The 144,179-nt window shown below is 38.5% G+C and overlaps 8 protein-coding genes across 14 annotated transcripts; 6 read left to right on the top strand and 2 right to left on the bottom strand.

Moving 5' to 3' along the window:
* Positions 1-19,345: 19,345 nt before the first annotated feature.
* On the bottom strand, positions 19,346-74,251 carry LOC103037393 (BTG3 associated nuclear protein). Of its 3 annotated transcripts, none has more exons than XM_049474695.1 (13): positions 74,041-74,250; positions 71,675-71,756; positions 71,179-71,264; positions 70,821-71,020; positions 70,530-70,634; positions 69,485-69,654; positions 67,763-68,002; positions 65,618-65,779; positions 61,096-61,223; positions 60,218-60,289; positions 54,046-54,090; positions 30,079-30,219; positions 19,346-20,544 (listed from the first exon to the last, which is right to left on the bottom strand). In XM_049474695.1, the coding sequence occupies exons 2-13, from the start codon at positions 71,748-71,750 to the stop codon at positions 20,422-20,424; spliced, it is 1,548 nt and encodes a 515-aa protein (XP_049330652.1). In that variant the 5' UTR covers positions 71,751-71,756; positions 74,041-74,250; the 3' UTR covers positions 19,346-20,421. The 3 variants fall into 3 exon arrangements, with proteins under 3 accessions (XP_049330652.1, XP_049330651.1, XP_049330653.1); XM_049474694.1 differs by having other exon boundaries at positions 69,485-69,753; positions 74,041-74,248; XM_049474696.1 differs by lacking the exons at positions 54,046-54,090; positions 60,218-60,289 and having other exon boundaries at positions 61,105-61,223; positions 69,485-69,753; positions 74,041-74,251.
* A 480-nt stretch (positions 74,252-74,731) lies between these two features.
* Positions 74,732-80,724, bottom strand: pdcd2l (programmed cell death 2-like). Its single transcript, XM_007228114.4, has 6 exons — positions 80,536-80,724; positions 77,241-77,404; positions 76,720-77,157; positions 75,432-75,545; positions 75,136-75,293; positions 74,732-74,893 (listed from the first exon to the last, which is right to left on the bottom strand). Exons 1-6 carry the CDS (start codon positions 80,626-80,628, stop codon positions 74,763-74,765), a joined length of 1,098 nt encoding a protein of 365 aa, XP_007228176.3. The 5' UTR covers positions 80,629-80,724; the 3' UTR covers positions 74,732-74,762.
* A 2,174-nt stretch (positions 80,725-82,898) lies between these two features.
* syt8 (synaptotagmin VIII) lies at positions 82,899-89,123 on the top strand. Its single transcript, XM_015608348.3, has 9 exons — positions 82,899-83,311; positions 85,262-85,478; positions 85,787-85,956; positions 86,050-86,145; positions 86,298-86,465; positions 86,596-86,763; positions 87,647-87,764; positions 87,873-88,006; positions 88,170-89,123. The coding sequence occupies exons 2-9, from the start codon at positions 85,292-85,294 to the stop codon at positions 88,407-88,409; spliced, it is 1,281 nt and encodes a 426-aa protein (XP_015463834.1). The 5' UTR covers positions 82,899-83,311; positions 85,262-85,291; the 3' UTR covers positions 88,410-89,123.
* Positions 89,124-93,815: 4,692 nt separating this feature from the next.
* Positions 93,816-105,564, top strand: LOC103036364 (uncharacterized). 3 transcript variants are annotated; one of them, XM_049474698.1, is made up of 5 exons: positions 93,816-93,907; positions 97,673-97,761; positions 99,774-99,860; positions 102,591-102,775; positions 102,953-105,564. In XM_049474698.1, the coding sequence occupies exons 2-5, from the start codon at positions 97,683-97,685 to the stop codon at positions 103,823-103,825; spliced, it is 1,224 nt and encodes a 407-aa protein (XP_049330655.1). In that variant the 5' UTR covers positions 93,816-93,907; positions 97,673-97,682; the 3' UTR covers positions 103,826-105,564. The 3 variants fall into 3 exon arrangements, with proteins under 3 accessions (XP_049330655.1, XP_049330654.1, XP_049330656.1); XM_049474697.1 differs by lacking the exon at positions 93,816-93,907 and adding an exon at positions 96,341-96,600; XM_049474699.1 differs by lacking the exons at positions 93,816-93,907; positions 99,774-99,860 and adding an exon at positions 96,341-96,600.
* Positions 105,565-107,912: 2,348 nt separating this feature from the next.
* On the top strand, positions 107,913-112,532 carry LOC103034679 (troponin I, fast skeletal muscle). Its single transcript, XM_007228106.4, has 7 exons — positions 107,913-108,042; positions 110,033-110,065; positions 110,794-110,830; positions 110,953-111,081; positions 111,255-111,344; positions 111,453-111,629; positions 112,180-112,532. Exons 2-7 carry the CDS (start codon positions 110,058-110,060, stop codon positions 112,273-112,275), a joined length of 537 nt encoding a protein of 178 aa, XP_007228168.1. The 5' UTR covers positions 107,913-108,042; positions 110,033-110,057; the 3' UTR covers positions 112,276-112,532.
* A 584-nt stretch (positions 112,533-113,116) lies between these two features.
* Positions 113,117-119,675, top strand: tnni2a.2 (troponin I type 2a (skeletal, fast), tandem duplicate 2). 2 transcript variants are annotated; one of them, XM_007228107.4, is made up of 7 exons: positions 113,117-113,185; positions 115,663-115,692; positions 115,794-115,830; positions 115,974-116,102; positions 117,714-117,803; positions 117,893-118,069; positions 119,331-119,675. In XM_007228107.4, the coding sequence occupies exons 2-7, from the start codon at positions 115,685-115,687 to the stop codon at positions 119,424-119,426; spliced, it is 537 nt and encodes a 178-aa protein (XP_007228169.1). In that variant the 5' UTR covers positions 113,117-113,185; positions 115,663-115,684; the 3' UTR covers positions 119,427-119,675. The 2 variants fall into 2 exon arrangements, with proteins under 2 accessions (XP_007228169.1, XP_015456493.1); XM_015601007.3 differs by lacking the exon at positions 113,117-113,185 and adding an exon at positions 113,477-113,578.
* Positions 119,676-127,039: 7,364 nt separating this feature from the next.
* LOC103035544 (troponin I, fast skeletal muscle) lies at positions 127,040-131,444 on the top strand. Of its 2 annotated transcripts, none has more exons than XM_007228108.4 (7): positions 127,040-127,142; positions 128,423-128,454; positions 128,555-128,591; positions 130,129-130,257; positions 130,614-130,703; positions 130,789-130,965; positions 131,158-131,444. In XM_007228108.4, the coding sequence occupies exons 2-7, from the start codon at positions 128,447-128,449 to the stop codon at positions 131,242-131,244; spliced, it is 528 nt and encodes a 175-aa protein (XP_007228170.2). In that variant the 5' UTR covers positions 127,040-127,142; positions 128,423-128,446; the 3' UTR covers positions 131,245-131,444. The 2 variants fall into 2 exon arrangements, with proteins under 2 accessions (XP_007228170.2, XP_015456506.2); XM_015601020.3 differs by having other exon boundaries at positions 127,080-127,154.
* A 631-nt stretch (positions 131,445-132,075) lies between these two features.
* LOC103034366 (troponin I, fast skeletal muscle) lies at positions 132,076-134,824 on the top strand. The gene is made up of 7 exons (XM_007228105.3): positions 132,076-132,224; positions 133,245-133,277; positions 133,478-133,514; positions 133,727-133,855; positions 134,158-134,247; positions 134,337-134,513; positions 134,634-134,824. Exons 2-7 carry the CDS (start codon positions 133,270-133,272, stop codon positions 134,721-134,723), a joined length of 531 nt encoding a protein of 176 aa, XP_007228167.1. The 5' UTR covers positions 132,076-132,224; positions 133,245-133,269; the 3' UTR covers positions 134,724-134,824.
* The last annotated feature ends 9,355 nt before the right edge of the window (positions 134,825-144,179 follow it).

Genomic DNA, 144,179 nt, shown 5'->3' on the forward strand with positions numbered 1-144,179 from the left:
CGCAATTAGCAGCAGCGCTAGCCACAGTTAGCAGCGCTTAGCGCTAGTAAATGCTGCCTGATAGCGCTACACTGAGGAACCCTGAGTGTTCTGGTAAACCAGGGCTCTATCAGCTGGCTGTTTGTCCAACGTAGCTTGTTTTAACACAGTAAACACACAAACTAGAGTTCTATATACTCACATCTGGATGGCAAAAGAGCTAGCGCTTAGCGCAGTTACCAGCTAATGCTAAAACTGCTCCAGTCTCTGCAGAAGGTACACTGAAACTCACTTCTTTATAACGCTGCACTAAAGCAGAGTGACTTTACTGCTCCTCACAACCTGACTGGTAAAATTCATACATAAAGTGCACTGGATTAAAAGGTGCACTGTCGATTTTTTGGGAAAATTAAAGTATTTTAAGTGCACTTATAGTGTGAAAAAAAGAGTAGCTTAGAATGTCTTACCAACTTAATGACAGGAGAAACACTGAGCTGGAAGATTCTCTGAGGAATAAACTACATGCTACTTTTCTCCATTAGAAGCATTAGAGAGCTATGAATATGCTCAAAGCTGAGAAACACCACAGAAAAAAAGTATACAACAGAACAATGGCCACATATGGAAGACATTGTGAGCAATTACAGTACAGTAGTTGAGTTACTTATACAAGCAATATGTATACACTCAAGCCACAGAGTTTTGGAGTAGGCACAACTCAGACACATGAGGATAAAGGAGTGGCACTAAAAGGGCACTGTGTGTGCACAAGCATGTGTGTGTGTGTGTGTGTGTGTGTAACGCGGGAACCAGACGGGAGGCGGACGTAAATGCGGGTAAGACAAGATTTATTAAACAAATAAGCAAATAAACAAGTAAACATAGAACAGAGAAGCAAACCAAAACAAGCGAGGGGTAACAATAACAAACGAGAGATAAACTAACAAACAAACAGGAAGAACAACAAAAGCTAAGCTAGACTGAATATAACTAAATAGGGCAGTGGATATACACGAGGATAAATATGTAAATAAATACAAAATAAACAAAGAGACAAACAGGAAATAAACGTAACTAGAAATAACGTGACCGATAAATAAACAAGAGCGAGTAAATAGAAACCAAAGACGTGATGTGACAGACAACGGGGGAAGGTGCAAAGACCGACGGAGGACAAGGTGGCAGAGGAGGGCTATTTATAGTAACATAAAACACACTAGAATTGGAAACACCTGGGGAAGGGGCGGAGCTACAAATTAGACACAGGTGGAAAAGTACTGAGACGGGAGACACAGGGGAGCACAGGTCACGTGGGGAATGCACACAGAGACACGAGATGAGGCCAAGACGTGACAGAAGCCCCTCCCTAAACGCGCAGCTCCCGAGGCGCGTAAAAACGAACCCCAGGGGCCGGCGGCGGGGAGAGGCCGGGAAACACAAGAGACGAGACCGGGGACTTAACATGGGGCAGAACAGGAGACTGAACTAAAGACCGGACAGGAGACTGGACAAAGAAAGGAGACTGGACCTTGGACATGAACGGAGACTGGACATTAGACTGTACACTGGACAAAACAGGAGACTGGACAGGGAACTGGACAGGGGTCGGTGACTGGACATGGGGCATGACTGGTGACTGGACTGGACTGGACAAGGGAACAGGGACAAAAACATTAACCGGGACAGACACAAACACGGTCACAGGGACAGGTACACAGAAACCAGACAAGACAGGAACAGGAACATAGACCGACACAGGAACCATAACAGGGAGGGACAGGGGTACAAAATAAACTTGGGGATGCCCAGGACTGGCTAAAGTCTGTGGTGTGGTCCGTGGGGCCAGCCTGGGCACAGTTCTAGGGCTGAGGTCCGGGGCCCTTGGGGCAGACCTGGGTAGACGGGGCCTAGGGCCAAACATAGTCCTAGGAGCTGGAACTGGCGTGGGTGTGGTGACGGGTGCAGCTTGGGCAGGCGCGGCGGCGGGTGCAGCTTGAGCAGGCGCGGCGGTGGGTGCAGCTTGAGCAGGCGTGGCGGCGGGTGCAGCTTGAGCAGGCGCGGCGGCGGGTGCAGCTGGCGTCGGAGCTGGAGCGATAGGCACCACTGGCACAGGAACAATGGCGGTGGGCACCGCTGGAACAGGAACACTGGCGGTGGCGGGTACCGCTGGCACAGGAACATAGGCGGTGGGCACCGCTGGCACAGGAACATAGGCGGTGGGCACCGCTGGCACAGGAACATTGGCGGTGGGCACCGCTGGCACAGGAACATTGGCGGTGGCGGGTACCGCTGGCACAGGAAAATTGGCGGTGGGCACCGTTGGCACAGGAACACTGGCGGTGGCGGGTACTGCTGGCACAGGAACATAGGCGGTGGGCACCGCTGGCACAGGAACATTGGCGGTGGGCACCGCTGGCACAGGAACATTGGCGGTGGGCACCGCTGGCACAGGAACATTGGCGGTGGCGGTACCGCTGGCACAGGAACATTGGCGGTGGGCACCGCTGGCACAGGAACATTGGTGGTGGGCACCGCTGGCACAGGAACATTGGTGGTGGGCACCGCTGGCACAGACACTGGAGCGGTGGGCACCGCTGGCACAGACACAGGAGCGGTAGGCACCGCTGGCACAGACACAGGAGCAGACTTGGAGACTTGGGCTGAAGGAGATTGCGTGGAGATGAGGGCTGCTGAAGAAATCACAGAGACTTGAGCTGAACTCACCGCAGTGTATGCAGATTCCGGGGTGGCGCGAGCAGTAGAGTGTAGCGCCGTAACCATGGAAACCTTGGAGAGGAGAGCTGCTGCTGCCGCGAGTGACTCGAAAACCCGGACTGGATCAGCTGATTTGCCGGACGAGTCTGGAGTAGGAAGCGCGGAGCCGCCGGTAGAGTCCAGCGCAGGGGATGTGTCGGACCGCGGCTGTGCGGCCGCCGTGGAAGCTGGATCTGCAGCCCTCGGAGAGGTGAGCGCCGTTGCAGCCGGAGATGAGAGCGTCGTGGTAGCAGGGGATGCTAACTGAGTTAGCCTCGCCGCCGAATAGAAGGCTGGAGCAGCAGCCGCAGGAAAAGCTAGCAGGTTAGCCGCTGAAGCTAGCTGAGGAGCTGCTGAAACAGAGCGCACCATGGGAGGCGGGCGGACAGAAGACAGCGTCTTGAGGACCGGCACTGCTGGAGATCGGTTTGGGGCGAGGGTGGCCTCCTCCACGAGATCGAGTGGACATCGGAAAGCCGGGTGCAGAACAGACCCCGGAGGAAGCGGGAAGCGGGCTCGCGTCGGAGGGTAATCTTCATCCTCCGAACTAGACGCGGCAGCTACATAGTTCCAAAAGTCCTCATCGCCAGCGTCTCTGACCACCTCGCCTCCCCCGCGGTTCAAAGCAAGGCCCATAGCCCCAACGGTGATGCCCCCCCCAAGAAAATCCTCCGGAATTCGGGATCCCTTAGAGCGCCTAGACCGAGGCCCTCTCCGGCCTTGAGGCCTCGGATTTTCCTGCGCCGGGATCCCGAAAGAGGGGCGGCGGATGGCCGGCCCGGACCTCGACAGAAATCTTCCCGCTACGTCCATAATTAAAGGTCGTCTTTCTGTAACGCGGGAACCAGACGGGAGGCGGACGTAAATGCGGGTAAGACAAGATTTATTAAACAAATAAGCAAATAAACAAGTAAACATAGAACAGAGAAGCAAACCAAAACAAGCGAGGGGTAACAATAACAAACGAGAGATAAACTAACAAACAAACAGGAAGAACAACAAAAGCTAAGCTAGACTGAATATAACTAAATAGGGCAGTGGATATACACGAGGATAAATATGTAAATAAATACAAAATAAACAAAGAGACAAACAGGAAATAAACGTAACTAGAAATAACGTGACCGATAAATAAACAAGAGCGAGTAAATAGAAACCAAAGACGTGACGTGACAGACAACGGGGGAAGGTGGCAGAGGAGGGCTATTTATAGTAACATAAAACACACTAGAATTGGAAACACCTGGGGAAGGGGCGGAGCTACAAATTAGACACAGGTGGAAAAGTACTGAGACGGGAGACACAGGGGAGCACAGGTCACGTGGGGAATGCACACAGAGACACGAGACGAGGCCAAGACGTGACAGTGTGTGTGTGTCGGCATTTGGGAGACATTAGGCTCCGATAAGAAACAGGCGTCGAGCACACAAACAAATGCACACATACACACAGTGACAATGAAATGATGGTGTCTTGTCAAACTGAGCTTAAAATCTACGATTATTCATTATGTGTTTACATGCTAAAACAAGATTAAGGAAATTGTATAGCATATAATAACCAATATTAGCAATTTGCTAAAATATAATATTACTTGCAGATTGCATTTACCTCTCTGCCTTTTCTAAAACAAATCAAAAAGATGCAACCTAGACAAATGGCGTCACTGTGGAACAAATCTTTTTGTTTACTGATGAAGCCAGTGTTATTGCCATTGTGTGCCTGAAACTGCTTTTGGTTTCTGGCATCATACAGAGAGCATGCACCATCTGTGGAGACTTCAAGGGTGTTGTGGCTGCATCCTGTACCATATCAAGTCTTACGTCTAATGGAGAGCAGTCTGTATTTTGGTCATCTGTTCTGAAGCAGGATTTGGTGGTTTGGTTCTGGCATAATGAAATGTCGTCACGCTCATTTCACCACAGGCTATTTTTTTAGATTTGATGTTTAGCACTGACTCACTTGAGCATGAGAAACTGATTGTAACAGTGCTGACAAAGCTATTTCGAGGTTTAGGCCAAAATCTAAAAGTCTGAGCATGTGTCTAAGCTTATTATTAAAGTCTTAGGAATAAAACATGTGCAGTCAATCCTGAGTTTTTTGCTGGTCATTGCCACTTTTTACATTTATCCACCAGACAAATATTACTGCCTGTACAATGTGTTGTTATATATTGTTCATCCTTTTTTGCTTATGATGTAGTGTGTATAATATAATGTGCTATATACATCCTTAAACAATATAGCAATATTTAGACACATCACTGACCAGTCCTGCACCATGATACCTAGAGCTTTACCTGCCACCACCATTTTCACATACTTATATTACCTGTGGTTGAAGCAAATTCAAACACTCTGTTTGTATAATAACAGGTTAAAATAGTATGATTCTACAATGTTTCTATTCTTCTAAAGAGTGTTTGTCAGGTGTAGCAGTAAACATTTTCCATTATATATCTACTCGAGACAGATTATATCTGTCCAGTATCATTTATTTTACTTTAATCCTGGATATATGGAGAAATATGGAGTGCATTATTAGTATCATGACATTCTGGATCATGGATGGACTTCTGTTACAAATCTGATAAAAGTCTTGTATTTTTTTTATATGTAAGTTAGAAGTGTGCCATATCATATTGTATGCAGTAATATTTTTTTTTTTTTTTTTTAGTTGCAGTAGTGTATTCTTTAAATAATTTTTTTAATTCATTATTTTGTTATATCGCCAAAAGTATCGGTTAGGGTTGTGCTATATCGTATCGTACGTGATAATATCGCCAACATTTTCTAATATTGTGAACGATATTATACCCTAAAAATATCGTGCCATGTCACCCACCCCAAATGATCACATCAGGGTACTATTTTTTTGCTTTTTTTAGCAAAAGAAAAATTCACACTGTTCTCATTTTCCCATTATATATCTACTAGAGACAGCTAATATCTGTCCAGTATCATTAGATTTTATTTTATTGCTGGATATATGGAGATATATGTGGAGTGCATTATTAGTATCATGACATTCTGAATAATTTAATTATTTTACACATCTGACTTTTTTTTTTTTTGATATCTCAGTTAGGGGTGCGCCATATCTTATTGTATGCAATAATACAATTTTATTTTCATTTAGTTGTAGTAGTGTATTCTTGATATCAATTTCTTAATTCAGTATTTTGTCATAACGTGAAAACACCATAAAATACTGTAAAATAATTTTAGGACCATATCCCCCACCCATATTGCCATATTTATATTTATTTGCAACAATATGTCCTCAGACACTCGTTTGGATTCAGCAATATTGAAGCTGCAGAGGTGTGAAATGCAGGGTCACACATTCTTTTACCTACATCGCTTTAGACTGTAATGTCTTTCTTTTGCCAGGTTTTCAGGTAATTCCATGTGTGAAACTAAAATATATTTAGACAAGCACATCTGGCATGCTTCATCTGAAAGACAGATTTACTTTTTTCCATCCAACTATCAGCATGAATAAGTTTAATTATAACCATCACAAATAATCATTGTGCACACTGTTAAACTGAGTCTCGTGAGAAACTGGCTTCCTGAAAGAAGTGATGTATAGGTATTCTATATCCATCACTTTCTTTATGGCAGATTGGCAGAGACAATCTGGAACAATTTGTTAAAGTGATCAAGATGTGTGATAAATTTGTTACGCTGTAGTGCGCACTACAATTTATGTACACCACACATGTCTGAATGTATGGGCTGGCTATCATTGCACTAAACTATGGGAAAGTAGGAAGAGCAATGCTAGTAACCTAGAAATGTTAAGGCTATTTAAACTTTCTGGGACTTTATGGTAACGAATGACTATATAGAGAGATTAGATAGAAATTCTTTTTCACAGTTGTACACAGACAGTTTCCACAGAAAAATACATAAAACATTTCTAGCTGATAAAAATAAGACATCATTTAATAATCCCATTACCAGTGTTTTGGAGTAGCAGACAGTGATTTCTTTGTATTCTATACAAGTAATATTTAACATATTATAAAACACTACCCACAACAAAAAAAGGTGGAAAAGGGAATATTGCGCATTACTGATTTTCTCAGTGTTAGCATTGTAAACTGTCTTTCATATCTGTCTTACACAGCTTGATAGCCACTTGGTGGAAAAAAAAAAATCAGTGTCGTTCTGTCATACCTTGATGGTTTTAAAACCGCGGCTGCAGGTGCTTTGTTATGATTTTATTGCAGCATGAAGGGCATGGAGGAGTACTTTTTCTAAACAGCAAAAATGTGAGCTGAGAGTTGATTTTCACTCTCAAAGTGTAATTTTAACTTAAATAGTTTTCAGTGTTGGAGTTATTTAACAAAGTTGAATATTTTAGTGTTAACCCAAATAAACTCATCATTTGATAATGAGCGTGTCATCATTTGATAATCTTCTGTAAAGTAAATTTTGACAAAGTGTTGGTAATGCACTGAGAACTGCAATGCAGGATTAAGAGGAGTGATTAAGAGGGGTGGAAATACGTTAAAAAATCATCAGCGTCCTGTCAGGCTGTTTCTCCGGAGAGGAAATTGATTTGGGGCTTTGATTTGGCGCCACTGACACTAAACAAATGTGAGTTAAGAAGGTGTTAAAAATTAAACTATTTGATTTAACTCCAAAGAGTGTGAAGATATATAAACATTGGAACAGAGTTAAAATCAACTCTGTGGGAGTTAATTTAACTTTTTGCTTTGTATCATCCTCCTCTCTGCAACAGTCCAGCTCCCATCCCAGACCTGCTTCCTAATGAGCTAATTGAGTATATTAGCATCAGACACCTTCAACCTGCTACCCCAGCACACAACAGCACATCTACAGTACTTATTACAGACACCTCATATCTTATTTATTCTCTGACTTATTTACTCTCATGCATATTAATAGAGACATCTTGATGCCCACATATCATATACAATATTTGATGTATTTGGATTTGCTCTTGTTAATAAAGGTCCTAACTTGCATGCGTGAGTGTCTACTCCTTGTCTGGCTCAACTCAAACACCTTTTCCTCCCATGTACTCTTTCTCTCTCTCTCTCTCTTTTCCTTTTCCTCTCTCTCTTTTGCTCTCTCTCGCACACAAAAACACTTGCACGTGGTAATGCCGGCTTCCTTGTCATAAACCCACCAACAGTTTTACACCATCACACTTCAACCTAATTAGGAGAAACAGTTAATTACTGCAGAATTTCATTCAATTAACATTCCTTCTCTTATACACACACACACTAATTACAGCACATGTGACTTTAGACGTTTTATGTGCACACCTGGCACAAAAATAGCACAGCTCATTTAAGAAAATGGCTTTTTTTAATCTCAATAATAATTAATATTTGTATCTCCTAGATGAGATTTCTCTAAACTGAGATGACAAGCTTGAATCAAACTCAATAAAAGTTTTTTGTTCATCACTAATTACTGGGCGGATTATCAAAAACTCTAAACGAGCACTGCTTATCGTCACGCAGTCTCGTCTTTTCTCTCGTCACATGAGAATGCTGGCTCATGCCTGACCTGCTACCTCATTCAAAATCAAAGTGTGCAGATGGAGCAGACGGGGCCTACAGCTGATTTAGCCAAGAGCCTTCCCCAACTCTAAGCCACCATGCTGTGCATTGTGTGTGACTTATTTTGGTGCACAAGATTTAATGGACGTTCTGCTTCTCATTTTCTCCCTCGGTCTTTGCCACACACTCTGGGTGCATTATGGGGAGATGAAGACAATGACAGGCCCTGATAGTGCCCTGATGAATGCTTGTATGGAGATTAAGTGAACTGCATCTCATGCTTTGGACTGCGCCTCCGGGGCATTCGTGAGCTCACTCTCCAGCCCTCCGCTGACACTGACTGTAGAAGATGATGTTTATGAGGTCCTCTTCAAAGCCTGAACTGCATTTCCTCTCGTTCTGCAGTAACTGCAGGCACAATTTAACTTTTAAGACATAGTGTGCATGTTTTTCTCTGTTAGGAATGTTTTTTAGGACAGAAAGCACTCTAATATTATATCATACTAAAAATGTAAAACTTAAACAAACAAATAAATAAATAGTCTTTCGTTAAAAAATCTCAAAGTTCCACTTACACAATAAAGAGACGTGCCGTATCTGCTCTCAATAGACCCTGTGGTGTAATTCACTCCAAGTCTTTTGAGTTGAAGTTGAAACGCTATTGTACAGATTAGCACAGGGTTCAGAGAGAGAGAGAGAGAGAGAGAGACAAGAAGCACTCACTCATCCTAGGAGACATGAGACCGATCTGGCATAAGCTCATGTTAGGAACACAGGGCCAGGCTAAAGGGAATGGGGTCAAGAATCCAAAATGGGACATCCTTTTGGCCCAGTGTAGTCATAAAATACCACGTTTTCTTCCAACATTTCTTCTGCTCTTTCACCAGCAGTAATCAATAATGTCAGAGCTGAAAGATGATTGGCATCATCATGACCTTTATCTCTTTAATTCTAAGGACAGAGCAAAAAGACACAGCTGCCAACATTTCAGCTCCTTGCCTTGAACTAAGCTCTTCTTTTTTTTTTTTTAAGCGTTCTTCTATCAAGACCGTCACCCACCCAGACATTGACAGCCATAGTCTAGGCAAGAACACCACAAACCATCAAGTACCTGCTATACACCTACCAATAAACACACACCACAGTTCCTACCTGCTAATTAACTCTCACGTATTAAGATCCATCAAAGGCAGGCAGAGGGAAACAAGACCAGGGGAGGGTTGTGGGGGAAAGGAGTCGGCAGCGATTAAGTTTGGTACTTTACACTCACTCACAGGGCACGACCTAGTCCGTCTGTCTGGAACATGCAGTGCTGAGACAGCGTGTGAGTGCTGCTGCTCTCTTTTCACTTCCCACATGAATGCATGTACACAAAAATCCCAAACATGTGACCTAAAAGACTTTTGTGTAATAATAAATTAATTGTTGTCAATCTGACACAAATTACAACCACATGACATCAACTTTGATAAGAAGTATTTTCTAAACACTCGCTCCCCTCAGTTGACCTCTTGGCATTTATGTTTTGCTGTTAAGAGTCAAAAATTATCAAACATTTTTGGCTGCAACCGAAGCATAACACTACATCTGGCATGATCATATTAGTAACCATAACAAAGATATGAAGAGGGAAATCAAAGGCAGCTTTTCCCAAGCAAGTCAAACTTTGTGTTGCGAGAGAAACTGGATTTACTTTCATCACGTGAGAAGTTCCCTAGCATTAACAAACAAGGACTCTTTCTCCCATGGAATAAAACCATGTTCTTCCAAACAGGCACCCAGGGTGTAGTTCTACTCAGAAAACAAAAGACTATTCAGCGTTTGTCACATTTAATCAAATTTCTCACTCTCATGCCCTACCAAAATCATTAAAATGCAGTTTAAAGGTTAATTCGTATCATTCTATATGTCTGATGTCACAGTTAATCATACATCATAGCTGTACGATTCGTAAACATTCATTCTTATCAAAAATGGATAAAGTAAATAAACTGTCAATAGTGACACATTTCACATCTGGAATTTAGACTGGTTGGTGGCAGTCAGCTGGTTCCAGCATTCCAGCACTTCACTTGTCCAGAATTTATTTTGGATGCAGCCCAAAAGAAAGAACTGAAGTCAAAGGAAAAAGAAAAACAGCCTATGATACCTACTATACTATGCATTGAACTTAGATTGTAAGTGTACACAGTGTTATTCTAAATGCACTCAATGAACCCAATCAATCACTCCCTATTCATTCACAAAACATTCCATAGCTGCATTAGTTACGCGAAAAAATCTAATTATAAAGGCCAACATGGTTAATTCAGCTCATACAAGTAACTATTGTGCAACCGTATATTATTATAATCAAAAACAACCACTCGAGGCCAAAGCAGAGGTCATATCTGCTGTTTGAAAAGTGCACAAAATCAGTTTGATTAATTTGATATATTTCCAGTTAAATTAAACAGTATGAAAAAAACGACAAAGCTGAAATTGCATCCACATCTCTGCTAAAGATGTTATTTTAATTTTTTTTTTCTTCTCAAATTTGTATCCCATTTTCTCCCCAATTTACAAGGCCAATTATCCAACCCACTCATTAGGACTTTCCCTATCACTAGTGATGCCCCAACACCAGGAGAGTGAAGACTAGCACATGCCTCCTCCGATACATGTGACGTCAGATTCCACCTCTTTTCTAACTGCTGCTGATGTAGCATTGCGAAGTAGCTTCACAGCGCGCTCGGACGAAAATGCAGCGACTCGGTTCCGATACATTAGCTCACAGATGCCTTATGCTGATCGACATCACCCTTTGGAGGTGTGAGAGAAAAGAGTGCCATCTACCCAGCCAGAGAGAGCAAGGCCAGTTGTGCTCTCTCAGGGCTCCAGTAGGCGAGGGCAAGCCACATGAACGGGATTCAAACCGGCAACCTTTCAATCATAGTGGCATAGTGGCATTCTTTGATCTTACTATGTGTACACACACTCAGACTGTATGTCCCAGACTATGCTCACAAATGATGATTATCTGTCTTTTTCTTAGCAACTGAGGAGACTTGGCATGTGCTCTTTACATCCATGGACACAGCCACCGTCTCTCCCTAATTTGCTCTAATTTGCCCTGAATGCTTACAGACGTGAAACTGAAAGCAAGGTCATTATCTACTCTCACATAATATTTATTTATATTTATATAGTCATTTAATGAATATCTGTTTAAACTGCAGAGGTACACTGCAACTCTTTGGATTTGATGGAGCATTCTGAGATGAACAATTACGCTGTGTAAGATGGGAGTCCAATATTGCTCTTAAGCAACGCACTGTTTATCTGAAATCAATATTCCAAACCCATTAAACAGTATAAGTGAGGTGAGAGTGAGTGAAACTACAGTGTCAATGCATCCATCATATGCACACACACACACTAAAGCAGGAATGTGCTATCATTAAGGGGGGTGGAGCAAAACTAATCCAAAAACTAGCAAAACAGCAGTTTGACAAATGTATCGACTATTCCATGGTCACACACCATTACGCATTTATTTGGCTGTGCCTGCAACATCTTTCTACCATCATTAGTTCACTACTGCTTCTGGCAAGGAGTGCTGCTACCATATCACCTCCTATCTCCAATAAACCCCACTTAAAACAGGTTAATTAGTCACTTCTGGGAATGCCACGTTACATCAATTCAAGTAAATTCAAATAAACTCAAGGGAGTAAATATGAAGAATGTGAGGGAGAATCCAACCAGAATAATGTTAGTTCTAAAAAATAACTGTTTATATACTAGGCAAATACAGATACAAGTAGGATGTGGATGTGGGTGGTGACCTTGAGAGAAACAATGGCCGAATCCCACAAGTTCAAGCTGTTTCTCAGAGCGCAAGGTGCAGCTGGTATGTCTCAAACTCAGAGAGAGAGAGAGAAAGAAAGAGGGAGCAAGATGAGCATCTTCCCCCTCCTCCCTCACAATTCTCCCACATCCAACCTCTCCATCCACAGATATCAAAGCCAGTTTTATCAAATCAAATCTAATTTATTTGTATAGCGCTTTTTACAACTGATGTTGTCACAAAGCAACTTTACAGAACAAAGACTGAACATACAATACAGAACAAGTCACTGAACATACAATACAGAACCCCCAGTGAGCGCGGAGGCAAGGAAAAACTCCATCAGAGCTGGAGGAGGAAGAAACCTTGTGAGGACCAAGACTCACATACAGTATACTTTTAATGTTAATGTTAATGTTAAAAACATTAACATTAACTTTTAATGTTAATGTTAAAAATTAATGTTTAAAAAAGGCATTAAACATCCACACAGGTCTAATACAGCTCTGGAAAAAAATAAGAGACCACTTAAAAATTATTTTTGAGTTTCTTTGATTTTACCAACTTGAAATCCTCTGGAATATAATCAAGAGGAAGATGGATTACAAACTGGATCATTAAACCGAGCAAAGAATTTTTGCACCGGGAGTGGCATAAAGTTATCCAAAAGCAGAGTGTAAGACTGGTGGCGGAGAGCATGCCAAGATGCATGAAAACTGTGATTAAGAACCAGGGTTATTCCACCAAATATTGATTGATTCTGAACTCTTAAAACGTTATGAATATGAACTTGTTTTCTTTGCATTGTTTGAGGTCTGAAAGTTCTGCATCTTTTTTTGGTATTTCAGCCATTTCTCATTTTCTGCAAATAAATGCTCTTAATGAAAATATTTTTATTTGGAATTTGGGAAAAATGTTTTCTGTAGTTTATAGAATAAACCAACAACGTTCATTTTGCTTAAACATATACCTATAAATAGCAAAATCAAAATAAAGATAAAACAAAGTGGTCTCTTATTTTTTTCCAGAGCTGTATAAATGTATAATGCATTCAAATGTATTTTACATAAAACACACATTCACTGCTCTTAAAGGCAACTGGCATTTACTGAGATGGGTGCACTATTTTAGTGGCTGTGATCTATTACAGTGCTTTCTTTCTTTCAGAAATTGGGGTACAAGTGGAGCTTAAAGTTTCAGGCAGGCTAATTAGGCTAAACGAGCTTCATATGGCCCTCGTGCAGATGCCCTGATTTTCTCAACATCACATAAAGAGGTTTCTTTTAGGAAACAAAAGCCGGTGCATGGCTTCACCTCATCAAATTAGCTAAAGTTGCTATTCTTTCGTCGACTTTGAGAGTAATCTGCGAGCCCTGTGTCACAGCGAGGAAGAGGGATGTTATTAAATGCAGCGCAGCTTTTTCTCTCAGTCGTTTGATGATGCTAAATGAACACCGGTCAACTGAACCTGTCAAAGTAGTTAAATTCTCACGTCATCGCCTCTCGAGTTCACCGCGAGGACGCGCGCGGGTTTTTTTTATGTGAGGTCTCCCACTCGCCCTCGCGTTTCTCCGGACTGTGAGCTGTGAGCAGTGTAGCGCAGAGCAGAGGTTCACTCACCCTGAATCTCCTCAGTGAAACCGTGCAGCCGCTGTAGAGGAGCGGAGAGGAAAAGCTCCTCCATGCTGCTGCTGCTGCTGCGCGAGATCCCTCTCCACCACAAACCCACCCCTCCTCCTCCTCCACCCGGCAGCACAGTTAACCTCTACTGTCCCACAAACACAGAGAAAGACTCCTACACCCCCCTCACATCACCTCACCTCACCTACACCTTAACACAGTGCTGAAGGAGCCTGGACTAACATATTATTATAGTACAGTAGTATGAAAACGTTTGGGCACCCCTGATAATAGTAATGATTTTCCTGATTCTAAATCCTTGTTTGGATCAGCAATTTCAGTTAAATATATCAGATAGCAAATAAACACAGTGATATTTAAGAAGTAAAATAAAGTTTATAGGATTTACAGAAAGTGTGCAGTAATTCTTTAAACAAAATTAGGCAGGTTCAAAATATTTGGGCACCCCAACAGAAAAATCACATCAATATTTAGTAGATCATCTAAAAGCCTCTAAACACTTCCTACAGCCTCCAATGAGAGTCTGGTTTCTGGTTGAAGGTATTTTGGATCATTCTTCTTTACAACACATGTCCAGTTCAGTCAGGTTTGATGGTTTCTGAGCATGAACAGCCCGCTTTAAATTTTTAAATATATAATATTCAGGTCTGCGGACTGAGATGACAATTCCATAATGTTGTACTTGTTCCTCAGCATAAATGCCCTAGTAGATTTTGAGCAATGTTTAGTGTTTAGGGTCGTTGTCTTGTTGAAGCATCCAGGCCTGGTGCAGCTTCAACTTTCTCACTGATTCTTGAACATTGTTCTCAAGAATCTGCTGATATTGACTAAAATCCTTGAACCCTTCAACTAACAAGATTCCCACTACCTGCACTGATCACACATCCCCACAGCATGATGATAGAACCACCACCAAATTTTACTGTGGGTAGCTTTAAGTGTTTGTCTTAGAACGCTGTGTTCTTTTTTTTTTGCCATGCATTCCTTCCTCAAAATAACTCAATTTTAGATTCATCACTATCAGTCCACAGAATTATTCCAAAATGAATCTGGCTTGTCCAAATGTGCTTTTACATACCTCAAGCGACTCTGTTTGTGGCGTGTGCTCATAAAAGTCTTCTTCTGCTTTTCTCTCCCATACAGCCTCTCCTTGTGCAAAGTGCACTGAATAGTGGTGTTTGGAGCTGATCTGTACGTTAACTGTGACTGTTCTCACCATCCTTCTACTCTGATTATCTGAGATTTTTCTGGGTCTGCCACTTCAGGTCTTAACTAGAACTGTGCCTGTGGTCTTCCATTTCCTCACTTTGTTCCACACAGTGGAAACTGACAGCTGATATAGCTTTTTGTATCCTTCCTCTAAACCATGATGGTGAACAATCTTTGTTTTCAGGTCATTGGAGACTTAATCCTTTTTCATAAGATTCACCTGTGTATGTAGATCAAGGGTCAATGAGTTTACCAACCTAATTTTGTGTTCAGTAATTAGTGCTAAAAGTTTTCAAACGAATAAAACAACAAAGGTGGCCAAAATTCATGCACCCGACTAATTTAGTTTAAAGAATTATTGCGCAAATGCAAATTCCATAAACTATATTTCACTTCTCAAATATCACTGTATTCATCACTGTGCCCAAACCTTTTCATACCTCTGTATTGTCACAGTCACACAAAAGAAGAAGAAAGAGTCTGGAGGAAGAGTGGAGAGGCACACAGTACAAGCTGCTTGAGGTCTAGTGTGAAGTTTCCACAATCAATGATGGTTTGGAGAGACATGTCATCTGTTGGTGTTGATCCACTGTGTTATATCAAGTCCAAAGTCAGTGCAGTGTTTTCCCAGAAAATCTTACAGCACTTCATGCTTCCCTCTGCTGACAACTTTGTGGATTTCATTTTCCAGCAGGACTTGGCACACTGCCCACACTACCAAAAGTACTAACTGGTCTTATAATAATATTATATTATAATATTCAAATTTTCTGGGACATTGATTTTTGGGATTTTCATTAGCTGTAAGCCATAATCATCAACAAAAAGGGAAATAAACACTTAAAATAGATCACTTTATAAAGGAAGATAAACCTAAACAACTTTATTCCAGTGCTTTTGAACCTATTTTGGGGGGTATTCATCAGGACACTTTGACAAGAGTAAGGAACTACTGTCAGATTGAAATGACTTCAAAAGATAAAAGAACTATAAAAAAAAATCAATATAAGGTTTTTAGATGGTCACAGAGACAATAAAGTCCTGTGGTAAAGAAGAAAGAAGAATTCCAGGTATTTGTTTAGTAACTATCGTGCACTTTAAATAAAGAAAATACCATCTTACATTTAAATGAAAATCCAAAGGGCCAGGGTCAAGAACCACTGAACTAACCTAGTATTCTGTCCATTACCTTTGAGAGTTTAGGCCCTTTTTAATGTCTTATTTAATAAAAGAAAAAGGAACTTTAGGACTGTCTCACCTCAACTGTACTGAACCAAACTGAACTGACCTGAATGTGTGGGGGTAGAGAGTCATAAAAAATATCCTCAATCAAAGGTATTCTTACTTTGACAATTTAGCTTAGTTTCCGTAAAAGGAAAGGAAGAAAGCACTCAAGTATGAAAAAAAAGGTTATGACAAGAAAATATGAATGCCTTTGAACTTTGTTGCTGGTGGAGACCTATGGGAGTACATTTGACAGCAAAGTAACAAATGAATGGATCCTTCACCAAATCTAGTCTCATCTCTCACTCGAAGCCCATGTAAACCTATTGAAGTTCTTATTCTGGATGTATTACCAGCAGAAATAATTCATTATGATTACAAAAACAATTATGTTTGGAACAGGTTCGGAGTAGAAGGGGAACAGAACGGCCAGCAATGTGATGAATGGATGTACTCATGAATAAGAACAAACCATAAGGAGCCTTAGGAAGTAAATTTTTTAAATGTTTCAGGGTAGGACCTTGAGTTTAAAGTTAAATCATAGTTTTCACAGGATTATAATATGTGAAAAATAATTTAGGAATTTAATATTGCCTAATACCTGTAAATGGCCTTTACTAAAGTCAGAAAGAACCTGTAAGGAAACACCAGCAGATCTACAGGTGAACATGTGTGATTGTATTATTAGAATAACATTGAAAATTCCAGTCTGCATTGCCTCGTAAAAAGTACCAAAAAGAAAATACTATGATAAAAAAAAGACAAAATGAACACAGAAGTTAGCTTCTGAAACTCCTGGCCCTATAGTGGCTCATCCATCCTTTCTCACCATAACCACTGGAGAACCGTTTCCTATGTTTATGAATTACTACTTGATAAAAGATCTATTAGCCAACAGGTTTTTGTAAGTCTGTAACGGGGAGGCGGACCTATGGGAGTTAGATACGAAGAGCAAATTATGTAATTTACTGTTATAAATTCAAAGCCTGTCATGTTTCACAAACCACTGAATCTCAATTTAGCAAGGCAGAACCTGAAGTTAACCAGGTTGTTTTAAATGTATTTGCGCTGCCTGTCTTTTAAGCTTTTGACCATGGAAGCCTCAGCTGTGCCCACAGTCTTCTTGCAACTGGGCAGAACTGTCAAAACCTATTGCTCTGGTAATTACAACTACCACAACAAAAAGCATAAACAAGCATTATGAAACGCTCCAGCTTTACTCTGTCCTCGATTTAGCCTGAGCCTATCTTTGCTCCCTGGCTGCTCTGTTGTTTTCAGCAAAGTAACAAGTACTGATTTACTGTCCCTGGAAAAAAAGGAAAGAAGATATTTTTAAAATGTGTTTTTTTTTTTTGTTTGTTTGAACATTTTTTCCTACTGTGATTACAAAATGCTCCTTTTGCACTTAAGGTATCCCCCAGATATTACTTTCAAGCTCATAAAGAGAAAGAGGGAGAAGGGTGGATAAACAGAGCAGTGGAACCCAAGCTGAAAGTGGACAGTCAATAAGGGAGAGAGGGGAAATACCTGTGGGTGGGTCCAGTCCAAATTTCGTCAGGCCAAGGTAATAGTAATAAAAAAAAAATGCCTCTCTGGCCAGATTAGGTTTACATTCCTCATCTGTCTCTTTGTCGCGTTCGGCGTGACTTTAGTTTCCGCCCATTCTCATTTTTTCTTCCGTTCTTGAACTGTTTTTCACGGCCTGGTCCCAATTCACTAGCTGGAGCAGCGGTAGTGTATTTGGACCACGACCCTGACAACACGGGTTCGATCCAGCGTGAAGAGCAGTGTGTTTTTATTTATTTTTTTCCTTACCTGAATTGCACAGATCTGATTGGCAGAGGATTGAGAGTGTTTGGTGATCTTACGCCATACATGATTGGTCTGTGAATTTACTGCGCTGCAAAGCATGCATGCAATTAAATACTTCTCTGTAGTTTATCAGTTTGGGTCCGCATTGGACAACTTTTGGGTCCGCACCCGGACAGCGGTCCATCTATTAGTGACCTCTGTTCTAGAGATAGATAATGCAGCATTCCTCTCTTCCTTGTTGCACCTGGTTATTCGTCCAAATGTATTACTCCTTTGTTCTTCCAGTATAATTTTTGCCGTTTTTTCTGTGGCTATGGTCTCTCAGGTCATCAGATCACCAGTTTCTGGACATGGGCCTGGTTTGTAAAAGCTGAGGAAACCAGGCTGCTCCATTCTGCGATGTTTCCTTGCCTTTTCTGCCTCTTTTTTTGAGGAGGTGAACAGAGGACAGCCAGGTCCCATTAGAGATGAGGGCAAGTCGGAGACTGTAGCTCCAGCTCTGCCAAGACTGCCCCAGATACAGACCAACGGGTGGAGAGGAAAAGTGGGAGACACAGTCAGACAGAACGGATGAGAGAGAGAGAGAAATAAGAAAAAGAAAGGGTTGCTCTAAAAGTCTTGGGAAGAAAGAAAAAGGAAGCTAAACAGAGCGGTAAAAAGACACACAGAGACTAAGAGAAAACAAAGGGTGATGGTTTTATCAATCTTCATATGACAAGTTTCTTGCAGGCATTCCAAAATACACCATTACATCACAGAGTGCGTGGGAACCCGCACTGAAGCTCCAAAAAGACTCTTTATCTCACTCTCCCCCAGTCATTCTGATACCCATCACCAGAGACCCACTCCTTCATCTAAAGAGTACACACTCGCTCATTCTCACACACACGCACTCGGGCAGAGGAAGCATTACAGCATTAGTGGACTCCTAAGTGACTAGTCCGGTCACAGTGTCTTGAGCGTGGTTGAGAACATGCGTGGGGATCAGTCAGAAGTTCTTGATCTTTCCCAAACCATTTTGTTCCAGTACACCCAGCCCCTGGAATATAAAACGAACAAAAAACAGACTGCCTGTTTAATAGCCTTCATACAGCCACAACACTCCGACCCAGCACGCCACAGCACTCACAAATTTACAATTCATCATGTTCTTTAATATCCCTAAATGCCCAATGACAGCACTGGCACCAAACTCAGAACTTCCCTCACATACAGCCCCATAACGGCTCGATCATCATCACAGCAATCTGTAAACAGAAAATTTGACCAAATGTTTTTGTTTTGCACCGAATTCAGTCTGGCAGCTACTGTTCCACTTGCTGACACTTGAGACAACACAAGCACAGCACCAGTACATGGCAATGACAGTCATTTATTAATTCACACGCTCATATGCACGCACACCGACAAGATAAACAAGCAACTCATACTTTCTATACACTTTCTATACATAGACATGGTCACCGTCACTGCCAAATACTTTTTCATATTCTCTATGTGCAGCTTTTTATCAACTGTCTCTTTAAAGAGGGCCACAAATATTTATTTATGTTGTTACAATAAAGCATCTAAAACAAACAAGCCACTTCTGTGGGATAACCAAGATTTATGAACATAAGCTGTAGAACGGGTACAGAACAAGGGCAGGCCCTCATAAAAAAAAAAAAAAAAAAAAAAAAAAAAAGAAAAACAAAAAATGAAAGAAAATTATTAAATTCACTTATTTCATGAAACAATACTCAACAACCACGGGCTGGTTTAGCTGATCGGTATGTATTAGAGGTAACATAAGAAGTAAAGCTCTCATTAGCAAGCTTCAGTCTTTACAGAACAGTGTCTTTGTCCTAATGAAAGGAGATTAGGCAAGCAGCTTGAAGCCTAATAGCTAGGCACGCTCCTTGAAGCTCGAGTTAAATAAACCCATCCTGTGCAGTTGAGGAACTGGAGTGATGGAAAAAGCAGAAGAAGCAGAAGAAGAAGAAGAAGAAGAAGAAGAAAAAAGAAGGAGAAGGAGGTGAAGAAGGAAAATAAAGCTAATTTCTCCTGTCCACTGCTGGGCCAGAACCTGTAACACACGCACAAGCATCGAAGAGCCTGCGGTGCAGCCAACACTGATATTGTATTACTAAGCTGAAGGAGCTTTTAACAGACTGTGATTGTCAGGAGATTGCCAGTAGACAAGCTGACACAAAGGGAATTTGTGCAGTGTGTGTTTGATTTAAGACTCTTTGCCTGGCTTTAGCTCATGGTTGCAGACACAAGTCATTGATTCTGTTTGAGTTTGAGTGTCCACACTTTTCAGTCTCAGGTTCTCTCTCTCTCGCTCACTCAAGCAGTTCAGCAGCAGAATCATGCTAGTGTGTGTATTTGTAGGAGCACTGTGGTGTGTGTGTGTGTGTGAGAGAGAGAGGGCTCATGGGCTGGTGTCTCAGGTGCCCACAGTGTTGACGGGCATCTGGATCTGGACCACTTCTCCGTTCTCACTCTGCTGGATCTGAATAGCCTCCTTTACCTCCATCTCAGCTTGCAGAGCTGGGCCTAGTGCCTCCGCCTGAGGGAGAAAACATAGAGAGAGAGGAAAGATGAACGGAAGCTGTGATAATAAAAGACAGGTACAAATGAGAAGAATAGAGAATTCAGTAAAAAATATATATATATATTAGGACATCTGCTCATTCGTTTATTGTTTCTCCATAAATTAAGGAAATAAATTTACAAAATAAAAAACATTTAAAGTGGCAATCTGTATTATTTTGTTTTTAAACTGAAAGCAGAAGAATTTCTGAGTGAAGAAGGGACAAAATATTGTGTTTAATGATAACTGTGTGCTGAAACGACCATCCCTGCTAAGCCTAATATATTCATTCTAAAAACTGGAATGTCGGGTCACTTTTCGCAGGAGTTCTTCTGGCCACGTCACGCGTCTTTACGTATTTACGTCACATGTACAACCTCTAATAGAGGTTCCGGCTTAGTTTTACTGAACGCGAGCGGCTGGTGGAGCAATGGAGACTTCAGAAGGAGAAACTCAGAGTTCAATAGCTCATTCACCCATAGTAAGAATATAGAAAAAAAGAAAAAAAAATGAATAAGTGAAGTTTCTGACTGAGCACGCACTCTCTCCCTCTCTCTCTGTGACTGAACATAACCTGGAATCGGATTCATCCGCTCTGAAAGGAGACCGCATCACACCCGCCCAGTTTAAACTGCATGCTCTGTGCAATTAACCATTCTCACCAGAGAGGATCCTAAATCCCAAAACTTACGGACATCAGCTTTAACCTGCTTTTGCCAGAGCAACTATGTCTACTGTCCAGGTTCGTCTTTCTACTAGATTTTGGAGTATACCCATGAGGATTTAATTGAACTCAACACACACATATCCAGTAGATTAGTGCAGCATTCTTTACTTTTTGTGGAACATGGCAAAAGTTATTGGACATGATACTTTGTAGGACATCCTACTTTGTAGGACCTGTAAGTATAGGTTCTGCCTCAATGTAGTGTTTTTTTTTTTGCTTCCAAAAGTCCTTTTCCTTTGACAACACTTCTCTCCACAGACCAGACAATCTGTGTAGGAGCATATGCACATCTGTGTCAGCATAGGGTGCAACTAGAAGTAGCTAAATACATTCATTAAAATGGGTGTCCAATAAACATTTTGGACATATAGGGCAGTGTTCTTCAATTGTGGTCCAGGTGCCCCCCTGTCCAGCACATTTTAGAGGATTCCCTGCTTTAAACACTCACTGTATCTCTCAAAGGACGTGGGAGAAAGGAAAGCCATACATTTGCAGGGCAGATGGGCTTTAGGACCTGGTTTGAAGAACCCTGATATAGGGTATAGTAGTAGTCAGACACCCAGAAAGAAAAGCCTCCAAGCAGACTGACAGCACTGGATAGGCATTCAACAATACTGTCATCACTTACATGCTTTTATTTTATTACTGCTGTTTGAGAAGCGTATTAGCACATTGTACATTTTACCTAAATAACCATCATCCCTCCCCTCTCCCTCTCCACATACTTGCACTATCAATGCTGCATTGTTTGAGGGCCATACCAGCAAAGCCCCACTGAACTGAGCTGAACTGAACTTAGCTGAACTGAAGCTGAGGTTGGATTAAGGCTATGCTTTATCTCTGTCAGCCCAATAAAAACAGAGTGTGTGAGGTAGAGCAAGAGGGACGAGGATGAGTCACTTCTGAAAGCGGAGTGTGTTGAGTGAGTCATTCCTTCCTCACACATTCGCCAGGGGACTCAACTGCACACCTGCACAGCACAGAGAGAGAGCCTGCACTCTAGTACACGGCCCAGGCACAGCCTCCTATTAAACTCATTCACTCACACACACTCTCTCTCTCTCTCTCTCTCTCTCCCTCACACACACACACACACACACACACACACACACACACACACACACACACACACATACCTGTCACTGCAACACACACATCTGCCTACACTACATCAGTCCCCATGGTACTATATGCTTTAAACTTGAATGTTTTGACATTATGCACACAATGGGTGTGATTTGTATGATCTGTGTTCTGTGCCAAGTCCTCAAACCCTTCAAAATTTGTCCTCTTCCACAAGAGGGCAGTACCGAGAATTTCTAGAAAAAGCTTTAGATATGATTTAGGTTTCACATAGCATAATGTTTGTGTTCTACTGTTCTACTCCAAACACATGAGTTTGAATCTCAGAGAAATCAAACTGTAAATTGGTTTATTAAGAACAGCAGCACCATCTGGAATTCTCCAAAAGAATTGTCTCAAACCCTCAACGATGCCAATGAGTGACAATCAGACCTTGTCCACAGTCTAGCACACACACATATAAACACAAATACACAAATATACTCACACACACACACTCACATGTCTTAGTTTAACTCCGCTAAGTTCCCGGCCAGCTGTGCTGTCCAGTACTGGAACATGACCCACTTCTGACCCAGCATCAGGACAGTGTAAGAGCTTTCAACAGCATTCATTCTGTCAAGATACATCTGAGGTGTACAGGGAACAGCACTTCCTGCCCGGAAACGTTCTTTTACTTGTATTCCTATTATTCTTTTTTGTGATCCAGTGAGCGTTATGGAAACTATTAAATAAAGAAAGGCAAAAAAAAAATGTGGGGGTAAATAAATAAAGAAGAATCAAGCAATTTTTCAAGTGCTTGTGTAAATGCTACCACATGTTTTCGAGACAGATGAGAGTGATTCGGATAATTCTGCATTTCATACACTGGGGAGAACTGCGCCGCCACACTGACCTTATGACCTCAGGGGAAAGAGCCAGTGATGGGACGACTGAAGCATAGTCTGTCTCAGGTACATTCCGCCGAATGTGAGAAATGGTTTTCTAATGGTTTCTAACGGGAAATTTGAACCTGCAGGGATCCCATAGCTTTAAAAATATCCAAACGTTCTCAAGATTTTGGATGATTTAAAACTTCTGTTCAACTTCAAATGTTCAAGAAATATGAACCCAGTTATTGGACTTTTCCGTGTCAATTCTGCATCGTTATGGTCAACTGATGGCTTTCTAACACAGAATGGAGCATTTGCCAATCTCAGTTACATCCAAAAAGGCGGCTGCCAAGCACAAGTAATAACTATTCCGAAAGTCAAGAAGGAATCAGACCGTTTAAGTGGACTCTTGAAATGAATTCAGAACTGTCAAGACTGTGGACCTGGTGATTCATCTGTCCACAGTTGATAGCTGTGCTAGCTTCCCTCCTGTGAGGTCAGAACATGGTATCTCAGAGAAGAGCAGGAATCTGTAAGTTTTTTTTTGTTGGTTTCTGTCAAAAGCTCTGCATACAGTAATCTTTTCAACCTGATAATCTTCAACCATTAAATACATTTCAGATAGCTCCAAAAACATAAACAAACATGATTGCGGCAACTTCTCCAATGAAAGCCAGACGTCCTAATGTAGCATAGCTCAACGCATGGGGTAACGGCGAACACACTCTCGAGAGTACCCATGTCATCATAAACCACTCCAAAGGAGTCTCTCACACTAAGCCAGAGTTTCACAATCCTGCTCCTGGAGGCACCTTGGCCTGCACATTTACTGCTTTCCCTTCTCCCAACACACCTAATTAACGAGTTCTTACAGCGGGTAGGCCTGTCAGATTAATTAAACTATCGCTTTATGATAAACCGTTAACGCATGCAACTAATTTTGAATCAGTAGTGCATTATATATATATTTTTTTAAGCTAATTAATTACGCCACTAAGTTTGACCCCAACTTTCACCATAATCGGCACTGCCCTCATGCTGTTGGTCAACTTGGCGCTTGTTTTTATCCCCCTTCAAACTTAGAAGTATATACTAGCATTTTAATTGACACTACTAATATAAATATAATTGCATTACTATTATTATTATTATTATTATTATTATTATTACCACCATTCAAATATTCACTATAAAAACTTGCATCTAGAAAGGACAAGTGCGATTAATCGCAGAATTACAGAATATTGTCAGATTAATCAGATTAAAAATTTTAATCGACCTCAGCATTTTCCATTATGTTTTTTCAGCAAAGAGACCATTACCATGATTGACCCAGTTTGTTGACTCACTGTTTAAAAACAGTGATTTAATTTTATTTATGCTTAATTTGTGTTTATACATTTAACAATATCTGGATTCTAATACCAATGTCTGAATATTCTCCTCCAAATTGAAGGATCATTGCTCTATTAAAGGATGCAATTGCATAACAATAGCATGAAATGGTTCAAATATGACAATAATATAGTTTATTTAAATAACATAATATGCCTTGGAGTGGGTGTGTTAATTCAAGAAAACCATTAAAATGTGCAGTACAGGGTGTCACTAGAACCAGGACTGAGAAACAGTACACTAAGGCTGTGAGGACTAAGCACACAGTGGGTAGGGTAGGCATCAGTTCTAGAAGGCCTGTAACTAAAGCCTGGGTCTGTGGGTGGGGACCGGTCTGGGGAGCTCTGCAGGGGAGCAAGCCCAATCGCATAGGCTCTCACACAAGCTCTCTGGCAAGCCCTCGGCAACATCAGAGATTGCACGCTGAAGGCCAGCCAAAGAGTGTGTGTGGTGTGTGTGTTTGTGAACACTGAGGAAACAAGAGAAAAACAGGTTTTAAGAAGAATTTAAGAAGATGACAGAACGATTTGAAATCCAGCTTTAGCATCTGGACAGCAGCCCATTTAGACTGCACATCTATAGTACATCAGTGTGTATACAGGATATGATAGGATATGAACCCCTGAACTGATGAGATGAAGATACACTGTATTTTATATCAATCTCTGTTAGTGTTAATACCAAAGCAAGTAAAATATTACCTGAGTTCCACAAGGCATAAAGTTAACTATGGCATTTTTCTACATTATTAAGAAACAGCCAAAAGCAAATGGTTTCACAAGATACCTGAAGAATTTCTGATTTCAGACTTCAGATTTTTAAGTTTAGAGCCAGACTATCTCCTCAAAATTGCTCTACATCTCATGAGACTGAGATTTTATATAAACCATCTAGATATTATGTTGTATATGCAAGTGCATTTAATGATAAATTCAAGAAGATATGCAAAAATGCAGAAAATCAGAGCCTTGTGTTTTATGTGGCTCTGGTCTTCACTTTGTTAAGGCTTGTATTGAGACGCCGGTTCAGAAATATCCTGCAATCAGCAGCTTCACTGACCCCAGATTTCACCTCGCTAGAGCGTCTGGTTAGTTTGAGCCAGGAATAAACTCAAGCTGAGTGATCAGAGCACAAGAAATAACATTGCTGACAAGGATGGGTTTATTAGCTAATGTTTATATTAACTGTTGTCGAATAGCATTCCAAAATGTACAGTAAAAGACAAAAGAAATATTTGTACTTTCTACCGTTGACCATGTGCTATACCTATGGGGCATGCACACTTTGTTTTATATACTTTTTATTTGTATATGTTATATATATATATATATGAATATAAAGCAGACAGTGCACTGATCTTTTTATTTCAAAGTTTTCTGACGACAGAAAACAGCCTTTAAATGGCTGCTTAGTTTTAATCTTATCGGCAATTGTATCGGCAAGTTCAAAAATACACATACTCATATTGGGTTGGAAAAACTGGTATCAATGCACCCCTTACTGGAATTGAATTTTGGAAGCCGTTTCCCTTTATTATTGAGACCAGGTACATGTGCATTTAACTGGGATTGGGGGGGAGGGTTGTTGTGGTTGAGTGTGTAATACTTATATATATATATATATATATATATATATATACTTATACATATATATATATATATATATATATATATAAATTTAAAAGACAATAAAACATGTGCAACCTACCTAAACACCATTCTACTGTAGACCAGTTACACTCATTCATAGCAATGATATTTTATAAAAATAGTGGTCAGATTCGGGAGTATAATAAGACTTGTAAAACCGCAGACATTGTTCGAAAATGGTTCGAGAAACATGACTATAATTTGAGGTGTTGCCCTGGCCCGCAAATTCTCCAGATCTCAATCTGATTAGTGGGATGTGCTGGAACCACAAGTCTGATGCAGGCCAGCTACACCTCACAACGTTCACGGCTACAGAATCTGCTGCTAACGAATGGATTGTTTCCAAATACCACAATGCACTTTACAAGGTTGTGTAGAGTTAACACCTCAGTGCTGGTGGAAAGCTACTGAGTGGGAATTGGAAATGATTTAATTAGGGAGAAACTGGGGGAAAATGTATACAGTGAATAAGGAAATATCTGAGACACAGTGAGGTTAAGGTATTGTAGGACGATGACTAAGTTCCAGTCAAGAGTAATCTCTGTGAATCATCAAGGAGAAAAAGCTGTTAGTATAGTTTTATAATGCCATCGCGTCTAAAGAATGCCCCATGATCACAACAGTGGGGGATGATCACTCACATAAAACAGCTGCCAGAGAGAGACTAACAATTAAATGACATGTGAGATCATTTAGAACACAGTGCAACCCCAAGGACTAACCAATTGTTTTGTTCTTGCCAGCCCGGCCACTTTAAGATCTGCAGTGTGGAAACAGGGCTCTCCCTCCCTCTCCCAACATGGCCTGCATTAGCCTCTCCTTCACCACCATACCAAGGGAATCTAAAGCTCATGTACTAATTACTATGTTCCCTTCTTCAAGCACTCCAAATGCTGCATGCTTGCACACTAATGATGGATGTTTACAAAATGAGTGCAGAAAGGGAACATCTTTCACTGAATGTCTTTTGGTGGAACAATATATCTCTCTTTAAGTAGCAACAGGAACATACATCTAGTATTCATAAACACATCTTCAAATAATATCTGCATAAATAAATACAGTATTTTCCGTATTATATATTATTCCGTATTATAATTTAAAATTTAAAAGTTCCCAAAAATGCGCCTTCTAATCCGGTGCGCCTTATGTAAGAATTTTACCAGTCAGGTATTACAGAGCAGTAAAGCCACTCCACTGAAGTACAGTGTTATACGGGAGGTTCAGAATTAGCATTAGCCACTAACCATGCTTAACGCTAGCTCTTTCAGCATTCAGAGGTGAGTGCTAGGTCTTTCACCACTTAGAGGTTAGTATTTTTGGCCAATAGCTTGCTGCTAACCCCTGCTAGCACTGCTGGAGCAGTATTAGCATTAGCCGCTAACCACACTAAACGCTAGCCCTTTCAGCGTTCAGAGGTTAGTACTATCAGCCTGTAGCCTTCTGCTAACCCTGGCAAGCATTGCTGGTGCAATCTTAGCATCAGCAGCTAACAGCGCTAGGCGCTAGCTTTTTAGCCGTTCAGAGGTGAGTATATCGGACTGTAGTCTGCGTGTTTCCTATGTTAAAACAAGCTATGTTGGAACTGCTGTATGAACTGCTAGCTAATATCACCCTGGCTTAAAGGAACGCTCAGGATTATTTAATTCAACACTGTCGGGGGCATTAGCTGCTAACCGCTAGCACTAGTGAAAACATGGAAATCTAAGCTTACTGTAAATAAATGTTAATCTTTAAACTTTACTTCCCTAAATAAACAGTTTTCAGGAGAGAAATCTGTGTAGATTAACATTCAACGCTCGTTTGACTAGAATTTGAGCTCAGTTTTGTTTACTGAGGCGCTTCACCCAGTGCTAAGACCTGTTGAATTAAAAAAGAAACATGGCGATGCCCCTGTTTCTTACTAGTGTTGCATAATGCACCTTATTATCTGGTGTGCTTTATGTATGAAAATAGAGCAGAAAATAGATGTTCATTGATAGTGCACCTTATAATCCAATGCACCTTATATTGTGAAAAATATGGTAAACATCAGATTGCAATGCTATTAGGAAGGTTATCAGGAACCAGGAAGTGTCTAGACTGTAGTGTTTAAACTTTTGGTCATGTTTATTAAGCTACACATACAGACGTAGTATTCCGTGGATGGGGTGGTGAGTCGACAGCGCATCCATTAGCATTCCATAAATTTAAACTGGAATAAGTTTTAGGTCCATCTCCTGAGACTGCAGCAGTATGTGGATGAGCATTGTCCATTTGAAACAGCACTTTGGAGTTGAAGGGAGTTTAGAAAAAACAGGACCACTGCTTGCAGGATCTCATTAAGCTAATGTTGGGCTGTCAAAATCCCTGTAATCAAGACCCACTTGCTCTGGCATCGTTCGAAATTACACCACACGCCATGACACCAGGTCTTCTTCTGGGTGCACCTATTTTTTGGCGATGAGTGTATGTAAATAGCATCAAGTCTAAGCCACATCACCCCATGCATCCACGACATTCAACTCTGCATTCACTGAATAAAGACCATTAAACCTTGTGAAGCTTTTGAGTGTGTGTAAATGTGGCTCTTGTGTCTTTAAAACATGATAATGGCATCATGAGGAAATGATTAGAGCACTTCCACAGATACAGAGGCAGAATATGTGCAGGGGGACTGGGGGCTATTTATTATTCCTTACAAAAACAAACTGATGTGATGTACTGATTAGCAGAGCCGAGTGCAGGAGCGGTTCACCTCCCGGTTCAGAGCAGCTCTGGAACCCACACAGCACGGAGGCAGCCAGGTCCTCAGACTTCACAGAAAGTGCAAAGAACAGACCTGCCATATGTAGCTCTAGCTCTTACTTATATTAAAAAAATAGATATACACATATAATTTAAAACAGTTCTTTGTATAGGATGTATACAATGACCTGCCAAAACTCTTAGAATATCAGTACATTGTTTCCAAGCTGTCCCCAGAGAGACCATTTTATAAACAAACACTCATAGTTGTATATGTTGTGAGGTGTCATCTTGTAAGTGAGGCTGAACAGAGTCCAGCATGATTACAGCAAGGCAACGTTTATTATCAAAGTTTGAGGATTGATAGTGGGTGTCAAATGGATGAGATATTACATTTCTAAAGTTGATTAATGTAGGCATTTAACATTTCCCGATCCACAGCATCATGTGTGTACCAGCAATACTTCATAGAATCATCTCAACACAGTAGGCAGTGCAGTGAGTGGTAATGATTGTGAACAACAATGTCTTGTTCATGTCCTATGACGGTTGGAATATCAGTGTATGTGATCCATTAATATGTCATATATATGGTTTTGGTCTGTCACCAGAAAAGCTTCAGTGCTGCACATGCATTCACAAGCTGGTTGAGAATATGATAAGGAATGTTTATTTACTATTTTCATTTCCCTGTAGACCACAGCCTGTGTTTTCTTGTGAATGTTTCTTTGTAATCAGCAGTTTAAGCATTGCAGTCCTAATAGAATATGCCCTCTGTGCAGTTGTGGACAGACTGTTCTTTTTGACACAGTCTGATCACATCCTGCACTGACATTCTCACTCACCTGAAGAAGCTGCTTTTCTTAAGCTTGTTATATGTACTGTTCCTGCTACAAAAGTATCACACTCATTCATAACGCTTTTTCTATAGATCTAAATGCAGAGATCATTTTATTTAGGGTTTCTACTGAACCATGAACCACTTGAGCTGCATTTGAGACTGAGTTTAAGATAAATTTCAGCAGTGGTCCTGCTTATGTGGTGAAAAATGTCCCACCTGGACAGTTCCCGTGTGATCAGTCACAGGTCCAAGCTGAACGTACTGAACCTGGATGTCGTTGCCTTGCAGGGGAGACGCCTCTACGGTTCCCGTCCCATCAGCAGACGCTACTGCAATGAGTTGAGGTCCTCTCAAAACCTAGAGAAAAAGATGAGAAAAAAAGAAGAGAGTGAAAAAATAAGAAAAACGATTGAAGATAAAGAAGTGGAAGTAATGAGTAACAGTAGAGATCTCACTAATACTGCCGTATTGAGTGCCAAGCAAAAACTTACTACATTTAAAAGTGTACTTTTACGAAAGAAAGCAAAAACTTTCAACATGATTTTGATTTTACGACATAGGCTGAACCATTTTTTAAATTAATGTCAGAAAGTGAAAATACAAGGTTTTTGCTTGAAAGTGACAAAACAGTGCATTGGTTAGACTACAATAATGCTTTCAGTCTCAGTTAATGCTTGTCCAAGATGAAAACTACTCAAATTAATTTTCTAAACACTGCCAGTTCTTGTAACAGAGAATTTCAAACGTAGCCCACAATTTATGCAGGTAGCCCATTCTCTATTGGTTTCACTGCTCACATTGTGCCAATGACAACTGGACTACGAGTGCCAAAAGGGGGTTTTCCATCCAGTAATGTATCAGTAATGTAATGTACATGTATCACTTGTCACCAGTGGCAGGTAAAACAGCTGGTAAACTGGCATATGAATATGTCTGGTGTGTTAGTGCTCCCAGATGTGAGGTGAATGTCATCAGGGTGAGCCACTGCTTGTGATGACTATTAAAAAAGACTAAAAGCAAATGTCTGTAAAGATGATTTGTTAAATCTCTCCAATTTGCTTGTTTTAATGCTGCTCATAATCATGGCAGCCAATGTCATCTAAAGTTTCTTCACATAACTGTAGCAAAAAAAAAAAAAAAAAAAAAAATGTATTTTGCATTTTTTTTCTGCCAAAATTTCATCATTGCTCATAACATTTGCAATATGTTTGAATGGAAACCTGGCTACAGGCAAAAATCAATAAAACCAGCAACCCCAAACTCCAAATAAAAACGTTTACTGCCTGCATTTACTGTGCACCTCACACACATACACAAACAGCTGATGTGTATTTACCTACTTCACTAAATGTTCAGTGCCAAAAGTAAAAAAAAATAAAATAAAATGACAGCAACATTGGAAACTAATAGCCTTTTGTTTATTTATACAGTAAGTAAAGCATTTAGGCCAATTTAAATGTTTTGTATGATTGTTTGGAAAGACCTTCTCAGTACCCTGCCATGCCAATGGGGCCATATATAATCTACTTTATTATCTAAAGCACTTGATCTGATTTGGTAGATCGGATCATTCTAAAAAACAACTGAGGTTAAGACCCAGGTTTTAAACAATACATGTGACAAGTGAACCTTCAAGGAAAAAAAATGTAGGAACACTTTTCAACAGGGTGTTCCAACAATCTGCTACTCACTGCGTTTTCCCAATTAACACGTCAAAATCAAAGCCCATAATACACACAAACAAATAGACTGTCAAAAAAAAAAAAACTCACTGAGGCTATGTTCACATTCCAAGTCCCATTAATGAGGACAGCAATGTAAATAAGCTTCAGAGCCTTTTTGTGTTTTAATCTTCAGTGATTGAAAGTGTGTAGAGAGTGTTGTTTAGTTTTACATCTTTAAATAAACTCAATAAATCAAGCAAACAATTGTGCTTTTTCGCTAAGTCTGGATTTGGCCATTCTGATGATTCACATTTATAGATGTAAGTGACCTGAATCTGTGTAGGTGAATGTGAATGACCTCATCAATCCATGACAACATGCATTGGTTCATCTCCAGTGTAGGAACACACATTAAAGTTAATTAAATCTGTTTCGCTTTGAAAAACAATTTGACTTGTGTCATATTAAGGCAAAGCATACAAATACAAACAAAGCATTAAGATTAAAAACTTTTAGTCTAAAAACTAAAATTACTGTCTCACATTTGTCTCTATGTTTTGTCTGATCTGAAAAACGATCCCATCTGTGATTCCAAAACTGTGATCCGATCCAGACCATGAGTTTTGTGATGTGATGAACCTCTACTAACAAGTAATAATAAAGTACAGATATTTAAACATAATACAATGAAACTGTACTTCTAGAATGTTTAAAAGTTTTTAAAAAGCATATCTAGGTTTTGATTACACAAAGCAAATAACAAAGCATCTAGCATCTAAACAACAAAAATGATATTTAACAATATCATGCTAAAAAGCTGTAATTTATGCTAATGATGGTGATACTGCTTAAGGTTTTAAGGTTTTAAAGGGGAAACTGAAAATAGTAGAGATGTAATATACAGCTCTGGAAAAAATTAAGAGAGCACTTCAGTTTCTGAATCAGTTTCTCTGATTTTGCTATTCATAGGTGTATGTTTGAGTAAAATGAACATTGTTGTTTTATTCTATAAACTATGGACAACATTTCTCCCAACTTCCAAATGAAAATATTGTCATTTAGAGCATTTATTTGCAGAAAATGAGAAAAGGCTGAAAATGAGAAATAGCTGAAATAACAAAAAAGATGCAGAGCTTTCAGACCTCAAATAATGCAAAGAAAACAAGTTCATATTCATAAAGTTTTAAGAGTTCAGAAATCAATATTTGGTGGAATAACCCTGGTTTTTAATCAATGTTTATATGCATTTTGGCGTTTTCCTACACAAGTCTTACACACTGCTTTTGGATAACTTTATGCCTGCACTCCTGGTGAAAAAATTCAAGCAGTTGAGCTTGGTTTGATTCCTTATGATCATCAATCTGCCTCTTTATTATATTCCAGAGGTTTTCAATTAGGTAAAATCAAAGAAACACATCATTTTTAAGTGGTCTCTTATTTTTTTCCAGAGCTTTATTTGGAAATATATTTTATCCATGTTATCGGTACTATTGTATTGTTCATTAATGGATAGATGAGAACACATCTTGACAAACCATCTGAAGCAAGTCTTAAGCATATATTTGGGGGAAAATTTTGATTAATTTGCTACATTAGCGAATCTAAAAAATTTGGACACCAAACATATCTTGTCAGATTAATCACATAAGGCAAATGGAATTTTGTATGATTTTAATTTAAATCAACATCCAGAGCTACTCATCTGAAATCACAGCCCTGAATGCTGATTACAAAAGGACCTTCATATTTATGAATCTACACACATGCAAATTCCTTACTAAAGGCCTAATCCTGTTTATGGCTTGTGTGAAATCAGCAACAAAGCAGTAATTTAGCGCATACTGGACACTGTGCCACGAGACGGGGGTTGTGTGTTAAGTGCGCACGTGTTCAACTTGTGCCATTTAGCTGGGGGAAAGTCCCATATCCTGGAGAGCTGAGACACACATATACACAGAGATAGTGTGTTGCAGACATACACGCAATTAACAAGCATACAAAACATATACACACATGTACACACATACATTATGACTGCTTACTCTGTTATTGATTTATAAACAAAATACGAGCGTGCTCATGAACGCTGGCACGTACACACAGACACAAACAAGAGATAGTTTAGTTCATCATTCCACAGACAACAGAGCACGGGTTTGTGTCCTGTGGCTCACAATTAAGAACATTTGCTCCAAGACTGTTCATTTGTCTAAAGGAAGTATTTGTTCCAAGAGTGTTTGCTGAGTATCGTGACTAATGGCTCAGTAAAGTTACTACAGGAGGTCCTTTGGGGCTCTTATTAACATCAGTCTCCCGTTGTTCTCTAATTGTCACACCTCCGTCTTCATCTGATGACATCATGGCCCAAGCTCTCGCACTGACACAAACAGTGTGATGCCAGTCTAACCAGCTGGGCACAGACATACCATCCATTCCCAATTAGGAGGAGAGAGAATCTGTCTCTCAGCACAAAATCCCACACTAACCTCAATTAAAGATGCAGTGCAGGCCCAGGCTCCCCCTCCCACCGCACCCCCAACCTTGGCTTTGAAGCTGTGAGTCACTGGCATGTTTCGAGGTTATGCCGAACCCTCGCAGTGCCCAATGTGTCTCCACTGGTACAAAGAAAAGCTGCCAGCTTCACCACAGTGTCTCCTGTTCCTTAACCAAACCACGACAGGACCAGTCAGACCCCTATGGTAACAATTAGGGTTAGCAAACCATGCTAGCTCAATTAAAGCGCAGGCAGAAAGGCACAGAGTGTTCCGGCTCAAAAAATGTGAACAGAAATATGTGGAAAGTCTTGTCCTGCTGGGAAAATTACAGGTAATGCTGTGATATTTGCTCATATCTGCTAATTATGTACAGTTGTTTGCAAAGGTTTCAGCACCCCTGGCCAGACAACATATTTTATATAACAACCCATGCTTAAAATCATTTATGAAAATATTTTTCCCCTAGTCAAGGAACAGTTACAAAACAGAAAGTCTGAAAAAATAGAAGCTGCAGCATGTGCTGAAGTTTGGAGACCATACAAAGTCAGTACTTTGTACAGATATCAGATATCAGAGCCTGCAAACACTTTTTTGCAACAATTCCCCACAAGATTTTCCACTGTAATAAGAGCTGACAAGCTGTATGAATGAGAATAAGAGAGAAAGACCTGCAATCACTGAGGATATGCTCTTGATAACAAAATTCATTATTGGTTTTTAGGGGGTAAACACTTTTTTTTTCACAGGACTAGATTGATTTGGATTTTTTTCCCTTAATACATGAAATCATCATTTAGAAATTGCTTTTTATATTTACCCAGAAAATATATGTCTAATATAAACGTGATTGATAATCTGAAAAACGTAGGTATGACAAAAATGGAAAAACACAAGAGATCTGTAGTGGGGCAAATATTTTTTGCACTACTGTATATATGGACTGTATAGATAAACAACTCAACAGATAAACAACTGGTTGCCATGTAATGAGCAGGCTTACACACAGCCATTGGATTTGAGCAGAGGCAGTCCAGATACTAGTCACATGAAGTGACCATATATAAACAGAGCCAAAATGTTTCCTGTAAAGTATATACTGTATATACTCTATATGTCCAACTGTTTGTGGACACGACTTCTAATGAATGCATTTAGCTATCTGAGTTACACCCACTGCTGGCACAGCTTGTCTATTTTCTGTAGAGAAGCTTTGCCAGAAGAAGAAGACTCTGTGGAGTATGTAGACATGAAGCAACTGGCACCATGCCTAAAGCCAGGTGGATTAGAGAAGTAAAACGTTTTATACAAGCATTGAGCTGTGAAGCAGTGGAACTGTTCTCCGCTCCATTAAACTAATTTTGGGATGAGTTTGGGAGTTGGGGATTAGGTGGAGTGATGATCGTCCAACATCCTGAACATCCTCACTAAAGCTGTTTTAACTGACAACAATCAAGCCCTCACAGCAAAGTTTGGTTATTTGAGAAGAAACAATTAATCAATGAGCAGGTGCCCCAATACCTAATTGTGTCCATATGGTGTATGTGAGGTGGATATACAGTATTTAACAAACTTAGCATCTGATCATTTTTATGTACAGAAGTTTTCGGTCAGGAAACTTGGCCCAAATGTGTGTCCACAGAACTGATGTTAACAGAGCTGGATTTTAGAGGTCACCCTAATGAGGAGCACATTCAGGGAGAAGGTGGGAGAAGAGCAAGCCCTCTGTCCAATCCAGAGATTTCACACAAAAGCAAAAACACACATACACACAGCATGAAGGATTTGTTTTTACATTTTCCATTTCGAATTCCAGCACTAATCTGGTCCTCAGGGTTTCAATGAGGCAACGCCTGAAAAACAATAACACTGAGAACCTAACACAGTCAGTCACTCACACACACCCTGGGTGACTCCATTCAAGGTCCAGACCTAGAATGCTCTCCCTCTCACACACACAGAAAGACACAAACACAAACACGCAGCCTGTTGTCCAAATGTGTGTTTGTGTGTCATCTCCTATGCATCTGCCCTTGTGTGTGTGTGTGTATGTGTGTGCGTGTGCACTTTGGAGTCTTCACAGTTGACAAACAGTTCTCCAAGCAAGCACACTTAAAACCAGGAGGAACTATAAACCCATGATTGAGACCCAGTTGCATGTTCAGCTGTGAGGGTTCAACACAATGAGGCTTTTTATGAGCCTTGGAAGCATGCTTGCGATTTCTGAGCAATGAAAGCCACTGTCGTCGACCGACTTCCGGTCCCAGGACCGTTCCCAAGTCAGCTCAGTGTTCCTGACTCTCCCCGATTCCAGCCTAGAGATCGTGAGGACAAAGTTCCCACACTTGAAAAGAGAGACAGGCTAATTCAAAACACACATCCAACAGAGATGCACTCCTGCTCGCAGTGTCATCCAACTAACACAACAAACTTAAGCTCATCCGTTCAAGCAATTACAGGGCCAGATAGACACGACCAAAAAAAAAAAAACCCGGATTAACCACCACAGGCAGTAAAATATGAAGAGTGATGTGAGATTTCCAGACAACCTGTTTTGACACAGGATGACAAACATGCCAAACGTATTCTGAAAAAGTGATTAAGGCAAACGGGAGAAAAAAAAAAACATAAAAAAAACAAAACAACAAACTGTGATGCAACACTAAACTCACAGTGAACAGTTCAGTTCTTGCAATAATGTGTCTAATTTAGCTTTAATGACACAGAAATATACATCCACATTTGTATAAAAAAGTGTTATCTTGTGTGAGACTGAACACTAGCCAGCATGCTCAATGCAAGACAACCTGAATTATATGGATATACACTGGATTATATGGCGCACTATCAATAAACATCTATTATTTATTTATAGTCTATTTTTTATTTTTTTCTGGCTTATAAAGCACATTTTAAATGGCACTTTTTATGAGAACAATGATGTCACCATGTTTTCCTTATAATTCACCAGGTGTTGCTGCCTGGGGGGTGAGACCTGTAAAGCTAAGCTAAATAAACAAAACTGTAATTCTTAACATAAAAACATTGATGGAATATGATGATTTAGACAAAGCTAACCGCTAATGCTGCCTAACTGCCTCCTGACAGCTACACTGAGAAAGCCTGAGTGTTCCTGTAAACCAGGGCGATATTAGCTAGCAGTTCGTCACACATAGTGAAGCGCAGACTACAATCCGATAATTCTCTGAACAGCCTGAATGGCTAGCACGGTTAGCGGGTAATGCTAAACCTGCTCCAGCAATCTGGGGTTAGCAGCAGACTACAGATAGATAATACTCATCTCTGTATGGCCAAAAAGGTAGCACTTAGCTAGTAGTGCTAAGGCTCCTTCTACAGTGCTAGCCGGGGTAAGCAGCAGACTACAAGCTAATAATTCTCACCTCTGAATGGCCAAATGGCTAGTTCTTAGCAAGTAATGCTAATACTGCTGGAGAACTAAACTGAATCTCCTGTATAACGCTGCACTTCAGTGGAGTGGCTTTATTGCTCCTTACAACCTAACTAGTAAAATTCATACATAAGGCACTCCGGATTATAAGACGCACTGGCAAGTTTTGAGAAAATGTAAGTATTTTAAGTGCGCATTATAGTGCAAACAATCCGGTATATATGAGTTATATGTTTGAGTGAGGCTTGATAGTAGGTGCCGGATAGATAGGAGATTTTATTTATTTGTACGTTTTTGTGCAGGCATTTAACATTCCCCAGTGGGTGGTAATGATCATACCTGGCAATGTCTGGCTAGAATTGTCCATGCAAACAGACATGAAACTCACTAAGAAATCACATCCACAAGTCAGTGTGGTGTAATTTAGGTTCCATTGGGCATGTAAGGTCATGGAACACAATACTAGTTACTGTCCTGTTACTTCTGGCATCTGACTGTACACTAGGGGTGGGCAATATTATATCGTATACAATATAGCGTGACACAGAAATATCATGATATTAAAAATCTTTATTGTGATAATAGGGCTGTTCTGTCTTAAATATAGTCTATTATTTACTGTGAAGCTTAGGTTTATTTATTGTATAATTGTTTTAGTTTGCAGTTTATATGCACGCACTAAATATTCTGCAATATTTTTTGCTGCATTATATTATTTTATGCTATAGTATTTTGCCACATTATGATTATACTGTTAAACTATTATACTATATTCCTGAAATTAACAAATTATTTCTGTTTTCGTATATCGGAAAGTATATCGTTATCGCAAAAATACCCTGAAATATTGTGATATTATTTTAGAGCCATATCGCCCACCCCTACTGTACACACACAAATTATTTATGCCAAATGCTGAACATTGTCTAGAAGGGACTTAAGTCCCCCTTGCATTGTGTGGTGGAGCAGTGGAGCTGTGTTCTCTGGAACGCCTGAGCTCCTTTCAGTACCTTTGGGATCAGCTGAAGTGACATTTGTGATCCAGACCTAATGATCTAGTTCTTGGACTCACTAATGCTCTTGTGGCTGAGTGCAGTCAAATCCCTACAACACTGATCCCCTAACCTGACATATATTGTAAAGCCTTCCTGGAAAATATCAGGCTCTTAAAGGGAACGCTGTACTCCTTATAACTTCCTATGAATACCTTAATTTCCGGAAGAAATTTAGTAGAATAAGCAAGCGGTCTATAAACTGTTGGGCAGATGGTGTTTATGCTGATTTGCGTTACGGGGTCTGAGCAACAATGAATGTTGCTCGTAACGTGTGTGTGCACTACATGGATTTGTCTATGCAGTCGTGCTTGTGTTTGCGTGGTGGAGCCAGGGAGCTGGAGGAACCTGATGCCCCCTCTAGAGTTCACTGCTCTGGGCAGGTGACTAGCTTCCTGGGCTTATGACACTACTATTTTTTTATATGTCAGTGTATATCTGGGAGTTAAAACAGTGCAGAAACTGACTGGTACTCTTATTCTTAGGCTTTTTTCCATCCAGTTATTAACCTGTTGCCAACTCTGACAGACTGCTGGAAAGATAGCCTGAAAAAAAAATGTTGTGAACAAAGACCACAACGCTTTGAGTGCAGACAAAGTTAGATCATCAGGTCTGCTTTATCTATTGAGTCCAGCCACCGGGTACAGGATGAGTCAAGTACGCTGAATAATCAAGTGTGCCGAGACCCACACACAGAGCGAGCTGGTTGCTAGGACCAAAAACAAACAAGAGAGAAAGGGGTTTGAATAAATCTTTCGGTTATGCAGTAATGCTTTCAGCAGTAACACAAGACACCAAACACATCGAGCAACTGGAGCAAAGATGAGGGAGAATACAACAACAGCAGCTTAATGCAAAAAACATTCAGCCATGGCCCTGCATCCGAACACAATAACCAACTGTGCAAACAAGCCTCTTCCCATGCTCCTCTTCCCTTTATCTGCGTTCCAATGCTTTTGCTAGACATGAATCTCACTAACTGCAATTATGAAAGATAAATAAAAGTGTGTGATACACCCCAAAACAGATTGAATGTGGTAAACCCTGTGACATTGTGAACTTGATTGCTAATTAAAGTCACAAGCCTGGCTAGCTGAAATTTAGTTTTAGGCTAAACTGCTAGCACAGGGAACTGAGGACTTCACTGAAGCCCCTGGGAACCAAAATCTGAGCTTTCTTTTCTAATCGGGTTAATTTGGCTGAGTAAATGTATAAAGTATTTCTTATGAATATCTTCCCAAAGTCTAATACATTTCTGCTGTGTTTCACCAGTATGAGTCTCCTCTGAACGTAGAATAGGCAGATCTAAAAGTAGGTCAGGCGGATGTCAGCAGAACCCTGACCAATCACAAGGATAATATCGCTCTGCCCTCTCTTTGAGTCTGAGCAACTGAATCCAGCACATATACATATAAGCTTTAAAAACTAACAAGAGCAGATAAGCTGGAGACGGGTGCCGATTCTTTGCCTACATTTAAAATTAGTGATTTAAATGTAATGATCTTTAGTAAAGTTAAGATGCACCATCTTTCCAGAGAACACAGTCCCGCTGCTTTATTGATCCAAATGCTAGGGGATTCTAGAATATTTGGGTTTATATATATATATATATATATATATATATATACACACACACACAATATGTAAACACTAAGAGCACTAAGATTTGTGTACATTCACCGTGACCAGATGCTTTTGCTACAGGCTTCTGGCAGAATCTGGTTGGATATTTGACAAATCCTCTTGGCAGAATTGAAGTTCAGTTAAATGTGTTGCTGCTCTCCTGGCATAGACAGGACTTTTAAGTACACTGAATATCTCACCTTCACTCCTCCAAACATTTCTGTATAATGTGATCATACACTGTTCCTACAGAAGACTTTTTCTTATAGTTCATGTGGTAAACTGCCAATCTGAATCAAGTTTGAATGTGTCAATGCTGGAGCGGAGGATTCTTACTCAGTTCATGGCAAGATTAAACGTATATGACTGAAGTGTTTCCTCCCAGCTTAGGGTCTTTGTTTAGGTCTGTCAGACCTTGGCAAAGTAGTGACACCTTCCAATGACTTGTGATTACCTACAATTTCATGACCTGCGTAATTCATGACCCGTGTTAATCCATGATCATTGTTCTCAATTCCTCTCTGGGTTTCGTGGACTTGGGCATTGCACTGTTTGTGGTCACTTCAACAAGTGTTGTCAAACTAATCCTCTTTATTTGTGCACAGAGACGTTAAGAGTTCTTAGCCTTGACAAGTTTATTGTTAATCCTGTATGTATAATTTTGATCCTGTGTGCAAATAAAATGTGGACCAAAATCACAGGTTTACATCGTGCATCTTCATCCTGGCCCAGAAAAAGAACAGTTTCTAAGAAATCACCGCAAGCTCAAAAGTGCCATGACATTCCAGTTCATGATGAGTGTATTTATACTCCTGATTGCAATGCATTACTTTTTCCAGTGCATCTTCACTGCAAGGAGGCTGATCCATTACCAACACATCAGCTGAACACATCAGGAAGACCTTTCTTCTTTTCTTCCTCTAAATTCACGGTTCTTATAGAGGAAAGGGCTACGTCCCAATCATCATTTACAGCTCCCCCCAGTACCACAAGCTTGCAAATTTTCAAAAAAGAACTTCCTCACTGTTTCTACAGTCATCAGCAGTCAACAACATCTGCAGCAGGCAGACCAGAGCCAGAACAGATGGGGAGAGAGAGAGAGAGAGAGAGAGAGAGAGAATGAATAAAACAGGCAAAAAGAAAGAAAGAAAGAAAGAAAGAAAGAAAGAAGGGACCATGAGGCCACGGCACAAACCAAGCAAACTCTCTGATCAAATGAAACCTTCAATCACCATTACAAAACCTGCCGCCTAGCTGATAAGCTCCAGAGCATGTCTGAAAGCATGCTTTGCTGCACAAGTCAAACGCAGGTTGAGTGAGAACTCATTAAGCTGCTTTTCTGCAACAGAACTGGGTCATTTAGAAGAATAGAAAATCACTTCTGATACTTGCAAATATATCACACATCACAAAATATCACACACATCCAAATTTGACTAGAAAACAAGGTGGCCGATATTTGTATGACCACCACATTCCATGGAAGTTGTGCTCAATTGATGCTCTGACCTAGTCATCTAGCCAGTCTGACCAAGCCTAATCTGATGATTATATTTTCGATTAGGGATTTAAAAGACATTTAAAGGTGTGGATGTTGTTTAAAGGTAATAAATACTGATATTTAGCGATTAAATATGCAATCTTTTGTGTTTGGGCACTTTTGGAGACACAAACTGAGTTGAGTGTAAACTGTGTGAGTGAGCCATTTACCCATCTTCTATTGCGCTTTTGCCCTCAGCACTTTGTGAAATGTGCTACTGTTACAAATGAACGATTAGTCGATAATGAAATTGGTAGTCAACAAATTTAACTAATCGATATTGTCAATTATAATCAACTAATCGTTGCAGCTCTAGCATTTAGACAACCATTTAGGTTCTTCCAACACATCATCATTCCAAAACTGACAGTTCACCTAATATCTATATCCCACATCTTGCTATTGTATTGTCATTGCAACAAGTTTCTCAAATGCTATCCATTGCACCTGTCAGTGGTTTTAAGATTATAGCTGATCTACAGAACAACTATGCAAGCTTTTGGATAAATTACCCCCCACACGTCTAAAAACCTGTCCCTAATCTGCAATTATAACCTTGTAAAACAGATTGTTCCCGGCTCAGTGCAAACTCCCCCTCAATCCACCCAAAGGCCTCAATAAAAGCTTTCCAGAGACCAGAAGTAAAGAACTTAAACCTTCACTGAATCTGTCTTTCAGCAGCCCCAAGGCCTTCAGCTAGACTCCATCTGCCTCCACCTGCACTCCCAAGCCCTAGGATCCAAGCATGAAATGTTCTCTTTAAACCTGTATAAAACATCAACGATTCAGGTTTCTTTTTTAAAACAATGCCATTATTCAGTGAACATCCATTCAAGGTCTGTCTGCAACGCCTTTGGGGTCACATAAGAGATGGCCTGACGGAGGCCAGGTCCAGATATCCAGCACACTCAGCTTCGTTTTAAGATCAAAACCAGCATTCTCTAAGCAGCAGCTAGCCAATCAAGCTCAGGCAAGCATCCAGCTGACAAAAATAATGACCATAATTTACAACAAATTTAACAACACACACACACGTATGGCAAGCAGCCACGTACGCTCTCAGGATCAAAACAATCAAGCTTGATTCTGTGTTTGTCTTTTTAATCTGTAAGTCTTTTATGAAAGTTTGAACACAATAAAAAGTAATTTTCAAGTATCTTGTGGATTTAGATGTTTCAGTTTAAGCAGTATTAGTACACCTTGGTACATTTTAAAGGGCAATAATATTAGATTTTTGGGTCCATTCAGATCACGTAGGCTGTATTTGTGTGAGCACAGCCGTGATTTCACCCCATGGAAGACACTGGACAGTAACATAAGTAAATAATAAGTGCTTTTGTCATTTTTGCAACAGTGGATGATTTTATGGCCTTTCACGCCTCAGTTCTTATTGCTCCCTCCAACTGGAAGTGAAACAAAAGATCAGATGCTTGACAAGCCCTGCCTCCATCTCTCTCCACTCATGTCAACATGCAGAGACAGCCAGTTCATGGGGTTGTTAATGAAGCAGAGAGAGAGAAAGAGAGTGAGAGACAGATCCAGCGAGAGAGAGAGAGAGAGAGAGGGAGTGTGTGTGTCTCCTTGGCTCCCACTAATGTGTAGCTAAAGGGCCAGCTGGCTGATTGGCCCTCTGGAGCAGTCACACACAGAAACGCTACCAGAGACATCTGGAGTCCCTTACCTACAAGCCCAAGGAGCCAGACTCTAATTGCCTGCCCAGAGCAGTGCACTCCAGCGGGGGCATCAGGTTCCTCCAGCTCCCTGGCTCCACCATGCAAACACCAGCACGACTGCATAGACAAATCCATGTGGCACACACACACGCTCGAGCTCCATAGAGCAAATCTGCATAAACGCCATCTGCCCGACAAGTTTGTAGACACTTGCTTATTCTACTATGTTCCGTCCGAAAGTGAGGGCATTAACAGGAAGTTAAAAGGAGTTTAGCGAATCAATTAACAGACTACATTTTTCTGGGAAGGTTTTAGATTATAAGTTGGAACAGTGTCCTGAGGATTGATTGCATTCAGCCATGACATTAGCAAGGCCAAGAACTAGATCTTTAGGTCTGGATAACAAATGTCATTCCAGCTGATCTGAAAGTTACTGAAAGGAGCTCTGACATTCCAGAGAACACAGCTCCACTAATGCTCAGCATTAGGCATGGGCAACACATGGTCTGTGGTGATTGTACACTGATAAGTCAAAAGTCACCGGACAGGGAAGCTAAAGTTTGATGCACTGACCTACAGGATATGCATGTGGAGCCTCCAGTATTAAATGTGGATGTGATTTCAGCAAGTGGTGCTTGTCTGTGTGCATAGACAATTCAATCTGGAGGGCACCAGTCACAAACATTACCAAGAGGACTGCAACAACGAATTGATTAAATTTATTAAAATCATAATTGATTAGTTATATCAATTATTATTAAAAAATAAATAAATAAGAGACCACTTCAGTTTCTGAATCAGTTTCTCTGATTTTGCTATTTATAGGTATATATTTGAGTAAAATAAACATTGTTGTTTTATTCTATAAACTACAGACAGCATTTCTTATATTGTCATTTAGAGCATTTATTTGCAGAAAATGAGAAATGGCTGAAATAACTAAAAAGATGCAGAGCTTTCAGACCTCAAATAATGCAAGTTTTAAGAGTTCAGAAAGTTTCCTGGTGCAAAAATACAAGCAGTTCAGCTTGGTTTGATGGCTTGTGATCATCCATCTTCCTCTTGACTATATTCGAGAGATTTTTAATTTGGTGAAACTAAGGAAAAACATCATCATTAAGTGATCTCCTATTTTTTTCCCAGAGCTGTATTTTAACTGCATTTCCCTAATATTTTCAGCACATGGCAGCATCACCCAATGTTTATTTACTTAATTTTATTTAATTTAGTTTTGCCTTGTCTGCATTTTAGATCAGTAGATATTAACTTAAAATATGTATGTTCATACTACACTTTCTTTCTCACCTCAAAAAAAAAAGGGTGACTATGTTGTAAAGAAGATCTGCACACCACAGCAAACAGCTGTCCTCACCGATATGGTATGCACTACGACTGCATAAATAAGGACAATTTAGTTTAACAAATAATGCTGGAAATCAAATATTATCCGATTAATAATCTAACAAAATAATCGACAAAATAATCAATTGAAACATTGAGGTGACACTTGATGATACATTTTCGAACTGCTGTTTCATGAATTTTCGAATGCCAGTGTATATCAGAAAAATACTGTAAGATTTGATTGTATTCAGCCACAAGATGTCATGTGAGGGTAAGAACTGTGGATCAGTTGATCTGGATCATAAACGTCACTCCAGCAGGTCCCAAAGATACTGAAATTCACTCCACTGTACCAGAGAACACAGCTCTACTGATCCACCATCCACTGCTAGGGGCTTTAACCCCCTCCAGTGGTGAGATGGTCAGTGTTGGGCACATATGGTCTGTGGGGATCATATAAGCTGTGTCTGCACTTTTGAACGCCTGTGTAAAATAGTTGAATTCACTAATTAAAAGAGTCTGAATTCCCCTGGACTCACAGCAAACTCATTCCCAGTCACTCTCAATAAAAAGTCATGACCTTCAAGCTCTAAGCCCCAACTCATTCTGCTGAACAGGGTTTTCCACAAACTCTGAGAAGTTCTCCTGAGTGCGAGAGTGTGTCTGGACAAAGCTGTCAGCGTCCTTGCTTTTAAACTGCAGAGAACAGAGCAGACCTGGATCCACCACAGCTTTGAAATATGAGTCGCTCCATTAGGAGATAAACATCACAGACACTCCGCACTGTAACACGAGCTCTGCTGTCGGCAGTTTTATTTGTCTTTAGTCGGGAAAAGATCAACACCAACACTTCTTCTTCTTAAGACACTATAAGGAAGACGGGCAAAATAAGGCAGGGTCTAAAAGGTAAAGCATTAGAGGTGTGGCAGCCCAGAGAATTTAAGATCTTAAGCAGGTACTTAGGCTGCTAAGATTGAAAACATCTGGATTTAATGTTAACATCCAGGAAACCTGAAGCTCTGGCTCACAAACACACGAAAACAATGCATTCATACACAAGCACAGCAGTCAGGGGAAGTGACATCACTGTGATTGGACACGGACACACACATACATACATACATGTATTCTGAGGACCAGTGTAACAGATTCAGCATGAACTTGAGGTAAAAAGTTTCTTCATCCAAATAGTATGAGACTAACATCATGCCCCATGCAAACAACAAAAACAGACAAACAGGACTGGAAGTTGAGCTCCAATGCCTCCTCTGGCTCATAATTACACACACATTATGTCTTCCTGAAATATGTTTATAATATAACAAGCAATAATTCTGAAGTGAATTAACTTTTAATAGACAACAGTTATGGTTAACGTGTGTAGTACTGGCATCCACATTCAGAGTGTGGTGTTTTAGCCCCGGGTGCCCAACAGTGGCAACTTAGTTGTTGATGATGTTTGTTACCTGGATTCACTGTCATTATCCAGATGACTAACTGATTTGATTGGTAACTTTTTGATGCATTATTTTTGATGCAGTCTGTTTGTTTCTTTGTATTCGTGACTTTTGATTTTTGGATCTTTAGATTTTAGCTTTTAACGATTCATCCACTGTTCACATGCGAACTGTGGTGAGTGATCTGTTCAGATCATGGATTATATGCAATGTTATCACCACTAACTGTGATGAACAGAAGCATGTCAGCATATGTGTTAATTACAGGTGCTTAAAGAACAAACTTACTGTTCCTATAATGCAGGGGTTGGCAATAGTGAGGTTCGTGAAGTTGTTTGAACTATAATGAACGATAATGGAAAAAAAAAATAAATAAAATGCTTCTCTGGTGAGCTTTTGTTTACATTTCTCCCCTATGTCTCTGTTGTGCTCGGCGTGACTTTAGTTTTTGCCCATTCTCGTTTTTCCTCTCGTTCTTGGGCTCCCTACTTCCTTATAAGGGCATTTTATCGGCCGTGTCCCAAATCACTAGCCGGGGCAGCAAAAGTATATTGGACCGCAATCCTGATGACACAGGTTTGATCCAGCGTGAGGAGCGGCATGTTTTTTTATTTTCTTTTTTTTCCTTTTTTCTTAGGTTTACCTGCTTTGAGATCAACTGTTCTGCAATTGGGTTCAACAACCCTCTGGGCTCCCATTACACTTCATCCCATTACACTTCATTGCTGGGAAAATATCAAACTTAATTGCCGACCCCTGTTGTAATGCGTAGTGTTTTTTATATAATTTTCTATCTGAAATCTGTTGACGTTCTCCGCATTGCGGAAATCATACAGCCCCGCCAAAAAAAAAAGTGATCTAACCTCACTGCAGCCAGCGCAATCTCTCTTCATCCCTTAAAAATTGGGCAGTCAAATCCATTTCTAATTGAGCTTTACATGCTTTTACTGTACTCTTAGTCACACTACTTCACTACAGGACCCAGGGTGCTTTGGTCTTTGGAGACCTCGGTTTAAAGGCAGTGTCTGTATCCGGTATGGGACAAAGAAAGCCTCTAGACAGCTTTTGGCCTGGGAGACCTCAGATCCTTCCAGCACTGCACCTGGCTCATCATTGAGGTGTTGCCCAATCCTCCCTCCCTCTGTCTTCCTCTCTCTCTCACTTTCTCCTTCCTTCCATCCTTTCCTCCTTCCTTCTCCCAGCCAGATCTGAGGGGAGTAATAATTGTCAGTACAATGCTCAACCTCAGCATCATGTTCCTCGGCACGTTCGTCTCAGCAGAAAAACAAGTAAATCAGGCCTCGCGTTCGGACAGGGAGAAAACGGCGAACATCTCACTTTCTGTCCAACCCGCACACAGAACGAGAAAAGTGACCTGGTCTGTCGAAAGGAGAGATTTGTGAGGAGCAGGCGCTTGTTCCAGTGTGTGTTTTGGGAGGCAAAGCTGTCTGCACTGCATGTCTGGACTAGGCTGAGGTGCAAGAGCAGCCTCTGACAGCTTTAAGAGTGGTGGCCCGTTCGGCTGCTCTCATCCTGTCCTGGTGGAACCTCTGGGCCAGTGACTGAAGTGTCAGCCCACCAGAGGCAAGGTCAATGCCGGTGACTGCAGTTAGGAGAGAGTGATGAGACATAACCTATAATTAAGTGCACCTTCTAGAGCCTAATGCTCGGTGCGTGGGAGACACACAAATGTTCTGAGAAGCTTTCGTTAGCTCTCTCAGCCCCCCTGAGCTAAGCAGCTCCAGGGACACATTCGTTCCTTCCCACCCGTCTCCTCTCTGCCTCCTCATCAGTCTTTCGCTCTTATCGGTCCGTACGGACGCATCCGCTGGCCCTGAAGTTGGGGGGGGATCAGAGAGCGAGAGCTGGAAACATCAGATAAGGGAGCTCAGAGAGGTCACAAAGGGCAAAGGACTTTTTGTCTCCCTCTGCAACAGCAGAAAGCTTTTAAGAGAGGCGGCTGGTGGATTTGTGTTGATTGTAGATTCTGGACAGAGAAGTGAGTGATGCTCTGCACCACAGCAGGCTGGCAAGTCGTAAATCTCAAACTCTTCACTAAAAGAAAAAGAAGCAGGCAAGAGGAGAAGAGCGGAGGGAAAGTCTATAAACTCAACACAACCCTTTACCCCTGAGGACTGGATACTTTTTTCTTCAACTGCAAGAACTGCCGTATACAATTTTGTGTATGACCTCCCAGTACTTGTGCCAACCCTTGCCTTTCTGTAACCTTTCCCCCCTTCAACTCTACTTTTTTCCTTTTCATTTAAAAAAAAAAAAATTGTCAATTAACCCAACCACTCACTAGGGTAAGGACGAGTGCAAGTCAGGAATCATTAGGCAGTCAATGCTCTCTTAAAAAAATATATATATATAATAAAAAAACAACAGATCCCTAACTCAGACACAATAACTTCAGGAGAGCACAAGGTAACCACCACATACTGAACATTATCCACGCAGCAGTGGAAATTGTGAAGAACACAAAGTTCTTTGGTGTTCACATTGCAGAGAACCTCACCAGGTTCCTCAACACCAGTTTTATAACCAAGAAAGCCCAGTAGCACTTCTACTTCCTTAGGAGACTGAGGAAAGCACATCTTCCACCTCCCATCCTCACCATGTTCTACAGAGGGACTGTAGGAAGCATCCTGAGCACCTGTATTACCGTTTGGTTTGGGAACTGCAACATCTCAGATCGCAGGACCCTACAGCGGATGGTGCTGACAACTGAGAAGATCACTGGAGTCTCTCTCCTCTTCATCAAAGATATCTACACCACACACTGCATTTGCTGCTTCATTCTTTAAGAACTATAAACTCTCTACCTCTGTGGAATCATAAATGTTCTATACAAATATACATATCATTCTCCCGTATCAGTACTGCACAGTCCCAGTATGTTAAATTGTATTTTCACTTTAAGTTTGTCTATTGTATTGTTGTTCCATGTTGTTCCATGGGTTCTGAGGAGTGCAATGTCATTACACTGTGTACCTGAACTCAGACGTAATGACAATAAAAGCGTCCTGACTTTTAACTGACTCTTGATTTAACAGATGCCTCTGCCAGCCAGCATAGCATCAGAAGTAAAAAGGGTAAAGAGAGCGTCATCTATCAACGTGGAATAAGTGTGGTCAATCTTGCTATCTCCTATTTTGGCTGCTAATGGCAAAGTATCGTGACCCAGGATTTAAACTCACGATCTTCAGGCCTTCAACTCTACTTAACCCTTGACTTAGTAATCACTGCTTAATTGCCCTCTACCCACACTGACAGCCATGACCTTAACAATGACTGAGTAAACTCTAACTCAAGACTGTCAGCAAAAACACTTAAACTGACCTTGAATTCGTCTGGCTCGGACACTGACCTTTAATATGACCATAAAATCCAGTAACTGCTTATCCTCTCAACTCCACAGTTTACATTACAGTTGCTAACTTTACTGACATTTGCTTTGAACTGCTCACAGCCTCCAAACGACAGCTGGGAGTTACTTGACCACCACAGTACAAGGGCTCTTCAAACTTGGGAAATCCAGAAGGGAGTGAAATGTAATTGCTAAGAGTAGCACTGCAAGTCAATGCTGCTTAACTGTGCAGGGGGAGAAGTGAACGAAAGGCCTCCAGAGAGGAGATGAGAAGAAGTCTAACTATAGAACACGGAGATGAAAAGGAAACACGAGGACGAAGAAGGGGCACAGAGAAATACTTGGACAGGACAAAGAGACCTGATGCAGAGCAAGATGTGGAAGAGATCCAGGGAAATAAACCACAATCGGACGCTGGGCTTAACAACCTGGCTCTTTTACTGTCCAACACACACACACACACACACACACAGAGAAACAGAAGATAGCAGACATAGTCTGCTGTGCAATCTCTTGTCCTACATCCCACCATCTCCCTGACGTTCCCCACAGGCCCCAGGACTCCACTCTCTCAGCGCTCTCAGAACATCAATAAGGCTACATTGATGCTACCACCAAAATAATGCTGACATTTCTAACTGCTATTTCAATTTGTCTCCATGGGAAGTACATTCACAAAGGGAAGAAACAGTCCCTTATTGTGTGTGTCTGTGTGTGTGTACATATGAAGCCAGACCTGGAACACAAGGTTAAAGAAATAAGTCAGTGTGTTTGTCTTGGCCCGAACATCATATCACATCATTTTGCAGACACATTCAAAATACACTGCAGTCTCTGTCCAAGTAATTGGACAGTGACACAGTTTTTCAGCATTTGGCTCTGTGCTTCAGCACACTGGAACTAAAGGGAAACTTTAAATCTTACGAGGTGAAAGTGCAGGATACCAGAGGGCATTTACATGTATGGGTTCAGTGGGTGAACTCTGTAGGAATATATTATACATTAATGCAACAGATTTCAGACCTAATACCACATCAATTTCACAACTATTATTTACTCTACATCTTATATTAGCTCTATACAAACAGCTGGCCAAGAAATGCCTGAGCAGCCAATGGCCCAATTACATAGACTCTCCTGAAAAAGGACTGTGTGTATAAATGTCCATGATTCCTTTATAGTTCAACCAAGAGTGATGTAACTCCCCTCAAATTAAAGTTATTGTTCTGAACTTCAAAGCCGCAGCTCATTTCAGTGAAACAGTACAGAGTCAGAGTAATACAGCTGTGTCACTGTCCAACTTCTTGTGGATTATGTTCAGAAAAAAAAAAACTGAGAGGACGGTCTGTAAGAATAATTAAATAAAGGCTCTGGATAAGAACTTTCACACTCAGGTTGGCATGCTTACAGCCAAGACATATACAGTTGTGGTCAAAAGTTTACATACACTTGTAAAAAAACATAATGTTATGGCTGTCTTGAGTTTTCAATAAGTTCTACAACTCTTATTTTTCTGTGATAGAGTGATCGGAACACATACATGTTTGTCACAAAAAACAGTCATAAAATTTGGTTCTTTCATAAATTTATTATGGGTCTGCTGAAAATGTCACCAAATCTGCTGGGTCAAAAATATACATACAGCAACATTAGTATTTGGTTACATGTCCCTTGGCCATTTTCACGGCAACTAGGCGCTTTTGGTAGCCATCCACAAGCTCCTGGCAAGCTTCAGGTCGAATGTTTGACCACTCTTCTTGACAGAATTGGTGCAGTTCAGCTAAATGTGATGGTTTTCTTGCATGAACCCGTTTCTTTAGCACTGTCCACATGTTCTCAATGGGGTTTAAGTCAGGACTTTGGGAAGGCCATTCTAAAACCTTAATTCTAGCCTGGTTTAGCCATTCCTTTACCACTTTTGATGTGTGTTTTGGGTCATTGTCTTGTTGGAACACCCAACTGCGCCCAAGACCCAACCTTCGGGCTGATGGTTTTAAGTTTTCCTGCAGAATTTGGAGGTAATCCTCCTTCTTCATTATCCCATTTACTTTCTGCAAAGAACCAGTTCCACTGGCAGCAAAACATCCCCAGAGCATAATACTACCACCACCATGCTTGACAGTAGGCATGGTGTTCCTGGGATTAAAGGCCTCACCTTTTCTCCTCCAAACATATTGCTGGGTGTTGTGGCCAAACAGTTCAATTTTTGTTTCGTCTGACCAGAGAACTTTCCTCCAGAAGGTTTTATCTTTGTCCATGTGATCAGCAGCAAACTTCAGCCGAGTCTTAAGGTGCCTTTTCTGGAGCAAGGGCTTCTTTCTTGCACGGCAGCCTCTCAGTCCATGGCGATGTAAAACACGCTTGACTGTGGAGACTGACACCTGTGTTCCATCAGCTTCCAAATCCTTGCAGACCTGCTTCTTGGTGATTCTTGGTTGACTCTTGACCATCCTGACCAATCTCCTCTCGGCAGCATGTGATAGCTTGCGTTTTCTTCCTGATCGTGGCAGTGACACAACTGTTCCATGCACTTTATACTTGCGTATAATTGTCTGCACAGTTGCTCTTGGGACCTGTAGCTGCTTTGAAATGGCTCCAAGTGACTTCCCTGACTTGTTCAAGTCAATAATTCGCTTTTTCAGATCCACACTGAGTTCCTTTGACTTTCCCATTGTAGCTTTTGTAGCTGAGTCTAATCACTGGGTCAAATGAGCCCTATTTAAATGGGCTCATGAGAAGTCAACAGCTGTAGTCAATCAGAATCACTTACAAGAAGTGAAGAGGCCATGACATGAAGCTAATTTGATTGACACAACTCGCTACATCACCAAAATTGACAAATTTTGTTGCTGTATGTATATTTTTGACCCAGCAGATTTGGTGACATTTTCAGCAGACCCATAATAAATTTATGAAAGAACCAAATTTTATGACTGTTTTTTTGTGACAAACATGTATGTGTTCCGATCACTCTATCACAGAAAAATAAGAGTTGTAGAACTTATTGAAAACTCAAGACAGCCATAACATTATGTTTTTTTACAAGTGTATGTAAACTTTTGACCACAACTGTATAAATGCTTTCATTTCAAACAAAGAGCTCAGAAGGAACTAAACAAAATGCAAAAATTCCATCGTTTAACTAATTAATTGGTCAAGAAGTGAGACAATGGAGTACACACATTTTCAAGGCTGATGAAATAACCTAATTATATTTTAGGAAATATTTTCACATTTTTTGACATATTTGCTGAAATCATTTAGAGAGGTGAAAATCATCATATCTATTCACGAATGGATAGACTGATATACATACTCTGTATCTTTGTGTAATGTTAAATAAGTAAAAGACATATTAGAAGTATCTAATTAAAAATATAACAAAATGAAGTACCACAAGCATACAACAAAGACCTTGGCTGTGTGTGAGCGGGTGCATGTAAGCTAGACGTTTACACTGGCATCCAAGCCTTTAAGGCCACTTTGAAGTGAGTGGACACCAAGATAAGACACAGGGAGAACAATGTTTTCTAGAATTCAGAAAGAGAGAGAAAGAGAGAGAGAGAGGGAGAGAGAGACAGACAAGGAGACACATGCCTCTTTCACACATGCAATACCTGGAAGAGTATTAGGCTACATTCACATTACCAGGCTGAAGTGACTCAAATCAGATTTTTTTGGCTCCATGTGGCTCAGATCTGATTTATTCCATGGCTGTGTGAACGTGCCAAAATCTTTTTTTTTTTTTTTATCAGATTTGAGTCACTTTCGTATGTGGTCCTAAATTGTATACACATCCAATTCATGGACATAAGACAAGAACGTGAACGGCCTAATCAGAATTCATGCGTCTTTTTGCTTTAACACATGTGCTACGTGCTTCTCTCCTATACCCACACATCTCTTGGTGCAACTGTGCAGCTATAGCTGCAAAAACAGCAAAAGCAAACCGCCTTGCCTTTTTTTTCCTCTTCGACCTGAGCATGTACTTCTGACCAGCTGTTTGCTCTCCACTCCAGCAAAAGATGCTCCACATATGAGCTGCTTACGCATCCATTTCCCTATATAAAACTACGAGTCATCTCTCAAATATGACGTTTTTATGTTGTTGGCGAAGAAGGCGATGCTTATACACATATCAATGTACGAATGTGAGGAGTTTCAGGGACAGATTTGTTCACATTACACACAGATACAGGTCACTTACATTTGTGAACACGAATAGTCAAGAATTCAAATCCAAATCTTATCTAAGCAAAAAAATTAATTTGATCAATGTGCCTTCTAATGTGAACGTAGCCTTAGTTATACCAAATATTACCTGGAATTGCATCCTGCCAGCCAGCACCCTAGTAAAATGCTTGGGTGATGTCTGAATGTCTGAGTGAGCCTATGTGTGAATGTGCAGGTACATTTCCAAAGCACTCACAGTGTGTCAGTTTGCTACATGTGTGAAAGAGCATCTATAGATATGGTCTGGACATTTTTCAGAGTTCATATGTGAAAACAGATATAGAAAGTCAGAGACCGAGAATAAAAGAAGAAAGATTAGGTCTTACCTGTCCGTCCTGTCCAACATGAACTTGGTGAATTTGTAGATTCCCCTGTGGCGTACACAAACAGAAAGCATTTCATTCACAATTTTACAGTATTAAAATATCCTGAACTTTCAGTAAAGATGATACAAATACAACATCCAGTATCTGTATTAGACAATACAGGATGGATTGGGATATTGGGAGTAAGATCAGTAAAATCAGTCCCCAGATGTAACAAATGTAGTTCAACGTTTCAGTTAGAGAGAACACCATGCTGTTTGCTGTAGTGTAGAAGAGTAATGTAGAAGCTTGACCACTTTGAACATACAGCTCTGGAAAAAAATAAAATAAAAAAACACTTAAAAATTATGAGTTTCTTTGATTTTCCCAATTTGAAAACCTCTGGAATATAATCAAGAGGAAGATGGGTGATCACAAGCCATCAAACCAAACTTAACTGCTTGAATTGTTGCACCAGGAGTGGCATACAGTTATCCAAAAGCAGTGTGTAAGACTGGTGGAGCAGAAGTTATTAAAAACCAGGGTTATTTCACCAAATATTGATTTCTGAACTCTTAAAACTTTATGAATATGTACTCGTTTTCTTTGCATTATCTGAGGTCTGAAAGCTCTGCATCTTTTTTGTTATTTCAGACGTTTCTCATTTTCTCCTAAATGTTGTCCGTAGTTTAAACATATACCTATAAATAGCAAAATCAGATATACTGATTCCGAAACTGAAGTGGTCTCTTAATTTTTCCAGAGATGTACATAGTACCTTAGACATAGACATTATTCTAAAATAAGGATTGGAAATCAAGGTTTGGAGTCCAGCACAGATTGCCCTGCTCTAACAGACCTACTAAATATGGGAAATAACAGATGATTTTAATTATGTGTTCTTGAAAAGAAAAAACACAAAACTGTGCAGCAGATGCTTTTTCTAAAGGGAAAATATGATTAATATTGAGATTTAAGTATTGGTATCAATATTAGTAAAAAGATGTGTGGGTATGGTTTAGAGATGATTGGATATGTATTAAAAACATTAAATTGGCCAATAATTCTCGAACATAGCCAATTTTGACGAACGATCATATCAAATTCAAGAGTTAGCGATTACAGCAGCTCTGCACGAGAAAAGGTTTCAGTATTATGCAACTGCTGAATGGAACTACAGAGCTCATGTACAGCTGCAGAAACCCTTACCTCTTCTACACAAAACAGCAATTTGTGCAGAACAAATTTCACCATGACCAAAAGTACAGCAGCAACCACTAAAGCTAAAGAAATCCTGTCCAAAGTGATAAAGCTTTCAGTATAAGCAGAGCTGAATAAGCAGACCTTTTCGGGCTCTTTGATCTACACAATGCAGTTCTGCACAGAAATTCACAGGTTCTCTTAGTTGGTTTTCAGAATTTGACAATAGGGATGTGCTATATTGTATCAAACGCAAAAATATCGCCAACATTTTTGAATATCGTGAATGATATTATACCCTAAAATATTGTGCCATTATCACCCACCCCTAATTATTTCATCAGGGTACTACTTTTTGCTGTTTTTACACTGTACTCACTTCTCAATATATATCTACTAGATGCAGGTTATATATGTACAGTATCATTATTTTTACTTAAAGTCTGGATATATGGAGATATATTAGAGCGCATTATTAGTATTATGACATTCTGGATCATTGCCTTCTGTTACAATCTGATTAAATTCTTCTTTTTTTTACATCTCAGTTAGGGGTGTGCCATATCATATCATATGCAATAATACAATTTCAATTTTCATTTTGAAATATTTTTTTTAAGTTTAATGTTTTGTCATATCGGCAAGAGTATCGTTATCACGAAAATACCATGAAATATCGTGATATTATTTTAGGGCCATATCGCCCAGCCCTATTTGACAATTTGACAAAAGCATCTTTAGAGACAGTATACGTAAAAGTACAGAAGAACTGCATGGTGTAGCTTTACACTGAGCAGCCCATCTCTAGTATCCTTCCATCTAAAACATATACAACAGATTATACAACTTCTCCTTTTTTGGGGGGAGTGTGCCATATCTATAGAACAGTCACGTGTGCTCCATTAGCTTTGTAAATTAGGCTAACTCCTAATTCTTAAACCTTTTAACCTTCTTAATCTAATTCTTAGGCTGCTGAATTCCACCTGTCTACACGTCAACCTCCTTTAGGTTTTCACAGCTTACACTCCCTACAGCACATAAACAGGAGAGAAACGAGACGTGTTCCAAACGTGCACAAACTCACAGTGGCAGCACAGAAAAGCAGCGTGACCTAGACCTTCCCCAAAAAGACTGATTACAGACAAAGTCCTGGCCAGTTCTGTGTGTCTGTTTTGGTAGAAACTGGGACTGGGGGATCCCCGTATTTTCTCAACCGAATTCTGGCAGGTATGGAGCACACGCAAACCTGCATACACACACACACACACACAAGCACACAACACATACACACACAGACTTCCTCTCTCACACTCGATGGATATGTGGGCAGTGGGGAATAACCTCAGAATGGCTCGTTTCCTTTTCAAGCTCCCTTAAACAAATGGCTTTGATGAGTTTCTAATGAAAACACTCTTTGTGAATGGCAGTTGGAAGAAGTGGGATTTTGTTGCTAAGCTTTGAACTCCAACAACAAACAATATCAGTGAAGTTAAAAGAGGGGAAAAAGCTTTTTCTGGCATCCCTCAAGTTAACAGCGAAAAGCTATACAGAGTTCCTCTCTTTTTTCTTTCTTTCACGTTTCGTTACTGAATCTGCAGGAATTACATTGCTGTTTACATTTGCATGCATTTAGAATGGCTTGAAAGCACTTGGTTTCATATGTTTAAGTATGGAAAGCGCTGGAAAAATTCAAAGTAAAATTAACATTGTTGTTTTATTCTATAAACTACGGACAACATTTCTCCCAAATTCCAAATAAAAATAATGTAATTTTAAGCATTTTTTTGCAGAAAATGAAAAATGTCTGAAATAACCAAAAAAGTGAAGGGCAGACCTCAAATAATGCAAAGAAAACAAGTTCATAAGGGTTTAAGAGTTCAAAAATCAATATTTGGGGGAATAACCCTGGGTTTTAATCACAGTTTTCATGCATCTTTACATGTTTTCCTCCACCAGTCTTACACACTGCTTTTGGACAACTTTATGCCACTCATGGTGCAAAAAGTCAAGCAGTGATCCTCCATCTTCATCTTGATTATATTCCAGAGATTATTCATTTTGTAAAATCAAAGAAACTTATCATTTTAGGCGATGTCTTAGATTTTCAAGAGCTGTATATGTGAAATCTTACATTTTATGTAATGATAACATTCATTTTTCAATACGTTAAATGCAGACCAACACAACTTACGTGACTGCCACTAATTAAAATGTGTTACGCCAGATTGTCTGTTACTTTCCAAAACTTTGCTTTCCCACAATTTATAAAGCTTATTACAATTAAGCTTTTATTTTAAAGCCACATAAACACAGAATGTACTCCAATAGCACATAATAAGACCAATAGCAGCCTCCCCGTTACTCACAAGTACTTCCTTTGTAAATCTAAACTAAAATGCTGATGTTAGAGCTATTAACAGATATGTTACGCATTGCTGACTTCCACAGCCAGCGTGAGCCAAATTATTGTGTAAACTGCTTTCCTGCTCAGCCAGAAATGAGCCATCTGGCTACTGAATGGAAATAAACATATTTCTAAGAGACCATGAAAACCATATATTTTTTTGGGAAGCCAGCCATTGGCATGTATTCTGGGAATGTCCAGCAAAAAGACTCTTTTGAGTGGGGCTATATGAAGCAACGGGGAAGAAATGTAATACTAATTTTGTCTTTTAAGTTAATATGTTGCTTACAGAGATGCTACATTTGGACTTTGAAGGAATATTTATGGGGCATTCATTTAACTGTAAAATTGCAAGTAAAGAAAATGAAAGCTTTAACAAAGCGGTGGCTGTTTCTTGTTTCCAGACCAGATGAGTCTAGTTAATGAAAATCTGCATGTGTAGTGGGGAACTAAATTTAATAAAACATAAGAAAGCTTGTAATTAAATGGTCCCAATTGGTTAATTATGCATGTCTAGAAAGGTCAGATTTTATTGATGCAATGTAAATTTAAACTGTGCCGTTTCCTCTTTTCATTAAAATGTACTTAGGCTCAAAACAGCAAAGCTATATATAAACAGGGAAAACAAGAATAGAGCTGGGGCACATGAGTTAGGGAATGGTGAGCCAATGCAGATTTTTTTTTTCAGTATTCAGTATGTCTGCAGATGGAAATGTTATTTTAGCACTTTAATAATTCAGCACTGTCTGTTATTGCACTGTACTGTACTATAATAAATACATAATTCATATATGTTCCAAATATAGGTCCAGTCTGTTTGGTGAAGCTAATTTTTAAAGATATTTGCTAAAAGCAATAAAATTACAATATTCTTGAGTACAAATTTCCAAATATTTTTTATTTTATATTTTTTTACAAAAAAAACTTAGCCAAAGAGAGTTAACAATAGTTGTTAAAACTCCCTAATTACATCAGAGCAGTTTTATCTTGTAATTTAGGCACCCTGAAAATATAATGAAAAAACAACCATAACAATGCTCTGCTCTATAGATGTAGAAAAGACAAAATAGAAAACATAATTAAAAATAAGGTAACAATGAAGAGAAGGAAAGACAGGTAGAGCAGGGAACGAAACTAAGCAAATTAATGAAAGGAAAATAAAGGAGAGATGGATTGAAAGTTCTATGTAATACCCCCTTTTTCTCACATATAATCCAAACGCTGTTCAATACAACACATGGTGAACACACAGACCTTTCTTCCTCAGAAAGGAATTATGCAAATCACATGCAATTACTGCATGTGTCTTTGATTCAAAAGCTTAATAAAAGAACTGAAACACGTTACGGTGCACTTGAAGCGCCAGCCATCCTCACCAAATGGTCATTATTCTTGCTGAATGGCACTTATGGAAGAAAACGTCAGTGATTCATAATTGCACGTTAATAAGCTTCAGGTGTTTGGGAACACTGGTGCTTCCAATGTGCTGAAGGAACAGCACTGATGAATGTCACAGTGTGTATGCAGAGAACATTGACTCTGAAGTGAGAAAAAGCACTCCAATTTCTCAACACCCTCAACAGGCCAAGGGGAACAGGGTGCCATTGTTTAAACAGTGTTGAGAAATAAACTTGGAACTTTAGAAAGTTGGCTTCACATTCAGAAGTTCTGATATCACCAACATCTACGGTGTGGGGAAATCGTGGGGGAGATCGGAGAGACGTAAGAAAAAGAAGCAAAAAAAACATGAAATCAAAATAAAATTAAAATTTATAATATGAAATATGGACATATTTGTAATATATATATAAAGAAATGTGCATAACCTTAATGGCATGAATTTCATGTTTGGGTGCGTAGAATGCACACAGTGCATACAATAAAGGTCAATCTATATTTAATTTAATAATAGACTATTAATTGCATTATGCACCTACTAGTTGCTTTGCCTCATCCGTTCTATTCATTTCAATAGAGAGCTGCCTTGTCTTTTTGACATTTTGCATTAAGTTGAGGGCAGCTTCAACTCTATGCAAATGGGTACAGTGACGGCATGGTGTCTAGCCACTGAGAAAAGAGTAGGTAATATAAACGTCACAGAAGAAACAAACGACCTTCAAACACAGAGGAAAAGCTGATAATGGAAGCATTTGTTTTTCTAGAATAAGTAAATATGAAAAAAGAATATCTTAAAAAACTTGTTAATTTAAAACAATCAGTATTAATTTATTATATGGAAACTTTAGTTTTGTTTGACCCCAATCCTGCAACCAGATCCTTTTTTCTCACCACTCTCTCTGCGTAGAGAGAGTGACTCATAATTACAATCAATCTTTCTTTATTTATTCTCCATCACTCACTGTTCTCATCTTTGGATTTGATTCAACTTAAAATAAACAAGTACTGCTGGTTTTACAGCTTTTAACATCTTATTTTAACTCTTATTTCAAATTGTAGTGGATCAGACAACAGTATCAGTGTACAGTATTGCTGGACAGTTGTACTATTTGTGAAAAGGTATTCAACACGATGTGAGCTGAACCATGGCTTTTGTGTACCACTACACCACTAAAATGTAGATATCCTTACCTCACTGTCCTGTGTGATCTGCACCTGCTCTCCCTGTGGCACCTGAGCTATGTGAAGGTGCCCCTGTGGAATCTGGAGAGAAAAGACAAAAAACAAACAGTTAAACAACACGTGTGTTGGTGTGGTTGTGTGAGTGAAAATCAGCTTGTGTTTTTCTGTGCGAGTTCTGTAGAGCCAGCAGTCATGTGGCGGCCCAGGGAGACCCTGATTTGCTCTGCCAGTGTGTGTGCTTTACATTTCCTCTAGTGCATTAACAGTGCTTGTAAAATTTAGACTCAGCTGCTTTCACTAATCCCTTTACATAATATCAGGAGTGTAATAACTGTTAAACAGTAGGCCCTGGATGCTTTTTAATGCCTCTCACTCTACGACTTCTGCCTCTTTTGCACCTGCCAATCCTTCAACAGACATGCTCTGAAGTCATCATCCAATAATAAATAATAACTGTTCCTCTACCTCAAAAAAAAAAAAAAATCTAAACAAAACAAAGAAGAAATTGTGAATTTTTCAGCTAAACCACTATTCTCAGAACGTATACAGGTCAAAAGAAGAGCTCAGTGTGTGTGGGAGGAGGAGGAGATCAGATACAGCTGTACGGATCAGGGGTCATGGAAAAGCTCTCATGAGGAAGACTATAGGAACGGGCACAGAGGAAGCTTTCAGCTGACAAAGTTCAGCTTGATTAAACACTAACACACACACACAGGGCAGGGCCACACACACAAGCTCTCCTGTGGAGGGACGGAGTTTGCATAAGCATGTGTGCTCAACTGTTTGAGAATGAGGATGAGAAACAGTGCATAAATGTTTAGATGTGCTTCAAAAACTGACTGGGGGACCTCACAAGTCTCTGAATGATGGCATATGTGTCCACTCACCACTTGCACCTGTCCGTCCTCTCCTATGCGGTGGATCTGAACCTGCTGGGCAGCACCAGCCAGAGCGTACTGTAAAGCCTGCTGCGTTGAGGTGTCTATAGATGTCGTTTCTGTTACGGAAACTCCCTCTGCAAAAAAAAAAAAAAAAGACACGTTTACATATAAAACACACAGTTTTTGCACAAAGCTGGAACAGAAAAAACTATGTAGGTCAAAAAAGGATATCTGTGTCAACTGGGTGGTTCAGTATGAGGAAGGGAGAGTGGAAGAGATACTACAAACATTAACATCTGAGACTGGAAGGACAAGCTGCTGTCAGAATATTTGCCAAGTGTTTATTCTTTTGCAAACACATGCTTACTCACTCATAAGAACAGGCTACACACTGCCTGAGTGGACTTCAGCACACATATACATACATACATACATATACGCTATGCCTACTGCATATGTATACATACATTTCAGCATACATATGAACATATATATATACCGTCACTTACTCACACACACACACTTCAGACCAGCAGAATATTCCCTACCGCAAGCCTGAAACACTTGGATAAGGTCCAGATTATGGCTTGTTTATACAGCATAAACCATCTCCAAAAACACAACACGGACTCTCCACTGCGCAGTCCAAACACACTCGTACCCCTGCAGCCAAAAGTAAACGCAGGCCCACAGTCTAAACACTCACTATCATCACTATAGCAGTCACACCCAGCCAGGGCCATACACACTACTGACCAGCCGCCACCGCACACATGCAATAGCGACTGCCACTGCGCCCACATTAAACGCTAGTCACTCGTAGAAAGTCACACAGGATACACTTACGCTCTCGCAGACATCGTCAACTGTACTTTTCCCCACTAACGAGGCTGGGCAGGTCAGCCCGTGATGAAGAGGCTCGAGTCCTTTGAATGAAACAAGACACTGCTGTTGCGGCTGTAAGCTAAAGGACCAGCTATTTGCAAAATCAGGGATGGCACCTCAGACCTAAGCCTACTACATTTAGACAATCTTCTGTAATAAGCGCCTACAACTATAAAGATGTATAACTCCACATGTGGTGGCTCCACCAATCATCCCTACCAATCATCAAGCTTCCCACAAAAGAGGCAGGCAAATGTTCTTTGCCCTAGTTGGCAACAGTACAGGCGTGATGATAAAAAACAAAATTACATTTTTGTAAATCTAAAAATTAAGGAATCAGACTAATGCGTCATTACACTTGAGTTCCATACAGGAAAACTACTTTTATAACTGTTACACAGAATAACTGTAGGTTAACCTGTAACTGAGTGATTTAATGTGTAAAAAGTGAAACTGTGATCATGTCCTCCATGAAGCACTATTACTAATTCTGATTATTTTGTCCCCAGGGATGAACACGATTACAGGCCGGAGAAGAGCTCCACTCAGGCCAACTGAAGGCAACGTTAGCTCCCTTTTTGAAGAACTTTTTTCTTTTGAATTTAATCAAGTTTTCTCTCTTAGTATTATTGATTTAGCTTGTTGTCTTTTTATTATCACTATGCTCATCACATCTGAACTAGTGGGTTTGGGTAAATGTAAAATTTTTACTTTTATTTGCAAATAAATAAGAAATATATTAAGCATGTAAAGTTTTTGTTTTATGCAACTAAAATGTCAGTATATACGTCCATACAGTGTGAAAACGATAGCTTCGGAAGCCTCAATAATGTTCTGGAACCATGTTATGCCCATGTTATACCCACAGATAAATATTTTGAGTAAAGTGGCTATTCCAAACCAGTATAGAGATGCGAAGCACGGTGTCACAATTAACTACATTACTTAACACAACTGTGGTGTTAAGCCTTTATATTTTAATAAGGCAAGTTTGAGTGTTCCTTGTATAATTACAACTTTTCATATTTAAACTACAATTTTATTGTAACTGAAATTTACCTAAATAAACAGATATTGATTCAAATTGGGACTTTGTGAATTGGAATTGAATCAAACTGGTAAATCAGTGGCGATATCCACCCTACAACCTACTGTATAATGCCTTATCATCAACAGGTATTGCTAATAATGCTAACCTGGGACAATGCTATCAATAACGACATGGGACATAAAAAGTGGGTTGGATTTAACATAAAACAGATAAATAACTGTTAACCAGTTGTGTTTATTTTCTTTTTTTACTAGAAATATTTTGAAATACCATACAACTGATGACTAACCGAAATACACTCCACTCTGGTGTGATATCATTCTGAGGCATTAAAGTAGCATATGCCTCCATACACACTAGGGCTGGGGCGACGCATCGACATAATCGACGTCATCGATTACAAAAATACATCGATTTGCATAACGTGCGTCGGCGCGTCGTAAACATGGCGGCGCCTGTGGAGAGCATTAGAGGTTAGATCGGGCCCAAAAATTCCAACTGGCTGTTTTCGGGCTGTTTTAATGAGCGAAATATGATCAGAATTATGTTAATTAACACGGTAACATAGAAGCATAGAACTATTATTTAATTAAAATGATTTTTAAGAACAGCTAGTTCTGCAAGTCAAACGCGGAGGAGTTCACGTGCGAGAGAGAGAGAGAGAGAGAGAGAGAGAGAGAGAGAGAGATTTGCTTGTTCTACTCACAGGTGAAGGTTCTCTTTGATCTCCTCGTGCTCATATTCTAGTCCCATGCATAATTCTGCAGCTCCCTCAGTGTCTTCTGCCGTATTTTGCGGCTAGCGCGAGCGCTTACAACTGACACCGCGGAACGTGAGGTGCCGCCGCGTTTGTGCCGAATCCGACTCTCTGCTGAATCTGACTCCCGCTTCGCGGACAGAATCGGCACAACACCCCCGCTGTAGAACTGCGGTAGTGAAAACAGCGCTTATAAATAAATTAGTTTAGTTTCACTTTCAGTTTTCGTTATTTTTTTAAAAATAAAAATATAATTAAAAAACAGACGCCTACATCTCGGACTATTTTCTGGAGCCCGGGTCGGATTTACGGGCGGGCCTCGGGTCATGTCGGGTTCGGGCAGAGAATCTAAGCTCTAGAGAGCTTGGACTCCGGAGAGCAATCTCCAGCTACAAAAAAACGCCAGCGGGCATCTAAAGTTTGGGAGCATTTCACGCAAAAGGGCAACAATGTGGTCCTCTGCCATACGTGCAAAAGGAGCACTTGAAGCGCAAACATCCAGGAGCACTATGTCAACAGGGTCAACACAGTAAGTTACCGTTTACATCAGGGTCTCCGCGGGTGTCCTTAAAAAGACTTAAGGCTGTCTACCAAAGGTTTTAAACCTGCCACAGGCAGAAATTATACATTTTTGGTTTATATTTGTGCATGGCATTTCGCAGTTTCCAGAAACAGTAGCATTATTCATAAGTTCAGGTGTTTAGCTAAGCTAGCTGCCTTAAGTTATTTTAGCTAGCGCCGTCGGCGCTGCGGTGTCACACCGTTTTCTGTCACCGTCGGAATTTTGTGACCAGTGCTCACGGTTATGAGCGTTCATTGGCAAAACGGAAGCTTTCTATACCTACACCTTACCCTCAGCCCTAAACTGAACCGTTTTGGCCAGTCGGGGTAAACATTAGAAACGAACACGTTTCGAATCGGCCAGTGCACCGGTCTGCTGAGAACTACTTGCCAGTGGTCACAAAATCTAGCGGTCACAGAAAACAGTGCAACACACGGTTGTGGTGTATGGGAGCTTATCCATTTTTAGCGTTATAGATCTAAACAACGTGTTGTACATGTAAGTGATTATAAGTGTGGGGTTTGGTTTAGTAGGCTTGTGTTGTTGTTGTTGTTGTTGTTATTATATATAAATATAGTAATTTATCGTTTGCTTTAAAACGTAAAATAATTATTTAAATATGTTTCTCAATGAATAGATTAGTCGACTAATCGAAAAAAATAATCGTTAGAATAATCGTTTAAAAAATAATCGTTAGGGACAGCCCTAATACACACTGTGCCATGCTTGGCCCCCATGTCCAATTGTTTAGCTTTACTCCACAGTGCTCTAGATGTCTACATGGGCTGTGTGCCAGGTGGCTTATAGAGATGTTCACTCAGCCTTGTTTGTGTCCTGCGTCATTACGCAACAGCGGTTTAAATTAACAGCCAGAGTGCAGAGTGTTTCCGCTGAAACACAAAAAGCCCTCCCTGCAGGGTGTGTACGCATGCTGTAGCGCGGCAGGGTGTGTGTGCGCATGTCACAGCACACCAGTGCATGTGTGTGTGTTTACGGGACACTGTGGTGGGCTTATACAGGATATTTGGGTGTGTGCCAGTGGGTCAGAGGTGGTGGCCCACAGATCTTGAAGAGGAAGGAACAGGACAGGAGGCGTTATGCTGAGATTACAACCATCTGCTGAAAGCTAGCCAGCGCACCAGTCAAAAAAGCCCCGCTGTCTCACACACTCAGGAGTTAAACTCTCTGTTTAGAGCAGCTGGGCCCCATTCCTGGCAGGAGACCAAAGGGTGACACAGTGGCGGGTGATCTGCGGGACTGTTGCCATGGTTACCTCCACTATTGCGGGCAGCGGGTGCTCTGCGGGAGAAGCTCTTGACAGCCAGGCTCTGCCCCCGCTGCTTCCGCCTCCACGCCGTGCGGCACTTGGAATCGATGCTCTGCTTGATGCGGTACCAGTCCGACTCGGTGATTGTGAACTTATGGAACAGATGACCTGCACAAACACACAAAAAAACACACACATACAGCTGAGTTGACAGAGATGTGACCTTGAGCAATGCCCCTTAAAGCAGCATCATGAACAATTAATATTTCTAATATTTCTTGCTCATATGTATAGAAAACACAAACTTAGACACTGACAGAAGCATGTGGACTGAAGTGGTAGAGTAATATTATACAAACTTAGCATCAGAATTACATGGTTTCCCTGAGTTTTGCCCTGCATACTTCACTAGATTTGCATAGTGGTGTTGACAGCTTAAGGAGTTTAGAGTAGCAATGATGGCAAAGATTTTCTCACTTTGACAAGTCAAGAAGGCATCGCAATCATTTTGAAACTAATATTATTTAAATAAAATGTGACATATTGATTAATGGCACCACAGCACGGCTGAGTCTGTGTTAAGATAATAGCACATGAATATTATTGCATCATTATCATCATTACCTTCGCTATTATCAACATCATTATCATCATGAGTATTATTATTATTATATGCTCATTGGTGGTCCCTACTTGTTTGCTGCTGCAAAATTAAAGAAGTGAACTCTGGATACTGAGCATGTCTTGGTACATCAACTCCATTCAGGGGAGGAAAAACTGTGAATAATTTGCTGAACTATCGCTGTAAATGGACTGTGACGAGACTACAATGCCACATTTATATTCACTCCAGGTTTAAAGCCATTTGCAGCAAATAAGATCTTAACCGCTCCAATCAACCTGTGAAAAGTAAACATCAAGCCCACGCACTTCTCTAACTGTAAGGGAGTGTGTGGCTGGGCACTGAGGCAGATTTGTTTAGGGAGGCGGCAGAGTTGAAGGAAAGCCCGGTGGGAGCAGGTCACACTGACAAATGTGCAAATGTGTGAGTGGCCAAGTGGGTAGAGGGAGGGAGGCACTGGGTGTGGGACTGTTAGACAGATTTAACAGAGCAATTAAGATAAAAGCTGGCAAGTACCTGCATTATCTAATATGCGACTCAACCAAGTGTGTGTGTGTGTGTGTGTGTGTGTGTGTGTGTTTGCGCACACATTCAAGTACAGGCAGGTACAACAGGTGCTCTATTTGTAGCTTCGGATTACCAGCACTCACATTCCATACCATTAGTCTATAGTCTTATACATATATTCAGGCTCGGAGAGAACACAGACACTGAGAAGCACACATAAGGATGCCTTCAGGTAAAAAAGGAAGCCGTGCCTTACGTGCTAGGAACGTATTAGACTAGCTGCAGGCCAGTAATGAAAATATCCTCTTATCCTCTCATATTTTAACCACTCTGATGTTAAACTGTTTAAATTGGGCCGTGTAATTGAGCATACAGTGCATTAAACATCTTAAATATCTTAAGCAACTTTGCTTGAGTGAATAGGACTACCCCTCTGCAAAACAATGCTTAAAAAAAAGGTTCACGACTGAAAGCAATGCATTAATAATGCCCTTGTCAATCATCTCAGACATCCATTCAAAATCATTAGAGCATTAGTTATAGCATGATAAGTGAACTGAATGACCTATGTGCATGCCATTTAGGATTTCCTACGGTATTCAGTCTGCTCCTTATCTGTGTGGAAAATATGTAATGAAGAATGACTTTGACTTGTTTTAACCTGCCCTGGGAAAAAAAAACTTCTAAGCCCTGCGGAAATTTGTACACAGGATGGGTCATCTCATATGTTACCACTGGATGACTGGGTTCTGTCTCTTCTATTGCAACAGACTCTACAAGCAAGCAGATGCCAAAAACACATCAGGTTAAGAAAAGTGCCTTCTACAAAGTGCAAACGTACTACAGTATGTGTGGGAGAGGTGGAAAAATGCAATCAGAAAATTCACACACGCACACACTACCAGTGGTGGTGATGAAACAGTGATGAATTTCACTAGACTGAAATGGGATTGGCCTCCTCCAGGCCTCTAGAGACTGTATTTCGTGTAAAAACCCACAGCAGTGCTGGTTAAGTGACTCACAGCGGATTCCGTAGATCATGAGCGGGTCCAGTTGCTTCTTTCCGTGCTTTCCCTGTCCAGACAGGTTAGACACAGCCTGCACCTCACGGTGGAACAGGTAGTCCAGCAGCGTGAGGGCCATCTTCTCCGGTGTTCGACAGTTGCTGCTGATGTGCAGCATGTCAGCCGGAGACACGGGGCAGCGCACACGCATTTCAGGGTTATTCTCATCTCCCAGCCACGTTCCTGTCGGGTAGTCCTCTACAGACACGTGTGAAAGAGGATGAAAAGAAAGATTTTTTTCAGTTATAGATTTGGCAAGATTACTGATGAACAGCACATTCTTTAACCATTGTCTCTTTTTTGGCATAAACAGTCCTCTCGCCTTCTGAGCTAAACTATAATTGTATTCTGCAACTGCATCATGTTTTGTCCTCTATCCTCCACTATTCTCTATTTACTTAAGTATGCACCAAAAACAACAAAAATAAGAATTAAAACCTTATTCACAATTCAAAGTAAAGTGAAGGTGCAACCAGAAAAAAAGCTAAAACCTGCTTACAAGTTACCAAGCAGGGGTTTGCTATGCACACCAGATGAGTGTGTATATTTAAAGCCATAAGCCTGAGTGAAAGCAGAGTTTGAGTGGAACACCCCATGCTCTTGTAAGGCAGCTCATATCTCTAGATCTGAGAAGTCTGCAGACTGTGAAAGGGTATTACATGTGGAAAAAAAAAGGTCTGTAAGAAATAAGCACACCACTACTATATTATATACACAGAGCACACTGAACTTCAAGTAATACAAAACTGACCCCTAGTGGTAAAATAAAATAGTAAATAAAAACATCTCTGACCGACCATACACTATGCAATTAAACTGTTTCTTTCTACACACTGGGTAGAAAGACTGCTATGAGAGCATAAGCAAACAGGATACTGCATATTTTTAAAAAAGATTTTTCAGGTATTTCAGGTAGACTGCAATGTGTGTTCTATCATAATCCATCCATTATGCTCAATCTGTGAATATTGCTTTTTTTTTTTTTTAAATACCTTAGACTTCACCACATGAGGACAGAGTAAAACCATCACAGCAGAGAAAGCAGTCTTTTGATGTGTTCAGAAAAACATCAGGGAAAACCCCGTAACAAAAACAGGTGATGTTGACAGAGACAGAGATATTTTGATGATAGGTTTGATCACAGGAAATATGTTCCTGACTGAGTTGACAGAGCAGGCTGAATGGAAAAATTCCTTGGTCAGTTAGAGGTGGTATAAGATGGGACTGCCAAAACTGCCAAAAGTGGAGAGAAGGAAAGGCATGTGGGAATGGAGAAAAACAAAGCATTTAAACGTTTAAAAATCACATGCTGCCCTGCAGCAATCTACTGACTAACACTGAAACACATGGCCAAAATCTGAATATGTGCAGAGAATGGTTTAGTGTGCGGCAATTCTCAGAACCACAATAAATTCTGACAATCACAGCCGGCATTTTAACCTCCAGCTTTATAAACCCCCTGAGCCCAAAACAGTAAACTGCTATAGCTACTTGCTTAGTCAGCAGTTAATTTAGCATACACTGTAAACAATACAATTCACACCAAACTGAGAGTTGGTCCATAAAGTCACATAGTTTTCTTACATGATTTTTTTTGTCACATTTTACTCTTAATTTTACATTTTATTTCATTTCTTTCCTCATAAACCCTTATTTTAAGCATTTGTAGCTCTTTCTCACCTTCTGAGTTGAGAGTGATGAGTGTGACATTGTTGGTGCCCTGTGCTGACGCTTGGCCACTGTTGGACATGGAGTCACTGGCCTCAGAGCCACTGTCTTGCTCCTCTTGGCTCTCTTCTGGTGCCGGAACCTTCAGAACAATCGTTTTTTGTCTTCCTCTGCCTACCGTGCTGCCAGCCAAACAGTCAACTGTTAATGGCTCAAAGTCACTAGCATTGGACATTTTGGCTCCAGACTCAACAGGTTGAAGTCTGGGTAAGTCAAGAGCTCTGGGCAAAATCAGAAATAAATATTGCATCTGTTACATAAATTCTGACACCACAAAATCTGGAAATATAGCTGGATAGTAAATGAACGTCTTTTAATTATAGGTCTTACTGCGTATTTATATTTACTGTTAAAGTCTAAAACCATTCTCAGAAAAGCTTACTAGATATTAAAGGTGCCTAAGAATGCATTTACTGAATATTAATACTATTACATAGAATAAATTTCATTCTTTGATGTTTAAATAGAAATCATGTCACTAAAGACAAAAACGTATAGATGTGGTTTACAAGCCCATTTAAAACCCTGTCATTTTGTCTCAGAATGAAATGTCTGTTTCTCTTTTTTTGGAAAGCTCATGAAAAAATTGATTAAATTCTCTTTTACTGGATGGTTTACATTAGGGGCTCCCAACGTTTTGCAATTCGTGGCTCACTTAACCCACCACAAAACGTTCCATGGCCCTCAAGAAAATATATTATGCCATTTTAAATCTAAACAAACCAAATGTACTGTAGCCCAGTCAAATTGACTGGTGGGTTTTTTTTTGATGGGTAAAACTCCTACAGTATGGTAAATATGTTTAATCCAGGACTGTTACCTAACAATCATGAGTTAGTTTGAACTGGCCTGTTTCACAGCTCTGTGTAACTGGCGTGGGTTGTAAACTTTTAAAACAGAAGGGCACCTTTAATAAACAAATCACTAATAGATTTATTGGTGAATATTTACATTCGACTGAAACTATTTAAAGAACTGAAAGATGTTTGAGACCTACTTGCTGAGTAAGTTCTCCAGAGAGTCTGTTGTGCGTGGGAGTGCCTCCTCCTGGCTTGCTTTAGCACGCTCACCACTCACTACCACATTGGTCTGGGGCACCATACTGAGAACACGCAACAATATGGAACAAGTAAATGAGAAAGTGATAATTAGTCCCAGCTCAACATGAAACTGAGTGAGTCAGTTGGTAAATGTGAACCTTTTTGACTCAGAAAACATTAATGGCAAGGAAAACCATGAGAAACTTGTTTTTCATTTTGCTGGTGAACCAAGTCCACTACAAACTCACCAGCGAACCTTGTCACAGGTTTGTGTTGCACCAAAAGGAGATCCAGCCACCATGGGGACACGGATAGGTCCCTGGTTTTTGCCCATTACTGTGTCAAGCTTCTCTTCTAGGGCCCGACATGTAGCCTCCAGCACCTGGAGCTTGGTCTCCATGCTATCCAGCCTTTGGCAGATGGCCTGACTAATAGACACGAGCATTGTCTAAAGAGAGGCAATGACAGACAGAAAATTATGTAAATCAATTACCAAACAAATCTAAACATGACATTACCTTCTTGTTTAAGTTTTCATTCATCAATTAATCACAGAACACAGTAATGGTGTAGTAATAAGCAGTGAAACTCAAGTGCTGTTCTCACCTTTAGAGTTGCATCTTGATTACTACTTTCCATCCTCGCTCGTTTTCGCTCAGGTTTGTCAGCCTCTTCATGGTTTTCCAACACATCTAATCCAATACACATACAGCAATGTTAAACAACACATAGTAAACAGCTGCCACAGTGTTGAAAAACTATAAAACACAGAATACTAAAAAATACTAAAGTTTAGGGCATTTGCTATTATGTCAAAAAGTAAGTATATATACAGTACATGCACTAGGAGAAGGGAAAATTCATAAGAGCAGTGAGGGAGGTTTTTAGTGGCTAAATATAGAGGCACCAGGCCTTATAAACAGGCCTCATAAAACTTTTTTAAAGAAAAGGGCAAAGGAGAATATGGCTGCAGGGTCAAAGGAAAATAAACAGCCTAAAAACAAAGTTTAAAGACACATGTATTAAGGACTTGTAAACCGATGTAATCCTACAGACTATCTTGAACATTTAAATACCAGAGGCAGTTAAACAATTCTCTTACCTGCATCATGTTCCTCATGATTTAGATCTGCCACAGCAATCTGGACTATCTCCACCAGATCCTGCTCGGACATCATTCACACCTAAAAAAGCAAAGAAATTTGGTTTGTGTGACTATTTACAGTTAAGGAACAACTGATGAACTGTCTGGTGTTTGCTTTTATAAACTCATTTGAAGCACATACATGTTTTACATGCAGCAACACACCATTGGTCAGATTGTTAATACACAATCTGAATTGAAATGTTACATTTAGGCTACTTAAAGATGTCAAACATATTTATTTCAAATCAGTAAAACATGCCACAATATTTCCACTGCACAATACAAAAGTAAGAAATAAAACCCCTAAAATACATATATTTCACATTTATTTTATCTGGCTTCTAACAAAATTAGAATTGTATTTAAATGTTTGGTTTTCATTTGTTTTTCTTATTACCTCTGAACAAAATATGACGTTTGTTATGTTCCAGGAAAAAATATAGTGTAATCTTTGCATATTGTGACACCTTCTCTTGACAACAGCACTTCCTCACATATATGGGGCAAAGTTTCTAATATATTAGCCTTCTTTAATTTGGTGGTTTTCCTTTTTTAAAGACGCTTACTACTCAAGAGGTTAGTTACCCATCCCTGTATTTCTGTGTAGTTTAGCTCACTGTGGAGAGCTAGTTTTGCTTTCTGAGGTTTGTTAATTGGGATAAACCTTAAAATATTTTTTTCAGTGGTATTATCTATTTTTACTCTTTAAGTTTTATATTTTATTTATTTAACTTTAGCTATCTTTTCTTACCAATGTTGCCAGCTTTAAATGAAACTTTATAATTCAACAAATCCATTTTTTACCCTCTTTGTTAAGTGCCCTGAACCACAGTGCTTTGGTGGGGAAAGGACAATGTAACTGGCTGCAAATGACTGTTAAATGCAACAGTCCTTGTGAGAATTCTCTGACCTTCGCATAGGTTCAAATAAAATTGTAAAAGTGATGCAAGCTTTTTTGTAGTTATAAATCTTTTGAAATGCAAAGCAAATATTTTGCGAATGTGAATCTTTTTTTAATCTTTTTGCATCTTCATAAACAGCAGTCCAAATCTGTTTTTAAAAAATATCGTAACAATTTTGAAAGGGGATTCTACACCCTTTTATTAATAAAACTGATTTGTTGAATAAGGTTTACTAGGAGAGGGGGGCAGGGGGTGCTCCAGGGCTGAGATGCACCAATTTTGCTTAAGTTCCTATCTAAGTTTCTGTTTGAAGTGCTTTTACAATGTCTTTAGTTATTTTGTGAATGTGAATAACGTTAGATTTATATGGATTTTTTTTGTTTCTACATAAGCATGCTTTATGAAATTCGTATTAGGTCACATGATTCACACCAGAATCAGATAACGTGTATGTAGAAAAAAAACTTTTATTTGAGTAGAAAATCATTAAAACTAAATAATAAAATGTGAATTAATAGCAATACAGTTAATTAGCAAGATTAGCTAGCTGTGGACTGATGAATGGGCAGAGGAGGATAGACTATGGGAAAGATGGGTGTGAAGAAGGTGTGGATTACAATCAGCTGATACAAACACTAGTTTATTAATTACCTCCATTTTATTAAATCGTTACTTATTGTTTACTTATGTTAAATGCAAATGCTGTTATGGCAGAATTAAGCATTTCGTCTATATAAGTTACAGTTAACCAAGAAGGTCACACACCAACGTTAGCTAGGCAAATGATAGCTTAACATTTGTGGTGGTTTAACAAATAAAAATCCAAAAAATAAAAATCCTGTCCATGACTTCGCTCCAGCTGCTTAGACAACTCTAAAAAAATAATAAAATCCCGGGCTGGATTTTTACTTCCTGGACCTGGATTTCTCCCTATGCTAAACTAAATGCTAAGCTAACTAACTAGCTAGCCAGTTAGCCACGGTCATTCAGTACAAATTGTTCTGTTGTAAGTATTTAATTTGGTCAGCGACAGCAGCGTATTTTAACCCATAAAAGCCGTGTTTATGCTCTAAAATTGGTTAGTTAGTTAAGTAGGTTAGTCCCCGCCGGTAGCTACAGTTACTAGGTCTGGGGCTACACTCCGCTCTCTGCCCGCGAAGATAAACACAGCTAACGTTAGGTAGCTTTAGCCAGCTCCTGCTAACTTGCTCCAATGTTCAACAATATTGAAAGACTCAGAGAGAGGAAACGGCTCCAGGCCCGGAGCCGCAGTCCTACTAGCCCTCTCTGCTGAAACATGAATGAGGCGCGAAAGAAAACAATAAAAAATGAAAATGAAAAACGCGTGAATTAAGCGCCCGGCGCCGCCTTGCCCGCAGCACTGTGCGCGCGGCGGGGCTTCAGAGCGGGTTATATTACCGTGAGAAGGATGAATTCTCGTGTTGTTTGTAGGGATTCCGATAATGGCGTCCTTCCTCGCGAGAGATGAAGTCTGCTCATGAACTCGGGTCTCGTCTCTGAGCTCAACTGCGCTCCCGTGAAGAACCAGGAGGAGCCGGGCACTGCAGCACCGCATGCAGGCCTCATAACTACCCCCCTCCATACAGGGCCAATTTCTCACACAGGCCAGGGACAAAGGTGTCGAAATTATTCACATTCAATACTTCGATATATGCGTGGAATGTATGGCTGATATAAAACAAAACGTTTTTAACTCACTTCCGCAGCTAGAAATAGAGAAAATTATCTCCTCATCAAGCAGCACAACCTGCACACTCGAAACAGTTCCCACAAAATTACTAAAACCCGTACTACCAGACATAATTAAACCGCTGTTAATGATAATAAATTCATTGCTTACCCTGGAGCATGTACCCAAAACAAGAAAATCGAGGAATCTGTAAAAAATGTAAAAGCCTCTTGACTTAACATCTGCCCACAGTCCAATCACTGCTTATCCCATGGATTTTGTCAAAACAATTCAGAAATATGTCCTCATCAAAAGAGTAAGTCAAATAGCCTGAATAAAGCAGTGTTGGTTGACTTCCGCATGATACTGCATGCATACTAAATCCTACATTAAGTTATAATAAAAAAAAAAGAAATATGATATTTTGGTATGCTCTTTATTATACATCATGTCATTTGAACAGCTTTTGATCAGGGTCAGCTTGTACTAAAAGGAATTCCTCAACAGGTGTGTTCGATCCAGAAGTCCAGCAGCTCTCTCTGCAGGTGTAGACCATCACTGTCCCAAACTCCAAAACGAGCTCTGAAGAAGTACAAAGGAGGAAAACACCAGAATCAATACAGAAATTAATAATTTATGATTTGTATTATCGCAGTGTCTAAAGGCCACAAAAAATTATATAAACTATACACATATCATCTACTTCTGTTTTAAAGAAAACAAGTAAATGTAGCAAAGCTCTCATAATTTTTGACACAGGATACAACCAGCATGGTCTCTGTATTTAACATATACTGAAAAAACAAGAGCTAAGTCAGACAAACCTGAACTTAAATCTGTACTACGAAGCAAACTGACGAGTGCAGGCATGAGCTGAAATTCAAAAACTCTAGGACTGCCACACTGTGCACAGGGTGGCTCCATCTGATGAATATTTGAAGGACGTTCACATATAAACAAAGGTGAGCCTCTCCAACTGTATCTGCAACATATTATAACAGAGCATATATTAATAAAACATCAAAGTATTTACATTAAAATCAGCTCATACAGATATAAATCTTGTAGTTAGTTATTGTTTACTAGGGACTTGCTACTGTTTCCTTTGCAATCCACTCACCGAAGAACTTGTTCTGGACAGAGAGATATTCTTTTCATGAAATTGGAGAAGAAGGCATCTCCGTGTTTGGGTTCTGCCTTCTCATACTTCTCCCCTCTTCCTTCTCCTTCACAACTGAATAAAAATTCAAAATACGAGGAAAATTTATTTCAAGAGAAAAAAATATATATTTGAATATTTATTATTTGAAAAAATGTAAAGAATTGAAAGTATAACACAAAAGCAGAATCTGACAATAAAACTGAAATACTTTGTGCTTAATTATTTATTATTTTAAAGCAACCAATTTAACATGCACTATTGTCCTGTCCTGTGTTTTTTTTTAAGGATAATGTATTTACACACAAAGTATCATGTCATAGATTTCCTTCACATTAACCTAGTAAAATGTAAAAATGCATTCAGGTAAAGATCCATCATTGATCCTCAGTTAAGAATGCAAGTGTTAACGCAACTAAGACACATTTAAAAGAGGTTCAAATTCGATTGCGCAAACCCTTCTGGAGGTGATAAATAAATCCTTTTCTCCAAGACACAACCAAAACAAAAACAAAACTCCCCATGCAGTACGTTATTGTTGAGTTAATCAGCCGAAACTGGTGCCTTCTCCAAGTTCGGATTAATGCAAAAATGCACAAAAAAGCGAAAAACTATTAGTGGTACATTTTAGGCTAGCAACCGTCTTTAGCATAGCACAGAAAGAGGCTGAAGCAATGTTACTATGTAATGAGTGGTTTTTCATATTCTATCCCACACAGCAATCAAATTTCAGTCTGACTATCCATTGCTAGTAGTTTATACATAAAGTATGATATATATTCATTTGTACCATTCACTTTGTTTACATGACAGTTGTAATTCATCTGTTAAATTAAATACAATTAAATAGCTACACTTTACTGTGCCGCAGCCTGCTTGACTTGTGATTTAGCTCCATCTGTTTGAAATTATATCTACACTTGAATTGGCAAAAGTCAGCCGCGGCGGTAACTTTAAAACATATGTTTGTTTGTTTTGTTTTTTTAACAACAGAACATTTCTAATTAGCTCCTCATTTTGGTTTCATTGGCAAGGATCACGCTACAGGTGAATTGTGAACAGGCGGGGCAAAAACAACCAGTCAGCACTGCTGTGTTTATTTATAAATTAGCATGCACTTCTGAAATCACTAGAATTCATTATAGTTTAAAACTGTCAACTTTTAAAATGTAGTGGAAATAAGATCAAATTAGTTGTTTTTCAGGGGTGCCTTGTTAGCTTTCGCAAGCCATTCAAAAAATGTCCTCACCTTTCAAGCTCTCCAACAGCAACTCCCTCCCTCTCCTGATATTCCTTCAAAAGTTTGTTAGCATGTTCCACATTGTTCTGGCCCACTAAGTCTGTCTCCTCCGCCACACTGATGTAAAATGACTGAAAAGTGGGTACTGCAGTAGGAGCTACGGCACATTCCCTGTCCCCTGATCCATTTAAACAGAGGCCCTCAAGTCCAATACTGTCGACTGGTCCAGCTGTTTGTGTGTCCGGCTGTCTCTCTGTCACTGTCTGAGCTGTGTCTAGATTAGTGTGTGGACAGATCTCAGCTTCACTGTCCTCAGCTTCCATCCCCCAGTCATCGGCCTCATCACACCAGTCTGTTGCGAACACCGGGGCTTGTTTCACCTGCTGATTATCTTTATTGATGTCCTTCATTTCAGACTCCAAGCACTGCGAACGCAGAACTTTCCAGCTAGACACAAGAAGAAGCCACCAGAATAAATATTGGGCAACAGCGTAAACTGTGTCTTAATTAATATGAAAATGATAATTTACCTTTCTGGCTTGCCATAACACTGTGGATTAGTGCAAGCAAACACATTAATGGTGCGGTGATATGGAGACGCAGCAAGAGGGCAGTAGATCTGCACGACATGAGTGAGGATCCCATCACACAGAGCACACCGGTAATATGTAGCAGAAATACCAGGAATCAGGTCCTGTAATAAACATACATCACATGCAAGATAATCAATGTAAACCTATATTGTCAGTGCTACTTTTAATACCCTGATTTTGTACTGAAACTCTCTATATATATATAATATATTGGGGAGAATCTCTGTCATGGAAAATAAAATGCCAAACTGCCATCTTTTTTTAAATGCATTCTGTGGTGAAGACTGCCGAGAAGATCATCAGGACTCCACTGCCCTCCTTGCAGAGCATCTACCACCACAGAGTCCACAGGAGAGCTGCATCCATCCTCAAAGACTCCACCCATCCCCAGCATGGACTGTTCACACTTCTGCCCTCAGGCCGGAGGTACAGAAGTGTAAAATGCAAGACCACCAGGTTAAAGAACAGTTTCTTCCCCACGGCCATCAGACTCTTGAACACACCTAAGGAATGACCCTGCCTTCAGACTCTAAACACACCTCAGGTATAACCCTGCGATCAGACTCTTGAACACAACTCAGGAATAACCCTTCACTTTACTTCAACATGTTTACATTGCAGCCGTCACTTTACTGTTAATCTTTTTTTAATATATATAGTTAATGTCCATAACTGCATTATTTCGCACTTGCACTTTTTTTTATACATTTCTTTGCTTAAGTAACTTTTATTTTTTTATGTCTTTGACAATTAGTTTAATATTTATAACCTTATTGTATTTTTTTGCACTTTTTCTATCTTCTATTTGGCATTCTTGGCGAAGAGCAAAGAAAGAATTTCATTGTACACTGAAACCCGTTTCTGTACTGTACATATGACAATAAACTCTTTGAATCTTGAATCTCTTGAATCTTGAATACTATTTACTTCAAGCTGTACCCATTGGGGTGCTTGTCTAGTCTCTTTAAATAAGTACTGCCAACAGAATAGGACTTTTTGGAGACATGTATTGTTATAAAAGTGTAAAAGTCCTCCAGTATTGTTTAATACTTTTAGGATGAGTTGAAAAGTTGGGGATGAAGTCAGATAGGGTGGTAATCATCCAACATCCTGCATACTGACCATTCTGACACATAATGTAATCAAATTCTCACTGCAGTGTTCCAAAATAAGTGTAATCCTAATCATAGTGAAATGACTTGTCTGAATAGCAGTCAGTTTCTTAAACAGAATTAGCATAAACTAATTTTAATATCTTTGATTTCAAAAGTAACAAGGATTAAGCAATTGTACCAATTTGTTGTTTATATGGTGTATGTCCTGCTATTTACCTGAACCTGTAAACTAATGCTACTGCATGCTATCCAGTTAGGTTAGTATAGCTGCATGTGTGCTTGTTTGACTATTAAAACATATTAACTGTACACAAAGGTTAAACATCACTAGCAAAGATATTTAAATGTTATAAAATATCTGAAAAATACTTAAATACGAACCGAAACTGTGTTAACACTAATGATTTGCAGACCGATACTGAAATATCGATACCTCCGATACCAGATCAAAATAAATTAAAAAAACTACACGTTTGATACTTCAGTCATTTGAGGTAATGTATACCATTGACAGTAACACAGTGGATATCAACTAAACTACTAAGATCCTGTCTAAACTACTTTTTCATTCACTTGAGTAAATGAGTAATGCGTTCCGTGAAAAAGGATTCGCCTCCACAAAGATTTCTTTCATTTTTGCTTTTTTTTTGTCATATTCATTTTCAGATTACCAAACAAACTTTAATATCAAACAAAAATAACCTTTGTAAATAAAAAAGCAGTTTTTTTGTGTAGAAGTTTTTTTTCTCTTACTGTCTTACTGTCGCTCCTTTACGACACTGCGCATGCGCCAACAAACATTTTTTTATATATATTTCCACGTTTTTCATGATAATTCCTAACATTTTTATTGGGAGCATTAAACAACCTGCTAGCATAATAAAAACACTGTAAATAGTCGTTAATAATAATAATAAACTATAAAACAATAAAATGAAAAATGCACGTTTCTCATCACGTAACGTTATGACCTTAACTTTTTAAACTTTACTTTGTACAGCGATTTAGCCAATCTACATAGCCTATCTAGAATTTGTCTGAGAGTATTTTCTAATACGGTTTCTAATATGGTGCTTTTTTGTATTTTTAACATTTTAAAAATGAAATACTACTAGGATAGCAATGTTTGGCAAGGCAGCACAACTCGACAGAACACCGGTGTTCTGTCGAATTCTGCTACCTTGTCGAACCGTGCTGCCCAAATGTATATTTAACTGTAAAAATACAAAAGAAGCACTATTTTAGGGCATGTACCCAGTGATATTCCAGTAGATGTACGTTATTAGATTTGGATTGCATAATTCATTGTACCATGGCAAAGCTATAGTAAATATAGCTCATTACAAACTGCTTTTGTATTTATTTATGATAATAAGTGTAATTTTTAGTTTCCATTTACACTTTTGTGCAATGATAGTGCGTCCAGGTCGTTTAATGCATATAAACCCCCCTAAACCCGAGTAATTATACATAAAACTCGAGAAATAATTAAATTGTGTAGGTCGGCGCATGCGCAGTACCTTTGGGAAGCATGTATCGATGGGTAGGAAAATTCGACAGAACACCGGCTAATGGAGCTGTCACTGCGTCTGTCAGGTCCTCACAAAACCTGCTAGCAAGCTATGTTAGCTAACCTAACGTTAGTTTAGTTAACTTAGCTCGTCTTAGCGTGACCAGAAAACTTTTAATGGCCGAATGGCTCATTTAAATTGACTGGAACGCTCAAAAATCAGAATTAATAAGCTGGCTAGTTAGCTGTCTCTCTCTGACTGGGGTCTGAACATTTGTTCCCTATTAAAAAACAAGCCCTTTAGCTTGTTGGCTTGGATAACCAAGCTAACGTTAGCTCTCTAGACTGCTTACCTAGCCTAGTTAGCTAGCAAACGAACTAGCTAATTTAGATTCTTATTAACCGGCCTAACTCAACAACCTGTTACTAACTAATTCTGCCGGTCTTATTTCTGAATTTAGTCAAAGTTGTCACCACTAAGTTAAAGGGAACCGCACTGCTAGCTAGCATTTAACTCCAGTCTCGAGGAGCATGTAGGAAGGTTAACGTAGCAGTTTAAAGCACTCCTACCAGGACAGCTACATATCAGTAAATATCTGCCTCTTACCTGACTGCCCCCGATTTTATTAGTGTAATAATATGTGCTGTTCTTCTTCTCTATAGGACCGTCATATACTCCTATGAGCGGGGATTCCTGCATAGCTGCCTATAGTGAGCTAACAGCTAGCTTAGCTTAGCTAGGTTAAACCCACGTGTGATACTGGGACAAATACGCAGCACGAGGGTAGGTACAGATACACTATACGGACAAAAGTATCCGGACACCTGCTCATTCAGGGTTGTCAGGTCCAACAAAAATATCCAGCCCAAAGTCAGTCTAAAACCCGCCCTTCAAAAGCTTAAACTAGCCCAAAATATATGTCTGTCAAACGTTTGAAGCAAATGTCAAAACTATGAGTGTATTTTGTTTATAAAGGGATTTATTTTTTAGGTATTTATCTTAAAGTCATTAATAATATTGTGACATAAGTATTTTATTAGTTCTTTTATAACAGTTTTATATCCCAGTCAAGAACATTTAGTAGTGACATAAAAAAATACTTTTACTTACTAATTTCTGTTCTTGCCCCTCCTGAACTCTCTTTTCTCCTCTTTAACATATTCATCAGCCTGAGATTTCTGGTTACATTGTGATATCTCTCTCTGGAGGTAAATCCTGCCAAAAATAAAACATAAAATAAAATAAAAATGTAAATGCAAATACCATTTTGCACTTTCTTTTTCAAATGTGAAAATATTGTGACAAAATTAAAAACAAAATTAAATCACTTAATTTGCAATTCAATTTTTCACTTAAGCAAGGGTCATATGTGACAAAAATATATATTTTTTAAATTAATAAGGCTTTTGCCATTTCATTTTCAATTCAATTTCACAGTCTAATCTAAAATGAAAGAGCTAATTGTGAAAAGAAAAAAAAAGCTTCACTTTGGCCTTGCCCTTTCGTGATGGACTGCATAATAAATGTCAAAAATAAAATCAAAATACCATGGTAATCTTTTTATTTATTAGTCCTTGCAATCTGTTTCCTCTCATAGGTATGTTCTCCTCTTTGTTATGGTTGTGATCCAAGGAAGATTGATTTTAATCTGAATTTTCACCCGCGACTGGATTTTCAAACGAGCCCAATTTGGCGGGAAAACCGCAAACCTGGCAACTCTGTGCTCTTTTATCTTTTATAGGCTATTAAAACAAGCTTTTGTTGGAATAGCCGCCCCCTCTGCCTGGGGAAGACTTTCTACTAGGTTCTGAAGCATTGCTGTGAGGATTTGATTGCATATCATCTCAAACCCTCCAGTTGTGATCCACAGTTTCACAGTTTAATGCTGGGGTTTTTATCAGTTTTAGTGTAAAGAGGGATGTGTAACCCAACTGTAAACATAAAGCTAAAGTTTAACTTTGGGAGAAAGGAAAAGATGGTGGTGAACAGTAGAGCAGGTTACCCCAAATCTTAATTAACTGCAATGCAATTTCCAAATGACCTCAAACCCGCAGTATTTTAATCTGTTTTGCCCTAACACAGTTAAAAATAATGTCAAGCCCTATCATGGTCATGTGTAGGGAGGAAGCATACAGCTGTACCTGTAGAAGGCATGAGGACCTGGGGATCGAGAAGAAACTGCAATAGGCTTACTAAAAGTGTTAGAAAAAATATCAATTTAATTCAAATGTAGAATTCGAACACAGAAAACAGGCTGCTTTCACTTTACTGGAAAATGAACATAAAAAGAACACCTCTTCAACTGATGAACAATGGAGAATCCAATCTGCGCAAAAAATCGAATTTGAGCAAAATGGCTTGTAATGTGAACGTTGCCTTAGTTGCACTTACTGCTGACACAGATACAGAAATGCACACACAAAGCTTGTATAAAAGAAGTGTTTGCAATAGAATAGGACTCTCAGGAACCTACTGTTACCATATCTAATGCCAAGAGTGGGTTAGAGTGGGGAAGAACCTCTAAGGGTAACACCTCTGAGTGTTCTATGGTGTTATGGAGCTCCATCCAATACTCTAGAAATGAGTTGGGGAGTTGGGAATGAGGTGGGCATATGGTCATTATCCAACATTCTGACCTGACTAAATGCATCGAATCCTCAAACAAAACAAAGGTTTTTAGATAGTTTAATTAGGTGGATCATTGGACACACTGTGGCATAATTGGTGTTACAGGGGTAATATGTGTTTCATATTGAAGTCCTTATTTGCTTTGGTTTGTTTTTAGCCTTTTATCTAAAAAAGACGTAAGCATAAGAAAGCAGTATCTAAAACTTATTAAACTAGCCCCTGAAGTCAGAATAAGGCCCTGGCAGTGACTGGTTACACCATGTCATTACTAACGCACAGTATTTACACAGAACTGGTTTCTATATTTACTTCCACCTCAAATGCAAATATATTTGTGTACTCTTTATTGTCAACACTCTTGGGTACTGCTAAGGGGAAGACACTGACAAATCGAAGAAACTACATCTTTTAAGCCTAACAGCATTAGGACAAGCGAACTTCCTCTTAGATAAGTATTTTTCTTCCTGGCTGTCACCTTATCTGTTCTGTCTTTTTTCCTAAAGGTTCCAGCTCACATACCTCAGACCTTTTCTGTTTCTTTGAGCACACACTGTGTGAATATGAGGTGTGTCACATAACTCTGGGAGAGTGTTATGTGCAGACTGAGGAACGCTGCCTCCATGGCTTGCTTACCTTTTTCCAGAATGCCATTAATGCCGAAGTGGGACGAAGACTGAAACTTACAGAATTAACTGAATTGATAGAATTAAATGAATGGAAAAGGAAATAGACATCTAATTTTTATATAAAACAGGTATGTGTTCTAAATTTATCTTATTGTTTTGACTTGACCTTAATATAACCAAAATTATACCTGGGTAAATCATATCAAACACACATTACTACTTAATACTAAAGTACACTATTTATATATTATGTTATATGTTTTAAAATACAAAGGGTTCAAGAAAACCCCTTAAGCTGATGAATTGGTGAATTATTAATGGAATAAATATTTACTGTAAATAAACACTTAAATACTCTTACAGAGTGAATCCTACAGTTTGATGTAAAGAGCTACATTGAAGATATTATTATTATTTTTTTTATATATATATATATATATATATAAAATTTGATTTAAAAACACTGGCCTGCAGCACTGACAGGCCACAAGCTCTTGTTTTGTCTTTAAGTTAACTGGGTTTTACCATGGGAAGGAACTTCCTTCCTCTCTTCCTCTCCATTAGCTGTTTTGAGGAGTAAACTCTGTGGAACTCCAGAATAATTAGCACATTGTATAAACCAGGCCGCAGGACCACAGCTAAACACCACAACTAACATTACTCAGATTCTACAACAGTGAGTGTGTTTATATTCCTTAATATTTAGTTTTCTGCTACAGTGAAACTACATCATTGTAGTTTACCTAGCAGTTTTGCTTTAGGTGGACACTAGTGTTTTGTGGGAATGTTACAGCTGCACTTGTTAGCTTTTTGGAAACATGCACACCCAGTTTTCATGTTTTGTACTTTTTGCATTTGGTCATACTGTTATTTGTCTGATATGCAGAGGTAGCACAGTCATGGACGGTTAGAACGGTCATGTAGCTGCTGTTTAACACCAGGTTTTAAATATATCTGTTTTTCTGTAAATCCTTTCAGTGAATTCAGTGTGTCTCTGTGCTCAATTTAATAAGGTTATGTTTCATAGAAAAAGAATGTTATCACCACAGAAGCACACCCAGTTTAATGGACTGTTGCAGTGTTCGTCAACATACTTTGCGATTGTTTAACTATGGTGGTGGCTTAGCAGCAGCTCTTGTCATGACAACTGAGTTTTGCCGTCTGGTAAATGATACATCGCTTACATCATTGTTTCTTTTATATTACTGTTATATCTTCTTTTCTTATTAATTCTACAAATTTGTCAGAAAAGTAGATCTCAAGTATCTCCAAAACAGCAACTTTACAAAAGAGAAATAACTTCTTAACTTTGAATTTTAGTCAGATTCAGGTCATTTTGGAAAATATCTATTGGTTTATTAATTAGGAAAGTTAATTAATGATAGCTTGTTTGTTTAAATTATGTGGTAAACTAAATATCGACAAAAACAAATCGACAAAATCTAAAATAAATGAGTCAATTTAATTTTGACTTCTGAGATTTATTAGTTTGTTATTGCTAATAATAGTCAGTAAAAGGAGTGGTACATTTTAAGATCTAACTTACTGAAACAATGAGTTTGTCCCAGTTGCACATTAATTAGCTACAAATACTAACTAGTTTTTATTATATAATATTGATAAAAGAGTCAAAGTTGAGTGTACTCAAATGTATTTCACATAGAGCAGTAAATACACCGGATTTTATACACATATGACCTGGGTTCCACAGAATCACACGGTTCTCACAAGTGTTATCCTGGCAGCTTAAAGAATTAGAGTTACATAGTGCAGTTAGCAACATGCTAAGCCTGAAGTAGCACCAACAGAACAGTCAGTGGAACATCAACAGGATCTTAAAGCTGTAATTTTGAAGAAATTCTGCGTAGTGTTACTTTAAACACTTTTTGGAATTCTGGTTCCTGTCATTACTACTACTGAATTCCACTGTAATAAATTAAGAATGGTAATGAAGAATTTAATCCTTGCTTAAAGAACTGTAGTTACTACTCTAACCAACAGAGAGAGACAAAGAGCAACATTCATTTCTCTGCTGCTGAAAACGTTCCCACTCATATTTCTTCTCTGTATATTCACAGTGAGCCTCTAACAACCTCAAATCACCAGCCATGGCTTCCAACACTACCTTAAACCACACAAGCACTAACGAGTCATTGACCATATCTTCAACCTCAGTTACTCGCAGTGTCACCACCACTACGATCAGCACCACCACTGTAACTACCACCCCCTCCCACTTCAACTCCACCACTGCAGCCCCTGGCTTCTGGCCCTCGCTGCTAAACAAGATCCCATGTGAGTATCCTCAGCTCTAGCCTTTTGGCTGGTTGCCCCCCTGTCTAGCCCCCTCACCCGCTGCCCCATGCTGGAGTATTGCTGAGGCACCTGTTCCATGCTGCATATCTAATTCCACTCCCAGCGCACATTTCTTACCTCTCACTTTTCACTCGTTACAAGTTTATCTCACTTTAATCCTGCTGGCTGTGCTCTTGCCTAATGCTTCAGATGTGTGCAATAGTGCTGTCTACCACTACACCAGCCCTGCTGCTCTACTTCTACAATATTGGGGACAAACCTCTCTCTTTTAAACCTCCCTCTCCCAGTGCCAAGATGGGCCATCTACGCTATTATCGCCCTCATCCTCCTGGTGATTTTAATCTGCGTGCTGTGCTGCTGTGCAAAGTGCTGCTGCAAAGGGAAAAAGAAGAAGAAAAAGAAGCAAGATCAGAGGATCAGCCTGAAAGGGATCAATGGAACTACTACAACAGCACTGGTGAGATAATGGGTGTGTTAGCTGTTACAGATTCACATTGAGTGGGAATAGAGGACTGGTCTTCACTGATTGGATGATTGATGTGACTGACAGGTGCAGCCAGATACAGGGGATGTAGAGTATGGATCAGCTGATCAGAGAAGAGGGAAGTTACTCTATTCTCTAGAGTACAATGCAGCACGCTCAGAGGTCCACTTATTTCTTTTAATCTTTTGCACATAACTGTGTTTCATTATTAAAACTGGAACACAGAAAAAAAATTCTATTGCATTAACTTAAAAAAATCAAGGCATGGAGGATTTAAAGTAAGTTGAATCTAAACACTTTGGATTTCTTTTCAGATGGCTGTTGGGATAAAGGAGGCTGCAGAGTTAATGGCTATGGACCATGGAGGAACATCTGATCCATATGTAAAAGTTTACGTCCTGCCCAGCAAGTCTAAAACCTTTGAGACCAAAGTGTTCAGAAAAACTCTCAACCCTGTGTTTAATGAATCCTTTAAATATCAGGTAAATTGCTACGACACTGGCAAAGCGTTATTCATGAAATACTTTGAATTACAATAGTCAAACCATTATGACCCACTTGGCTTAATCAGATAAAAGTATGTTTTTTAATGGGCGTGCATTCTGTGTTCAGATAAGTCAGAAGGAGCTTGGTGAGTCCACCCTCGTGATTCAAGTGTACGACTTCAATAGATTCTCCAAGCATGATGTGATCGGTGAACTGAGGCTGGAACTTTCTGCTGTGGACTGGAATCATGTGATAGAGGAGTGGCGAGACCTGAGCAAACCATCAAAACATGAGGTACTGTGAGCTTAGCGGAGTCAGGAAATTTACTGCCATGCCGTAGATTTATTTGCAACAGGAAGGATAAAAGTTACACTGGTAAAAAAAAACTGACCCACTTCCCACTAGTTCCTGGTTATAAAAACTTTATAAAGACTGTAACATGATTCAGTCAGATATTCAGTCAGAATTGTAAAAGAAAACTGCTAAAGTGTCTAATTTTTCTGCTAAAGTGTCTAATCTGTATTAATCATCAGTGGAAAACAAACAAATTATATTAATTACTGATCACACACACATTAATTTAGCCTTTTAACACTAACATTGACTTATAATACTCTATTTGGGAATGAGAATGACTATGTTGGGACTAATGCTGTGTTCTATTTACCTTGAAAATCAGATGCCATACTGGGAATGATATCACAGCGAGTTGATGAAGTTCCATTAAAACATTCACTTAATTGTACTTTGTTGTATATTTTAGAACATTACTAAAAACAGTTAGCTAAAGACTTTGTAGTATACCACATCTGGTTTGACAGAATTTCAACCAGTTCAGCCAAATATGTCTCAGTTATTTTGTCCGAGGTTATCATTGTTAGTTATATCAGTTGATAACAAAATATTATATGATATTTTGCTTATTCAAACACTATGGAAATGTGTCCACAGATACAAATTGGACAGTACCAATTTGTATGAATGATTTAAACACAGATAGATAGTACTGTATGATACTACTGATTTTACTACTGTTGATGTGCTAAAAAGCTGTATTGAATTTTGAACTCCAATTGAAATGTATTACTTGGAACGTGGATAAGCATTTACTTATTATTGAGATCACCTATGTGACAATGTAAGTTACAGTGAAAGTTTTTTTTTTTTATATTTGCAGCAAGAGCACCTGGGTGAGATCTGCTTCTCCCTGCGATATGTCCCAACTGCAAGCAAGCTCACTGTAGTGATCCTGGAGGCCAAAAACCTTAAGAAAATGGACCATGGAGGATATTCAGGTTGGATAGATATAAACATTCTATTAACTGGCATTATTTGGACCTGAGTTTTTTTAAATGACTACAATTTATGGAGTAATTTCTTTTTTTGTGTTGAATGTTCTGTAGATCCGTATGTTAAAGTCCAGTTGATTCTGGACAAGAGGAAGTGGAAGAAAAAGAAGACATCAGTGAAGAAGCAAACACTGAATCCTTACTTCAATGAGTCCTTTACTTTTGATGTGTCTTTTGAACAAATTCAGGTGAGTTGATTTCTTAATTTTATTATTATCCTTATGCTAATTGCATATCAACATCTCTCTTAAAAAACCTTTCATTTTTCATTGTTTTATTGGACATAAATAGTACATAGTCTGCCATATCCATACATTAGAGCTGTCTCCTATGTCTCCTCTGTCTGTGCAGAAAGTGCAGTTGGTAATCTCAGTGTGGGACCATGACAAAATGAGCAGGAACGATGCCATTGGGAAGATTTTTCTGGGCTGCGATGCTACAGGGAATCAGCTGCGGCACTGGGCGGACATGCTGTCAAACCCACGCAGGCCAGTGGCACAGTGGCATACACTGCTCTCAGCTGATCAAGTGGACTCAACACTGGCCTTAAAACACACCCTGAGAATTCCATTCACCAACAAAACTTTTTAAAAGTGCTGTAGAAACACTCCAGTACATGTCCACAGTCTTCATCATGCTGTCTGGTGCTTTGGTGCAAAGTCATTAATGATTTTATTGATTATTGATTACAAAAGTGCAATACCATTATTAGACATATTAGAAGGAGTCGGATTGCCGGATTTTTTGTATACTGTCATTTAAAAATAGACTCTGAAAAGGTCTATGAAAAGCCATATCTATGAAGACATTTTTGTTATACCTCATTTATACACTCTATTTAACAGACAGTCATTCCGAAAAGGCTCACTTCAGTTTTTGTTTCTCATTCCTGATTCTGTCCCTCTTCCTTACACATTTAGTGCTTTCCCTTCATCCAACACTCTTTTCTTTTCATTAAGAACCCCTTTTAGAGTTGCAATGATTGTTTTAAAGCAAAATTAGGAGTGCAGACCAGAGGGGTGCAAGGTCAGGATTGAGAAACACTTCCTACCAGTAATACTCACAAAGTGAGTTTACTCAAATAAACCTAAATGTTCACATTATCTAATTAGCTGAATGTTTTGTCAAATATTGATAAATAGACTTTTTCTGGATGATAGGATGATAGTTTTATGTTTCACAATGTTTTAGGGTATATATTTTCTAGTGTACTCAAAATGCACTTCCAGACTGATTATGTATGTAACTACAGATGATGAACAGTTGATGGTCTAAACAATAAATCTGTAATTTTGTTTAATCATACTCACATTCACTGCATGTTACCCAGGTGTGTTTTTAGTTGTGGAGGATTTGGTTCTGAATAGTCTGTTTCAGTCATGGAATTTAATAGTCATCTTTCTCATCTTCAGTGTCATAGGCACTATCATCTGACGTGTCAGAAGGAGTACAGTTATGTCTTAACCCTTGTGTGGTGTTCGGGTCTGTGGGACCCGTTTTCATTTTTCATCAAATGATACAAAAAAAAAAATTTTTTTAACTCAAACTCATTGGCATTGGCTCATTTTTGTGAAAAACATATATCAAAACACATTTTCGATAAACACACACTGTACACCCCCCCACACACACATTTATATTACATACAGTATGTTTGGCCAAGGGCTAATAAACATTGCTTCATTTGTAAATTTGAAACTAAACAAATTTTCTACTCATATCTTGAGTTTAATTCATTTTCTTTTACATTTTATTTAAAAAACGAATAAAAAAGAGTAGCACTTTTTAAAAGAAATGTAACATAAGAAAGGTAACGGGCATATAGTAACTATGTAAGCTGTTATATTGCTTGCAATTTAGGTGAAGCAAGCATGTGTAAAGCATTTAATGTAAAATTGCTTAATTTTGCTGAATTAAATACAAGTAACAAAGTAAATGAGTAACAAAAATATGAACACCACACAAGGGTTAATTGTCTTGTTATTGCTGGTCTACTTCCACTCAATTGTGTAATCACATAACATCATAGTAAAGCACTATAATATTTATGCACTATTACTATGACTTGGTCGAGGTTACATTGACATTACTGAAAATATGTTTTACAGTGGCAAAAATGACAGTTGGTCTTCACATTGTGCCAAAATTCCACACTATAAATGTATGGTATATAACAAGTAATCAAGACATCATCACATTTTACATAAACACATAATGTATATCTAATTTGTATTTCCATAAGGCTCTTGACTCATGGGGCCCTGGGCAGGTGCCTACTTCCCTGATGTTACCACCTAATAGATTCTACCGGAAACACTACCACATTACCAAGGGGAATGTTCACTACCACGCCAGACACGTTGATTTCTCTGATGGCAGCACACGCACACAAGCTCACAAACTGATTTCTCTGGTGGCAGTAATAGATAAGGGTCTGTATGCACAGTGTCAGCACACATGTGTCTTAATTAGTCCATTTTAATGAGATTTCTACGGTGGCCGAGAAAGCCCAGCGCAGTGCAAATTGAAAAGCGCTGCAAAAGCACAAAACACATCCATCAAAATTACAACACAGGCGCAGCAAATAGAAAAACGCGCTGCAAATAGAAAAACGCGCTGCAAATAGAACCACAACACAACGGAAGTGAGTCACAACACAACGGAATTTTCCCGGGGGACCTTAAAAGATGCTGTACCAGCTGTATACAAAGGACAATAAGTGGCAAACAAGCTTCTGAAAAGTAAGTTATGTTTATTACCTGTGATTACCACGGTTGTGTGCATATTATTAAAAGTTCTGCTTCACAAAACGCCTTGTTTGCCACTTATTGTCCTTTGTACACATAGTGAAGTCCGAGACGTTACTGAAGACGCAGCTTAGCTGGTACAGTATCTTTTAAATTCCGTTGTGTTGTGACTCACTTCCGTTGTGTTGTGGTTCTATTTGCAGCGCGTTTTTCTATTTGCTGCGCCTGTGTTGTAATTTTGATGGATGTGTTTTGTGCTTTTGCAGCGCTTTTCAATTTGCACTGCGTTGGGCTTTCTCGGCCACCGTAGATTTCTGCTGCTCTGTGGCCCCATGCAGCTACAGGGATGATGAAATTCCACACCGACAAATATATGGACCAGAGTTTGCTGTTTTACACACGCATAAACTTTCTGAATAATCACTTTAATTATACATTTTGGGAAGTATTTAAAACTATAATGCTTTACCTCGGCTAACCTTTTTTAAGCTGTGGAAAACTAAAAATATATGTGGGCCTAATGAAACTTAATTGAAAAATTAACTGCATTTAATTTATTTTTAATTTTTAGTTTTAAGGTTGGGCTTTTTTGTATGTAAGGTCATTAAATGATCCCTTGCAATGAATCATCACATATCAAACATTTTTCTCTTTTGGGGGAAAACAGTTATTTATATATACTTTTGTTTACTGTTGTACAATAGTTTTACTTTAATTGCCTTCATGAATGAAGATATACATGTCTAAATTAAAATAAAAAGTATGTTTGACGTTATATGGTTATTTGTTAAGATGGCTCACATCAACATGATTCATTTCAAATCAAATTCAAATCAAATTTATTTGTATAGCGCTTTTTACAACTGGTGTTGGCACAAAGCAGCTTTACAGAAACATGATTACAGGACAAATAATCAGGCAAAAACATTAAACATACAAAATACAGAATACAGAACCCCCAGTGAGAATTTGTATTCAGTATTAGATATAATTGTAAATAAAGCTTGATTATTTGCATAATACATTGGAAATCAGACGAAAACAGGTAAAAACAGGGGTTTAAAAAAACAGAATTTAAAGAAATGTTTAAAATAAACAAATAAATGTGAGTTCTAATATCTGTGCAAGACCAGGTTGGCCATCAAATTAAAGATTTCACCCTCACTTCAGATGTAAGAAAATAAGACCACTCAGCACAGTGGGTCTGTGCTAAGATTAAACACTTGAGGTGTGGTTAAAATACATATGTGCTATAGATAGAACATTTTGAGGCTATGTTTAAAATACAGAACATTTCAAGGAAAGAGTTATTTATACTCCACAGAATGTTTAGGCCTTTGTACTTCGAGTTTCGTTCAGCAAGGCCTTAATAAAGACCAGCACGTTTTCTGTTATATATTTAATGTACTTATGTTTTACATATAGTTCCTGCTGCTGAACAGAAGTTTATTGTCTTTTTACTTTTTGGGTTCGTTTTCTGTGCAGCTGCCTTGTGTGAACTGCAAAAGTACAGAAAAGTGATTTTACTCTAAAAAAAAAATCCTCTAATAAATTATGTTATACTGATCAATCTTTATTTCAACACTTTTAAATAAACAATATTTAGTTTAGTAGTATTTTTCTGTTGACATATACAAACACTAACTAAAAACGTTTTAGCAACTAATTTCAACACATTTTTTAGTGGGCAAATCTAGCATATATTTTTCAATTACCTCAACTAAATATATAAGTTCAGTCAACTTAATATATTGGATAATGATGAAAGAACTACGATAAATTCTATGTTGAGGTGATTCAATAAGACTTGGACTTGTTAGGTCAACTTAATTTTGTAAGTGCAGAGAACAAATGAGCCATAAAGTTGTACTAACTTAAAAAAGGCCAGGAAATTAGTTGCTTAATGATTTGGAGTCACTTAAATTTTGTTACAGTGTGTACATATATTTAAAACATCTGCCCATGCCAAATATGTTGTTTTATTTTCTGGACAAAGGTTATTCTTTGGTTGTAGCTCATCTTCAATGGATTCCAATAAATTTGAATGAACCGAGCTTAGTAAAAAAAAAAAAAAAACAATATTAATCAACCTCAGCTGCACAGTAAAGGGCACCCTGTAGCATCAGAGCCCTCCAGCAGGCGTGACCTTCAGGCCTTTTCTTGTCCCTGCTGTGAACACTACAGAGCTGTGATCCTCACAGGGGGACGGCGCTGATAAGTCGGCAGCTATGAGAGATACTTCTGACAGGCTAATACACGTCCAGCTGAGCGCCTGTAGACCAACTAATGCTTGAATGATCTTCTTTCTGCATGCATGCTGTCAGGTTGAGAGTGTTGGTTGTGACTACACTTTTATTTGGCCAATCAGGGCAAGAGAAATAAGAATGAGTTAACTACATAAAATGATTATGCAATCTGCCTGTAATATATGGAATTATTTTGATGAATACCTCTTTGACAGGTCTTTGTGTTATACCATGTCCATAAATGGAGCAAACATGCAGAGTGAGGTGTTTTTGATAATCGCCACCCACACTCATTCATGAAGTAAATCTTATTAACATGCTGGAAATCACTGTTGTCTATTCATGAAACTTTCTGTGTGTGTGTGTGTGTGTGTTGTTGTGTGTCCACTCTCTTCATTGTGCTCAGGCCTATGAGAGTGGTGGTCTTAAGAGATTCATGTCTTGTCTGCTGCTGAATACAGGAAAGCACAGGCCAGCTTTTTGAAATGTAAATCAAACAACCCACTGGTGTGGACCACATCTTCATCTTTATGATGCATCTGTAAGTGTCCATTAACACCACGTCCCCTTATCTCGAATGCAATTTGTGATGCAACCCTTTCATTTTCTGCATTAATGAAATCTTCTCATTAAAAAGTCCAGTCTGTGAGCCAATAGCTAAAATTGTCCTTTTAGTCACTCCATCCTTATATGGACTCTAGACCCAAGATCTGTTTTAATAAATACTCTCCATATTTCAATAAGAAAAGCATCACCAATCATTAGGATTCATACTGCATACAGCTCCAGACACGGTGTGGCTCCTCGGTGAGTAAATAAGTTGGAGGCAGGATAAGAGGATATGGACGGCAAGACCTTTGTGCAGGTTATTGTTGGGCAGAGTCGCCACAGAGAGCAGAGCGTGACATCATTGTCAGGCAGGGTTTCCTGGAAACCCAGAGAGAGCTGAAGCAGTCCAATTAAACAGTGATAGGAGGCAGAGGGCTCCAGAAGTGATTGCGCTGTCTGATTGTTCCTGCACTGATAACAAGCTGTGCTCAGCTTCCTCAGCCACCTGACAGCTTTGGCCTAAAACATCAGCAACAAGCACCACCAGGTAAGTGAACTTTAAGATGTGAACTTTTCTAAAAGTTAAGGGCCTGTTTTTTTTTTTTTTTTACTTTTTTTCTGCTTGTGTCTGCGACCTATTAGGTGTCGTACTGTATTTAACAAAACAATTGTTATTTGATTTTACATAAAAGCATTTGTATTGTTATTTGTCATAAATAATAATGTAGTTAACTTAAAGCTCAAGGTTTTGTTATACACCAATTTAGAATGAACAAAACTAGCATTTTTAATCTTTAACTACAAGCTTGTATTTTGTAATGTTGATCCCCAGTCATATCTAACATCTTACCCTCAGAAAATAAATAGGTTACTAAATAGTTCTCTGGAAAATATCTACCTAGGATAAAAATAATTACTTTATGTAGAGTTAGAAGCTTATGCCCAATTGAAACACGTTATACAGTACGAATCAAAATTCAATGTTTTTCTTAATTTCATGTATTTTCTACATGGTAGATTAATATTAAAGACATGAAAACAACTAAGGGACACATATGAAAAAAACACAACTCCCTGACCTAAACTCTGGAAGCTGGAGCTTCACAGCTTGAAAAAAGCAACCACTATTGTTCAGCACCTCCAGAAACTCCTTCAAGATGCTAAGAAAATTATTGCAGGTGACTCTAACTCATGAAGACACTGAGATTAAAATACCAAGAGTGTGCAAATATGTTTATCTCAAAGATAGATGTGCTACTTAAAGGAATATTCTGGTTTGTTTAACACTTTTTGTATATAAAAAAAATCTGTATGTGTTTCTGTATAGCCGTAATGTCTTTAATATAAAATTTACAATGTAAAAAAAATATTAAAAGAAAGAAAACACATTAAATGAGAAAAGTCCAGACCTTTCACAATAATTACATTATCAACTTATGACCTCAATAATATTTGATAATTGTGATTTTGTCTATATTTTGTCTATTTGCTTATTTGTATGTTAACATATATAACAGTATTATATAACTGTATTTTAGGCAGTCATGCAATACCAGACCAATGCTGTAATAACTGTGATTTAATTAAAGTCTTAAAATAACAGTAATAATTGTGTATCACACACAAAATTCCACGAAAATTCTTATCATGACAGGCTTTTGACTTGTTCTGTATATTAAAAATATATAAACCTACACAGAAAATAAATATATGCATGTATGTTATAAACAACAGTATGTTTAAAATGTACAATTACGGTAAATTTAGGAAAATAATAAAGAACATTTATTTTATTTATTTTCCATATGGGTAAATACTGAGATCACTGAGATGAAACACAAATAGTCTAAGAGCTGTCAACTTGTATGCCCAGTTAATTCTTGTTTAGGCCAAACAAGCTGAAAGATTATCGAATTAATGATGCATTATGCATTATCTGCATAACTTAATATAATACACTGCCTGGCCAAAATTAAAGTCTCCGCCTTTAACTAAGCAAATAATGTGGCGTTGCTGCAATTGGTCAGGTTTAGGTTCAGTAACAGTATGTGCTGAAAGAATGAGGCCAGCTGACTACCTGAATATACTGAATATAAACCAGGTTATTTCATCAATGGATTTTTTCTTCACTAATGACACGGGTATATTCCAAGATGACAATGTCAGGATTCATGGGGCTGGAATTGTGAAAGAGTGATTTAGAGAGCATGAGATCATCATTTTCACACATGGATTGCCATGAACCCATTGAGAATCTTTGGAGAAGGCTTTACGCAGCCTGAAATCCCAAGTTGCTAAAAATAATTTAAGGGAATTACCCCCTATATATGGGGGGGGGGGGGGGTAAGGTTTTGTTATATATATATATATATATATATATATATATATATATATATATATATATATATATATATATATATAGCAATCATTTAGTCCTCCGTGCCCAATGCTAAAATCACTAACTGTACAGCAAGATTTTCATTGTTTATCACATTTACCAGACATGAATATACTTTAAGGTAGTTAGAGTACATTTAGAGTAAACACAGGCCAATCAGAACCCTCTTTGTTTTGCATGCGCTTCATGAATATGCACACGAGGGGAGTGCCTTTCTCTCTCTGTCAGTCTCTTTCCCACACGCGATGAGGGGGGGGTAAAAATCTGTGTCACCTGCAGTAGATTCCTGCAACTTCCAGGAGACTTGGAAAGCCTGCGCAGCGGTCAGAATCTACCATCATCAATGCTGCAAGATCTTGGTGAAAAATTAATGCAGCCCTGGATTGAAATAAATATTTGGATATTGCAGAAGCTTATAGACGGTCCAACGAAATATTAGAGTGTGTGACCTTTTTTCATGTATCTGCGGCGTATTTGATACCAGATCAGACAGTAAACAGTGGACAGTGTCGTATTGCGCACGGTTCTGCACTACATTTCCCGGCATGCCTTCGCGTCGCTTGTGTGAGGTCACATGTCCACGTGAGCTCCATTCAGCTGAGCGCTGCAAAGGCTGAATGAATGGCTCGGCTCGGTAGTCCTCGCCCTCGCGCTGTGATGGTATTTGTGGGGGGCGGCGGGTCGCGGCGTGTTTAATGCGGTGATTTTATGCGGCTCTCGGATCCTCGTCCTGTGTTTGTTGGAGTATTCTGCATGCATGGCTCAGGAAACAGCGGCAGCTGCATCAGCCTGCCTGCCTGCCAGAAAGCAGCGGCGGCAGCAGCAGCAGCCAGTTGATAAAGGTGCTCTCTCTCTCTCTCCCTCACTCTCTCTCTATCTCTCTCTCTCTATCTCTCTCTCTTTCTTTCTGTGTGTGTCTCTCTCTCTTTCTATCTCTCTCTCTCTCTCTCTCTCTCTCTCTCTCTCAGTCTCTGCCACCATGTCTCTCTCTTCAGACTCCTCCGTGGGGATCTGCGGAGAGCGCCAGAAGGTTTTTTACAGGATCACAATCTGCGACACTAGCTCTGGATCTAGTTACGTAAGGATTAGTTGTAATGGACGCGCAGTGGGGCGATGCAGAGGCTGCTGCTGCTGCTGCTGCTGATCGGGGGTCTCTGCTGCTGCTCACACTCTGGTGTTTCCCAGACCGATAGCTAGCTTAGCCATGGAAGTCATGGAATGCAGCATTTTTTTCAGGAGGTGTTTTTTGCACCTTCTGCGCTATCTGCTTATCTTATGTGCTGAGAAAGAGAGAGAGAGAGAGAGAGAGAGAGAGAGAGAGAGAGAGAGAGAGAAAGAGTATGGTTACAGATCTGCAACCATACTGTCTGATGCAGATGCATATACAGCTCTGGAGGAAAAAAAGAGACCACCTCAAAATAATATCTTTTTTTTAGTTTAACTATTAGGTATAGGTATATGTTCGAGTACAATTAACGCTATTGTTTTATTCTGTAAACTGACAACGTTTCTCCTAAATTCCAGGTAAAAATGTTTACCTCTTTAACGTAATCAAGAGGAAGACAGATGGTCACAAGCCATTAAACAAAGCTGAAGTGCAAAAAATGGGCACCCAAAAGCAGTGTGTAAGACTGGTGGTGGAGAGCATGCCAAGACCAGTGAAAGCTATGATTATTCCACCAAATATTGGTCTCTGGGCTCTTCCTGATCAAGTAAAAAAAAATATGAACACATTTTCTGCAAGTAAATGCTTTAAATGACTGTTTTTATTTGGAATTTAAGAGGAATACTGTCAGTAGTTTATAGAATGAAACAACACTGTTCATTTTACTCAAACATATTTTTCCAGAGCTGTATGTACATAAAAACTCAGCATCCAATTATAATTATTGTGTTTTCTTGTATCTTCAACAGAAGGCAGAAAATGGAAACCGTGAAACAATGGAACCAAGATATTATTGCACTTAACCACCTGGATAAGAAACTCCACTCCAAACAAAATGGTAAGATAGTTGTGATAAGATAGATGTGCTAAATGCCTCATTATTTGGTCAAAAGCGGACCACTATGATTAGTTGTTTAATATGCCCATGTCCTACATGTTTTCTTGTATTTTATTTTTATTTTTCTTCAGGTCTCTACTAAAGACATTTGTGTGGTTTTATGCCCCAAAAGGTGTCTGTTGTTGTTGCTGCCTTCAACACTGGAAGGCCTCAGTGGCTGCCCACTGTTGTGCCTTACTGAAACACACTGTATAACTTAAACAGTAATAACCAGGCTAAAACTCTGTAGGCTGATGGATGGGGATGCTTTAGTATTTAGGAAACAAATTATCTAATTCAAAATTAAGATTTTTGCAGTTATTTTTCTGTGAGTGGATTGAGTGGACTGAGGAATTAATGTTTGCATTAATAATGTGTACAGTTCAGAAACAAAATGATATAAGGGCTTGAATACTATTACATAATGGTAGCAACTGTCAGACTTCCAGAGTGATCTTATGTAACAGAACTCAAAGATGAAAAGTAGTAAAATGAAATGAGATGGTAAATACTATTTAAAATAGATGGTAAAAATTTGTCGTTGAGTTGAGCAATATGACAAAAATATAATTGATACTTTGATAAATTGTTACACCTATAGCTATGAATTAATTGCCCTGCACCAAATCACATTATTTTTAAACCGCTTGATGTGCCACCTTAGTGCTGCCCCAACTTAGCTCTCCTTTCTCTGCTTCAGTACTGTCCTGCTTCAGTGCTGTCCTGCTTCAGTGCTGTCCTGCTCTAGATGTTTGTGTTGATTTGTGATAATTTGTCACCTCACGAATAAAGGTTTGGGCCTATCATGTAGTTTTGCAGTATTTACCCAATCATAAATCTATGATATTATGATGATTACCCCATTGGTTTGTCCTTGATCAACTTGTCTTTGTTTGTGGTAACAACTGTATAGAACCTGCAATCAGTGCAGTCCTACATTTTGGGTCTAAGGGATAAGTACAAAATCTGCTCTGTGTTTAAATACCATATTCAAAATTAGTTCACTGTGGCAATCCCTGACAGCATCTCAATATCTGTTTCTTTAGTTTATTAAGGTGAATTGAAGTTGGTGATATGAAGGGATCAAGCTAAACCAAAGTGTTGACTGCAGCAATTGAAAATGATTGGCTTTTCAAAAAAAAAAGAAGCCTGACAAAGCTGTTTAAAAGCTAAAACAGTGAAATACTTTTACAATTCTTAATATTTTTGCATTTAGCTAGTTAGCAAGCTAAATGCTACAAGCCTAACAACAAAACAACAACAACAACAACAAAAATGTGTTTAAACAGTGTTTAAACTAATGGTCAGACAAAGATGTTATTTGTGGTATTGTTTTGATTATTTTTACCAATAATGTTTATATTCTCAAAAATGTTTTACACAGCAAATGACTAATTGGATGGCTAATTGATTAGCATTAAAAGGGTAACCAAGCTGAAAGTGCGAAAATTCCAAATTAAAATTTCTTCCCTTCTCTTTTGTGCTACTTGCAGGGTTGCCAGGTCCAACAAAAATATCTACGTCGGGTCTAAACCTGCATTCCAGAAGCCGAAACTAGCTCAAAATATATGTTTGTCACACTTTGCTATAAGTAAATGACTTAGAATTTTGTTTATAAGGGATTAATCAGTATTTGCTATTTATTTGCCATTTAAGTCATTAATAATATTGTAACATTAGTGTTTTATTGGGTCTTTTATAACAGTTTCGCATCCCACCACCCCTGAATTTTCACCTGAGACTAGATTTTTAAACAAGTCCAATTTGGTGGAAAAAAACATTAACCTGGCAACTCTGGCCACTTGTGTAACCTAGGCATGACGCATGTCTGAGCAGAAAATCAAGCACTTGTTAAACATTATAACAGAAGGCTAGATATTCTGCTTAGCAAATCTGTGGCAGTACTGAATAAAAAAACTCCTATTGATATAGCTGAAGAGAAACCTCACTAACTGTCATTATTTTCTTTCTAGGCATGGTTTCCAAGAATCTCCTTAACACTCTCAAGATCCGCAACCATTTACATCTGCAGCCCATTTCTCGTTCAGCATGCGCTACTGGTAAGAAGCCACAAAGGTGTATAACCAGCTGCTCTATCCCAACTATGCTGTTTGAAGTGTCTCACTATATTAAAAGGAAACTAAAATTATTTGTGTTATTTGGTGGGTTGTGTGCTACTGAATTTCTCACATACTCTGATGAAAGGACTTAATGGTGCTGTGCTTTTTTAACAGAAGTATTACCTTCTTATGCTTTACAGTTATTGGAGTTGTTTTGCGGAACACAGACTCATTGCATACCTTTTTCTAATTCAGTATGTGTAAGTTAAATTAGCATGATTTTAGAATGCTCCTGGGCTCCCCCTACATTTCAAAAGTGATAATGTTACATAAACTAATTGCTTTGATTCGGTCCTGTTGATATTATAAATATCACGTAAAATATCTAGTTACCACCTGAAAGCTCTGACTGGTCCAGCGGGCTCAGCGCTGTCACTATGATCAGGAAATCGCCTGGTCGAATCCTGTTTATGTAGCTTGTCAACGACTACTGAAACCCTGAAAGAGCACAATTGGTCTTGCTCTCTCTGGGTGGGTAGATGGCACTCCCTTTTCCCACATCGCTCCAAAGGGTGATGTCGCTCAGCACCAGGCGTCTGTGAGCTGATGTATCGGAACTGAGTCGCTGCGTTTTCCTCCGAGTGCCCTGTGATGATATTCGGGCAATTCTGCATCAGCAGCAGGTCGAAAAGGAGCGGTGGCTGACTTCACATGTATTGGAGGAGGCATGTGCTAGTCTTCACCCTCCTGGTGTGTTGGGGCATCACTAATGATAGGGGGAGTCCTAGTGATTGGGTTGGGTAATTGGCCTTGTAAATTGGGGAGAAAATGGAAGAAAAATTAGAAATAAAAAATTATATTTATATATAAAAAAGGAAGTTACCATCTGAAGTATTTTTTTACAGGTGGTTTTGTACTTGGCTGCTTGGCTGGTTTAAGCTTTGTTCTCTCTTCTCATAAACAGCCAGGTTGTATTTCTCGAAGCTTCAGGAACATCTGTCTTGTGTATTTCATAATACAGCACATGCTTACGTACAGGAAGGGTGCACAGACTCTGGTGCATTGTGCTGCCTCTTATATTTGAAATTGCACTCTGTTATCAAATGCGCTTGTCGTCAATCAGCTGAACAATAAAGTGTTTGAGCAGCAGTCTGAAGTGAGATATGTGGGAGTATTAATGCCTGCGTCGTGTTGCTGTGGATCAAAAAGACCCTTCAGCTCCCTTAATGAGTGTCCTCCTTGAAACAGTCCCACAGACAGGGCTTCCTCGGCCGCTCTGAGACAGGTGGCTCACACACGCATATATAAACAGAAACAGAGAGCAGCTCCGGGATAGCCTTTTAATTCCTGTCACCAAGAGACAAGACTGAAATACCTGTTAAAGGAAAATGGACCTAGGAAAAATTGGTAGCATGTTTAAACATTGTGCTCTGAATCTTTTCACCAGTCCATGAACTTAATGTTATTGAATTCCAACCCTGAATCTTTTAAAATTTCTTTCTACAAGTTTAGACCATGCTTTCAGTGCTTTCACTTCTGCCTTGAGCCTGGAAGGTTGGGCTGAGTAACTGGGGGGAAATAAAGATTCATAGGATTTTAGATTAGAAAGAGGTGAAGTTTCAGGTGTACTGCCAAATTTCAGTTATTTCAAAATTTTATTTGAAAACGAGACTATGAGACTTATCATATTTGGTAATAGAGGAATATGCAGTTTCTAGTGCTTTGCATTTGTAAGTAATACAAAAACAAGAGACCTTGCATGGTTTAATCCTTACAGCTGGCCCTCATCTGCCTGAAGATACTGGTATCAGTATTGTAATAATGCTGCTGTAAGGCATGGATTTCTCTATTGGTGTAAAAAAACAAAACAAAAAAAAACAGGGGTGTACATCCATACAAATAAACAAGTAAAATGAGACTCACCAGTCTGGGTCTGTCTTAAAAGTTCTGTGAAAGTCTTAACCCTACTTCTGGCAAAACTGTCCAGCTTCTCCATCATCCTTTTATCTGTAGGACGTTCCCAAAATAAAGGTGACTACACAGCAAATTCTGTTTTTTTGGAATAAACTCCCTGAGAGTTAATATCAACTTATTTTAAGTGTATATGCATGACCATAGAATACACTCTATGACAGAGTTAAATTTACTTTTTTCTGGGAGTTGGCCTTTTAACACTGTTCAGGAGTTAAATCTGAACTGTTGTGGGAGTTGAAATAGAGTTAATTTTACCGTAAACTCCTTCACAATTTGTGTTATTAAACTAATATTTTAGTTTATATTTTCACCCCAGATCCTTGCAGAAATAGTCTATATTACAATCCTGAATTCCTGAATTCTAGGACCATATTACAAAATATTGGATTAAATCCCCATTTTCAATTTGACAGTACCGTCATGCTTATAATCTGGCAGGGGACCAATAAAAACAATGTTGGAATGTGGAAAATGTGAATCTTCAATATGATTGGTGTAAGTAAGTGCTGCAGAACTGTAGAGCATCTTGTCTTCAAGGTAAAGTCTTTTGGCTCAACATTGATATATATGTGTTAAAATATTTGTCTGCTTCGTTCTTTATTGAGATTTATTGCAGGCCAAGTGAACCGTTGTAAGAACCTTAAACTGCGCTAACAGCAACTTAAAAAAAGGAGTCTGTCAGTCTGACAAAAATGTAGAAATATCTAACTGTTTTTCCTTTACCTTCTTGTTACTTTCCTATCTTATCAATTACAGGGTCCTGTCCAGATCTGATCATGAGTAGGAATGAGCAGCCTGACTCACGGCCAGTCCCCATGGCACTGACCCCTCAGCTGCCCCCCAGAACCCACCGGCCCCTCTGCCTCTCTGTGTCCTCTGACAGCAATGGCCGCTTTAAAGCCCTGGAGACCCAGGAATGGAAAAACAACCTCAAAGCTCAGGTAAGACCAGCGGTTCTTGTTTCTGCAGCCTTCTCTTTCGTTTCAGTATGTTCAATAGAAATACATATTGGAGACAAGGTTTAATGCAATATGTTCAGTGCAGAATAAGCTGATTTCAGCTGTCATCTGAAGCTGTTACATCAACTGTGTGTATGCGTGTGTATGCTTTCCCTGCAGATGGAGCAGGCCCACAGTGCTGGAGCTGCCAGCAGCACAGGTTCCTTGGAGAGAGCCTCTCTCTTCTGTGCTTCTGGCTCCACCACCACATCCAGCTCAGGCCTTTCCAGCCCTGTGGAGCTGCTCACCAAAAGCAAGTCATCAAGCCGCTTCTCTCTCTTCTCCCCGCCGTGGAACAGCAGCTCCGAGTCTGACTCCAACCCTCCATCTCGCACCGGATCCAAAAAACTGCGCAACTACAGCCGCAGGGCGGGACCCGGTGGGGTCAAAACAGGCCCCGAGACCCCGGAGCCCAAGCAGAGTGGTCCTGAGCACTTCCAGTACTCTGAGCCAGTTATCTCAAAGGTGACTGACTACATCTACGTGGGAAACCTGAACGCGGCCTACAGCGGCCGCACGCTCTGCCGCAACAACATCGACAGCATCATCGACATGAGCAGCCTGCCGGGGGAGACGTCCTTAAGCCTGATCCCCTGCACCTGCTCACGGGGGGCCAAGCACAGCTGGTCCCGACTCAAGGTGGACATCAGTGAGCTGCCAGATCCAGCACGGGACAGCCAGTCCCTTCGACAGCGCTGCTTCGAGGACATCAACGAATGCATCGATGCCTCCACGGAGAAGAGGAAGCGGGTGCTGGTGCACTGCCGCGATGGCTTCTCTCTCGCCCCCACCTGCGTCATCCAGTACCTCATGATCAAGCAGAACATGAGGCTGATCGCAGCCTATGAACTGCTCAGGGCCAAGCACCCCGTCAACATCCGCGAGTGCCACCAGAACGTGCTGGTCAGCCTGGAAAGGGCACTGCGGCCTGGTGGGAACACGGACCCTGAGTGCTTCAAACAGGCCATCTCGCGCAAATTGGCCTGGACCTAATTTCAGCTGTACTGCCATATGTTACACATTCATTTCAACTTTTCTAATTCTAGCTTTTATGTGTTATACTTTTGTCCCCTTCTGTGATTGGCGATGGCAGCTTTTCTTTACTTTTAACAGTCAGAAACTACTGCGACACTTCAAAAAAGATTGCACAAATGTTTTTGATTGGTGCACAATTGGCCAATTCCCAAAGCTTGAGATTTTGCCACATGGGACAGAAACACAACCAGAAGATTTCTGTTCTATTTTTAGCTGCTAAAGGAGAATGTCTCCTGTGATTCATGATTCGACTCCTTTGGTGCTGAAGTCCTGTATGTGTGTGAAGTGGGGCTGCAGCCATAGTGTTCTGCTATAGATTTATGTTTCAGGGGAATGTGAAAGGAAATCTCAGGAGACCCAATGATGTCATACATGGCTGCGTGGTCATGCTGCGGAACAGATATATGTACCAGAAGGGGACAGCCACACCACGGGCGTGCTCAGCTTCTCCTGCTGGACTACTTGTGAATAATGATCACTCTGACTCCAGTGAGGTCTTTGTCCGCTGCCATTGTAAACATAGACATTACAGACTTTGCTTGCAAATGAATAGTCTCAAATGTGTCGATAATCTCTGCATTTTCCAGAGTCACTGGATTTTATGGACAGTATGTAAGTAAGATTTGTCCTCCATGAGGAATCCAGTCACTTACCAGTTGTCTTTTCCCATTATAAATAATCTTTGGTAGAAAATTAGTTTTGGTGCTTGGGAAGTGTGGAGTGTTGTTGTTTTTAATTATTTGTATGTATGTATGTGTGTGTGTGCGGGTGTGTGTTTGCAGTACAACTGGAACTGGCCTGTGTGTATCCTTGATGGATTGTCAGCATTAGTGTCATGGATTTGACTGAACTTCACAACTAAAAGTTGTAAAGTACCGTCACTAGTTAAAGTTAAATGTTCATTATGATATTTCACTTTTCGTCCTTCACCACTCAGCACAACCTTCATTAGTTTTGGAATAATACGGTACATATAGTTCCTGTGTTCTTATTATGAATAGATAGCTGTCGTAATTTTCTTAGCCATTTAGGAAGATCCAACAAACCCCTCAGACATATGTGCTTTTCCGTCTCCGTGTCAGCAGTGCTTATCATAATTTGATATGTAGTGAGCAGTACGGTGAGGCGAGTTTTTGGTGCCTTTGTTTAAACTTGTCATGTGTGATTGTATTGTGACATTCACACACTATGTATGCAGTTGTCAGGCACTGACACATGATGATAATGACGTTTTTACGCACTGAATCATTCTGTATAAACACTAATCTTTGTTCTGCTGTTAGTACCGCGTTGTGACATGTGGCAGAGCACAGCTCAGTTGGGTTCAGTTATGTGAAGGTTTCGTTACAGTGGTCATTCCGTGCACAGTGGCAGTATTTTCAGTCAGTGTGGTGATGGCTTGTGCATCTCAGTCCGAGTGATCATTCTTTAGCCCCTACAGGTCTGCAGTTCACTTAAACATCAGAATTCGGAGCTCTATTTAGCTTAAGTAGATTTGCTTTCTGTTGCTGTACATTTGAAATGCTCGCTACTTTAAGGTCTAACTTGATCTCAGGTGAACTTTATTGGCCTAGACTAAAATGCTCTCTGTCGAAGTTAGATGCCAGAACAATGTGACAATGTATTTTTCTGTATCATGTTTTTAAAGTCTTATGCATTTGTATATGTAGATATTAAAGAAAATGACATTTAATTCACTTTTGTTTCTTTCTTATTTAAAAATTATATTCAGTATGATTGTTCTTTGGAAAATACAAATAAACCATTTATTTAATTGCGGACTAGGGCTGAACTACATGAATCAAAACAAATATCTCAATGTTTTTTTTTTTGTTTTTTTTTGCTGAATGACGATATACTATATATCTTGATATTTTTTTCATCCCATAAGATAAAAAGAAAAAGACACTTCTGAGACTACATGTTCCATATTTTATACAGGTACTTTTATTATTATTCAGCTGTAGCTGAACATGATATATAGTAGAGATGGAAATATCAGATGGCTATGTATCGGTAAAGGGCAAGGGGAAGTTGTGCCAAGACAAACTGGGAGAAAATAAAGGAAACTGTTGGAGCTAATTGGAACACAGCATTGTCTATATCGATATAAACGATGTTGTCTCATCTTATATAATGTGTGCAAATTTATTGATAATTCTTAAAATAATCTTCCCTCCCTATTGCAGACAGTCTAAACCCAATATTCTTCATGTTTTGCATTTGGTCACCTTTAATTTGTTAATTTACATTCATTCTAGTGCTGGGTGGTATACCGTTTCATTCGGTAAACCTGCGGGGTGAACTTGAACCGCTATGCGTTTCTCTCATACCGCCTTATTGTTTATATTATATGTACTCCTTACAGTACAGTAACTCACAAACCTATATTAAAGCCCAGTCATGCAGTTTGATGTACCATAAAACCATCAGAATCTCGAAAAATACCGTGATTTGCCTTTTTGGCCATACCTCCCAGCACTAATTCATTCCTTAATTTCAAGCCTGCAACATGTTCCCGTGAAAAAGTGTTTACCACTTTGTAATGTTGCCATGCCTTCCCTCAGACATTTTTATACAGAGGATACCAATCAATTAAGTTGTTTCCCATTCTTTCTGCAAACATGTCATAAGGAGTGCAACTTTATAGGGAATCAATTTCTTCCAAAAAAACAAAAAAGTTCTGGAACACTGACTCATTTGACTACAATGGATTTTCTACTGTGTGATGATCCATTCCAGATGCCTGTGAGCCCAGAAAAGTCAACTTCCTGTCTGGACACGGTTAACATGGTTATTGTTTTGCACAATAAAGTTTTAACAGGCATTGGAATTATTGTATATTGACAGGAATTAATGTATATATAATAACCCATTATATGTGGTAAATATATTTAGATTTTTTTTTACATTTTCATACATTAAAATAGCTATTTTTGTTATTTAGAGTTGTATTAATGTAAATGTAAACTGTGATATTTTAAGTAATTACGTCCCAATTTGGTTGCACTTAAACCTTACCATTGCCTTCAGTGCCATCTGCAGAAAGGATATCAGCACTTCATTATGTATTCCTAACTGCCTGGCTCTCTTTAAGGAAACAGCTAAAGTGTCTCTGTTGAGAGTCGTCATTCAACAGTTTATACCTCTGACCACTCCAACCGAAGCTTTTCCCTTCTCCATTACGCACACTCTGCTTGTGCGTGCATATATGTGTGTGTTGGTTATAATAACTCTCAGGCTTAATTCCCTTAACAGAACTCTTGCTGAGCATACAATCTCCTCTGGTGCTTCTCTTCTTCCAATTAGTGATCCAGCAGCCCGCCCCAGATCTTTTCCTTCCTTAACCATTTACAACAGAGAGAAAGACCAGGCAGAACTTTCACTGTTTTTGACTGGCTGGACCACCCAAGAACCATGCAAGAGCTGGGTGAATGGAGGCAACATTAAATTTGCCACATGTTTGAGGAAGTGAGCATATATATACGCATGTGTTTGCTGATCTGCATTGTGTTGAGCTGCTATAAAGCGGATCCCTTGGCTGTTTTCTTTACTGCATGCCACCAGGCTCTTAGTTTCCATTCCATTACATCCACATTCACCCTCTCCTCGGCTCTGGTTTCTAGAGTTGGATTCCTTCCTGCTGGTCCCTTAAGTCCCTGGGTGTAAGTCCCTGGTGCCCCACTACATCAGCGAAAGCCCTGCACCTACTGGTCCTGTTTAGGACACTTTATAAGCGCCCTGAATTCAATGCCCTGTGCAGATCTTGTCCTGCACACCCTTTGCTCCATCAGTACAAGCTAGGTACCCATTCACTGCAATAATGACACAATTTCAGTCAGCCCCTAGTTGAGTATTTCCATTGAATCCCTGCCTTCTCCATATGAGGCATGCAGTTTATGCGAATAATTAAAAATAAGAATCACAATCTTGAAGGAAGGGTTATTTATATTGTTGGGGTGAAGGGAGGAGTTGAGGCTAAGATATAGTGTTTCAGGTGCTTGCTAGCCCATTGGCCTCTGAGTGAAACTACTTCCATAAAGAGAAAGATGGGATTTCCTTGGCCATTGGGGAATGCAATATATACCTTCACATAAAGCCAGCTGCCTGCAGCGCTCCCAGTCTCCCCCCATTCTCTCGGCTGTGCGCTCCACTCCACCTCCTTCTGCTCACAGGTGAGAGCCTCCGTTCTGTTCTTTGCCTTTCGCTGCACTGCTGAGGTCTCCCAGCCCTTTGCACTGCGTTTGACCTGTTGGATTAGCACCTTGATAGCGGCGACGGTCCATTCTGATCTAATTGTGTCTGGTGTATTGAGCACACAATGAGTTTTTGTTTTAGGGATTTCCTTGGTTGTTTTTTGCAGTAAACAGATGTTTTATACATGTTTTATGTGGCATTGCTATTTATAAAGAGAACTGTATGTGCAAAGCTTGCTTGAAAAGCTATGTTTTATATATTTGGGTTATACAACAGTGTATAAACAGTGATGGCCATATTTTGGTGATATTGCTCACCTGGCTGTAGAATGTTTTACAGCTTTAAGGGCTCACATCTGCTGTTTGATGGATAACCTGTTGAACTGACCTGTTGAAGCTAAATTCCTCCCAGTGTGGTGCCTTGAAAATTGATCTGGCCCTGCTGATCTTCTTGTCACTGCAAAATTCCTGATATGTAATTATTGGGCTTTAGATGGCATTTCTGATCCGTTTGGCATGTGGCAGGTGCCACAAAGGCATCACAGCCGTAGCTCTAGGCAGAGGTGTATGAGAAGGGCTTTGTTAAAGTAAAAAAGAAGATTACAAAAGATTAGCCCACATTATCACCAAATTAATTCCAGTAAACACTTACGGCATGGCATTGTCATGTGCATTGTGGAGGCTTAGATCTTAGGTCAGTGTTTCTCAATCCTGTGTTGTTGGAAGCAGGGAAAACAATATATGTGCTGGAAATGGAACCTTCAAGACCAGGTTTGAGAAATTAGAATTTTGAGAATTTTTGATCTGCATGTAAAAAATGTAAACAGAATCAGAAAGCATTTATTAAATATTATGGTCTGCATTAAGCAGTTTTATATGTGATATTCACTTTCACAAATAAAAGCAAACTGAGTCATTTGTGTTTGTCCACACTAACATTTTAAGGAAAAAAATTGTTCAGTGGGTTTAAAGACATGGCTGATAAACTGCTAAAACTAATCTAATTTCATAGTCATTTTCTGATTCATACACTGCAATGCCACAGTTGTCTTGGGACTCTTCTAGAAGTCTGGGTGGGCCTAAAGTTAATGAGGTGTAATATTTTTTTAATAATCGTCTAGAGACAAACTTACCATTACTGGCCCCTGACCAACTCCCAAACTGAAGAACTTCACACCCACCCAAATATAGCCACTGATTCTCTTAAGAGGTTTAATCCCTCCGACATAACCCCACCCCTCTGGCCTTAGTCCTTGTCCCACCCAGATGCCTCTACTGCCAGTTTGCACTGTAACAACATGGTGGTAGAGCAGGGGTGGTTGGTGTGGCTGCAGGTTTTTGATTTTCAATTTAAACAACCAGTTTAATCAATTGGTCAGTCTTCAAACAACTGAGCCCTTCCAATGTGTAACCATTTCTTCTTTAGTTTTAGAATTCAGACATTTTTTTCTGTTTTATTTTTCTAGTTCTTCATTCATTAAGGCACTTAAAATAACTTATACAATACTAAAGAACACCACTGATTTCCCAATTTCCCCCAAAAACGGAGTAATGGTTGACATATGTTTATTTGCTGGAATGTCTCATCATAAGATGTGCTTCTGCTTAGATGGTATGAAAACCTGCAGCCACACTGGCCCTATGCAAATAAGATTGGACACCCCTGTTCTAGATGGTTCTATAACAAATTTAAATATTATTTTCTTTGTTTTAAAAAATATATAATCTTTTTTTCTATGATGAACAGCTCGTTTCACAGGTTTCCTCAAAGACTAGACTATGTTTCTCCCCGAACTATAACTCATCTTAATGTCTGTAATGCTCTGTGTCTTGCTGTGCTAATTTAACAAGACACTCTTTTTGTCAGCGGTATCCTGTGGGTTTTTAAATCTATGTTGTGGCAGAAATAAATTGCTTAATAAATGAATGTGGTACTGTGGAACTCACTGCATGTCCTTTTTTGTTACAGGGTGTGAAAGCCAAACTCAGCCAAGATGTCGGAGTAAGTACACACCCTTCTTTACCCCGTTCTATATTTATTTTAAAGTTACAGATGAATAGTAGGTACAGGTTAGTGTGTGTGTTAGGTAGGTACAAGGCTGTGTGTTAATCTATACTAATTGTCCAAAAAAAAACTAGTTGCACTCAGAAGGAATCAATCAACAGAGATTTAAATTACAGATACTTTGACAAACCATTATTACAAAAATATGGTCCTGCAACCAGTAGCCCTATCTTGTCCAGATACTGCCGCTACTGTCTCAAGAGCTTGCCGTAAAGACAGCTGCTATGCCATAGCCAGCCACATCTTCAGATCTATCCCCCATTGAAATGTGTGGGATGCATTTTAACCATTATCTGCTGAAACTGCATGAGTATTTGAGCTGCGTGGAATTGATTAGAGCAGGACACCATTAAGAACCTTTACAACCTTTACTTATGCGTTACACACTTCTTCAGTATGTGTAGCTCAATAAATATAACCCAGATTTGGCCATATCTGTCTACATTTTTATTTTATTTTTTATAATTTATTGTTCCTGGTAACCTTAACCTACCTTAAGAATGGTACCGCAATCCAACTCTTCCTTATGGGTGCAACTGTTTTTGTAACTTTTTCTTTGATGATTAGTGTACATTAGACAGTAACACAATCAGTGTCTGAGTTGTTTCTGTGCATTTTCCTGGACAACCTCATCATTTCAATTAATTCCAATCCACACCCTAAAGGAAAAAGATGTCCTCGAGTCGGAAGCATCACCTGAAGGTACATTTTATTTCTCATGAGTGACTTAGATAATGACTTCTTCTATTATCAAGAGAGCATTAATTATACATTATGCATTGTATAAAAGGGATCTGAACAATTTCTGTCTGTTTGTCCGACAGAGTTTGATGCTCTCCATTGCTAAAGGTTTACTGGAGACAGAAGCAAAGGATAAAGAAGAAGAGAGGAAAAGGTACATGGAGGAGACATGCCCACCCTTATCTCTGCCAGGAGGTGTGCAGGCACTGCAGGTACTGTAATGCAAATGCATTCAAACAGCATAGATCTCAGGAGAGCAGGCATATGCATTACTGCACTTAATTTAACTGTGCAACATTTAGAATAAACAAAAAGTATCTAGGATATTGATTTTTGAGGTGAAGCATTGTTGTGGTTAAACTCTATAATGTTTGTTTGCCTGCAGGAATTATGCAAAGAGCTTCATCATAAGATTGACGTGATTGATGAGGAGCGGTACGATCTGGAGAGCAAAGTCAGCAAAAGCACTAAAGAGGTACAAATCAAGGTCTCAAATATGACCATAACTGTTATGCTGCTGCCTCAGACTAGTATTTCTAACATAATTCCTTGTTCATATGGTTATTTATCTGGTCCACTCCAGATTGAGGACCTGAAGATTAAGGTTCAGGACCTGAAGGGCAAGTTCAAGAAGCCAGCTTTGAGGAAAGTGCGTCTCTCTGCTGATCAGATGCTTCAGGCTCTGCTGGGCTCTAAACACAAGGTGTCTCTGGATCTGAGAGCCAACCTGAAACAAGTGAAGAAGGAGGTCAAGGAGGAGGTGGGTGCTAAAACTGACATGCAAAAAGTCTTAAAACAGCAGTATATAAACTAATCATTACGTTTTACCTTAAAGGGTGGCTGGGGAATCCCACACCTGTATAAGTTGTGAGGTGCTGTCTTGTGAGTGAAGTTAAAAGCTAGACAGTGTACACTCATGGCATGTAAATTACCGTATGTGAGTTTTAGTGATCTGATAGTGGGCAACAGATGCATGGAGCCTTTCATTTCTGAAGTTGTGCAGGCATTTAACATTCGTTGGTCCATACTGTGTAATGTGTGTAATGAGTGGTAATGATTGTGACTGGTGGCATCTGGCTAGAATTGTCAGTGCCCACAGAAATCACATATATATATATATATATGTGAATATATGTAGATATGGCAAAAGTCACAGGTCATGATACTTCTGTATTTTCATTCCTTTGACATTTGGCATGTCAAGGTGTTAAAAGACTTAATTTAGTCTTTTAAATTGGCTTTGATAAAACATAAAAAGCCCAAATCTCATATTTATTGGAGTTAACATTGTATTTTTCTTTCTGCCACAGGACAAGGAACTGCGTGATGTTGGTGACTGGCGTAAGAACATTGAAGATAAGTCTGGCATGGACGGCAGGAAGAAGATGTTTGAGTCTGAGGCTTAATTTTTTTTAAAATAATGATTCTACCATATTCTTCACTGCTTCTCTGGTTTTACTGTTTTGGCTGCTTGTCTTAAGTTTGCGCATGGACATCAATCATTGACAAGAAATGTAGAAAGAAGGTACAAGCAAAATTGTAATTAATGATTTCCTGTACAAAAGGTTAGAACTGTAAACCTTAAACCTTTTTTCTGGTTGTAAAGGACTTCCCATAACATTTGTTCAGGTAATGATTTTTTTCCAATGCGTGAATAAAGGTTTTAAATTAAATCACATTTGGTTCTTGTCTTAATTTATACTGAAACTTTTATATACCACATATTTTCATGCAAGATAAACCATCCAGGGACCACAAATTTTTAAGGGACCTATTTGGCCAAAGCTTTAACTTGACTATTAGTCATATATAACAAGCTGAGAAGTTACATATAAGAGGAACATCCTTAAACTCCTTACTCTGTTTTAACTCGATATCCCTAAGGTTTTTATAATGCCATAGACAAATCTGCTAAATTTTATATGAAAGCTAGCTTTTATTTAAAATTATGGTTTGTAAAAAAAAAATTCAATAAGCACAGTCGTATTGTGATTTAGATTTTATACTTAATGTAGTTGTATTAATGGGAGTCCTTAAAAGTCTTAAATTTAATTTTTCTGTACTTACATAAAAGATTAGGAATTTTTTGAGGTGTATATATTTATTTATATAATCATTGTATGATTCATCTGAATTTCACTAAAAGGTAAGGTAATCACTACAATGTGCTTTTCTAAAGCAATACATAGTTATTACATTGTTAATTCTGTAATTGACCCCTTATTAATTTCTTGAAAGGTAATTTCTTGTTATCCAAGTGAAGGATGATGTTGATTGTGGACGTTTTGAGCCATCGGTCAGACTTCTTTGGCTAAGGTAAGACATGTAATATGTAGAAATATAAAAAAATGGCACAATTTTAGTGTATTTAGACTGTTCTGACGTTTATTTGCTTGTTTCTGAAACTGCCGTTTGGCCATTTGTTATCAAGCAGGGCTAAAGTGTCTGCTAAATAAAAGCTAAATGATCAAGTCTTGAAGGATGGGTTATTTATATTGGAGGAGCAGGGAAGGAAGCCGTAGTGCTGTATTTCATGACCTTGTCAGCTCATTGGTTTGGTCGGTAATCCATTTCCATAAAGAGAAAGGCAGGATTACGGCGCGATCAGAGAATGCAATATATACCTTCTTTACACTTCAGCTGTGTCTTTGCCTGGGAGTTGCCCATCCTAACAAGCAAGCCTTGTTCCTCCTCTTTCTTCTGTCTGAGGTGAGAGCTATTCTTTCTGCTATTTTGTTTTGCTTTAATATCATTAAAGAAGACTTGTAAGAATTCTTAACTATAGCTGATACTCGCTATTCTGCAAAACTGCCATTTTTGATAATGACTATTGTTGGGTTATTAATATTCTTGAAAAGTTTTTGGTTTGCACTAACAGCAATGTATGGATAGTTTAATGTATGTATAGTTTAAGTGCAAATTATATTTGGTTGTTATTTAACCAACTGTTATTAAATTTCATTGTTACCAATTTATTGGTAAGTTGAAAAAGCTATGAAATTATCTGTCCACTTTACTGTAGAGCGATCGGGGAGGGCAGTGACACTCGCTTGATATATGAACTGATGATGTGACACTGTGAAAGGCAATACCTCCTCCGGCAGTAAATTTTAAAATTGATACCCCCATGTTATTCTTCTTGTCAGCACCTACATAAAGCTGTATAACTGCCTGTTTATAACAGTGTCTTAAATAAAAGACATTCAAACAACTAAAGTACAAAATGTTTGTGCATTTTAAGCATTGAAGTTAATGTGAATTAGGTTAAATCAGATGACAGTAGAAAAAGTATAAAAGAAAACTTTTCTTGGTATACACCCATCAGATAATTCCAGTTCTTTTAAAGAGTGAATTTATGAATTTGTGAATTACGAATTTGATATTTTATCTTTACCTTTTATTTCATGATGATACATTTCTGGATGTTTCTCTGAGTGGCTTCCAAGTATAGCCGTTATTTTCTTCTTTGACAGAGGGGTTACGTTTTATATAGCCATGCAACTGTCTTCACAGCTTTCTAAGCATGTAGTTAAGGAATGAGGTGGCTGTTTGAGGGCACTAAAGCAGGTAATTAGTAACTCAGTCATCAGTTAGCCAGCCTGCCTGCTGCATTACTCCAAGTAGGATAAAGAAAGCCTGGGCATGAACTCTGAACATGAAGCTGTGAAGGGAATAAAGGACATGTTGTTATTTCAGAACCATGCTCTAATGTCTTGGTCATCTCTGGGATGTGCATAATGCTGGCTGGCTCGTCTCTTGAGCTTGTCTACCAGTTGTGGTTTCATATTGCAGTGACCTCTTGAGAAAAGCCTATGATATCGGTCAAGGAGGGATTTAGGAGCACATAGCCTGCTCAGATTTAGAACCATTGCTCAGGGTGTTTGCATGTGACAAGTACAACTATTTTGGTCTAGGTTACATAAACTTAAATAAACAACATGTCTCTCAATTTTTTTCTTTTTATTGTTTTCTCCATCTAGACAATCAGAAGTTATTATTCACTAGTTTGCCCTCTAGTCACTATTTTGGAGATACATGTTTTATTTTTTTGGACAGCAACAATAAACTGTTCAATAAAATACAGTTTTGGGTTTTTTGTGCATTTTATGTTTAAATTGATATTTGTATATGTACTGGTCTAACAAAGACAGTGGATATTTTGTACAAGATTCTCAAACTGTAATTAGGGGTGGGCAATATAGCCCTAAAATAATATTAAAATATTTTTTCGTATTTTTGTGATAATGATACTCTTGGTGATAGGAAAAAACATTATATTAAAAAGAAATTCAAGAATACACTACTACAACAACTTGTAAATATGATATGATATGGCACACCCCTAATTGAGTTATTAAAAAATACAAGAATTTTATCAGATTTGTAACAGAATGTCATAATACTAATATTGCATTCCAAATAGCTCCATATATCCAGGATTAAAGTAAAATAAATGATACTGGACAGATATAATCTGTCTCTAGTAGATATATAATGAGAAATAAGAACAGTGTGAATTATCCTTTTGCTAAAAAAAATATTATAAATAATATTATAAATAATAAAAATAAAAAATAATAATAATAAAAATTAGTACCCAGAAGTGATAATTAGGGGTGGGTGATATGGCATGATATTTAAGAGTATAATGTCGTTCACAATGTTCAAAAATGGTGATATTATTGTGTACGATCCAATATTGCACACCCCTAACTGTAATACTTCTCTAAAACCCCCGGATAACTATACCATAAACAAACATCTACAGTCTTTCTTTGTGTTTCTGTCAACAGGGAATAAAGACTACCAGCCAACATGTCTGAGTAAGTAGAAGTTCTTACAATGCTAGAATCACAAAATAATACACTGATATTCAACATGTAAAAAAATAAATTTACACAAATCATCTGATTTATCATTCTAGGAAAAGGATGTCTATGAGCAGAAAGCACACCCTGAAGGTAAACCTTTTGTGTACAATCTCATATTTCAAATGTAAAAAAAGAAATTTAAATTATACCAAACGGGTTAAATAATGCAATAATAACACAGTTCACACAGTGAATCTGATAATAATTACATATGTACTAATATCTGCCCCTAGAGCTTAATGCTCCAAGTAGCGAAAGACCTCCTGGAAGCTGAAGCTGTAGAGAAAGTGGAGGAGAGGAAGAGGTACATGGAGGAGCACTGCCCCCCTCTTTCACTGCCTGGCAGCAAAGCGGATTTAGAGGTAAAACACCACAAGCAACTTTTATCATTAGAGTCTAAACTTTTCACTAACTTAGTATAACAATATTCTGTTGGTTTTTATGATGCACAGTGTGTCCAAAAAGTATCTAGACACCCAATGCAATCAGTTAGTTACACTACTTTAAAGTGTTTCCACTGCTGATGAAGGCATCCAGTTCTGCACACAGCTTACATGAGCTTAGCTCGCTGGAGTCACTGACCCATTTTTAAATGTGTAGTTTCTAGGCACCATCAGAAAGCCTGTGATTGTTTTAAATTTGTTTTTTTAATTAGTTTATCTTTTTCTTTTTTTTTTTTTTATCTAGTTAGTTTTTCATTCTTATGTTTTTTTATTCCTACACAGCAAATTCTGTTTTTTGGAATAAACACCCTGAGAGTTAATATCAGCTCATTTTAAGCGTATATGCATGACCTTCGAATACACTATTTTCTAGGAGTTGGCCTTTTAACTCTGTTCAAAGCAAGATTTTCAAACTCCAGAAATTATTATTATTCATTATTCATAAATCATTATTATTCATTTTATCATTTCTTAAAATCCTCATCATTTTACTTTACTTTTACTATTATTATCATCTTTTTATTCTTTTTATATTTTATAAATTCTTTACTTTATATGGTCTTTTTAGAATTACCTTTTTTCATTCTACATATATATATATATTTCTCATCTGTATTAAATTTTGATTTAAAATTTGAATTTATTTTATTTTATTTTTTACTATTTTGTTCCTTATCATTTCTAATTCCCTATTAAATGTTTCTAATCCCCATTAAACTGTAAATGCTGAGAGGCATCTTTAATGAGGGTCACTCTCAACATAGTCCAGAGTGAAAATAAAGGTTGATTGATACATAATCTCTATAGCAATTCACTTTTAACAATGGATTTTAGAGATGAAAAGTCAGAACTATCAAAACTGGGAATGTTATCACACCTTGAGTTTCAGAGGAGCAGTTAGATCATTTTACATTTTCTAAAAAAAAAAAAAAAAAAAAAAAAACTGTTAGCTACAGACTTTGCATCCCTCTTGAATTTTGGATTTCAGCATTAGGAAATCTATATTGTGGGGGCATACCAGTAGAAGTTTCCTACTTGAAACTAGAAAAGCATCCAAACAGAACAGAGCATATCGTCGCAGTCCTATGGAAAACACTTATCTCCATTTTTGTCCATTTTTAGTTTACGACATAATTTGATCAGCCAAACTGTCCCTTACACTTTGCCAAAATTTCTTGATAAATGGACCAATAGAAACTCTTCAAAATGACCTGAAATAAACTATTTTTACATTGACTTCCATTGAATGTTTAGAAGGTTATTTCTCTCTCCTGTAAAGTTGCTGTTTTGGAGATAAGTGTTTTTCATTGGACAGCGACGATATGTTATCTAAAATATATTAGCACCACACCATCCAATACCCTTTGTTGGTATATTTAATCAGTCAAAGATCACTGAAATGCACGAAAAAGGAAATTTAATGCACTAGTTACACTATTATTGGTACCACAAATCGGGTTAGGTTTCAATTCCTCCAGTAAGTGAGTAAATGAGAGATAGTCTTTGAATGTACTCTTTTTTTATCATCAGGCACTCTGCAAAGAACTACATGAGAAGATTATTGTTATAGATGAGGAGAGATACAACCTCGAACACAAAGCCAACATGGTTGTTGAAGAGGTAAGCTTTGTTCTACACTTACTGCACTTGTCAGTATTCCTTTAAAACCAAGGAGTTGTTCTCTTGCTTACTGATTTTTCTGAATCCAGGTCAAAGACCTGAATATAAAGATTGTGGATCTGAAGGGCAAGTTCAAGAAACCTCCTCTTAAGAAAGTACGCATGTCAGCTGATGCCATGCTTCAGGCTCTGCTGGGCTCCAAGCACAAGGTGAACCTGGACCTGAGAGCCAATCTGAAACAAGTGAAGAAAGAGGTCAAAGAGGAGGTTTGTGTTTTTTAATTTTATTTAGCTAAGATTATTTTTTTTTAAACCTCATATTTAGCTCCTATACATTACTGTAAAAAGGGTGTGGCTGTGTTTTATTATAACACAGTTGGTTCTGACCCTGCAATGTGATTGGCTGAAAGGCGTTTTATCAGTGCCGTTATCAGCCGGTAATGCACTGTAACCGAAGCTCTCCATATATTACTTCACCACATAGAGGTAACCTTGCAACGATGCAGCGCTTACGGTGCAGCGCTTATAGTGCATTATTTTCTGTCCAGTACACAATCGATTATTTGAACATAATACATTTGAGGTTCGTGCTATAACATGTAATATTGGCACTGCTGTGCTGATCAATGACTGCAGCAAAGCAGTGCCAATATTACACAATATAGCACAAACCTCGAGTGTATTATTGCGATTATACCACAGTTCAATTATCACTGTTTATTGAAAGATTTTGAGTTAAAGAGGATGAGAAAATACAATCTATTTGGTTATAATATATATAATTTCATTGCTGCTCTGTTTGTAGCTGTGCTGTTTGGCTTGTTAGCACTGCATCGTTGCTAGGTTACCTGTATGTGGCAGAGTAATACATGGAGAGCTCTGGTTGCAGTGCATTACCGGCTGATAACGGCACTCATAGAACACCTCTCAGCCAATCACACTGCAGAGTCGGAACTAACTGCGCTATAATCTGTGCTTATATCGACTTACTGTAATATGCATCAATACTGATATGCCATCTTTAGTTTTTGTCTAGTGAAATGTTTTAGTTAAATTAACCTTCTCAATATGTATATTTCTGATTCATTATTAAGTTATTCTTTGACGTATAAATTGTAAAAATATGAAAAATATCTAGACATTTAAATCATTAAACGCCCATTTAGAACTAGTTTATTCTGACAATAAAAAACTCGCTGATTTGCTGTTAGTTTGATCTTATGAAAGAGTAGTAGAGTAGTTCTCCTTTTATTAGTTTGGTTTACTGTAATTATTTGTGGGGATTATTAGTGGATAGTATTGCTGTTTTTTTTACTACAGTGTGCATAAACTTTTTTTTGTAGCACATTTTGAAGTCCACTACAGTCAAGTTTATTTTTTCGGGAGTGGAATTTGTAAGGAAGAGTTTGTCAAAGCAAGTCAGCTTGCGTTAGCTTTTAGCCTAGAATGGAAACTTGCTATCTTAGCTGTGTATTACATATCAAAATCACACAGTTGGCTTCAATCATTTCTTTCTTTTATTTCATAGGATAAGGAACTGCGTGATGTTGGTGACTGGCGTAAGAGCATTGAGGACAAAGCTGGCATGGGAGGAAGGAAAAAGATGTTTGAATCAGAGGCTTAAATGAATGGACCTGCGCACGCGTGGATTAGCTAGCTTATTATGTCACCATTGTTTCCTTATCATTATAGTGTTCAGAGCATAGTTATACCACAAACTCTTTTCATTTTTCTTCAAGTAGCTGTTTTAATGTATGATCAAGCAGATATTGTTGTATTACCTTCCAAACTCAGCAGCTCATTACACAACATTATGTCATACAATGTATCCGAAGATGTTTTTTCTTTTCCAAATAAATGTATTCTTCTGTGATTCTGCAAAATGTTCTGAGTCTTATTCACAGCCTGTTTATACACAAGAAGATTTAATCATTTTTTTAATGTGTGTCAAAATTCTTGTGCATGCTGCTGGTTGGTTTTGTGAGAAAAGGTAAGTTACACATCCATCTTTCTCTTTCTCAATTCATTAAAATGAAAGTAACTGTCACTTGAATCAGCATATCTGTTTAAATCATTTTTTAAAAATCCTTTACAGATTCAAAACCATGTTTCTTCATGCAACATCAGAAGACTGTTCATATTCCAGAGGTGAGTAATATTTGGATATCTTAATATTATTTGAGTTGTTTTTCTAACCTTTTGTACATCCAGTAGCTGCCCAGTTCTAAAAATATCAACAAAGCAAATGTTGGGAGAAGGATAGGCTCAGTGTGGTGCAAGACAAAATATGCAAGCTGATGCCTTTGTTCTTCTTTTTTTTAATCAGATACTGTAAGGTCGAGTTAATTTAGGTAAGAGTTTCAGATTCATGCTGTTCTGATGCTCGGTGTAAAATTCTAGTTCTGTAAAGAGAATCAGTGCTTTGCTGAGTCATCATTTAGTGTTCTTAAAACCCTCAGTGCATTTCAGCAGCTCGTAGGAGTCTTAAAACCGGATCACCTTAGCCGCCTTCTTTTTGTGGTTAGAGCGCTTGACTGACTCTTTTGAAACCAGCTTGTAATGGTTTAAGCAAAATAGATTTTAAGGATTTTTTTTTTCCTGGATTGGAATTTATGGAAAACACCCGAAATAAGGATATTTTGTAAGCAATGGCAGGTTTTATTGCATGGAATACATATTATAATATAATATATAATATTATATATATATTATAATATTTAGATTCAGTGATTTTCAAATTGTGCAGGAGTAGCAATTACAATAATACAGGTAGCAAACTATTTTAATAGTTATATCCAGTCTAAATTAAATTACAAGTGTAAAGTGTACCTGTGTGATAATCGATTGTAGTAAAAGTAAGGTAGACCTAAATGTTATGAGAAGCTAATTTCTACAATTCTGTTATTATAACTGGTAAAACTAATTCTAATTAATGGCTATCTGTGAAAAAAAAAAACAAAAAAACAAAAAAAACAATAGTAATAGACACCTTTAACAATGCAACTTTTAACTACGGTAGTCGATTATGATTTGCATGTTTTCCAGAAACTTGTATTGCGTTTTATTATGACTTTTTCTCTTATGTTTCATGGAAGCCAAAGAACACTGCACTGTTCCCACAGCTGCTCTAGCCAGACACTGCACTGTGAGTGGTAATGCCTGCTATGATATGTTTTCCCAATACATGTGATATTGTGTATTGTGGAAAGTTAAATGCCTACATTTTAACTTCAGAAAAGGAATGCTCCATCCATCTGCCAGCTTGCCATTAGCATCCTGGCCAGTGTTTAACCTCACTAACAAGGTAGCACCTCAAAACTTATGCAGGTGGGAGTGCTTTATGCCCTCCCCTGAGATAACGCTTAATTTACAATTTACATACTGCTTTTGGCTTTTGGCATAACAATGTAGTCATTATATGATCATTTTATGTTTTACTTTCATAAGTAATCCTTTGCCATAGCCCTGTAACAGGTTGTTTTGGAGCCAGCTTGTAGGATATTGTGTTTCTTGATTTACGGAGAGATGATTTGGTGTTCTGAAACCTTATTCGTGTGTGAGCAGCTTAGCCGCTAATATTATTACAGCATTCTTTTGATGTTGCATGCTGTACTTTTTTTAAACCATTTTTGGCATCTGTGCTTCATATCAGTTCATATGATAACCTCCACAAAGAGTGGGGAAACAAATATAGACACTTTATATTATATAACAAGAATTTAGAATACCGGTGTATATACAGAGTATATAAAGAGATTTTAGATGCCACTCTAATCTAGATATAAAATCAGATCAAAGCCTCTGCAGTATCCACTGTCCTATAACACTTCATAAAGTGTTCTAGACAGCTGCTTTCTCTAGTTATGCTTCTTCTTCTATTCCAGGAGTAAATCTAAACAGTCCATCCTTGTAGTCTGCTTAGCTTACTTTAAGTTTGTCTCTTGAGACTTGTCTGAATGAGGCTGGTGAATCTCAAATGGCACGGGTTCCTAGCACATGCCAAGGTGTTGGGTTATAATGTGTCCTTGAAGACAAGCATAACCCCATAAGAGGGACCTCAACTGGGCAGCTGCCCCCCAACACAAACTGCCTAACTTAATTTGGAAGAGATTTCCCCTCTGTCTGTGGAGGAGGACTTCCCTTGTGTACCATACATCACCTTCCTCCGAAATGCAACAGTTGTTCAGTGAGAGAACTGCTGTGCTTCTCTTGTCCTTCAAGAAGACATGCTTTATTCTTAACCATTTCAGACTCCTTACTTTAAATCAGCTCGAGCTACGAGATGACTAATATTAGCTTTCATCTAATGTAAAGTAAATCACCGGTTGTTTGGATCATCAATTTCAGTTAAATATATCATATAGCAGACGAACACAGTGATATTTAAGAACTAAAATGAAGTTCATATGATTTACAGAAAGCGTGCAATAATTAAGCAAAATTAGGCAGGTGCATAAATTTGAGCACCCCAACAGAAAAAGCACATCAATATTTAGTAGATCCTTCTTTTGTGCAGAAATAACAGCCTTTAAACTCTTCCTATAGCTTCCAATGAGAGTCTGGCTTCTGGTTAAAGGTATTTTGGACCATTCTTCTTTACAAAACATTTCCAGTTCAGTCAGGTTCGATGGTTTCTGAGCATGGACAGCTCACTTTAAATCACACATTGTACTTGTCCATGAGTTTCTAAACTAGTCATTTTTGTGGTGAAAATACTATTATTGTCCTTAAAAGCTAAAGTCAGTGGCGTATTCAGGGTGAATTATTTAAAGAGAAGGAAAGGTCTCCAGGCAATGCAAGAGAGTTATCTCAGCTAACAGAACATCCAGAAAATGTTTTAGGAACCACCCTTAAAAATATGAAATGTTCTTTGGAGGTCCAAAATAACCTTAAAAAGAGGTTCCCATAATTTTGCAGCAATGTTAGCAGAACGTATAAAAACATTAAATAAAACATTCTAAGAATGTTCAGAAAACTTGTTACATTGAATGACTAATGACTGAATGACTAATAACTTTGATTCTAATTTTTACTGTAACATTACTATATATATTTAAAAGCAATATACATATTTTGTCACTGCCTACAGAAAAAAAAATGTAATAACCCTAGGTTAAAAAAAAATAGGTAACTAAACCCTAAATCATATTTTTCCCGCCTCTGCAGGGCCCTCACACGTTTAATGTGCAAAGTACCTCTCACTTTTTTTTTTTTTTTTGCCTTTTTCAAATATGAGCTGAGGGTGGAGTCAGCAAAAATAAGAGGGTTTAAGAGGCCCTCATAATTTTGCAGCAATGTTAGCATAACGTTTAAAAACATAAAAAAAAAATGTTCTAGGAATGTTTCGATTTTTTACACTGAATGACTACTAACTTTGATTCTAATAACTTTAACTGTAACATTACGTAAAAGTTTTACTAAACAAGAATTGTTAACTAATGCATACATAGCTAACACTACCTTTCTCCTTCTTATCAGCATAATGATCATATTTAGGTAGGTTTTAAATTATTTAAAAGCAAGAAAGATATTTTTAACGGTCTACAGAAAAAAAATATGTAGCTACTTACATTAAAGCACTAAATACTTCAGTTCTGTGAAGCAACATCATTTAGCTTGCTAATAATGTTTTAATTCTGAATACCAGATGAGCATAATCTGCTGTTTCCAGATGAAAGATACGAGCTGTACAGAGCTAGATGAGCAGTGTTAGCTGAGGTAACTTAGCATTAGCATTAGATTTTAATCCCAAATACTGACTTTTCTGTGTGTGAGGTTCAATTGGTTTACTTTAGCTTTCTATGGTCTCAATAAAAATATCTACAATTATTTTTACTTCATCATCCATCAAGTTGTCAGCAGTTTGCTTTGAATCTCTCTCTCTCTCTCTCTCTCTCTCTCTCTCTCTCTCTCTCTCTCTCTCTCTCTCTCTCTCAGTAATTTGTGTGCTATGCCAAATATCTCCATTACACATGCCCCACTGACTGAATGTTGTCGCTGCTAAACTTTTGATTTATTCCAGTGCCAGTTATTCTGACTCGCCATGAGAAGCATCTCCCCTCTGTTCGTCTCTGATAACATAAAGCTCATTTATCTCATTTATACAACTTTGTTTTGATACTCCCACACAGAAACTAGTAGAAACGTCTGGAAATAGATGATGTTGCAGAGCCTGAAGATATGTTGTTTATATTTAAGGAATTGCTGACATCTGTTGGCCGGCAGTGGAGCTGCAGGTATAATGCGTTGTTTAATCAGCACAAATGTAGCAGTTTCAGAGAGACATTCTAGAAGCAGTTCCTCACTCTAAAGCACACTGAGTAGTATCAAAATGAGTGACTACATTGCAAAAACATCCATTGGTGAAAACTAGACAAAATATATGTAAATTTAGACACATATGCTTCTATTAAGCAAAAAACTCTACCAATGGGGTAAGCTAATTTTTCTTGGTAAGATTTCTTTAAAAAAGTAATCACAAAGTCTCAAAATAAGTAAAGTATGATTATTACAGAAGAATAACGTAATTGATGACTTTTTGTTCCCATTCATTCAATGAAAATAAAGCCAAAATCTTCCGCCATGTTGGCGATCCTGCCACCTGATTCTGCGCAGTAGAGACCAGAGGATGGAGAAAGACTGCGGAGAGACCGCCTACTCATTTAAATAACCCCGCCCCTGAGGGCTGCCTCGCGGTCACAGACTGCAGAGCGGGGCGGAGCGGAGCTGACGGTCTGTTATTGGTCCCGCCTATAACCAGCCCTTTTACCATAACCACACCTTTTTTGAATAGAGCTGAATAACGTTTTAAAAAATGAATTCTGTGTGGATATAAAAATTTGACAATATAAGCAGAGGTTACACTAGCTGCTGCATTTAAATAATGGAGGTAGAATTACAGTATATTAGAAAAAAACGTGATTGAATGTTGTCTGTTTTGCCATTGAAACCTATGGGAATGGGTGGAGTTACACAGCTTTCTGCAGCCGAACAGCAGGGGGCGCCCGACCTGTGGTGGCTTCACTTTTAAGAGACGATGCTCTGTCCAGCTATATACAGTCTATGGGAGGAACCAAGACTCAGTCAGAGGAACTCATCTCCCTCAGGTTGACCCAGACAATTAAAACAAAAAACAGAACAAACACCAGGACAGAAAGATAATGTGAAGCTAAAGATAATGTAGAAACAGGTTCGAGCTATTAGTTTAAGTGTATGATGGACACATAGTAGATACAGGAAAGCTATAGCTAATGTAGAAACAGGCCTCGTTGCTTGGCTTGCTTCAGCCTGCTTTACACATACAGACCCACTCACTATGGATTTTAGCCTCTCTGGTTCTGAGCTCCTGTGTAAATGTGCACTGGCTTAGACTCGCCCTTTGAGGGCAGCAGTTTTACATGAGGGTGGTCTTGCTCAGGTCAAGCAAGGGGGACAGATTAGACAGCAATAAAGCAGCAGCCAGTATCTGTAACTCACTCAGTGTGGCAGGATCTCAGATTAGCACAGACCATAGATAAGCAGAAAACGTTGCAGTCTTTCAGAAAACACCGGATAAAAGAGCTTTCTACTTTTATAACTCATGACAGATAGTACTAAATATTTTTTTGGACTTGATGGAATTTTGCCTGAATTTTGAAAAGTTAGTCAACTTTGGGCAAGCAGTATTTTTTAGTCATTGGAGTTAAACAGGTATTTGCCTCTTTCAAAGTAAATAAAGTAAAAACACCTTTTCCACAGTTAAATGTTCTTTTTGCCTTTTACTAAAATGCAGGTAGAGAAATTGTTGTCACATGTAATATTTATAATAATATTAATAACTAAGCTCTATTACACACTAACCATGTTCATTGTTGTGTTTTAATTGTTAAAAGGGCTGGAGGTTTAGTGAAATTGATATTGAAATACATGTAGCAAATTCAGAGCCCGCTGTTCTAGATCTCACCACTCACTTCCTTTTACCCCTCCTCAGAGAATGCCTATAAACCCTACAGACCTAGAATAAGCCTGTGTATGCAAGTGATATGGAGGGAAGAGGGCAGTTAGAGGGAAGGGTGTAGGTTTACAGGTTCACAAGATTAAATATGTGAACCTGTTGGAGTGATCTAGATTTCTGCTTCAAAAAGTTGATAGTTTTCTCAACATCACAATTGTGTATATACATATGATTCAACTATATTTTCACTCACTGATATTCACTGATATTGCAGTGTATTTTATCAAATGTACACAAATATGTACTGAGTTACACCCACGGTGCAGGCTAGAAAAAGTAAGTGAACATTTGTGTTATTGGTTTCCTCAAGAGCTAACTGGTTTTAGTTCATGAGATGAGATTACAAGTGTGAGTTTCACAGGTGCAAGGCAAACAAAGACTTCTGTAGAAAACTGGATATTTTTGAACAATGCCTTGGAGCAAACAACTTCAAAAAGAGTGAATAAAGACACACAATGCTGATAAGGGCAAAAAGAAAAAAAATACTAGTGCTAAATATCTGCGAAAGATCTGTTTATATACTGATATGACAATGCATGTATGTATTTTAACAAATGGAGAAAAATCAGATCTGTTGCAAATCTACCTGTTAAGATTACTCTATGGCCTAAAGAGGCAATTCTGACAGAGGTGAGAAATAACTTGACTTAAGCTGCCAAAAAACAATTTAAGAGATCACCTTTCTTGTTTGATTTGATCTAGGAATGATTAAGTTCATATGAGATTCTTAAATATCAGTAAAGTTCAGGCATTTTCTTAAACATTTTTATTGAAGCTTATTTCAAGTTTTTGAATGTTCATTTAATTTCATTAGAAATATACTAAAATATACCCACTAAGAAATATTATATGGTATTTCCATGAATAAAACCTTCTCAGGGAATAAATCATCAGTTCCAGTAGGCTAGGGTGTCATAAGGACAGGTGTTTTTGCAATTAGCTCAGACTGATTTATGAGCTTCTTCTCTTTTTTTTAATAATAAATATAAGTATAATTTGTATTTAGTCTATACATCTATACATATATATCACCGATTGTGTACGCATTAATGCTACTAGACCTCATTCTTAGATTTTCAAGTCATCTGTAAATTAGGTCTTTCCTGTCTTTTCTATTTTAGGAAAAGTAATTGGAAGAGACTACATACCGTGGATATTTCAGGTTCCTGGCAGGCTAATGTGTTTGGTGCACATAATGATGACCATAAACAGGGGTGGAGATGGGCTCTGCTGCTGGTTGTTGCCAGCCATATAAACCGTTTGAGGCCAGTGTATCACTGCCAGTGGCAAGCCTCCCTGAACCATTCCTCCATCAAGCCAGTCCCACTGCCACATCTTCTCATATAGGTGAGGAAAAGGGTCAGTGTGCACCTTCCAAAACTTGCTCTTTGTAGTGATTTGTAGTGCTATGAAAGACTGTGTGGCCAGAATTGTTGTTTTTAATGTATTGTTTTGGGATATGCAGGGAACTTGAGACTAAGGATGAGACGTATTACTGTTGTTAAATTCTCTATAGGTTGGTTTAACAAATAGGGATTAAATCTAGTCTTAAGTTCTTAACTACATTCATCTTTTGATTGGGAATCTTCATTCGCACTGCTGAATTGTCTAGTACTAGACATAATCCTTGTCAGAGATACCAACCCTAAATTACTAATATTTATTATTTTCATAATTTTATTTGTGTAAACCTGATCTAAGATATATCAAAATTTGGTGCATTTTGGCTACCTGTAAAAACATTTGAGTGAAGATGAAACATTTAAACAAATCATAATTACTTTAGTGACCTAACAATATATTCTTCTTTGTGTATGAATTATTCACTTAGACTTGCAAAGTAACTTAATCACTAAAAATATATATTATGCAGCTTTTTATGGTTTATTCTTACTTTTTTGCTGGACTTGATGGCCTAACTAATGTTAATGATTATAATACATAAATGAGTCTTTCATGTAAACTTGTTAGTGACAGATTGTTACAAATTTTGTCAAATATGAACAATGGCTTCAATGGGAAGTGTAATTTGTAATCAGCATTCAGATTTCAGTTTATCATCAGCAGTGGTCATTTTTGTCTTTTCATCTTTGGGGATTTTGAACCCTCTGTTCAACATACCTGTAACTCTGTGGATAAAAAGCAAGTATGATTAAATTTGATACAGCACTGCCTTGATTGGTAGGTTAATGTTAGTCAGCTGGTGACAGTGGAGGAGGTGGATGTAGAGGTGGCAGGGTCTCCAAAAGATTGTAGTGGGGTTGGAGGGTGGGGCAGATATTAGATTTCTGAAGGTGAAACACATACTTGTTATTGTTACTGTGGCATTGGGCATTGAAGCCCAAAGGAGGACTTGGCAGGCGTCTGGGTTGTGATTTAAGAATAACATTAGCACCTCACATATCTTAATAGACATATGAATGTTTGAGCTAATGAGTATAGCAGCTGCTTGGGAAATGTTAGTCTCAAATTTAAGCGGAAAGAATTAAACCTAGATTGAATAAATAGAATAAATACTTATATACATTGTGTTTTTTGAGCAAGTATACAAAAAACAAGGATGTGTGAAATATAATGTATTCAGTTAGAATTAAATGTCTTTCTTGTATTATTATTTTTTTCTATAGGGGGAAAACAAAGAAACCGTCAAGATGTCTGAGTATGTATGATTTCTTGTTCATTAGATTTGTTCTGACTTTATTGGTATATTCCAATGTTCACTGTTAAGCTGTTTACACTTCTAATCTTTTTTTTTGTAGAAAAAAAATGACCTCCAGCCGGAGGCATCATCTCAAGGTAAAAAAAAAAAGCTAAATTAAGTAATGTTTTTGAAAAGGGATTTATTTCAATAAAAGGGATTTTATTTCAATGATGATACAATAGAATAAAATTAGCTCCTTGTTTCTATCATTATGTAATTATAAATACAGACTGTATGAATGAAAGAATGAATGAAGTTCAGCTCATATAGCGCCTTTCTAGAAACCCAAGGACGCTTTACAATTTACATGTTTTACACACAACCATTCATACTCAGCACTCATCCACACACCAGTGAGAAGCGACAGCCAACAGTGCACAGCGTACTCTCAACCGGAAATGACCTTCCACCTGGGGCACTGCATCGGGCACTACAGCATTTACCCAGGACAGAGTGCCAATCCATATCTGGACACAATCATGCATACATTTACACACACACACAAACTTACATACATACCACACACTTACACGTACACACCAGATCAATTTTAGAGTATAATTTTTTCTGGCCAATTTACCTGATCTCCATGTTTTTGGACTGGACTGTAAACCTGTATCTGTTTCTCTGCAAACTTTATTATCCTCCCTTCACTTTGTTCTTCTGTGGTCAGGACCCCACAGGAGAGACCAACACAGAGTAGGCATTATTTGGGTGGTGGATCATTTATTCTCAGTACTGCAGTGACACTGACCGGGTGGTGCTGTGTTAGTGTGTGTTGCGCCGCTACCATGTGCGCAGCATCTTGCATCCACTGATAAAGGCCTAGAGAGAATGACCAACACAAACTGTGGAGCAACAGATAAGCTTGTGTCTCTGACCTTATATCTACATGGTGCAACACATGTAAAACATCAACAGTTCAAAATAACATGGAAAAAGGAGAATAGTAATGTATGCAGAGAAACGGAGGGACTTGGTCTGTAATAATAGAACTACAAAGTGCTATTTTATGGTTGGCGGAGCTGATATAATAGAAATGAAATGTAGAAAAAGGAATTTTGTAATGATGAAGTGGCTGATTGGTGTTTAAACACACACATATATCAGCAGTGGAACTGTGTTCTCTGGAATAATAGTTTTTGATCCAATATTTTTGGTTTTGGGAGTTAGAGCTGTGTTGTAATGCCCTCTAAAACTACTGTTGCTGAATGCAGTCAGATTCTCAAAAAATGTTCTAAAAAAACATAGCCTTCGATAGTCACTTTGATAGTTGAATTTGTCACTATATGTACACACACACACCAGACCAGAGAGGCCTAATTTTTGCCTTTTACTTTATAAACATAGATAGATACTTTATTGATCCCCGAGGGGAAATTCTAGAAACATGTATGTAGTCCTGTAAAAAGGTCTTTACAAATGAGAAAACCGTAATCCTAAGTCAGTGTCAGTGTATCAGTGTTTTTTTTTCCTCTATTTTCAAACCTCTCCTTAAACTGAACCTGTGTTATTACTTTATAACTGTCTAGAGTTAAAACTAAACTAGATGCCTTAAACCTTTGCATAGTACTGTAAGAGAGAGAAAGTTGAATTAAAATACATATAAGAATCAGATTTCTTTTCTCACAGAGTTTGATGCTCGGCATAGCTAAGGGCTTGCTTGAGAAGGAGGCTGCTCAACTTGAGGTTGACCGTGCTGCCTACATGGCAGAGAACTGCCCTGACCTGTCCATGCCTGGCTCAACACAGGAGCTGCAGGTACGCCACACTCTTTCACACTAATGGACACCCTATAAATTCTAAACCTAGTTTAGGCAGTATCTATAATACCAGCATGAAAACAATCTGAATCAGAATAGTGAAATTCCTGAAACTATTTGGGGTCAAATGCTGGATATGAAAATTCTTGAAAATATTGGGGTCCTCTGAGTGATATACATTATAATAGTTAAAACTGCTCATCCTAGTGTAGACTTAATAATAACTGCATATGATATAGAAATTCCAGTTTCTAAACAAACCCCCAGCACTCACAGAACATTATAAAAACAGAATGTTCATTTAAATGTAACAATGTAATATTTTTTTTCTTCTCTAATTTAACATATATTTAGGAACTGTGCAAAAAACTGCATTCAAACATTGACAAGGTTGATGAGGAGAGATATGACCTGGAGGCCAAAGTGGCAAAGTCGGACAAAGAGGTATTTGGTTTTTGCGTGTATTTTTTGGTGTGTTTCCTTTGTTGTTTTGGGATCCCAAACTACAGCTTTGTGTGTGTGTCTGCAGATTGAGGATCTGAAGATTAAGGTCATTGACCTGAAGGGCAAGTTCAAGAAGCCAGCTCTGAGGAAGGTGCGCATGTCCGCCGATCAGATGCTTCAGGCTCTGCTGGGCTCCAAGCACAAGGTGTCTCTGGATCTGAGAGCCAACCTGAAACAAGTGAAGAAGGAGGTCAAGGAGGAGGTGGGTCATGTGCACAATATGGGAACTGTACTGGAAATTCTTAAAATCTTGCTTAGTTCAAAACATAATTTTTTAATCATTGTTGATCTTGTTTTTTTTTTTTATTATCTCCATATACAACCACTTTACACACAATGCACCATGAACCTGTATGTGACACATGTGACTGTGTGTGTATGTGTTTTTCTGCAGGCGGCAGATGTTGGTGACTGGCGTAAGAACATTGAGGACAAGGCCGGTATGGATGGCAGGAAGAAGATGTTTGAGGGCGAGGCCTAAATTTTTGGACATTTCTTTGTTTACTCCGGGCTCCCTGCGGGCTGTGTAGTGTCTCTCCCCTTTTTGCAATAGTTTCATTGTTTATGCCGCTGCCAATGCCTAATTAGTTGCATTTGTTTTCTGCAGGATATATATTGTGAAAAAGAACTTTATATGATTGCAGAGCCACTACCATTAAATTATCTTAATGAAAACCATTATATCGTTGGTTATGTTTTGATTTTATTTCTTTCATTTTTATTTGATTCTGTTAAGATGATTCTGTTCAGTTGGTATAACTTTCATTATTGGAACAGCTTGTCTGCTTATTAACTCTCTCATGCCATCTGGAGGCCATATCTCAATGATTCATGTTAGACATTTCTTTCATCTACCCAGTTTAATCTCTCTTTTTTCTCTCCTGCTCCTTGCTGCTCTTTATAGATTTACTTAATACTACTGCCATCCTCAGTTAAGATATTCTTTAAAACATTTTTAAAACAGATGTCTTATGCTTCTTTTGGTTACCATTGGCTTTAAAATATTTAAACTAAAATAATATAATTATAACTATAATAATAATTATTCATATGTGATAAATATAATTAGAAGGGATTTATTATTGGGACACATTTTATTTGAGATTATTTATAACATTTGTATTAAGTGGACTTTCCTTTTCTCTTGTTTCTTTTCAAATTGTTGTGGTACATCTAAGTATATTGAGCTTTGACTCCCTTTGCTTGAGAAGGACCCTGCACTTCTCCCAGAGCTCCTGAAGGAAGTTTTACGAGGCGTGTCTTGGTTGGGCTGGGAGTATTTCAGGAGCTCGCGGGCCTATTGGTCTGAGGAGGAATCCATTTCCATAAACAGGACTCCAGGGATGTGCTGAGCCATCAGAGGAGCCCTTATATATCCTATTTAATTTTTCCTCTGACTGGGGCTTGCCAGTCTTCCTTGTCCTTTTGCCAAGTGTGTTCTCCCCTCGTTCTCGTGTATAGGTGAGCATCTCTTTGGTATTATAATTTCTAAGACAAAGAAAAGAAAAACAGATTTTACAACATTACGGCAAGGGTTTGAGGTTTAAGAAGCAATATAAGGTATGTAATCTGTAAATAAATGTATATAAAACATCATTGAACCTATGGTAAGCATCTTTCCTATTGCTTGTAGCATTGACGCATGGAGCATGCTAATACCATATTAACAGTGAAGAGGAGATTTTAATAATGCAAAATGGTGCCTTAATCAGTGCTTAATTAACTGATCTGTTGGTTAATGGATTTACTTGCAGTTACTTTAAGTTTTTGAGTCTTTCTGAGTCAGTCTAGCTTGTGTTCACACTCCTGACTCTTGAGTAGAGTAAGTTCATTGCATGCAGTGAAAACCTACTATAAAATACTATAACATGCAAGAAACTGTCCCAGGCAGAAATAAGATTAATTAATTCTGTGATTATTTGTTTTATAATGATGCTTAACATCTGTGTGTGCTTACAGTTTTATTTAACTGAAGACAGCATGTACTTTATGTAGTGTTTTTCTATGCTGTATGGTAAATGCTTTAATCTAGTACAAATCTCTGTAGTTAAAATTAAGGCAATGATTTATAATCCTTCATTGACAACATGAAATCTGCTTTCTACATTGGAGATCAAGGAATTCTACTATATATATGTTTTATTTCTCTTTTATTATCCACATTTGATGGTAAATATGTTTTCCTAAAAACAATTTCTTAGTTGCTGTCTTTCAGTTTCTTGGTGAACTTTAAGATAGACTGATGTGTATAATCTGATATATTGATACATGCTTTCTGAAGTTGTCAACCTTTAAGAAGGCTCCGGGTCACAGACGATGATATCTGACACGGCTTGGCTAAATTTGGCTTTCTCAGGCATATGTTAAGGCGTGTGCAGCACATGCTTGTAGTGGGGGGCAGCACAGATTTTGCAGTACAACGCTTACAGTAACTTACAGGTTTAAACTAAAGGAAATCTGTGTGTTTTTCTTTTTTTACAGGGTGTGAACACAACAAACCGCCAAGATGTCGGAGTAAGTGCTCTCAATTGCAATAAATTTGTTATAGTAAATATTGTTTAGTAAATGTATTATTCAGTTGAACAAACCATTTTATACATTGAGTGTGTAATTTTTGAACAACATGAAAAATTAATCCTGAATGTAAAAAGTGCAATGTGTGATATGCAATTTAAATGAAGAAATATTACAAAACATTTTTTTTTTACTGACAGGAAAAAGATGACATCCAGTCGTCGGTACAACTTGAAGGCAAATCACTGCGTTTTTCTTTTCTTTTTTTCCCCCACAATATTTTGACTTTTTGACATAGTTTAAAAAAAAACTGACAACATTCCTTTTTGCACTGCATCAAACTTTTAGGGTGGACCAATAAAAATTTACCAAAATCAATAAAATAAAATATAATATATATATCCTCAAGTGTCTCTATACACATTTTCTCTCTCGTTTTTCGTTTTCAGAGCTTGCTGCTCTCAATTGCTGCCAACTTGCTGGAGGCTGAATCCAAGCAGCTTGTGGTTGATAAAGAGAATTACATGGCTGAACACTGCCCACCCTTAGATCTGCCTTCATCTACACAGGAGCTGCAGGTATGATTCCACGACTTAACTCCTGCTGAACCACTGGTTGAGCTCAATGTTTAAAGCTACAAGTCAGGATAGATCATAATGTAGAATCCTGTATTTTTTAAAATAACACGGATCAAGCCATTAAAATTATATATCACTTTCCTTACATATGTTAAAATACACTTTTATAGACTTTGAAGTGCTGCATTGTCAAATAAATACATTAATACATTATTGTGTAGAGTATGTATGTATTGCATTAAATAAACACAGTACATACTGTAAACTCTCAGCCTATAAAAAGGAAATCTATTTTTTTACAGGAATTCCTCAAGAAGCTCAACCAGAACATTGAAAAGATTGATGAGGACAGGTATGACCTGGAGGCCAAGGTTATCAAGACAGACAAGGAGGTAAAGACCACAATAACCAACCCACTTGATCTTAATGCACCATCTATGACTTTTAAAGCCCTGGTCACTGACAATAAATGACCTTACAGATCGATGACCTGAAGATTAAAGTTCAGGACCTGAAGGGCAAGTTCAAGAAGCCAGTGCTGAGGAAGGTGCGCATGTCTGCCGATCAGATGCTTCAGGCTCTGCTGGGCTCCAAGCACAAGGTGGATCTGGATCTGAGAGCCAACCTGAAACAAGTGAAGAAGGAGGTCAAGGAAGAGGTGAGTGTGAAGTTAAACCTATAATTATTGTGTCTTAAGGGAATTTGTCTTTTCTGGTGTTTTTTTTTTTTTTAGATATTAACAGTTTGCTGTTTGTGTGGCGTGGTTGATTTTCCACAGACTGCAGAACAAGTTGGTGACTGGCGTAAGAACATTGAGGATAAGGCTGGCATGGACGGCAGAAAGAAGATGTTTGAGTCCGAGGCTTAAGATGGCATTTGTTTTCTGATTGAACTTAATTTTTCTCTGGCAGTAGTTCTGTAACCCCCATTCTGTTCCAATAAAAGTCCTTTCCCCCAACATTTTTCACACTTAGATGTCATGAAGTATTGTATACTGTCTGAGTAGCTTTCCTTTTTGCCCATGGTATTAAAACATGGTTTAGGAAAGGATTTGTCATACAACACTTTACAGTACACCATAAAAACCCACAAGAATGTCTTATAGATTTTATGTCAAACAATATGCAAGCTGCTATAGTGTAGTATGTACAGTATTGAGAATTTCTCCACTGAGGGACTAATAAAGGATCATCTTATCTTATCTTATCTTATCTTATCTTATTATATGCTATAGCAGGGATAACTTTAGGATAAATCATTATTCATTGTAAGGCAGAATTTAAATGTGCTAGTTTATAGAGGGTTTAGAAGTTGCAAACATATTTTCAATCTTCAGTTGTAAATTTGACAAAAGTAATCACAAAAATCACAAAAATTCTCTTTATAGACTATAGATTTACATAAAATGTACCAAAAACATACAAAATGCAAAAGCTGATAAAACACATTATATTAATAAACATAGCATTTATCAACTTTTTCAAATTTTTTAACAAATCCTAATCCACAGTTACTAGCCTAAACAAATGTTTCAACATCTTACAGAGTCAGGACAGAATCAGTAGTCCTCTGTTTGGCAAAAAATCATAGTTGCATAGTTGCAAAGGCTCTTTGTAGCTAAAAGTATAAGCCTTTTTTAGACTTCTTTGCAAACGGGCTCTAGTTCTAATATACTACATTACTGGGTCTTCTTAAATACACTGCATGTTTAAGATCTACAGTATACACAAACATTTGATGACCATTTAGGTCACTGGACTGTGAGGGCAATTCCAAAAGCTTCATTCTGTGTTTGCTCAGGTTATATATGGTGGTTTTGAGCAGTTCTGTTCTGTTGCTGAAGCCATTCTCTTTCATTTTTTTTTATCAAATTGTTTGAAATTTAAATTCACGATTTGTTGGTATTTTGTAGAATCCACATTTCTTCACTTGTGCAGTGTTACTAATACATCTAGTAGCAACACAACCACAAAGCAAGATAGATCCACCCCCATGCCTTACACCTCACACAGTCTATTGGCTGTTCTGATTTGCCTTTATCAGGCCACAGCACTTGCTTCTTTAGATGTACTGTAACAGACTTTACATGAAGGAGCGCTGCACAGTTTAACAGTTTTTCACCCACTTGACAGTTAACTGAGCACTTGTCTCTATTCTAAGATCAACTCCAACTTTTCAACTTTAATGCAGGATTTTATATAAGCTTCGGACAAAAATGATCTTTCAGTGTTCAAAATGTTGCGCTTATAATGTTCAAAGTTTTGCACACAGATTTTTTATATTATGAAAGCAATCAGAAATTGCGTTGTATATGTTTGCTTAGTTTTCTAGACTGTTTATTAAATGTCAACTAAACCAGGCAAAATGTGTTATTGGCCCAAACTTACAGACTTTATAAGGTCGTAAACTTTGCATCGAAAAGTAGAATTACTGCCCTACATTTCATTACAAGAGAGAAATGAAGGGCAAAACCAATATAATTACATATTTAAGCAAGTCAAAGGTACCTCTATGAGTCTCAGACCAGTTACATACAGTATATATATATACTAATCACAGGATTAGAATGATCATTTTGGGTCATTCAATTTGTACTTCTTGAGGCTGTTTCATTCTGTCTAAATCTAATATATATATTATATAATATTACTAAGTGTCAAGGTTAAATTTATTAAAATTTACAAGATGCATACTGGGAACTAGTTGTTTTTTAATGATGGAGACTACTATCCCACAATGCAATGTGAAAGAAGGAGCTACTCCTTCTAGATCTCCTCTCATCAGTTGTTTAATAGAACTTAGTAAACTTCAGCTGATCCTGGAACAGCATTCATACTATGTAACCTATGTTACATCAGATTTTGTGTACAAACCTGTCAAATCCTTACTATTAGGATTAGTATTCAGTATACCTTCTAACATTATTGTGTAGTATCCAGTTGGGTCACAGATTCTGAATCATATTTTAGGCACATCTGGTTCTACAGCTCTTGCTATGGAACCGATCCTTTATTATTTTAAGAAGAGTTGTAACATATAATCGAAAATCCAGACATTAGATTTGTGTGAAAGTAACAACCATAATATTAATGTTGATGTTTACTGCTTTTTCTCTTGATTAAATAGGTATAAATTCACAATGAATGTTTGTTTCTCATAGAATTTCACTGCAATAAGAACTAAATCTGTATTCAGACTGCAGGCAAATTTTGGATTTTTGAAAATGACTGTCCACACTGTTGTAAGTGAGCAGATCAGATTTGTGTCTCCAGATGTCAGAAACATATCTGCATGGGTGGTGGTGGTTCAAAGGTCAGCATCAGCATCCTTTGGCACTCTACTTGGATCCCCGGACTTCCTTCACACTGGATTTGACATAGTTGTTTGTCTCAAATGTTGTTTGACACTTTGATTACAAATTGTGCATCCAGAACGTACAAATGAGGGGTGTCCAAACTTTTCTTGTTGGGGGCCAGAAGGAGAAATATATGTGCAGTCTCAGGCCACAGACTCTGTAATAATACAAAAACTGAAATATACTACTTATAATAATACATTTTCTTGATTACTATCATTTACACATCATTTTACATTTTACTTGACTGAGTATCTTTGACAATGTTGTGTAAACTACGATTTTTCAGATTGATGTTTTGTTTCATAATGTCTCTAAATATTATACTCCTTCATTACGGCAACTGATTCCTGACTAATTAACATACACACTTCCCTCTGAACATTTTCTCAACTTGCCTGAAATCTTCTACATTTGCTGTATATTTTCCATTTCTCTGGAGCAGCAATGTTCTTCCAAAAGCTCAGGTAATGTAGGCGTAATAAAGAAAGGAAAGGAGATGAGGAGCGTTTTAGATTGGGGTTATGTGATAGCGACACCTAGCATTCAAACTTTGAATCTCACATTATTAAACCTGCGTAATAGCGGGCCAGCTTTCAATTTATTTCTAAAACACCTCACGAGCTGCAAATGGCCCGCGGGCCATAGATTGGACACCCCTGGTCCAGACTGAGACTGTGCATTTTACACCACTCCCAAATCTGTTTGGATCTGATTAGCAAAAATCTGGTTTCTGGCTGTACAGAGTATCACAAATAGCACAAGGTACAATCTAGATATGCTAAAAATCAGATCTGGGCTCGTATTCTGAACATAGCCTGAGTATACTGTTACTTTTTAGAGTCCCTCAGAAGAACCATCTAAGGTAGTGGTCATCATGGGTGGACCTTAAAACCAGTATCCACTTCTGGAGTTAGGGGTCACTGGTAGTTACCCAAACTGGGGATGTAACTGATTGGTCACCTGGAGTCATACCAGGAAGTGGTTACATAATCTAAGGGACAGTTTCTAGATTCAGAGATGAAAACTAAGTAAAACTAAACAAAACTTTGTCTCATCCAGCCTCAGACATGTCTTATTTGATGATTCAACTACAAAATAAAACCCCTGGTGACTTGGCTGGTCCAGCATGCAGGGGCTTGTACCTACTGTATGATCTTATGACACCTGTACTCTGTGTAACTATTCCTAACTATGCAACACAGGTTCTGCTTAGAACTGTTTTTTATATTTCCCCCACTGTCAGACAAAAACCCTGGCAGTTGCTTTTTATGTTTTATCAATATTTTTTTGATGAACTGACCTATAGAAATGCATTAAAATGACTTGTAATGAAATCGTTTTATGTTGACTTCCATTTAAAGTTATGTATTTTTTTCTTCTCAAGTAAAATCGCCGTTTCCGAGATACAAGCTTTTAAAACAACAATGACTTTTTGAATGAACAAAAATGAGCTGTTTGAACCTGGTGTCAGAAACACCCAACCCTTTCACTGTAGAAAGTATAAACTATTCCAGACACACTTACACTCAGCCCCTGTCAGAGCACTCAGTGGCCCTCGATTGGACTCAGACACCTGGTGCCTCCATGTATGGTGAGGGTGGCCTGGAGTTAATGGCCTCCGCTGTGGCCACTTGCTCAGTGTCTGTCGCTCTAAGGTTTCCACTAGAAGCTCAAATGTAGAACCGAGATGAGTTGACCTGCTAAGTATATCTCCTGATCCTGTAGCTCTGGACGCAAGAGGATGCCAGGCTATGTTGGGAGCACAAGACGTGCACTGCAGACGCTCTAAAGTTTTAAAACAAGGTTCTAAGTGAGGCGCCATTATAGAAATGTAAAGGGATATGGTGGAATTCAAATTATAACCAATTTGTGACCAGTACCTAAGTGTAGTTGGAGAGAGCTTGTAATTGTTCCTTAGGTGTGAACATTTTATAGCTTTTTATTATATTTCCATAATTTTGACTGTATTTTCTTTGAGATTTACTTATTTCACCAAAAGAATAAAGACAATAAATGGAATAATAAACTCACATTTAATCATTTAATGACATAATGTGCTGTTGACTTCATTTACATTAGAGTAAATCAAATTTGGAACCACTTGTTTCTGTTTTACTATTAGAATTATAAACAACAACGAATAAATATGACAGCTATGATTATGCTATAATTATATGAGTGTATTGCATACTAAGAATTGTTTATGAATTGCTAGAGCTGAACAGTATGGCCAAACATGATATATTTATAATTTTGGTTAGTATCATATAATTCAAATATAGATATGAACTGACCTGAAAATGGCCAAAAACGTTCACAAAAAGATTTGTGTACCTAAAACCTCTAAAAAAAAAAAAAAGGCAATTTATATAGTTTATGTAATGAACATCAGTCAGTGACACATGCTTGTAAATAATATATATTGAAATATCAGAAATGTGTTTAAAAATCACATCACTATATTAATATACTGGTGCAGCTCAGAAAATTTAAATATCATTGAAAAGTTACTTAATTTCAGTAATACAGTTCCAAATGTGAAACTCATATATTATATAGATGTATTACACACAGAGTGGTCTGTTTTAAGTGTTTATTTATTTTATTATTCATGATTATGGCTTACAGCCAATATGAAATGAAAACCCAAAAATCAGAGTGTCAGAAAATTAGAATATTTTATAAGACCAAGTGGTACTATTGGCAATGTGAGCAGTGTGCCAAGTCCTGCTGGAAAATGAAATTTGTGTAGCCAGGTGGTGAATTGAGAATACACCTTTAAAATGTGTGTCTGTAACTTTAAGAAACACAATCAGAAGTGTTGTCACCCTGAGAGAGGAAAGGGAGGAGCTAATAGCATGGTAGAGAAGGAGGCTCAAGCTGCAGTGAATGGTGGTGCTCCATTTTAGGATCCATCCAGAGCCATCCTAATGAAATAAGAGGTAAAAATCAGGAAATACTGAACAATATAAGGTTTAGTTGGCCTATAACAGTAGTAGATGCCTATATTGCCTTTCTAAACATGTATTTTGAATGAATCATAACCAGATGCGGGCAGATGGCATTGTTTCTGTGGGGTAGTGTGCTCCTCGTGTTCAAGCCTTGTATTTTTCTGGGTTACAGAAGCTGTTTGTCCAAGTTCTCTTAAAGAAATGCTCAAATCTTGTTGAGTAAAGCTGAGTAAATCGAGGTGAGCTTAAAAACAAATATTAAAAGAGCTCTGTTAATGGTATTAAGGTGGTATTAATGTTATTTATGTATTTTCTGTAATTAGTGCCACTACCAAATACTGTACTGTGTTCTAAGTTAGGGTTTTACAGTGTGTTAATTTTATTTTTATTGTTTTAAATACAACTACATCAGAATAAAATACCCCGAAAAAAAGTTATTTTGTCATTTGGTGTGCGTCCTTTCCCCGGTGACATTTGCGTCTCCATAAAAGTTGTCAGCAGAGGGAAGATTTTCTGGAAAAACACTGCACTGACTTTGAACTTGATATAACACAGCAGATGACATGGCTCTCCATATCGATATATATATATATATATATATATATATATATATATACATACAGATATTTAAATATAGCTCTATATAAAGCAGCGTAATACTAATATTGTTATTATTCATATTGGAATTTGTATTACTTACACAGATACATTTCCAGGTGAATAACTGTTATTTGTCATTACCCTCAGGCAGCACATTGGGAAATGACGTACTGCACATATTTCCAGGAATAAAAGCTGATCTTGTGACCTGGCAGACCTACTAAAGACTAACACATTATTATGCCAATGAAGTCACGACCCTCTGAGTCTCTGGCTTCTTTCTGACGCCTGAATGTGTGAGAAAATAAACATCAGAAGAAAAAAAAAACAGCTGCTCTCACTTGTTACCGACATGCATGCACATGCACACACACATACTCACAGAAAACTCACATGACTTATGCATGTAAAAAATAACAAACCGGGCTACGTAAGGTGCTGTTAATCAGTGAGTCATTATGTTAAGGCCCTCAACACATTAAACAGATGAATGTACAACACTAAGACTCAAACACTGTAGCCTTAATTACACAGATATTATATTTTTATATGAAGGAGTGAAGTGTTATGAAGTGAACTGTGTGTGTAGCTGGCTGTAATAACTGTATTGGCTCAGGGTGTTTAATGGATGGCCCCACTGGACGAATAAATTCTCTGTTGATTCACTGAGTGGGTCAGTTCTACCACCATCTGGTCAAATGTTGCGCAGACAGAATGCTCCATGAGACTCAATATGTCATCCTTACACCATTATAATGTTGCAACAGCATATAGTACACTCATAAACTGCATTGTAGACTATTGTTACAACCCACCTGAAATGTCCATATATATCAATTTATAAGACTATACATCAAATAGTATACATATATGTTAATATATGAATTTTATGAAATGGAAACAAAACCACCAAGTCCTGTCCTGGAGGGCCACATTCCAGTACACATTTCATGATTCTTCTGCTCTAAAATATTGACTAAACTTTGTAATTAACTGATGAATTAATCAAGTGTTTATGAGCTAGAAAATGACCACTGTGTTGCTAATAAAGAATACAGACCAGCACAACTGTTTACCACGAAAACCAGTATATCAGTGGCTTTTCAGGAGAATGAAAAACCCTTCTTTCAGTGCACGTCAACATAAATAATTTAAGTAATTTATGTAATTTTGGATCATGTATATATAGATATTCATATACAGCTCTGAAAAAATGAAAATACCACATGAATTTCTCTGATTTTGCTATTCATAGGTATATGTTTAAATAAAATGAACATTGTCATTTAGAGCATTTATTTGCAGAAAATAGTAAATGTCTAAAATAACAAAAAAGATGCAGAGCTTTCAGACAAAAAAGTTTATATTCATAAAGTTTTAAGAGTTCAGAAATCAATATTTGGTGAAATAACCCTGGTTTTTAATCACAGTTCTCATGCATCTTGGCATGTTCTCCTCCACCAGTCTTACACACTGCTTTTGGATAACTTTATGCCACTCCTGGTGCCAAAATGTAAGCAGTTCAGCTTGGTTTGATGGCTTGTGATCATCCATCTTCCTCTTGATTTTATTCCAGAGGTTTTCAATTTGGTAAAATCAAAGAAACTCATCATGTTTAGGTGTCTTTTATTTTTATATATTTACTTTTTATATTTACATTATATCAACATATGACTAAATCGGAGATTTATTTATTGCAGTCTAAAAGTTGGTTAATAATTGAAGTCTGTATTCGGTATTCTGATAACCACCAAATTCTTCATATCATCAATGACAAAAACTTTATCACCTTATTACTGTTTTTTTTTTTTTTTTTTGACATATTGTACATTTGGAGTGATGTGACTCTTCATACTCTGACTTCTAGTAAATGTTAAGAAGTGTTTTTTGTGCACCTGTCCAGAGTACAGACAACATGCTCATGTGGGCCTCGTTTAGGTAGAGTTACGTGGGTTTGAGAAGGGGATGGGCTCTGAGTTTGTTTGTTTGTTTGTTTATATGTTTGTCCAGTCATTACAACCCACTTTATTCTCATATAGATCCCAGCTAGTCTCCATGTACACCTGCAACACAGATGAGGCCCATGTTTAACCCCTCCTGGTCCCATCACTGACCCTGATGGACATTCATATGTGTGGCCAGTATGCAGTCCATGGACAAAACTTTCTGGTTTCCAGTTGGGCCGTCCATACAGGTCCCACATTTCCCAGGCTTTTTTTGGGAGGTGTTAAGTTACCATTTTGGAGACAGCAATGTTGTTATTTTAACAAAATGGCTCAGACCAGCATGAATTTGTACTGATCTAAGCTTTTTTTCCAGCAGACCAGTTTTATGTGTGATACTCAAACTGTAAGACAAGCTTTTACTAAGCTCTCCTTTTGGGACAATTTATGCATAATCCCATTCCATGTAATTCTTTCAGAGTAGTTCATCCAGAATCATATGGAGCTGCTCATGGGACCAGAGGCCTGTTCCTGATGCCTGTTTTAGCATGTGCTCTGATGCTATCGGCAGCAGCGGAGCCGGCTGTACAGGATGTGTGGAAATAACCCACATTAACCTACACTGTGAACCCCAGCACACCCGTAATTTCTCAGACTGCATGAGATCATAGAGTTTGTCAGTATGTTCAGCGTGCCTGAGGCTCTTTCGGGTAAAGTCACCCGTTTCAGAGTCTGTTTGTGAGTGTGTGTGTGTGTGTGGTATGTTATTGTCTGGGTCCTGAAAAGGTCGACTTGTGTTCAAGTGCCTTGCTTGTGGATTTAGTGTGCGGGGGGCTCGATACTGCACGGTTTTCCCACAGACAGAGATTATATCAATTGAGCAGACCAAGAAGGCGTGTGTGTGTGTGTGTGTGTGTGAGAGAGAGAGTCAGCATGAGCATATTTGTGATTAGCCTATGTGTATCTGATTTTTGAAACATATAGGTTGAAAGGTTGTTATTCCATTTACTGATATGATTTATGTATGTATGTACTGTATATGAACTATTTCCTGTTTCTTAATTTAGCCACTAGAGGGCGTACTGAATCAGGTCGTTTGATCTGGTTCTAGACCAGCTCTCTACTGGTTTCTCCTCCCCATAGTTTAAAGCTGGTATTGTTACTGAAATCATACCTTCAGTACAAGCAGATTACTGTCTAACTACAACAAAAGCATGCCTTATTAAATAATATATAACTTAATATAATATTATATTATATATAATATAATAGGATACAACATGTGCATTAAACTGCCACACTTAGTTTATTTTACCTACCTTTCTTTAATTAGAGCTACATCATATCTCATGCTCTAACTGGCACATTCACATCACCTCTGCCACAGCACTGGCACAGACATCCTAATCTCTGTTCATGCCTCTCCTTGTTGGGAATATAGAGTTAAAAGGGACGTCTAAATTCCAGATAGG

This window comes from Astyanax mexicanus, chromosome 2, assembly GCF_023375975.1.
Source record: "Astyanax mexicanus isolate ESR-SI-001 chromosome 2, AstMex3_surface, whole genome shotgun sequence".
NCBI classification, from domain to species: domain Eukaryota; kingdom Metazoa; phylum Chordata; class Actinopteri; order Characiformes; family Acestrorhamphidae; genus Astyanax; species Astyanax mexicanus.

Bases quoted from the DNA above. Each gene is read 5' to 3' on its own strand.
- LOC103034366 (XM_007228105.3), top strand. The intron at 133,515-133,726 runs GCAAATCACTGC...TTTCGTTTTCAG, and splicing joins GTCGTCGGTACAACTTGAAG to AGCTTGCTGCTCTCAATTGC. The intron at 134,514-134,633 runs GTGAGTGTGAAG...GATTTTCCACAG, and splicing joins AGAAGGAGGTCAAGGAAGAG to ACTGCAGAACAAGTTGGTGA.
- pdcd2l (XM_007228114.4), bottom strand. From the start codon at position 80,628: ATGCAGGAATCCCCGCTCATAGGAGTATATGACGGTCCTATAGAGAAG. The intron at 75,294-75,431 runs GTGAGTGGATTG...AATATGTTGCAG, and splicing joins TGTCCAGAACAAGTTCTTCG to ATACAGTTGGAGAGGCTCAC. The intron at 74,894-75,135 runs GTTTGTCTGACT...GTACTTCTTCAG, and splicing joins TAGTACAGATTTAAGTTCAG to AGCTCGTTTTGGAGTTTGGG.
- LOC103037393 (XM_049474694.1), bottom strand. From the start codon at position 71,750: ATGATGTCCGAGCAGGATCTGGTGGAGATAGTCCAGATTGCTGTGGCA. The intron at 65,780-67,762 runs GTGAGTCACTTA...GTGTTTGTGCAG, and splicing joins CATGATCTACGGAATCCGCT to GTCATCTGTTCCATAAGTTC. The intron at 61,224-65,617 runs GTAACCATGGCA...TTTTTTTTGCAG, and splicing joins CGCTGCCCGCAATAGTGGAG to AGGGAGTTTCCGTAACAGAA.
- LOC103034679 (XM_007228106.4), top strand. The intron at 110,831-110,952 runs GTACATTTTATT...TTTGTCCGACAG, and splicing joins GTCGGAAGCATCACCTGAAG to AGTTTGATGCTCTCCATTGC. The intron at 111,630-112,179 runs GTGGGTGCTAAA...TTTCTGCCACAG, and splicing joins AGAAGGAGGTCAAGGAGGAG to GACAAGGAACTGCGTGATGT.
- LOC103036364 (XM_049474698.1), top strand. From the start codon at position 97,683: ATGGAAACCGTGAAACAATGGAACCAAGATATTATTGCACTTAACCAC. The intron at 99,861-102,590 runs GTAAGAAGCCAC...TATCAATTACAG, and splicing joins TCGTTCAGCATGCGCTACTG to GGTCCTGTCCAGATCTGATC. The intron at 102,776-102,952 runs GTAAGACCAGCG...CTTTCCCTGCAG, and splicing joins AAAACAACCTCAAAGCTCAG to ATGGAGCAGGCCCACAGTGC.
- tnni2a.2 (XM_007228107.4), top strand. The intron at 116,103-117,713 runs GTAAAACACCAC...TTTTATCATCAG, and splicing joins GCAGCAAAGCGGATTTAGAG to GCACTCTGCAAAGAACTACA. The intron at 117,804-117,892 runs GTAAGCTTTGTT...TTCTGAATCCAG, and splicing joins CCAACATGGTTGTTGAAGAG to GTCAAAGACCTGAATATAAA.
- syt8 (XM_015608348.3), top strand. From the start codon at position 85,292: ATGGCTTCCAACACTACCTTAAACCACACAAGCACTAACGAGTCATTG. The intron at 86,764-87,646 runs GTACTGTGAGCT...TTATATTTGCAG, and splicing joins GCAAACCATCAAAACATGAG to CAAGAGCACCTGGGTGAGAT. The intron at 88,007-88,169 runs GTGAGTTGATTT...CTGTCTGTGCAG, and splicing joins TGTCTTTTGAACAAATTCAG to AAAGTGCAGTTGGTAATCTC.
- LOC103035544 (XM_007228108.4), top strand. The intron at 130,704-130,788 runs GTATTTGGTTTT...GTGTGTCTGCAG, and splicing joins TGGCAAAGTCGGACAAAGAG to ATTGAGGATCTGAAGATTAA. The intron at 130,966-131,157 runs GTGGGTCATGTG...GTTTTTCTGCAG, and splicing joins AGAAGGAGGTCAAGGAGGAG to GCGGCAGATGTTGGTGACTG.